We start from the raw sequence: 113,824 nt of genomic DNA, 5'->3' as shown, positions 1-113,824 counted from the left end.
TGTGCTCCTCTCAAGTCCCTGACCTCAGCAGAAACAGCAGGTAGCTTCCTCTCCTTCCCCTGTGGGAGTGAGGGTGAAGCCCAGAGGCCAAGGCCAGGAGGAAGGTTCTGGGCCCTAATCCAACTCTCCTAATTCCTAACATTGCCCAGACCCTGGACCACCCTGCCTGCCCATCAACACTTCCTCTTCTCAACCATCCACTGATCTGGACATAATTATAGTAATTATACTGGGATATCCTTTCCCAATTATGTAAAACCAGCATAGGTAACTGCTTCTGAGCATAATTACAGGAGATGTTTACAGACTCACAATCACATCAGAGTAAATGATAGTTTCCTTTCCTCCCATTAATACACCAATATTAGGGCCCTATCAGGGCCAATTAGTCAAATCCCAGCAGTGAGGGGGTGGGAAAGACCTCACACTCTCCCACCACCTGCAAAGCAGGAGGGGATCTCAGGGTCCCAGCCAGGATTTTACAGGACACCCAGAAGCCTGCAGAAGTATGGGCTAACGTTCACTGGACACCCACTGTGTGTCAGGCACTCAGGGTAGGCCAGCAAACACCTAGGAACAATTCTGCACGCTGGTGTTAATATCCCACTTTACATGTTTGTAGACTGGTTCTGAGAGGGCTGGTGTCCAGGGTCACCCACAACAGACCATGAAGCTAGGAGGGGGCTTTTCCATTATACAACTCAACCGGCCAGACTCCCAGGCCACAGCGCCGCCAGCTCTATGCCCCCTTCCTTATCTCCTCTTTTCAATGCTTCCTCTTCCGTGGCAGTCACCAAAGCTACCCTTGCTCGCCTCCGGTCCCCCTCCCACCCTCATCAGTTCCCCAGCGTTGACACTGCTTTCTCTGGCCCCCTCCGCCCCTTCTTCCTGTCCCTGTGGGGTTGTAGGGTGTTATCTCTCCAGAAGGGCGGGGAGGTGGGGTGGGGATAGGGTGGGGCATAGGGCGAAAGCCACCGCAGGCACCAGAAGTTTCCCACCGACCCCCACCAGGGTCTCCGCCCGGAGCTCGGCCCTGGGGTCGCGGGCACACCTTCGGCGTCCACGATCCCTCACACGCAAAGGCCGCCCCCCGGCGTGCGCAGGGGAGCGCGCCTGCACACACGCACACCGCACAAAGACGTGCACCCCGCTCCATCCAGGCAAACGCACCCCCAATCGGTAGAGCACGCAGCGGTGCACACGCACCCGCACCCTCGCGTGCACACACGCGCACGTATACCCACCCCAGCGTGCGCCCTCACGTACACACACACGCGCACACACACACACACACACACACACACACAAGCCGGACAGCATCCTTGTGGACCCCTAATGCCGACCTCAGGGCCCTGACGCGTCCGGGCCCTGCCCAGCGGCTGGCTCGGCGGCGCGCACACACGCGCACACGGGCCCCCGCGCGCCCTCCCAGCTCGGCTGCTCGGCTGCTCGGCTCCCCAGCTCCCCGGCTCCCCGCCCCGGCCGCGGCGGTCGCTGTGAGGCGGTCGCTGTGAGGCGGGAGCTGTGCGGCGCGGCGGGACCGGGCGGGGGCGGCGACCGGGAGCGCGGAGGAGGCGGAGCAGGAGCCGGGAACCGGCTGGCCCGCACCCCTCCTGCCGGCCGGGGATTTTCCAGCCTGGGCGCTGACGCCGCGGACCTCCCTGAGGCCGCCGCGGACCATGGGCGACAAAGGGACCCGGTGAGTGCGGGCGGCGGCCGGTCCGGGGCGCGTGGGGCGACCCGGGCGAGGGCGCGGGCAGGGGTTCTAGTCCGTGTCCCGGCTGTGCGTGCGCAGCCACCCCGGCACCGCCGGCGCCTGCTCCGCGGCGGCTCTCGGCTCTCCTCCACCGGAGGTCTCCCGTGTGGTCGCCAGCAGGGCCAGGGGCGCGCGGACGGAGCGACGAGGACCTGGCCGCGGAGACACACTCACATGCACTCACTCGCTGACACCCAGCACTGGCCAGTCGGCGCAGGGATGCAGGGGGCAGGTTGACACACAAAGGCACACGCTTATGTGGACACACGGGCACACTCATGCATGGGCGCGCTCATGCTGGCATACACACTGACATTCACTGCCACATGTCAGCACATCCAGTGACACACTGTCACACACTCACTGGTGCACACTCATCAACACGTTCTTGCTGACAGTCATGTTGGCATACACAGGTCACACTTCAACACATACCAATGCTAACACACCTTCATGCTGGCGCACACATGTTGGCCGACCCTGATGCATACACTATCACTTGCACTGACCTTAACAAACACTCTCACTGAGACACACACGTTCTTACCCTTACCAACAGGAACACTTATGTTGGCATGTCTCTCACCAACACAGTGTTCAACAGGCTACGCCAACGCTGACCTCCACAGACACACATCAGACTAACGCCCACACAGACACCCCAGGTCACATGCCAACAGCCCCTGGCCACTGATACACTCCAGGTCCCTGCAGGTGGAGAAGTGGAAACACACGCACCACACAGGGCGGGAGGCCCCCTGGAGCCTGGGAAAATGTCTCCATCCACATTTCCTTTCCCTCTGACCTCCCCAAGGCCTTCGGTGGTGGCTGGGATCTGCTTGAGCTGGGGGTGGGGAGGGCCCTCCTGTCTCTTAGGAGCCTGCCTTGCTCAGAAAGGGAGAGGGATACCTCTGAAATGGGAAACTGGGACAGAAAGGGGAGGGGGCTGGGGCCCAAGGCAAGCCCCGGTCAGGCACTCAGCTTTGTCACCCTAGTTCTACTCCTTCCCTCAGCCAACTCCCCTTAAGTTCCGATACAAGCTTCTCCCTTAGCTGCTGTCACTCCTCTGCAACCCCCTCATTCATTTTCTTTCTTTACCCCCTTCTGTCCTTGTGCCCCACTTCTCCCTCCTCTCTTCCCTCTCTGCACCCTCCCTTACTCTCTCCTTGCTTCCAGTAATTATTTCTTGAGTGCCTGGGGTGTACAAGGTGTAATGTGGGGATCAAAGACGTCCAAAACCTGTTCCTTCCCCAAAGGAGCTAATAGACTAGAGAGAAACGGCCCCCATGGTCATCATGTTTCGGGACCTCTGACAAAGCAATGTACCACTCACTGCCATCTGACACTGTCTCTCAACAACCTGAGAAAAGTAATTTTTTTTAAACACATTAAAAAAATGTATTTATTTATTTTTGGCTGTGTTGGGCTGTGTTGCTGTGCGTGGGCTTTCTTTAGTTGCGGCTAGTGGGGGCTACTCTTTGTTGCGGTGCGTGGGCTTCTCATGGCGGTGGCTTCTTTTGTTGCAGAGCCCGGGCTCTAGGCGCTCAGGCTTCAGTAGTTGTGGTACATGGGCTCAGTAGTTGTGGCTTGTGGGCTCTAGAGCGCAGGCTCAGTAGTTGTGGTGTGTGGGCTTAGTTGCTCCGCAGCATGTGGAATCTTCCCGGACCAGGGCTCGAACCCGTGTCCCCTGCATTGGCAGTGGATTCTTAGCCACTGTGCCACCAGGGAAACCCCAACCTGAGAACAGTCTTTCAGAGATTATTTCCATTTTCCAGAAGAAGAAACTGAGACTCAGAGATAACTTGTGCTCCTAAGTTTTAGAAACTGCTTCCCAGCCATCCTCCTGACGGCTCTGCAAGGAGGTTAGCTTTCCTTTTCCTGTTTTCCAGAGGAGGAACCAGAGCTTAGAGAGGCTACCTGACTTGCTTAAGGTCAAGAGGGGTCAGAGACAGGATGGAGGCTGGAGTCTACTTGGGCCATTGCTCTGTGGCTCACCCTTGGGCACTGTCAAGCCCCTCGTGGGCCCTGGTTTGAGGCCCAAGAGGGATGGCGTGCTCTGTGTGTGGAGGCCCAGCTGGTGGTGGAGGCTGCAGAAGGTCGTGAGGCGTCTGCCTTCACCTTGATGGCTAGTCCCCATTGCTGAACTGGTGACTCACGCCTCTGTCCTCAGCAGGAGCATGTGTGACCCTCTCCTCCGCCACATCCATGTCCCCCATTGCCAAGATCCTCCTGACCTCTGAGGTCAGACTTTTCTCCCCGCAGGGAGTCAGGAGCCCTTCTTCCTCTCTCATTCCTCACGTGCTACTTCACCATCAGGGTGACTCAGCCCCTCCTGGGCCTTGGTTAGCCTCACTGTGACTTGGGGGAAAGTGTCATTGTTCTCCTGCTGGCATAGGTTGTCAGCAGGATGGGGACACCATGAACAGCCAGGCACCTGTTGGAGACCCAATCTTTGGGGCCAAGCATTTTCCACGACTCCCCCTTCTCTGCCTCTAACTCACTGGGGGAGCTTGAGGACCTTGGACAATGGTCCTCACCTCTCTGGACCCTATAGTGTTCCTGTCTGTAAACTGTAGCTATCAATACCTAACATTTTCAGGGCTCTCCCTGCGTTTTCTGAATATACTGGGCAGGGGAGGAGGTGCTGCCAGAAGCCTGGTGCCCAGGCCTGGCTATGGTCCATGTGACGATGGCCCTGCTCTCTCTTCCGGTCTCCCCTGTAGTCCCAGGAGGGCTCCCTCTCCCTTCCAGACAGGTTTCCTGAGTAATTTGGAAGAGAAAGACAAAATCAATAATGGGCTGTACCTTGCCTTGTTCTGTAAACCATGGGATTCTACTTTATCTCTGTCTTAGAAGAAGAGGCTTGCAAGTATCCAGTACTCCAAGGATCAGCAGTCGTTGCATCCATCCTGCACCTGGATTTTCAACCCGCACGTGAAAGTGACAATGAGAATTTTTCAGAAACTGTCACTGCCCTCTAGGGAGTCCCAGGGTCAAGGGGGAAAGAGGGCATGAGACGAATACCTGGATAGGACTAATTACAGGTCGTGTGATGACTGCTCTAACAAGTGCTCTAGGAGCAATCATACAGCCATTCAACAAATGTTGACCAAGTGCCGGGGCTGGCGGTTCAGAGGTGAATGGCTCTACTCTGTTTCCAAAAGACTGAGAGCAGAGCAGATGATTATAATGCAGGGTGACGTGTGCTGTGGGAGGCTGAAGGAGGAGCCCCCCCGCCCCAGTCTTGGCAGGGGGCATGGTGAGGGAAGCTTTCATAGGAAAGAGGTGGCATTGGAGCAAGGGGGTGGGACCGGGGACGTCATTCCTGGCCGGGGGTACAGAATGTGACAAGGCTTGGAGGCATGAAGCAGCCTGCGGGTTGGGCTGGGGTGATGGGTGAGAGTGAACACGGGCCAGTTATCAACAGGCTGGGATGTCAAGCTAAGGAGAGGAGATTTTCTCCCGAAGTCCCTGGTGACTCAGAGAGGACTGTGGGGAGGGGAGGGATGGGAGCAGATCTTTGTTTTGGAGGGATGCCTTTGGCAGTGGCAAGGAGGGGCAGGCCTGGATGCAGGGAGACCGGTGAGGAGACTGAAGAGGAACCTGAGAGAAGGCAAGATCCGATCTAAGGCTTTGACAAGGATGGAACTGAGAAAGATGAACAAGGAGCTGGAGTCCATTAGCCTTACTGCCTGGATGCCTGGCGTGTGTCAGCTTTACATGCATGATCCCATTTGGTTCTCCCTGTGATCCTATTAGTGTGAGGACTGTTGTTCCCATTTTACAGACCAGGAGACAGACTAGGAGAGATTAAGTAATTTGTCCACTGCCATTCAGCCAACGAGCTTCTGAACCCAGGCCTGTCTGTCCTGCTGCTCCGTGCTTTCACCCAGAGGGACGGGGTTGTCTGGCTCATAGGTGGCCTCCCCCGTCTCCCTGGTGGCCTCATTCTCAAGTTGTGCGTCCCTTCTGGTTCTTGCTGTTCCCACTAATTCAACTGGCAATATACTGGATCAAAGTTGAACAACAGGAGGGACTTCCTGAGAGGTGATGGGATGGAGTGGCATTTCGTTTCCTACAGATGTTTATGAACTCTTCTTTTTTGGCAGAGAAGGAGGGTGGGTGTGATGGGGACACGTAATCACCAGCTCTCTGCGAACCTTGGCTGTTGTCTCTCTTGGTGGTTAAGCTCTGTGTGATCCATCTTGGCTGGGACACGGGGGAAGTCCTGTGGCTTTGGCCAGGGGTGCTTATGGGGCTGCTGGGAGTGGAAGCATTGAGCTTGACCCATCTTCTCTGATCCTTGACTCCGGGCTGGCCTCTGGGCTTCACACGTCTCCCCAGCTCTCTTCCTTATGAGTTTGGGCCTCCTTGCCCAGGGTGGAAACCTCCCACTGGTATGGGTTCAGGGGTCCTGAGTCATGGGTGTGCCATACCTCAGGGCTGTGGCAATGGAAGAACAATAGCCTGGGAGTCAGCACGGCCCCGAGTGGCCTCCTGGCCTCTGCCAGGCCATCCTCCACAGCGACCATGCTGACCACTGTTGAGGCCTGCAGGGGGTGGCAGCTTGACAGGGAGTCAGGCTGGAAGTTGAGGAAGATGTAGGGAGGCTTCTGCATAGATGGGTCCGGATCTTGGGGCAGGGGTGGACGTGGGAGGCAGGGATTTGAAAGTCTTCGGGTTAGAGGTGGTGTTTGACTTGGGGATTATGGGTGACATGGTACAGGGAGAGGGAGAAGATAGAGCGTATGAAGAGAGGATGGCTGGGGGCATTTGAGGCTTTGGAGAGCACATGCCTGGGGGTGGAGAGAGGAGGGAAGGACCAACAGAGGATGAGCTTGGGAAAGACCCCTGGGATTTAGGCAGAAGGCAGTGGCTGGTGACTTGGTGAGAGGGGTTTTGATGGAGCCATGAGGGCAAAGCTGGGTTACAGCAGGCAGAGGAGAGAAGAGAAGGACCTTGCTTTTCTCTGCGCCTGGAGCTGGGGGGGAGCCTCTCGGAAGAAGGGTATGAGGCCCTGGGCTGGGGGTGGTGGGGTTTCCGGGTGTGGGGACCTGGGGGGTGAGGCTCAGCTGGGGACTGGGGGGAACATTGCAGAGGCGTCAGCTGGTCACAGGGGGGCATGTCTGTGCTGGCTCCTGAAAGAGGGGCTGCTGACTCAGGCAGGGGGTCTTGAGAAAGGCTTCCTGGAGAAAGTGACCCCCTGAGCTGGGTCCTGGGGCACAAGGAAGGCTTAGGTGTTCTAGACAGAAGGAAGAGCCTAGGCCAATGTGCAGGTGCGGGAGTGTGAGGGGTGAGGCTGCCGAGGGAGGTGGCAGCCCTGGCGAGCAGGCTTTGGGTGCTGGGGTGGGTGGGTTTCGAGGTACTTTCTACCCAGGTATTCACACCTCAGATGTCTTTGTTCCCCAGGTGGTGAGCTCCTTGTGATTTGGGGCTCTTTCTGTTTCCTGGTTGCTGGTCCATTATCCAGCTCTGCGTCTGGTTCACAGGAGATGCCTGGCAGGGATTTGTTGATGAGACTGAACTCCTTCCTCCCTTCTTGCCTCTGCTGTCAGCCCAGGGGCTCCCTGAGTGCTGAAATTAGCTCTTTCCCATTAGGGAATCCTAAGGATGGAAGCCATGCCTCCCATATTAGACCGGCTGTTGGGGGGTCTCTTCCATCAGACTGGGAAGTCGCGAGGGAGAAGATTACCACCCCTGTCAGAACGAGCTTCCTGCAACTGAAGCCTGTTTCTCCCCCATCAGATAGGCTTCTGCAGGTGGGAGCCATGTCTCCTACATCAGGAGGGGGGCTCCTGGGGGTGGGGCAAGCCCTGGAATTAGAACAGGGCACCCTTATGGTTCCTGGGCACCCTTCTTCCCTCCTGTGTGCAGGATGGGTCCTGCCCCAGGGGTGGCTTGAGTCCTAGTAGGGGGATATAGATCAGAGGGGGTGCGACAGGGCAGGGTGGCTGCTTTTGAGAGGGGAACAAAGGACACTGTTGTCCCAGCCCCCTCCCTCCCTCCCTCCCTCCCAAGGGGCCCTGGCAGGGTCATCTCTCTGGAGACATACCTCCTCCTTCCTGGTCCTGGCCCCATCTTTAGTCCCATTTGAGAGGAACTGCTTGTTCCTTCCCAAGAGACCCGTTGCTAGATGAGGCTCCCAGGAGGCCAGACCCCAGGGACCGGACCAGACAGGTCCCTGGAGTTCTGTGTGATTGAAGCCACCGCAGCCACTGAGCTGCTTTCCCTCTGCCTGGGGCTGGGCCTGGCCTGGCTGAGACCATAGCCAGTGGGTCCTTCTGTAACTGGAGAGGGATCTGGGGCAGGTAGGGTGTGGTGGTCCATGTCAGGCCAGCGGGAGGCAGGACTCCTCACTCAAGGTCGGAGGGGTTCAGTGGCCGTGCAGGGTGCAGCCTCTCTCCAGGGTGTACTCAGAGGCCCAGAAGCCGAATGAGTATGGACCTGCACAAGGCAGGGGCTCCCTCGCATGCTGGCCCTGGGCCTCTGGCCCCACAACTGGTCCTCCTGGTCCTTTTGCAGCCTTACCCCCTTCCCCGAGCCTGTGCAGTCAGTGGGCATGGGTGCATTTTGGCAGAGGACCAGGGAGGGGGTGGGGAGTGGACTGCTGGGATGCGCCATCCCGGGAGGGTCCCAGAGATACGCTCTAATGCTTGCTCAGGGCTGGAGGGAAGAAGCGGGGGCTTGGGCAGCTCAGGCCTCTGCCACCCACCAGTGGGACTGAGACCGCTGGATGGCTGAGGGCTGTGTTCTTTCCTGTGAGACCAGGTCCTCGCCTGAGCAGCCGTCTGCCTCTCAAAGCACCTGCAGGAACCGGCAGGCAGGCAGGTCCTGAACCGTTTCATTTTCTCTGCCCAGGCTGTGCCTTCCTTTAGGTACTCACAGTCACCTCTGTGATCTGATTAGCGTGTATTAGAGGCTGATTAGTATAGTGGTTAGGCTCTAGGAAGAACCAGGTTTCCTGGTTTCAAATGCCGGCTCTGCCACTTACCAGCCTGGCAACTTCTGCTGATTATTTAACCCATTCTCTGCTGCAGTTCCCTCATCTGTAAAATGGGATAGCAATAGTGCCTGCATGATACGTTGTTCTGAGGGTTAAATGAGTTAAAATAGGTACAGCTCGGGGACAAGTCCCTGGAACAAGTGCCGTGTTATATGCGGTTAGTTCACAACACCCTTCGGGTCCTTCAAGGCCTGGATCACACATGGCCTCCTTCTCTGGGAAGCTCTCACTGATTTCCAAGTGCCTTGTGACTTTTTTTTTTTTTTTTTTTTTTTTTTGCCATATATTCATTCTCTCACTCTTCTCTTTCTGTTGGCACTCATCCCTCCGTCTCTTCGTGGGTCCTGGTTATTTGCACACTTGTGATGTCCTCTGTGTGAGGCCAAGGGCACCTGTCCTGGATCTGTTGTCCCTTTGCACCTGTGCAGACCTGGCATGGCACTGAGCTCCATAAATATTTGTTCAGTGAAGGAGGCTAATGTAGGTGTTTCACTGGGAAAAAATATACTTGGGGATGGGCAGTGTGGTGGGTGAGGACAATGGGACACCACTGCTGATTCTGAAACGTCTAAAAGTGACCTGAACCACAGGCATTAGATTATTCTTTGTGATCCAAAGGGCGGAGGTCACAGGATGACTCGCTTTACCTTTGGTAGGAGAATGTGTTTTCAGACAACCAGAGCTACCTGGCGAGGGGCTTGGTGGCTCATTCCAGCCTCTGTGCCCTTGTTTTTCCTGCTCCCACCATCCAGAATGCCATCCTGTCTTCTCTCTGCTTGTCCAAATTCTACGTCCTAAATACGTGCCCAGCCGTGGTGCCATCACTTCCTGGCCCCCAGAGGCTGGGCTCCATTCATCACGCCCATCCTCAGACATTTACTGAGCCTTTCCTGGGTCTGGGCGGGGACATGGGAAAGTAGGGAGTTCCCCTTTGGGGTGGACATCTGGATCTGGCTATAGTATATCCAGTGTGGCTTGACCTGACCTGAGGAGGGGACCGTGGCTTCCAGTGATCCACCGGTGATTAGGGAGCTCTTTATGCAGCTGGAGAGCCCTCCCTTGGCCTGCTGGCAGAGCATAGAACTCCCCCGTGGCTTCCCACTGGGCAAGTACTCAGAACCCACCTAATTACTGGGGACAGAGTTCTGGGCACTGGATCCAGCAGGCTGCGGTCCAGTAATAATCAGCTAATTAAACCACCCAAGAATTGCTCCTTGGCCCAGAGGAGTGGAGGGAAGGGGGTGGTGAGGCTCAGAAAAGTCGTGGGAAGGAGAGGGCTGCTCTGTGCAGGGAGAGTTCAGACACTGGGCCTGCTGAGCAGAGCTGGGAAAGGGAAGCAGGAAATGGGGAGGGGGGGGCAGGGCAGGGAGAGAGACAGCTGGATGAGAGAGGGTGTTATCTGGAGACAGCACTCAAGTGAGATGAATCAGGGCGGGGATCTGGTCTGGGAGGCAGGGACCCCATTGGTTCACTGCCCCTGTGACATCACGGATGAACTGTTTTTCCTCTGTGGACCTCAGTTTCTCCACGTGTCAAGCAGCGTGGGGGAAAGGGATTGGCCTGGGAGGTCTCTGGGACCCTTAGCTTTGGTTCAGCAGCTAGCAGGGGAGGGGGGCGTGAACAGCAGTCTGTGTTTCTGCCCGATAGCTTGGCGTCTAGCAGCCCTGTCTTCTGGAAGCGGCAGACGGTGCTCGGGTCTGATCCAGCCTGAGATTGAGTTGCCGTAGGTTAATCAGAAGGGAAGACTGTAGGTGGCAGCAGGCACGCCCTCGGCCTCTGGTGTGCCCTTAGCCCTGCCCTGTCCTCGTGACTGTCCTGTGGTTCCCAAACCAAGTGTCCTCAGCGAGTGACCGCTTAAGGCTCTACAGTGTCTTTTCCACCAGTCTAGAAATTTCCCAAGTAGCATCCCCAGGTGTGTGGGGATGGGGTTCCCCGAAGGTAAAGCCACAAGGTTTGGAGTTTGGATTTCAGAATCACACAGACTCGGCTTTGCTGTCCAGCAATATTGTGCACTAGCTCCGTGCCCTTGGCCGAGGGTCTTAAACTCTCTGGGCATCAGTGTTTGCATTTATGAACTAAGGGTAATAATATCCCCTATTGCGTGTGGCTGCTGTGGGCAGAGAGGGTAGGGATTTGATAACAGTCATTGTTACTCTTCGGGACTGGCAGTGGACCTCAGCTTTTCTCTCCGCCCTCTCTCTCCTGCATCCCCTCCCTCCTCCCGTCCTGCGCAGGACCGTGTGCCCCGCTGGGTGTGTTGGTGTGGGAGCTGTGCTGGGCTGGAGGAGAAGGTCAGATGGTGGCTGGAAAGGGAAGTGAGATTGCCCGGGGAGGGGTGGGGCAGTTGGGGCTGGAGCAGCCATGGCCTCTTCCCTTTGGGGCCCGCACTTATGGTGGGTTCTCTAGGAGGAAGTGGGGAGAGCGTGGGGGGTAGGAAGCTGGGGACAAGGGTGGGCTTTATGGAGCGTCCCAGGCCTCTCTCCTTCAGCCCCCGCCCCCAGGTGCCGGGTGCGGAGCCCAGAGCCTGGTTTTCTGCCAGGGAAGCCAGCAGGCCGCTGTTTCACACACTCAGACAACAAACAGCCCTTCCTGGTTCTCAACCCCTGCTGGGAGGTGCCTGCTCGAAGCTGGGGCACTTGGAAGGCAGCGCCTGCCTGCCGCGGAGGTTGGCCGAGGTCTGGAGGAGAGGCCGCAAAGGAGGGGACAAAAGCCGCCTCCCCCTCCCCCAGCCTCTCCCCGCAGTGCTGGGCTGCGGGCGCCAGGGCCTCTGACTCCAAGGAAGCTGATTACATAATGCAGCTGGACTCCCTGCTGGCTTCTTCCATTCCTCCCCAGAGCGGCCTCGAAGGAGGTGCCGCTGTGCTTTGGTTCCCGGGCCCAAGAGGTCATTGTGACCATCCCCCCGCCTAGGGCGCTGGTATGTGCTGCCCACACCATCTCAGGAGGAGAGCTGCATGCCCTGCGCTGCCCTCGTGCAGGCACTGGGGTTGCCTCTGCGCACTGCCTCCCTTCCCACGCTCCTGGGAGCAGGGCTCCAAAGGGGAGAAGCCTCATTAGAGGAAACAGGCTATGTCCTGAGATCATTTGCCTGCACAGTGCCCCAGAGGGAAGCTGGCCTCTCTGCAGCCAGAGGGACGGATAACCAGCATCTTCCAGTTTGTTCAACTCAGTTCCACAAACGTTTCTCGAGCACCTGCTGAGTGCCAGGCCCAGACCTCAAGGCACGTCGCCGAAGCCGGCTGGCTGACCCCCATGGCGTCTCTCTCCTGGTGGGAAGCTGACTTAAGGAGCAGCTCTGCCCCCCCGTCTCCCACCTAAGGCAATAGCCTTTCTCACAGGCCGGGGCCTGGCTGTCCTGTGTTCTGGGGTGGCAGGGACATCACGACAAGGAAGCATGGGGGTTCCTCTGGGCTAGGCTTTTTCAGGGTTGGCTTATACCCTTTCTATTCAGCCACCCTGCCCTCCCAAGGAGGTTCCCGTGAACAAACCTGTGAGTGTCTGCCCCATCGCAGGCCCTGGGCCGGGCACTTGCGGTATGAAGAGGAAACAGGCAAGTCTCAGCCCTCGTGCTGCTTGTATCTTCTGGGGGAGAGGAAACAGATCATCCCAACATGCTATAAGAAGGCGGGTAGTGGGAATTCATTTATACGGGGCACAGAGCAAGCCCAGTAGATGTGTCACAGGCACACCCCCAGAAACGGGGGGCAGGGGCGTCATTGCAGCAAGCTTTGGAAGGTGAGTTTGACATGAACCAGAGGTGACGCTTGTCTTGGCGGTGCCTGTGACCGATGTTCTCAGTGGGGACTGACCTCCTTCATCAGATACTTGAGAACCCTCTATGTGCCAGGCACAGAGTCAGACGCTCACTTCATCTGCTGTGAGTAAGGTGTGTCCTGGGACTGTTGGAGGACGTAAAATCTAGGGTGAAAAGTGAAGGTTCTGCCACGTGGCATCACGGTGAGTGTTTGGGCCTGAACAGGAGAAATGGGGCAGCAGGTGTAAGAGGAGACACCGGGCTCAGCAGCCACTCCATGGAAACCAGGAGCTGCCTGGGTCTCCCCTGGTGGAGGGCAGCAGGAGCAAAGGCTTCCCTCCAGCTGGGAAGACCTTGCAGAGGTCTGATGACTGTTCCCAGAAAAGTGATGGACATGAAAGAGCTGGGAAACCATATCTTACGAGAAACAGCTCTAGGCTTGGGGCCGTGGGGCGGGGGTGGGATGAGGGCACACGTCTGCAGCTCCAAGGGCTGGGAACACAGAGGCCAGGCAGTGGCGTGGTAGAAAGAGGGAGCTCATCTGGGGTTCTCACCTCCCCTCTATCAGTAGTTTTGTGTCTGTGGGCTGAGTTTTTCAGCCTCCGGGCATAAAGTTTCCATCCTTTCTGTGTTGTATCTGTGCTAATGAAAGCACTCAGCACATTAGCAGGTTGATTTTATTATAGGACTCTATAGCTCCAGGGCAGTGGAAGAAACCTGGAAGCATTTTTAAACTCAGTAAGGAGAACTTTCTTTTTTCGCAACATATTTTTTTTTTTTTTTTTGTGGTACGCGGGCCTCTCACTGTTGTGGCCTCTCCCGTTGCGGAACACAGCCTCCGGACATGCAGGCTCAGCGGCCATGGCTCACGGGCCCAGCCGCTCCGCGGCATGTGGGATCTTCCCGGAGTGGGGCACGAACCTGTGTTCCCTGCATCGGCAGGCGGACTCTCAACCACTGCGCCACCAGGGAAGCGCTCGCAACAGATTTTAATATCCTAAAAAGGACAAAGATGATCACACGGCATAATGGAGTGGTTAATATGCACATATTCTTTTCTCATATTATTTAGAGCGATCACTTCAGCAGCAGCGACTCCCTATGCATACTTGAAACAATCCAGCCATCTCTGATGTTCGCAACTTTGCAGAGTCAACTTTGCCAAAAAACTAAAAAGAAAGAAAGAAAGAAACATTTTTTAGTAGAACTTTCAAACAAAAAACCACGACCCAGTCTTAGGCTGAGCCCTGACCCTGATCAGCTTCCGTCGGATTGTAGAGCTGGGATGGGGGTGGGAGAGGTCCCAAACTCCAGGGAGAAAAGAAACCCTCACCTAACCCTCGGCCGGGGGGGGGGGGGGCATTTAACCTGATGGTGATGGTTACATGTCCCCATCACCAAAGTGCTTTTCTTCTCCCTATTCCACAGCCACCAGCTCAGTCCAGGCCCCACTTCTGGCCTGGACTTACTGCAGTAGTCTTCTGGCTGCTCAGTCTAAACTCCCCAAATCCTCCTCTTACTCTGAAATTCTCATCTGACCCTGTCCTTCTGCAGCTTAAAAACAATCAGTTCAACTGATTGAACTCTGTGTCTGTTCAAGCCGGTCTCTTTGTCTGGAATGCCTTCCTCCTCTGCCTGGTGAAATCTCCCTTGTATTTTAAGGTTGAACCTAAGCTCAGTGCGGTTCAACTGAACGCCATGCGGTTGAACTGCATTAGGCACGTACTATGTGCTTGGGCGTGACGCCTTCCCTTGACTCTGTGTTCCCTGCCCCAGCAGAGTCGATGCCCTCCTCCATACTCCCTTGGCGCCTCGCAGGCTTCCAGGATGGCAAGTTGTATCGGAATTGGCTGCTGTCATGTCAGTTTCCTGTGCTAGAGGGCAGGCGTGTGTCTGGTACCTCTTGGCTCCCCAGTTCCTGATAGGGGCTGGCCGAGCTGGGCGAGGTCCACGTTTGCAGAAGTGCACTGAAGCAGGAGTACAAGCAGCGCACACACACACACACAGCTGTTGTGCTCAAATAAGCGGGGGCCAGAATTGGGTGTTGTGTTGGGGAGTAAGTCAGGGAAGGTTCTCTGGAGGAAGTGAGGCCTGAGCTGCTGACCCAAAGGAGAAGCACTTTTTCCTTCTTCTCACTTGCTTCCTGGCCCTGGCTGAAAGAAAACAGCTGAAACTGACTGTGAAAAGGGAAATGTAGACATTTTGAACTGGGGGTTGAGAACTTCTAGCCTGGAGATGATTAAATAAGGGTATACCTCCTCCCTCCCTTCCTTCCACACACATTTTCTGGACCTCTAGGACATGCCAAACACTGGGGCTACAAAAACTGATTAAATAAAACAGGTCTTAGCATATTTTTCTGTCTTAATATTCATGCTGGAACCTGCCCTTTCCTTTGTTTGTCTCATTGGAGTCTAAGTCTTGGCATGTCACTTACAGCTCTGTGACTCGGGACGGGTCATATATACCATGGAGGTGATAGTGTGCCCCTCATAAGGTTGTGCTCGGTAATGTGTGTGAGGTGCTGCGCAGGTGCCTTTGACAGTGGGTCCCTCATGGAGTGAGAGCTCCTCTCAGACTGCAAGCTTCCTGAGGGGGGCGGCGGGGACCGTGTCCAATGTGTCCTCAGTGCCCAGTGCAGGGCCAGGCACACAGTACACTAGGGTGGTCAAGCATCCCAGTTTTCCTGGTCTATCTCAGTCCCACATTTTGGGAGAACCCTCCATCCTGGGTGAATGGGGACAGTTAGTTGGTCACCCTATACCGTGTCTTCCATAAGGGTTTATAGAGTGGATATACGGATGAATGAATCGTGAGGGAAAGACAGCAGTGGGACCTGGATGATCAAGAGCAGCGCTGGGCGGCTGGCTTGTGGGGTGAGAAGTGATCTTGTGAAGGGTCTGGAAGGCCCAGCAGGTGGAAGGCGGGAGGCAGGCATGGGGCCCCCTGCTCCTCGGCAGGGAAGACACGAGGCCCTGAGTCTTTAAGACTGTTGCTTTCAAGCAGATTTCAGGCTTCCAAGGCCCATGTGCTCTTCCTCGGACTCATCCAGAGAGAAGGCAGTCATTGAGGTCCACTTTCGCTGGGAGGGCCTGTAATGAGCCCCCAGTTGCTCCTCTGCCTCGGAAGTTGGAGGCCTCTGGCCCCTCCACCTGCTATGTTCCGGCAAGCCTGCCCACTGCCTTCTGAGCTGTCCACTCCAGACGTGGTGGAGGCCTGGGCCGCGAGGTGGGAGAGCAGGGCTGCAGCCCCATTCTTCAGCCCAGGCCCAGAGACTGAGTTGGAGCCTTTGTTTCCCCACCTGTTCCGTGGGGATACGGCCCCTCCTGCCAGGGCGTCTGTGAGATGCCACTTGTGGAAGTCTCCTTGGCATGTCTAGCACTAGTATGTGCGTAACTAGTGTCATTTGTTGTCTGCTTCTGTAAATGGGGACAATAAAACTTGCCCTGCATACCTCCAGGGGCTGTTGTATGGGCCCAATGGGATGTGGGATGTGGGAACACATGCTCAGCCACGTCATAGCCTTCAAATATTTGGGGAGGGGGGCCTCAGAAGAGCTGCTCAGGCCGGCCCAGGGTTCCAGGCGCAGTTAGGGGTGGACCCTGCCCGCCAGGCGTGAAGGATCCTGTGGGGTGGGCTCCAGCACTACTGTCCGTGAGGGCACTCAGACCCTGTGAGCAGGCCCTGTGCTCAGGTGAGCTCTGCTGCTTCTGAAACCATGACAAGAGAGAGACGTGGGAGGGTTTAGTAGCAGCAGGACACGTGACAAGAAGAAGGAATGTTCCAGAGCCTCGTCTGTCTGTTGGGCCGGAGGCAGGGCCTTTGTGAAGGCGGGTTGTGCTCAGATCGCCTCTGGGCCCTTCCTCCAGCCCAGAGGCGGATTCACCTGGAGGCTGGTGCCGCTTCAGCTTCAGGCCTTCGCACTCCAGGGCCGTTTCCGAGGCCTAGCAGTGTGTCCACAGGCTCACAGGCTCAGGGGGTTTGTGAAACGCGCAAAAGGAAGAAGATATTTTTGTACTCTTTTTTTCTTTTTTTTTTTTTAAAGAGGGCTTCCAAACTACATGAGTTTCAGGCCCATCCAAGCCTGGACCTGTCCCTGCTCTAACCAGGAGTCCTTTGTGCCAGGAGGTTGGTGCCACGGCGCTGCATGTCCTCAGGGAGTTCTCATCCCATCGTGGACCTAGTCATCAGTTAGAACCCTCCCTGCTGAGGCAGAACCTGAAAGGCATCTAGGGGAGCAAGTTCTGGGCCAGGCCAAGCCCACAGTTCCTGCTTGCTGTGTCAGTAAGAGACTGGAAAGGCGTCTCTGCCCTCAATCTTACTCATCCGTGAAAGGGACATAAAGCCTACCTTAAAGACTGTGAAAAGGTTTAAAAAATGTACCACTGCCTGGTGCTGCAGGTACCCAGTACCTGATGAAACTGCCTGGGAGAGCCCAAGGCTTGTCATGGGAGCTCAGTAAACGGTGGTGGAAGCTGGATGGACGTGGCGCAGGGAGCCCGCCTCTTCTTTTTTTTTTAAATTAATTAATTAATTTTTGGCTATGTTGGGTCTTGTTGCTGCGCGTGGGCTTTCTCTAGTTGCAGCGAGCGGGGGCTACTCTTCGTTGCAGTGCGCAGGCTTTTTATTGCAGTGGCTTCTCTTGTTGCGGAGCACGGGCTCTAGGCGCGTGGGCTTCCGTAGTTGTGGCTCGCAGGCTCAGTAGTTGTGGCGCACAGCCTTAACTGCTCCGCGGCATGTGGGATCTTCCCAGACCAGGGCTCGATCCCGTGTCCCCTGCATTGGCAGGCAGATCCTTAACCACTGCGCCACCAGGGAAGTCCAGGGCGCACCCCTTCTGTCGGGATGGAGCCAGTTCTGCTGACTCTGCTCCACCTGCACTGTGCTGTGCCTGGTGCTAGGCGCTAGGGTTGCGGGCTGCTGGGGTGGGGTGGTGGCGGTCGGGTGAGCTAAGAGGGTGCAAATGTTTATCAGCTGTCAAGTACAGCTCCCCGGGAAGGGGCCATTGTCAACGGAGTCGCCCTTTGGTGGGGAGGGGCAGGGTGGAAGTCTGGACTGTCCTTTCCTGCTCGTGGAGGGGAGGTGGTGGTGGTGGTGCAGAGCCTGGCCGGCTTTGTGTCTGAGAAGAGCTGCCTGTGCGGGCTGGGCTGAACTTTCCTGCTCAGAAAGGAAGTCAGGCCGGCAGGGTGCGCTGCTTCCTCCTGCACCTTCGGGCAAGGGTGGCTTAGTGGTGGTTGCCTCCTGTGCCTCCCAACTTCAAACCACAGTGCCCTCTTCAGGGAGGGGAGGGAGGAGGAGACGAGGGCGGGGGCTATGAGGAAAGAACATGGCTTTGGTGTCATGCCAGGTTTCAGATCCCACCTCTATTGCTTATTAATGTCTATGACCTTGAGGCAGTTATACCTAATCTATCTTTTGGGTTTTTTTGTTTGTATTTTTTGGCCTCGGCAGTGAAAGCGTGGAGTCCTAACCACTGGACCTCCAGGGAATTCCTTTTATATATATATATATATACATACATATACATTATATATATGTGTGTATATATAGTCTCTCTGAACCTCAGTTTTCTCATCTTCAAAATGAGGTTTTATCCAGGGAATTCCCTGGAGGTCCAGTGGTTGGGACTCTGTACTTTCACTACTGGGGGCCGGGTTCGATCCCTGATTGGCGAACTAAGATCCCGCAAGTGGCGTGGTGCGGCCAAAAAAAGAAAATGGGGGTGATAATATCTTCCCCAACACCCCAGTGTTGTGGTAAGGCTTAAATGAAGTAATGTAGGGCTTAGCATAGTTCCTGGCACACAGTAGGTGCTCAGTAAATGCTGATTGTCCCTCTCTCCTGCCCCATGACCCTCATCAACCTGTCTTCCACTCCATCCTTTACCCATTTGTGAGTGCCCTCAGTGGGACTGCAAGCTCCCTGGCAGCAGGGGTTGTGTATTGTTTGTCCATCATTATACTCCAGCCCTGGCACAGTATTTTCAATACGCCTTGAATTGGTTGGCGAGAAGTTGCACTGGTCCAAAGAAAAGAGCACTACGTTTTAGCCAGAAACTCACTGTGAACCTACTATGTGCTCCTGCCCAAGGCCTACTGTGTGGTCTCTGCCCTGCAGAGCTTGAGTAGCCACTTATAACTGGCTGGGACCCTCTGCACCAGCGGCTTTGTTTTCTTTTCTTCTGAGCACTTAGCACTCAAGTAATCAAATCACTCTTTGCTCAGCCTTTAAGATCCATCTCTCCCCACTGGAACGCGAGGGCCACAGGAGCTGTGTCCCCAGGTCCCAGTGCCTGGCACAGGGGACACGCATACATTTTTGTTGGCTGTCCCTTTTTTTCCCCTTCTCTGAGGTCAGGCCTGGTGTCCCTCCCAGCTTAGCCCCTTTCTAGCTGGGACAAATCACCCTGCCTCTGTCAGGTTCAGTTTCCTCATCTTTAAAGTGGGCATAATGTTGGTCCCAAATAATCAAGTGCTCAGCTGTGCCTGGAGCAAGGTAAGCAGCCCATCATGTCAGCTCCTGTTTTTTTAAATGATCTTCAGGGGTCCCTCTGGTTCTGACCTTCAGTTACCTCACTGCCTCTGGCTGGGAGGAGACTGGGGAGAACATTCCATTCCTCGCAGACCCTCTCTGCTGGTCTCACAATGGATTTGGAGCTCTGTGCAAAGTGTTTATGTTTCCCGGCAGAGTTTATTACCCAACTGGGCCTTCTGCAATTAATTACAAGCAGAGCAAATAACTTGTCCCTGGGAGGCTGGGCTCAGGCATAAACATTTACATCCAGCCAGGGGCTGGCCCAGGGGCTAGGCTCTTTCCTCCAGACTTTGGAACAGAGAAGGATTAGAGGATTAGGGCTGGGAGGGGTGGGGGCCCAAAGAGAGAACTTTGCTTCAGCATCTTTTCCTGGACCCCTCCTTTGCCCCTGAGATGCTGGGCGTATCCTTTCTCTTTTACTCCTCCTTGGTACCCTGCCAGTAGAGTCCCTGTTTGCATATGAGGAAATTGAGGCTCATCTAAATTAAGGAATTTGCCCAAGGACACACAGCTTGCAGGAGTGGCAGGATCTTAGGGTTCACATGGCAGCTGTGTAGAACAATAGACTAGAAAAGAGAGGACAGACGTTAGGAAATCACCGAGGGAGTGTTTGTTTGATCGTTCATTCATTCATCACGTATGTGTCAGGCCCCTGTTGTGTGAAGGGATAGTGAGGAGACAGTGATGACTGTTCGTGGCTGGGCTGAGACTGTCTGTCTCCACACTGAATGCTGGAAACTCCCTCAGGATGGTCCCATTTACAGGCTAACGTTGGCTGAAAGAGGTTTCCTGGAGGGCTAGGAAGGGGGCAGCTTTCTCTGGGTCTCTAGTGGTCATAACCATCTCATCTTACGAAAAGAGATGGCTCCAATGGAAAAGTAGTCTTCCACAGGAAGGGGCCTCTACAGTCAGCCTACTCATCCCAACCTAGAATCTGGAATTCTAGGTCCTTGGGCCCCTGCCTTTGCGCTGAGAAAGGCTCAGAGAAGATTTGGCTCCAGGCTATGCAGCAGGAGGGCATAGGGGGGCCCCTGGCAAAGTGCTTCTTCTAATGCATTTATGTCTGAGAGGGAGATGACTGGCAGGGGGAACCCTCACTGCTGTCCTGATGCCCCGCCCCTGCCGCACTGCGGGGCTGTGAGTTTTCTGAAGGCCCTTCCAGCCCGGCAGTCCCTGCTCCCCTCCACAGTCCCACTGTGCAGATCTCTGGAGCCTTCTGCTGGGGGCCATCTTCCGTCTTTGCAGAGAGAAAAGCTGAGACCAGGGAGGAAAGGGTACGTGTTTTGGACATGGTGTGCCTGGATCCTGGAACACCTGGGTGAGGCAGGAGCTCAGGCTGGAGGCTTCAGGCCTTCTGGTTTCAGGCCCCAGGAGACTGGGGCTCAGCCTGAGCTGTCCACTCCGTGTTGCCAGCTCCCAGCCCAGAGCCTGGAGTGTGATAACTGATGCCCGGGAAAAGTGTGACCTGGGGGGAGGAGTGACTAGCTGATGGGACACATAGGAAGGACACTCTCGTCTGGGAGGCAGGGGGCTTCAGTCCAAGTCACTGTCTCTACCATGAATGGTGATGCCTTCTGGGAACCGAGACAGAACAATAGTCCTCACCCACAGGGTCATGGTGAGGATCAAAAGGCAGCAAGTGACTCTTCACAATGGACAAAAAGTGGAAACAAATGGCCCAAATGCCCATCAGTGGATGCATGGGTAAACAAATTGTGGTCTGTCTATACCATGGAGTATTATTCAATCCTAAAAAGGAATGAAGTACTGACTCATGCTGTGACATGGATGAACCTTAGGAACATTGTGTTACGTGAAAGAAGCCAGACACACAGGTCGTGTATTGTATGATTCCATTTATATGAAATGTCCGGAATAGATATGTCCATAGACCCAGAAAGCTGACACTGGTGGTTGCTGGGGGCTGGAAGGGAGGGGAGGGTGGGAGAAGAAACTGCTTAGGAGGGATGGATTTTATTATTTTTTTAAATTTAAATTTTATTTATTTGGTTGCGTTGGGTCTTCATTGCTACACGTGGGCTTTCTCTAGTTGCATCCAGCGGGGGCTACTCTTCGTTGTGGTGCGCAGGCTTCTCATTGCAGTTGTTTCTCTTGTTGCGGAGCTCAGGCTTTAGGCACGCAGGCTTCAGCAGTTGTGGCACGTGGGCTCAGTAGTTGTGGCTCATGGGCTCTAGAGTGCAGGCTCAGTAGTTGTGGTGCACAGGCTTAGTTGCTCCGCGGCATGTGGGATCTTCCCAGACCAGGGCTCGAACCTGTGTCCTCTGCATTGGCAGGCGGATCTTTAACCACTGCGCCACCAGAGAAGTCCCGAGGGACGGATTTTACTGTGGCGTGATGGAACTGTTTTGGATCTAGAAAGACGTGGTGGTTTTGCGCAACACTGTGAATGTAATAAATGCTAATTGTTCACTTTAAACTGGTAAATTTTATGTTATGTGAATTTCACCTCAATAAATTATTTTTTTAATTGCTAATAAAAGAAGGCAGCATCATGAGGAGGAGGTACTGGAAATGAGATACAGGTGTTGGGGTGAGGCTACTGGAGAAAGAACGAACGGAGCGAGCAACTCTGACAGGGTAAAGGTGTCCAGTGGGTGGCACTTTGGGAGCCTGGTTAAGACCAGGGGTTCTAGAACAATAATGCCTAGGGGGCAGAGCTGTGTGGCCTTGGGTAGATTATTCAACCCCTCTTTGTTTCAGTTTCCCCATCTGTAAAATGGGAACAGTAAAGGTTTTTATTATGGGAACCTAAATCTTTTGTGATGGAAATCTTAAAAGTTTTCTTGAGGATTAAGCGAATTAATATTTGTAAAGGGCTTAGAATAGTGCTTGGCACAAAGTAAGTACTGCGTAAGTGTTAGCTACTGTTATTATCGCTCATTCACATTTTTATTTATTTGTTCATTTACTGAGCACCTCCGCTGAGCCAGGCCGCGGGCTGCATTCTGGGGGCACAGCTGTGAGCATGAGTCAGGGCCAGCTCTCAGGAGCTCCCTCACATCCTGGTACCCCCTCCCCTTGCTGCCCCTGCAGCTTCAGCTGTTAATGAAAATTGTTCATCACCTCCTGCTTCTCCAGAGCTGCCTGAGCAGGCACCGTCTCCCCTGGGATCAGACAGGCCTCCTTTTGAAAATTCCCTGGGTTTGTGGGCTGGTGCCTTGGGCTTGGAGGGAGGGCGTGCCTGGGTCTCAGTTCCCCAACCTGTCAAGGGAGAGGGCGGGCTGGCTGTGCCCTGGGGTCCTTCTCAGGCTTTTCTGGCCTCCAGACCTCTGAGCCACATAGCTCACTAGCCTATGTTTGGGATGGGCCTGAGGAGTCACATCTGCTGAGATTTAATTTATAAAGAGTAGGCAGTTGGGCTTCCCTGGTGGCGCAGTGGTTAAGAATCCGCCTGCCAATGCAGGGCACACGGGTTCGATCCCTGGCCCAGGAGGATCCCACATGCCGCAGAGCACCTAAGTCCGTGCGCCACAACTACTGAGCCTACGCTCTAGATCCCACGAGCCACAGCTACTGAGCCTGCGCTCTAGAGCCCACGAGCCACAACTACTGAAGCCCGCGTGCCTAGAGCCCGTGCTCTGCAGCAAGAGAAGCCACCACAATGAGAAGCCTGCGCACAGCAAAGAAGAGTAGCCCCTGCTCGCCACAACTAGAGAAAGCCCGTGCGCAGCAACAAAGACCCAACACAGCGGGGGGGGGGGGGGGGGGGGGGAAGAAAGTAGGCAGTCTTTTGGGGGCTGGCATTTGGGACAGTAGGGGTTGGGGGGATCCTGCCTGAGCTCCAGGCTTCAAGGACTGGGCTTCTTCCCTCTTTCGAGCATGGCCGGCCCCCATCAGTCTCCCCGCCGACCAATAATCATTCAGGCTGAGTCTGACTGCAGTTCTCCTAGACTGAAACAATCGGATTCTAGCTGCTGCCCCTGCCCACTCTGTAACCCCCTCCACGTGAGCACCTCTTCCACTGCCATCCTCAATCTGTCACCTCTGCACAGTCATATGCCCCACCCTCTCACTGTGACAACCGGCACACAACCAGCACACACACACTGTGACAACTATCACTGTGACAACTATCACCTGGCCACTTTCACTCCCATTCACACCCTAGCGAAGTCTTGCTGAGCTCTTGTATGCTCCTCCCACCCTCCAACACCTGCATTCCCCATGTCACACTCCAGCCACCTGCCCATCTCCCTGCCCTGCTCCCCCGACCTCCCGACCCCCACCCCCATCCCAGCTCGGTCTCCACCTGCTGGCTTCCCTCCCAGATGCTTGTCACAGAGCGAAAGGGCAGAAAAGTCCTTCCAGGAAGGAGCTTGCTCTCTCTCATCTCCTTTTAAAAACAAACCTACGTCTTGAGTAGCTTGAGTCAGACCTTCCAGAACTCCTCCCCAGTGGTGGTGGAGGAGGGACCAAAGGGGCAGCTGAACAGGGAGGGCCTGAGGAGGCAGGGAGGGGCAGAGTCAGGCCAGGCCAGGCCCTCTGGGTTCTCAGAAAACCCCGATATATTCACATCCCCCTTCTTTCTCGCATACACAGGCATCTCGCTCTCACAGACACAGAGGTTTCTTTGCCAGATATTCATTTATTCAGCCCTTCATTCATTCATCGGTCTTGGCTCTGTGCCAGGCCTTGTGCTGAACCCTGGGGACACAGAGTGGGGCGGGACCTGGTCCCTGCACGAGGACCGATGAGGGAGGTTGCCGTGTATTCACAGGGACGCAGTGCATCTGATATGCGCCCTTCATTCATTCCCTCATTCAGCACATGCTGGATGAGCACCTGCCTTGCCCCAGACACCATTCTAGCATCGGGGCACCAGCTGTGGCCAAAGCAGGTGTCAAACCTTACCCTCGCCAGGCTGAATTCTAGTGCTGTCATCCTGGAGACGGGCGTGACCAAAGTTCTGAGGGGACATTTGAAAGAACTGACATTTATCGTTCAATAATTATTTTAAAAACACAAAACCCTTCACATTTGGATAGGAGAAGATAGCAATCAACCATAATCTTATCACTTAGAAAGAAAATGAAAAAAAATTTTTTTTTGGTCTTTGCGCTCCTTGCTATTTTGTGTGTGTGTGGATGTGTGTGCACGCAGGTGCCTGTGTATTCAAACACAATTGTGCTTAAACTGTTCGTGACGTTTGGTTAACTGCTTTTTTCCCATGTCATTAACTTATCCTAGTATCCGTGTTTGTTAATGACACGTAAGGGTTCCTCGTGTGACTGCTCTGCAGTTTATTGAACCATCCCCTTATGTGGCATTTACATTATTTCCAGCTTTCTGCTATTGTAAATAATGCTGGAATGATTAGCTTTGAAGCCATCTGATCACTTCTGGAGGGCAGAATCCCAGAGGTCGCAGAGGTCGCAGAGGTCCCAGGCTCGCACACCCCCCCGCCCCCTCCCCCCGCCCCTTTCTTGCCCCTCAGGGGCACCTTCTTCCCCTGTGGAGGAGAGGAGCTTCCCTCCAGGTAACCCTCAATATGAGCTGTTCCAGTTACCTTTTGGTGCCTAACCAATCACCCATAACTTAGTAGCTCATAGCAACAAACATTCATCTCCTTATCTCCCGGTTCCATGGGTCAGGAATGTGGGAAGAGGTCAGCTGGGCAGTTCTGGCTCAGGGCCTCTCCTGTGGTTGCAGCTGGCATGGGGCTGCAGCAGCTGGCCCTGGTGGTATTATCCCTGGCATCTGGACTCGTCCCTGTCTTTCTCTCTCACGGCTGCCTCTCTAACCTGGACCACCTTCATTTCTCACCTGGGTGAATAGTATCAGCAGAGCACACCGCGCTCTCCACGGCCCGGTATCGTCCCAGGCTCTTTACACACAAGACGTTGCTCATTTAATCCTCACAACAACCCAGGAAGGCGGGTGCCGTCATGATTTCTCTTCTAGCAAATAAATGGCACATCCTGGATCTGGACCCCAGGCAGCCTTGTTGTTAATCCTGCCCCTAACTGGTCTCCCTGTGTCCGCTGTAGCCTCTCTGCCCACCCATTCTCCAGCCAGCGGCCAAAGGGATCGTATTAAAGTACAGTTACAGGGCTTCCCTGGTGGCGCAGTGGCGAAGGGTCCGCCTGCCAATGCAGGGGACACGGGTTCGAGCCCTCGTCCGGGAAGATCCCACATGCCACGGAGCAACTAAGCCTGTGGGCCACGACTACTGAAGCCCGCGCACCTAGAGCCCGTGCTCCGCAACAAGAGAAGCCACCGCAATGAGAAGCCCGCGCACCGCAGCAAAGAGCAGCCCCTGCTCACCACAACTAGAGAAAAACCCGCGCGCAGCAACAAAGACCCAACACAGCCAAAAATTAAATAAGTGAATTAAAAATATATATATATATATATAAAGTACAGCTACATCTCGTCCATTCCCCACTGTAACCCTGCCACCATCTCATCACGGCGACAGTAAAATCTCATCACAGTGACGGTGAAATCCGACTCCTGACCAAGGCTGCCTGGTGACCGGCCCCTGCCGGCCTCGCCTACCGTCTCCCTCAGCACCTTCCTCCCCCAGAGCCTTCCCACTGCAGGTTTTGTTTCATTTTGCTTCAATGCAGCATCCCCATCCCAGCCCCCTTCAGAGTCACATTACTACCTCTTCTTCAGCTCCTAGCTCAGGTGTCACTACCTGGGGAAGCCTTGACTTTCTCAGGCTGGTCAGTCACCCATCCTGTGCTCGGGGAGCACTGCCCTTGACAGCCTGTAGCCTGAGAGTCACTGTGTACTGTTTGCTCACTGTCGCAGGGCTGTTGTGTTGCACGCGTGCAGGGGACATGGTGGTGCCAGTGGGCACTGTGGTCTGTGCCATGCACCCGCCAGAGTTGGGCAATGCAAGGCCCTGCTGTCTTCCCCGCTGGAAGGGAAACTTCAGACAGGCAGGGGCCATCGCATGGATCTGCTCTGGTCGCCATGTGTCCCTGGTGGCCAACAGCATCTGACACACGATAGGCACTTGATAACTATTTGTTGACTATTATAGAGCTAATATGTATTCCTGGGTGGCCAGCACCACGCACATTTACCCCTCAGAACAATCCTTTGGGGTAGACTATATTGTGGTCCCCTCTTTTTAGAAGAGGAAACAGGCTGAGGGAGGGAGAGTCCCTTGACTGGTGTCCTCTAGTGAGTGGAGGTTTCATCTGAGGCAGACTGGTTCGCTGTGATAAAAAAAATGAATGCAAGAAGGACCCCTGTATTGCGGCAGCTTAGAGCCAATCATATGAGGGTAAGCTCAGACACAGGTCATCGCAGTGCTGGCAAGGATGTGTGTGGGGAGGGGGTTTTTCCTCCAGTCGGGAGAGAGCAAGGAGAGAAAAGGCCCCCAGACAGGAAGTGGATCTGCTCTGGGGCCACTCTCCCCTTTGGGTGCCAGGGCTGGCTGCCTTCTCTCCTGAGTGCAGCTTGTCTCCCAGGTTCTGTACCGTGATGGAGGCCTGAGGAAAGGGGGTGCCCGCGGGGCAGGGATAGGGTGGGCATGGGAGTGGCGGTGAGATTCTCTCCTGTGTGCGTAAGTCATACCAGAGGACTCTGTTCTCACCTACTTGGAGGTCTGTCCTTCCTGTCATGCCTCCCCTGGGAGGAAGGTGGGCACAGGAGAACCCCACTGTACAGGTGAGGGAGTGGAGAAACCAGGAGACATCAAGGGATTTGTCCAAGTCCCAGAGCCCAGATCCCTGGAAGCCTCTCAGCCCCCGGAGCTGAGTGTGTGTGTGTGTGTGTGTGTGTGTGTGTGTGTGTGTGTGTGTGTGTGTGTGTGATGGGGGTGGGGATGCCCCCAGGAGAAGAAGCCTCCCTCTTCCTCAATCCTGACTCCTATCCCAGCAGCGTGTCCTGTTGAAACTGTGCACCTCTGATTGGGACTCGAAACCACGTGCCGGGACTTGAACCCGGCCAAAATCCACAGTCTTCCAACTGAGATCACACACCTGGTTTCAGGACTTAATGAAGCTCAGGTTCTTGATGTCTCATCTCAGAAAGAATTCAGTGAGAGACAAAGTGATAGGTAAGAAGTGGATTTATTTAGAGAGAAACACACTCCACAGACAGAGCTGGGCCATCTCAGAAGGTGACAGCAGCCCTAGGGTATGGGGTTGTCAGTTTTTATAGGGGTGGGTAATTGCATAGGCTAATGAGTGGGAGGGGTATTCCAGCTATTTGGGGGAGGGGTGGGGATTTCCAGGAATTGGGCCACTGCCCACTTTTTGATCCTTGTGGTTGGTCTTGGAACTGTCACGGCACCTGTGGGTGTGTCATTTAGCTTGCTGATGTGTTACAGTGAGCGTGTCCTGAGGCTCAAGGTCTAGTGGAAGTTGACTTGTCCGCCATCTTGGACCCATTTGGTTCTAATCAGTGTCCTTGGGCCATGTCATTCTTTCAGAGGTTGTGACCTGCCCCCTTCCCTCCTGTTTCACTATCAGAGGAAAAGGCCTCCCGTAAGGCTTTGTGGACCGGCCCCAAGTGCCTGCCAGTCCCTGGTTGTCGGGGAGTCCAGAGCCACCTCAGTGCCCGTGCTGCCTCCTTTGAATTCCTTGGGTTTCCCACCGGCCTGTGGGCTTTCTAAGGGCTAGGCCTGGACTCCCCCATCCGATCAGTTTTGCTGCAGTGTTTTCTGAGTTTGTGCTAACTCTGGTGATGGAGCCCAGCCCAGCCCAGAGGTTGGGCCCAGCAGCTTAGGGAAGAGTTGGTACCTGAGTGGGTCTTGGAGGAGCTGTAGGAGTGACCATATGGAGTCCACATCCCCTTCCTCCCTGAGCCTCGGGCCCCGTGGGACAGAGCTGGGCAGGCCCCGGTGATGGATGGGGCCTCCCCACCACCCCCATGCCTGGCAGGGCTACCCAGCTTCCAGAGGCTCCAGCCCTGGGCTCCTTCCCAGCCACCCGCCCCTCTGAGGCCCCGGCTTCATTCCCTGTCTCCTTCCCCACAGGTCTCAGTCTGCTGGGGATTCTGTTTTCGTTGGAAAGAGGAGGCGGAGGTGTTTGCGTGTCTGGCTGTTTCCTCCTTTCTCATTCCTCCTCCCTGCCTCCCTCCTGCCTCTCAAGATGTTTCCTCTGCCAGCCTGGCTCCACTCCAGCCTCTCCCCTCCCAGGGCAGACAGCAGCCATCCTCTCCCGCCTGGGGCTTCTGTGGGCTGTGGCTTTCCAGAGTGCGCTCTTAATGCCTTCCACCCACAGGAGGGGTCCACAGGGCATGTACTTCAGGGTAGGGGCACACTGTCTCCTCCTTCCTCCACTGTTTAAATCTCCTCGGAGAGGAGGCCAAGGGCCCACTCCAGGGCTGCCTCCTGCTTGGGGTTCATCCCTTTCCCCCTCTGGGCCTCGGTTTCCTGGGGAGCCTACAGCCAACACGGCCCCTTGGCACAGAGACACATAGCATGTCTTGTGTTCATTTGGTAGTAATTTTGTGTTGCTTTGCCAAAGGCATTGGGGGGATGCTCCCCACAACTTGGCAGGGCCCTGGAATGTAGAATTTGTACTACTACTCCTCACATCCCCACCTTCTCAGATATCCAGCTGAGGTCTCATCACTTCCTGGGGACTCTCCCTGGCCCCCCTCTCTGTCTGCCCTCCTGGCAGAGGCTTGTAGGGTGAAGCAGACCCATACCCTGGCCTGATGGAGCTCGGTCTGGGCTTTGCCTCCCCATCACCTGCTCTGTGCCTGCAGCAGGGCAGATGCTCAGTAAATATTTGTAGAATGAATGGTTGGAGAGCAGCTAGGGAAGCAGAGGTTGGCATGATGGAGCAGTGAGGACAGACAAGGTGCTGAGGGAGGACTTCGCAGAGGAGCTAGAGCTGACCTGGGGTTTTGAAGGATGGAAAAGAGTTGGACAAATAGGCAGCGTAGGAAGGGCATTCCAGGAAGGAGGAACAGCCTGTGCAAAGCCTGAAACAGATGGGGTGTGATCTGGGGCTTAGGGTATGTGTGAGTAAGTGGCTGGAGGGGAGGCTGTAGAGAAGGGCCAGGATATGGGAGGAACCTCCAGTCTGGGGGTGGGCACCCTGGCCAGCTGGAATGATGCCAGCAGTTAGCCCCTTCAGTTGGGTCCCAGGTCTTTGTGCTGCAGGCCTGGCCTTGGAGGGCAAGCAGGCGGTGTGTGGAGGGCCCTGGAGGTTTGCCAAGGCTTGTCAGAGCTTGTCAGGGTTTGGGACTATGTGAAACCAACCCAAGGCTATGGCTCTGCTCCCCTGGGCCGAGCAGGTCGTGGGATTAGAACCTATCAGGGCCAGCTAGTTGAAGCAGGCTTTGTGACAACGCGTAAGATAGAACCAGGTTCAGTTGTGGTCTCCGTAATTTCCTGGCTGTGATCCTGGGCAAATCATTGATTTCTTTATGCTATGTTTTCCTTTACAGTAAAGATAATAGAAGCTACCTCTCAAGATTGTTACAAAAATTAACAAGGTAACTTGTAAAGTTGTCCTTTTTCCTCCTTGCTTTTTCTCCCTGGCCTCCCCTACCCTCCTTTCCTTCTTAGCAGAGCTGGCCTTTTGGACTGAGGCCTGAAGAATGCTGGGCACCCTCAGCCCTGATAGCCCACCTGAAATCTCTCCTTCCTGGAGGCCCTGGATTCAGAATGCCCCTGTTAAATATGCATTCCTCAGGGCAGTGGTTGTGTGTCTCAGCCCACAGCACCAGTGTCAGCATAGAAATGCAGCAGTTAGAAATGCAGATTCCCAGGCCCACCTCTCGCCTACTGAGTGGGAATTCTGGGTGTGGCTCCCAGGTGATTCTGACATAGGCTTAAGTGTGAAAACCACTGCCTGAGGGGACCGATGCTCAAGGGCCTCTCAGTGGGAGAAGCCTGGCTTTGGGCCTGGAGTCAGAGCACATGGGTGCCCAGGGGGCTGGCTTCAGGGGTTCGTAACCTGTGCAGTCACTCAGGGCCCCAAGTTCAGAAGGATCTGGTTTAATGTGCGTCTGTCTCTGTCTTGAAATCTGAACAAGGGGCCCCACGTTTTCACTTTGCACTTGGGTGCACAGATTATTATAGCTGGTCCTGGGTGCTGATCCCAGCGTGTTCCTGGTTAGCTGGGTATCCCTGGGGAAGTTGCCTTCTCCTTGAGTCTCACTGTCCTCATCTGTGTAGGGGGGTGGTAATCCCCACCTCCTAGAGGGATCCTGAAGATTAAATGTGATGAGTGGGTTCAGTAGCTGGAGCGGGGCCTGGCCCAGGCTTCCAGAGGCCATGTGCCAGCACTGGGCACACCTCTGGGGATGCCATGGCAGCAAACAGACACTGCCCTTGGCTTAATGGGGCTTCTGGTCTGGAACAGGGACACAGATGGCAAGAGAGGCACACTGTGAGAAGCGCTCTGCCGGTGCCTAATGGAGGGATCTGCCCTAGTTGGGGGTCACCAAAGGCTTTCTGACGATGTGAACTTGGTGTGGGGCTGGACAGCATTGTCCAGATGGAGGCAACAGCATTACGGGTGGTATTTTCATAGTTATTTATTTTTTTATAAGTTTATTTATTTTATTTATTTATTTTATTTTTGGCTGTGTTGGGTCTTTGTTGTTGTGTGCGGGTTTTCTCTAGTTGCGGTGAGCAGGGGCTACTCTTCGTTGCTGTGCGCGGGCTTCTCATTGTGGTGGCTTCTCTTGTGGCAGAGCACGGGCTCTAGGCATGTGGGCTCAGTAGTTGTGGCACGCGGGCTCTAGAGCACAGGCTCAGTAGTTGTGGCGCACGGGCTTAGTTGCTCCGCAGCATGTGGGATCTTCCCAGACCAGGGCTCGAACCTGTGACCCCTGCATTGGCAGCTTCTTAACCACTGCACCACCAGGGAAGTCCCTTCATAGTTATTAATAACAGACCTCTGGGAAGGCTGAGGTGAGGTGAGGTGAGAGGGCCTGGAGGGAGGAAGTGGGTCACGGTGGCCACAGGCGGGTCAGGAGGCTGCGTTGGGGCCTCAGTGTCCAGTCTGGGTTCCTTCCCTTCAAAAAGTCTTTAGACCGCAATAATTTGGAATAGGAACGGACCCTTGCCCAGAGGCCTTCTGGAGCAGATAGGAACATGGCTTTGTCAGCTGGTGCCACAGGCAAGTTCTTCACCCTCTGGAAACCTTCAATAAATGGGCCTCCTAATCCCCTCTGGGTGGGCGGTGGTGACGTTCAAGTGAGATGAGTGCACGGAAGCCCCAGCACAGTGCCACCTGCAGGAAGTGCTCCGTGCTAAGGGTGGCTTCCTATTTCCCTCTGTTGATGTGGAAGTGGGAGCCCAGGTTTTGATCAGGAGTCCCTCTAGCCCAGGCTAGCTCCCTTGGGGAAATCCTTTCTTTAATTGTAAGGCAGATGAGGCCGACAAGCCCTTTCCTAGAGATGATCAAGGACTGACCAGCATTGGGGGCCCAGAAGCAGTGGCTTTGGCGACAGCTGAGTGCTCACCTCTCCGGGTGCTTCCCCAGCTTAAATTAAACCCACCAGCTATGTCACAGAGAGGGGGTGAGCTCCCCCACGGGCGTCCTGAGTCCAGCCGCTGCTCTCTGAATGGTGAGAACAACTTTCATTTATCGCCGGCCTCACTGTACCGGGTGCTTCTCACGCATTCCTGGAGAAAGGCACTATTATTCCCATTTTAGAGGTAAGGATCGGAACAACTCTCCCCTTCCGCAAGGTCACCCAGCTAGTGAGTGGCAGACCCCAAAGCCTTACCTACTACCCCAAATTGGCTCCCATAGTGACACACTGTGGAGCGGGGGGCAAGTCCAGACCTTTCTGGGCCTCAGTATCACCATGTATGCCCTGAGGGGTGGGACCCGATATTCTTCAAGGCCCCTTCAGCTCCAGTGTCCTAGGGTCTGTGCATCTGGGAGGGCCCGTCCCCTGGGGAGTTCTGCCACCACACCTCCAGGCTGCTGTTGTCTTTACTGTGTAGAAAATGACCAGCTTACCCAGGCCCTCTCAGCTCCAGCCTCCCAGGCCTGCCATCTAGGGCTGACCCCTGACCCTGTTCCCTCTCTCGTAACCCCCAAGTAGGAGCAGGAATGGCCAGGACCCGTGGTTTCTGCACCACAAGTGGCCTGGGGCTGGCGTGGGGGCCAGTGGGGGCAGAACCCTGTGGGAGATTCCAAAGTGGGAAAGAGTTTGATGGCTCCAGGGAACTGACCAAGGTCAGTGTGGCTGGAAGATATGGAGGTGCAGGAGACTGTGGGGGAGGGGAGGTTGGAGGGGTGAGTAGGAGCCAGATTGCGAAGGGCTTGTGGGCAGCAGTTAAAGAGCTTGAGGCAGAGAAAGGACTTGATCAGGTCTGTCTAGAATGACTGAGAAAATGCCAGCGACAGTTAACACAGTGTCAGGCACGTAGCATTCAAAGCCGTTCATTATGGTTTGATGCTTTTCATTATATCGATCATTAGGAATACCCAGATTCCACTCTTACCAGCTGTGAGAACTTGGGCCAGTCACTAACCCCTGGGACCTCATTTTTCGCACCAGTAATGCAGGAAGAAGGATAAGGAGCCTTCCTCCCAGGGATTTTATCAGGATCAGAGAGAGAGAATGGGGGGATTTCATCTCATCTCCATTAATCCTGAAAACACTCAGCCCCCTGAGCCCAGCTATACAGCCAGTGCCCTTTATCTGTGTCACATGCATCCCTGCTTCCTAGTTTGGGGCAGAGTATGACTCAGACACTGCCTCCAGAAGCCCCCAGCCACAATACAGTCCCTTTCAAGCAGGACTTTACCTTCCCCAGATCCCTTCTCTGTCCTTGACCTCAGTCCTACAAGCAGCAGAACTCTTCCTCCCCCTCAGACTCTCCCCCAGCCTTGAAGCTCTGGCCAAGGGGCTCCCAGCCTTAAGAGCTCGTGGAGATTCCCAATAAGCCAGTGTGGTGTGGAGGGGAGTGTGCAGAACCTGAGAACATCACGTGCCTTCTCGGAGCCTCACTTTCCTCATCTGCAAAATGGGAATGGGAATACCTACTTTATTAGTCTCCTATTGCTCCTGTAACAAATTACCACAAATTTAGTGGCCAAATACAACACACAATAAATTCTCTTATAGTTCTGGATGTCAGAGTCCTAACACAGGTTGGCAGGGCTGCATTCCTTCTGGAGGCTCTAAGGGAGAATCCATTCCTTTGCCTTTTCTAGCTTCTGGAAGTTGCCTGCATTTCTTGGCTCCTGGCCCCATCCTCCATTTTAAGGCCATCAGCACAGCATCTTCCAATTTCTCTCTCAGTGCTTCCGTCATCCTCACATTGCCTTTTCTCTCTCTGACCCTCCTGCCTCCTGCTTATAAGGACCTTCGTGATTGCACTGGGTCCACCCAGATAATGCAGGGTTATCTCCCCATCTCCAGATCCTTAACTAACATCGCATCTGCAAAGTTCCTTTTACCACGTAAGATAACAGATTCACCGTTCCAGGGATTAGGATGTGAGCATCTCAGGGGGTCGTGATTCAGCCTGTCACACACTCCTCGCAGGGTGGTTGTGAGGATTAAATGAGACAAGAAACGTGAAAGGCTCAAACAGTACCTGGGACGTGGCAGTCAGTCCCTCGGCACATTTTCTTTTTGTCCTCTCTCTGGGCTTTTGTCCCCCCATCCATAAAAAGAGGCCTATTCTAGCTCTAGCAGTTGGATCCCACCTTATCTAGAGCATGTCATATGGTCAGGCAGACCATGCCCTTAGCACGGAATTCATAGGAAGCAGCAGAATTGAGCCCAGGATGCCCCCAGCGGCCCCCTTCTCCTCCTCCCTCTTGGGGGTAGGCCTCCTGTTAGTTCCTGGCCAGCTGAGCATTTCCCATCATTCCCAGGGACGGCTGATGGGAAAGGCTGAGCTCACTGCTCCCTGGGGAGGGCGAGGGGTGGAGGGAGGAGAGGGAGAGGCTGGCGGCAGCTGCTTCAAGAGGCGAGAGGCGGGGAGAGGAGAGGCCAGGAGAGATTTACAGTGGGAGAGGTGGAGGTTATCAGCGCTCAGGATGAGTGGGAGAGGGTGAGGCCGGGCCTTTAAGCTGGGCCTTGGAGAATGGTCAGCTCTTCCTTGGCCTCCTCAGCCCAGCCCCGGCCATGCGGCTGTGTCCCTCTGTCCCTCCTGAGAGGCCCTGGGGTCTGGAGGAGTGTGTATGTGTGCTGGGGATGGGAGGAGGGTGTCACAGGTCAGCAGGGGCTGGAAGTGAGAGGTTTTGCTGCCAGAGAGGAATACCGTCCCGTCCGTGAGAAGAGAGTCGTCTCAGCCAGCCTACATGGCCCGCCCAGAAATCAGTCACCATACGCCCTTTGGCCCATCATCTGCCTTCACTGTACCCCACTTTTCTTATTTGCGTGTGGGGGGGGAGGGAGGGGGGAGGTAATAACACCATTACCAGATTTGAGAGAATCAAGTGAGAGAGTGACTTTGTAGCGTATACTCTGCTATATAAGGATGTGTGAGTCCATGCTTATGCACGTCACTTTGATGTTCTCTTCTGCACCTTGACTACCTGGCAAACTTAATCGCCCTTCAAGTCCCAGCTCAGATGTCACCTGCTCTGTGTCACTTCCTCAGCAGCCCGTTGTCCATCTGGGAAGAATGGAGCTGCTCCCGCCCCCGAGTTATCCTCTTTATAACCCTCTCTCGGTGCCTTTGGCAGGATAGCGGTTGGTCTGTGCATCTGCCTCCCCAGCCATATGTGGGCAGTGCATTCACCTCAGACCCCTCTGCTTCTCAAGGTCCCAGTGGTTGTGGTAGAACAGAGGCAGGATGATAAAGGGCCCGGGGGAGCTGGCCTCCTGGCCTGAGCAAGGTCCCCACTTGGCAGTCCAGCCCTTAGAATCGAGCAGACCCCCATGATGGACTCAGTCAGATTCAGAGACCCCACTCAAAGCAGGTGGGCAGTCATCCCTGTGAAGGGTACAGGAACCCTTCACTTTCCGTGATGCAAATGCTCATGCCCGCTGCCCGGGACCTCCTGCGCGTAATCAGGACACCAAGGGGGACACGTTGGTAATGAGGTTTCCTGATGAGGGTGAAACCTGAGCCAGGGGACAGGGAGAGTGTTTCGGGAGAGGCTGTCTAGGCCCTACAGAGTGCATCCCATAAGCTCATCCACCACCCTCCAGGGACCCCCAGGAGGCCCACATCCCAGTGCCTCCGGCCCACTAGATACGCAGAGACGGCCACGTAAACGTTGGGGGACTTGGCCTCCCGCTCCTCGCTGTGTGCTCTCACCTGTGATTATTGGTCTCCCGCATCTCTCCAGAGTCCTGTATAGCCCTGTTCATCCTGGCACTGCCGGTGCCTCTCAGTGCCCTAATCCTACCGTATATTGAACTTGGATTATGTTCCAGGCCTAGGCAGACATCAGCCCATACATTCCCCTCCACAGCCTGGAGGTGGTCATGTGATCCCACTCTCCAGGTGAGGACAGGCGAGGTGAGCAGCCGTTCAGTGCCAGGGTAGAGATCTGGACCCCGTTCCCAGTTGCTCTTTTCCATTTCCTTCACCGTTTGCATGGTCTCCCTGAGGTTCGAGGAAAGATGGCCTGAGCGTCTAGGTTGCGGCAGGTGGAGCTGGTACTGAGTTGTCACTTCAGACAGTTTGGTAGCTAAGGCCCAGCGCTGTGCCTCCCGGCAGGTTTCTCACACCCCACCCCCGCCCCCAAATCCGTGTGAGGAGCAGGTGGAAGGTAGACTGCCAAGCCCCAAGCTGTGCTCTGGGGAGCGGTTCAGAGATGCCCTGGAATGCCCTTCCCTGCTGGCTGTCTCACTGAAGCAGCTGCACTTGGCTGGCTTCACTGTGCTCACCTCATCTGCAAGCCTGTATGTTTTTGGAAGTAATGGAAATGCATTTCTTAAAAATGCTCGATAATTCAGCCTTGTCCTGATAACAGGCGTTGGTCTCTGCCCAGCACTCTGGCCTCCCAGGAACTCCTCATACCCATCACCTCCTCTCAGCGGCCCAGGCCCGTACGAGGTGACGTGACCCTCACGGAGAGCTGGTGAACCAGCTGAACCCTGTTCATTGGGGACCTGCCCAGGGCCACCCAGCGAGTCTGCTTCTTGTGGGGATGGTGGTGCCCGTTAGTATTTTCACTTACAGAGTTCTGACTGTGTGCCGGGGCCTCACTTAACACTCTAGAGGGCTGAAGTGCAGGCTGATGAAACAGCAGGCCTGCCTCACCCCAGCCCTTAACTCCTTTATGTTGTACCTTGTCTGAGCCGGAGCACGGTTCCTGCCCTGGAGCAGCTCCCATCCTGGGGGGCAAACCCCCGCTGGATTACGCCCGCCAAGGAGGTGTATGAGATAGGTACCCTCAGCCTGGGGGCTCAGTAAAGCCCCCGAGGGAATAATACCTCTTTTTTTCCCTTCAGTTGTTCTCAAGATTAAACAGGAGGAGTAGGGCAAATACTTAGCATATGACAAATAAATGATAAATCTTAAAATAATTGTTATTGTGGTTTTGGGGGTTTTATTTTCTAAAGTTTAATAAAACCACTCAAAGTTTCCGAAGAAAACTATGATTTTGAGATGACTGACAAGCACGTATTGTACGTTTGTAATATTCCTCTTTCAGAGAACCTTTTACATTGGAACTATACCACAGGATGTCCAATAATGAAAGTATTTGGTTTGGAACACACTTAGGATAAATTGTATCTTTCAACACTATCTCATTCTTTTAAAACCCAGAAGCGTTGTTCCTATATTTTTACTTTCTAATTTATCAAGCATTTGGTTTGAACTGCTTACGTTTCTTATTTCTACTCTGTGACTTTGAGCAAGTTACTTAATTTCTCTGTGTTTCCTCATATATAGAGTGGCGATATAAGAGTATCTACCTTACAGGGTTCTTGTGAGGATCAAATGAGTTAAATACAGTGTTTAGAATAGTGCCTGACACTTAATAAACATCAGTTATAATAATAATAATTATTATTATTTCTTAATAAGGAAATACACCCAGATTTAGTTACCAAATCCGGTCAGGTTGCCTTTCAGTGACTATGCATTCAGGTAACATTTACTGAGTGCTGGTCTTGGGTTTGTCTGGGTCTTGATCTCGGGACTCAGCTGCCCCCTGGCTCTGTCCAGGGGCCTGGGCTTCCTGCACGGTTTCTGCCTCGTGCGACTAGCCCCCAGGGCCCCGGGGGAGGCTGAGCTCATAAAAAGTTTCGGCAAAGCACTTTGTGGATCAATGCTAACTAATAGCAGCTCCCTGGAGCTGGCTCATATAGGGAAGACCATCGTGGAGGCAGCTTGAACCAGGCTCAGGGGCGGCCCCTGGGGAAGGCCAGTGATGTCCTCAAGGTGGGACCTGGGAAGGGCCTTGCCGTCCCTCCTCCCTGTTGCCTCCGGCCACTTTAACCAGCAGTGGGTGCTGACAAAGTCTGGAGATGGGCGGGGGGTGTTAGTGGCCACACGGAGAAGAGGTTTGCCCATTTAATGACAGAGTCAGGAGCAGAGACCCATCTAGCCCACACACCTGGTCACTTCCAGGCCAGAGCTGGGTGCACGGCCTGTCCTGGGCATCCTCTTGTCAGGGATCTCCCAGTCATCCCCATTGCTCTCTCTCAAGAGGTCAACATTCCTGGCTGAAATAGACAGCTGCTGGCCTTTGCCCAGACACATGCCTGTCTTAAGGATGGCAAAGCAGCTTCTGTTCAGTTGTGGGCATGAATGGGAAGTTGGCATGGGACCTTGTGCAAAGGAGGTTGTGGGCAAGACTTCCCCTAGTTCCGCCCCAGGGGGAAGTCCTTCGAGTCTCAGACGGAACTGAAGTCTGTTTTGGGAACTGCTGAGGAGGCAGCAGACAGGAATTTGCCCTCTGGGAGCTCGTGGTCTGATGGAGGGGCCATGGTCCTGTTCTCCAGGAGAGAGACTCCGGTCTGCTGGTTGGGGGCAGGGAGGGGGGATGTGGCTCCTGTTTCCTGGGACTTCCGATCCAATGGAGGGGACACAGCCCTCTTGTCCTCTAGTAGCTCCTTGTCTGAGGAAGGAAGCACGAACTTTGTCTGCAGCAGCCTCCTATCTGATGGAGGAGTCATGGCCACTTCCCTCAGGGAATCCTTATCTGATAGAGGAGATATGACCTCTGCCCTCAGGAAGGCCCCCCTGTCTCCCTGTTTGATGGGGGAGGCTCATCTCCTTCTCTCACTTAAGAAACCCCATTTGGTGGCCTCTGCCTTTGCTCCCTGCCTCCCTGGCCTGATTCATGGGGCGCTCTGGTCTACAGGCAATAGCCACAGAGAGCTGGGCAGAGTAAGGGCTAGGCTGCTGTGGGGCAGGGCAGAAGGGAAGAAGGGGGTGCTTTAGAGGGGCTCCTGTAGCGAGTAAGGGTGACAGGAAAGGCTTCCCAGTCGAGATGCCTTAATGGAACAGTCTGATGGAAGGAGGTGCCTGGCTGTGATGAGTACCCACTGGGGATCAGAGGTTGCTCCTCCAGGCTGGGAAGGGTAACTTGAGGGTCACTCGGGAGCCTGTCTCCACGCAGGCCAAACTGCTGGAGTGGAAAGAGCCCCTGGAGACGCTCACCTTCTGCCTGTCCGTGCACAGGCCGACTACTGCCAGCCCAGAGACCTCCGCCCTCCAAGGCCTGAGAAGCCCAGAGGAGGAGAGGAAACAGGACATGTATCAGGAACGCCTTTTCCTTTTGTTTGTAACTAACCCCCTGACTTGGGGCTGGGGAGAGCTGATTCTGCACGGCCTGCCCTGGCCTAACTGCTGCTGCCTGCAGCCCCCAGCACTGGGTCTTCCACGGCCTCCCTCCTTCCCACACAGTGCCCCGCCTTGCCTCAGCTACTGCTCCTGGGCTGGTCCCTTAATTTCACCGAGACTCAGGGCTCTCATCTGTAAAATGGGGTAAGACTTCCTATCTGCCTCATAAGGAAGTTTGTTTTTTCCTTTCTTTATAGGACTTACATAATTTATTCCTTTATCCATGAGATGTGCCTGGAGCATTTCCTGTGTGCTGACCTCTGGGGTGGGCAGGGGCAGAGAGTGTAGGCGAGGAACAGGTGCGGGCAGACAGGAAGTCGGTTTGGGACTTGTGTGAGGAGTCTGGGGACATCCGAGTACACATGTCCCAAGGCTAGTGGGTATGGGGTCAGAGAGGGTCTGGCTGGAGATGGGGGTTTGGCTTACCAGCATCTGGTGGCAGTTAAAGGGGCCAGGTGGGTGGGGTCACCAAGGGAACTGCTTGTCATGGGTCCTGGGAAGGGGTGGAGGCCAGGCCCTGGAGGCCACAGGCAACCGGGCTCTGCTCTGGAGCCTACAGACAGCTGGGCACAGGGCAGGGATGGGGGACCACTGAGTCAGGGCTCCGGTGGCTAAGAGGAACGGGCCTGGGATGGGGTCACAGGATGGTGCTCCTGGGGGGTGTCGAGACTTTGCTTTGGCAAGCAGGGTGTGGGGGTGTGTGGGACGGATGGTCTTTGGGTTGAGGAGACAGTAAGTTATGGCAGAGGTGCTGAGACATCAAAAGAAGGTGGTCAGGCAGATTGGCATTCTCTTTTTGTTTTGGCCGCACCGTGTGGCAGGCGGGACCTTAGTTCCCCGACCAGGGATTGAACCCGTGCCCCCTGCAGTGGAAGCGCGGAGTCTTAACCACTGGACCGCCAGGGAAGTCCCGGATTGGCATTCTCTTATTCTCATGATTTCAGTTAGTCTTCTGCTGGCTAGAGGGCTGCTGTGGGAGCACGTGTGTTTACGTGGTGTGTGTATGGTGTACGTCGGGGGAGTTGTAGGTGAGATGTGTGTGGGGTGTGTGATGCAGGTGTGCGCATGGAGTGTGCTTAGTATTTGTGTGTGTGGTCTGTGTATGTGGTGTGTATAAGTGTAAGTGGTATATATGTGGTGTGAGATGTGAAGCATACGTGGTATGTGTGTGGTGCAAGGGTGCACGATGTGTGTGGTGTGGTATGTGGTGTGTTTTGTACATGTGTGGTGTGCCTGTAGGTACATGTGTAGGGCGTGTAGGGTATGTGTGGTGTGTGTTGTGTGTGTGTGGTGTTTGTGGGTATGTGTCTCTGTGTGTATGCATGGTGTGTGTGTGTGTGTGTGTGTGTGTGTGTGTGTGTGTGTGTGTGTGTGTGTGAGGTGTGTAGAGTTTGTGACTGCGTACAGCAGGCTGGTGCTGAGCCATTTGCCTGGGCTGGAAACTTAGAAGCATCCACCAGGCTTCCGAATTTCCCTTCTCTATTTAGGGTCACATCCAATGGTCCACTGGTAACAGCTGGCTATCCAGAAAAAAAAGTGGGGGTGGGGTTTTAGTATTTGCCGATTTCTGTGGTGTAAATTCTTCCACCAAGGATTTCACCCTACTAATGTCATGTCATTGAACATGGAGTTGGGAAGAGATGCACAGTAGGGCACCATCTTTATAGAGAAATTTAGTAAAAAAATGGTAAGTGATAAGTTTTGAGTATTTATTCCCTTTATTTTTTTTTTAATGAGTGTTGATAGTTTTTTTAAAATAAATTTATTTATTCATTTTATTTTTGACTGCATTGGGTCTTCGTTGCTGTGCACGGGCTTTCTCTAGTTGTGGCGAGCGGGGGCTACTCTTCATTGCGGTGCGCGGGCTTCTCATTGCGGTGGCTTCTCTTGTTGCAGAGTACGGGCTGTAGGCACACGGGCTTCAGTAGTTGTGGCGCAGGGCTCAGTAGTTGTGGCTCGTGGGCTCTAGAGTGTGGGCTCAGTAGTTGTGGTGCATGGGCTTAGTTGCTCCGCAGCATGTGGGATCTTCCTGGACCAGGGCTCGAACCCGTGTCCCCTGCATTGTCGGGCGGATTTTTAACCACTGCGCCACCAGGGAAGCCCTCCCTTTGTTGTTTTTTTTTTTACTTTTTTAAAAAATTTATTTATTTATTTATTTTTGGCTACGTTGGGTCTTTTTTGCTGCATGAGGGCTTCCTCTAGTTGCGGAGAGTGGTGGCTACTCTTTATTGCGGTGGCTTCTCTTGTTGCGGAGCACAAGCTCTAGGCGTGTGGGCTTCAGTAGTTGTGGCACGAGGGCTCAGTAGTTGTGGCTCGCAGGCTCTGGAGCACAGCCTCAGTAGTTGCGGCACATGGGCTTAGTTGCTCCGTGGCATGTGGGATCTTCCTGGACCAGGGCTCGAACCTGTGTCCCCTTCATTGGCAGGCGGATTCTTAAGCGCTGTGCCACCAGGGAAGTCCCCCTCCCTTTGTTTTTAATATAATTTATTTAACTGTAATTTTGGATCAGGATTTCTCACCATCAGCACTGTTAACATTTGGGCTCGAGGTTTTTTGTTGGGAGCAGGGAAGGGGCCGGCCTACACACTGTGCAGGCAGCACCCGTGACCTCCGCCCTCTAGATGCCAGTAGCACCCCTCCCCAAGTCGTGATCACCCAGATGTCTCTAAACATTGCCAAATGTCCCCCAGGGGGCTGAGACAGCCACTTCACCCCCAGTAGAGAGCCATTGGCAATGGCTGTGTTTAACAACTAGCTCACAACATTCCTACAAGTGTGACAGTCGGCTCTATGAGCCTGTACAAGCCAGCTCCAGCCCATCATGGTCACTGTATCTAGCCAAATATAAGACGTGGGGTTTTCTCCCCAAAATTGTTTCTCAAGAAAGAGCCACTATCCTAGGCCATACCTTTCAATCTGGACAGAGGTCCTGACCACAGAGGGCTCTCAGCCCCTGACTGGCCCCCAGAGTGGTTGAAGCAAAGTTGGAGATGCACTGCCCTACTGATCTGTTCTGATATTTCATGAAATGTGACAATGGAGAAAAAAGTAACACTTCTGAATCAATATCTTATTTTATTATGTGTTCTTCTGTATCCCTAAAAGTTTATATGTGCAAATTGGCAAAAACAAAAAAACCATACACACACACACACACACACACACACACAGACACACACACACGGAAGTAGAACTTTAAATAAAGTCTTCCCACTGGGAAAACCATGGCTGCCGCGTCACACACCCGTGTTTTATCCTGGCGGCCAGGCGGCCCGCCTCTGAATCGTCTCTTGGCCCAAGTCCTATTTTTCCCCATCTTCAAGCTCAGGGTTTGGCCCTTGTTTATGCATTTATTCATTCATTTGAAATATTTACTAAGCACCCACTATATACCAAGGAAGATGACTGAAGGAAGACAGGGTTCCTGCTCTCTGGAGCTTGTCAGTATTTCACTCCACGCCATCCACTGGGGAGCAGAGATGTGCAGGCTCGTGTGGATGCTGAGGGGACATGGGGCAGAATAGAGGCGAGGAAGGGAGAAGTGCATGTGTGGGTGGCTATTGTGTGCCTGAAGCTGAGCTGGGCACATCATACATGGCATCATCCCACCCTCCTGCTGTGCTTCTGAGGGAGGGTTTTGTTTATTTGTGGAGTATCTCTCTCTCTCCCTGCTCCAGAGTGCAGGTGTCCTGGTGACAAGGCACAGGGGCCTGTATCTTCTGGAGGTAAGAACAGTGTCAGGCCCAGAGATGGGAAAAAAAGGAAGAAAAGCAAGGAGGGGAGTAGCAAAGATGGTTGGAGAGAGGGAAGGAGGAAGGGGTCAGGGCAAGGACACTTTAAGCTGAAGCAGTCAGGGAAGGCTTCTTGGATGAGGTGACATTGGGAAGGAAGGATGGGAGGGATTGCAGTGGGAGAACTGATAGAAAGGCTATTGCAGAAAGAGGGAATAACAGGGCATGTCCCTGGAGATTTCTGGAATGTGAGGGTCTAAACTAGGAAGAGAATATCATAAACTGCTGTTTTCTACCCAAGACTGAGAGAGAGACAGCTAAAAAAGCTTGTTTGTCTCCATTGGAGTTAATATAACCATCCCCTCCCACCTGAGGGACAGCTGGGCAAGAACTCTCCCCTGGGCGCTGGAGGGAAGGCAGAGTGTTGACTCAGGGAATGAGGATAATAGCAATAATAATTACAGTCCCAATGATGTCCGCTTCCCTTTATCATTCCCTACTAGGCACCAAGGCTTTATATATGCCTTCACCTATGGGGTAGATATCAACCCCACTTTCCAGATGATGGAAAGTATGCCTCAGAGAGGAAGCAAAACTCAAGGTCACACAGGACTCAGGCGGGGTCTGCGTGCTTCAGCGTCTGCACTGTTTCCTCTGCCAGCACCCTTCCCTTCCTGCCTCTCAACCCTCCAGAAGGCTGGAGAGCATTCAGGTGCAGTTTGTGGGTCTTTGGGATCCAGCTGCCAGCCTGCTTGGTGAAATTATTAGCTTTCCATTTCAGATCTCCAGTTTCGTGGGTTACTAGAAAATGGGCCAGGCTCCTTTAAGAAATTCTCCCCTCTGTCCGTGGCCACCTGGTGGCTCCCCTCCTCCCTCACTCTGCACCCCCTGGAAATCTTCACATATATGGATCATGGCTAGAAAAGTGAACACATGAATGTGGACAAGAGGCTGGAGCAATTGCTGTCTGCCTAGACACCTGTGAGAAGTCTGGAGCCCGGGAGCTTGACTTGGCCAGACCCCCATCCACCACCCCTCACCCCTCAGGCCTGTGCCCAAGGAAGCCATGCACGATTCTGAGCAGGGGTGTGACAGGAGCACCAGAAGCCTGGGGCTCTCCTCCCAGTCTGTGACTGGACACACCCCAGAGTCTCTCTGGGCCTTAGTTTCTTGGCCGGGTGCAAGATTCTTCTCTTCCATTGATTTCTCCGTCTGGGAAATAAAGCAGGCTACACTGTGATCCCTCATGCTCCCCAAATCTGTGAAACAGGGGTGACACCTCCTGTCTTCTTGCCTCCTCCCCCTGTCCTGGGCTGTCCTGAGAAGCAGGTGCACTCATGGTGGATAAACAGGCAGGCAATGTTCTGACACAGGGAGGGCTGTTCAGTTCTGGTAGAGCAGACAAGCCTGCACACAAATAACTCTGCTACCAGGGAGGGTGTGATAAGGGCTCTAGAAACCTCCTTGCATCCACAGCTACCTGCTCCTCACACCTCCCGGCTCCCTCATGGCTGTTCTCACACCCAGGAAAGTGGGTCAGAATGTAGGGCGGGTGTACCTGAGGGTGAATGCCCCCTTGCAGGTCCCCACCCTACCTAGCTGAGCTATGACTGCTATCAAGCGCAGGGATGGGGGAAAGGTATGGGGTGACAGCATCTCTGTGTCCAAGGTACAGTCCTGGCCATTCTCCTTCCCCCTAAGTGCCTATGGCTCCCCATTGCCTTCTGGATATGGTCTGAGGTCCTTAGTCTGGCATTCGAGACCCTTTATACCTACCCAGGGCCTGGGGCATGGAGGTGCTCCGTGACTATCAGGGAAGCGAGTGGACCCTTCTCTGGTCCGTCCTCCTCCCTGGTGCTCCTCCCAGGCACTTGGGACATACTGCAGATTGCCTACTGTCTCTCAAATGCACAGTGGACCCAGTTGTGAGGCCCCCACCTGCAGTGCTGTCACCTCTTCCGCACCTCTGTGTGTTCTTCAAGATCCCCCTCGTTGCTACTTCCTCCCTTGAAGCCTTCCCTGACCCCCTCAGACACAACCACACAATCCTACCTATAAGGTAGTATTGTGAGTGGTGAAAAGTGTCATCCCTGCAGCTAGACTGCCTGGGTTCCAATATCAAGCTGAGCGCCTTACTAGCTGTGTGACCTTGGGCAAATGACTTAGACTCTCTGTGCCTCACTTTCCTCATCTGCGAAAGTGGGATAGTCGTACCTCCTCATATGTTGTTGGAGGAACAAATGAGTTAACATTTATGACACACTTAGAGTAGTAACTGGCACCTGATTTCTCTCCTGGGTGAGTTTTCTGTTGTTGATTGAGCTTAACATCTGAAGGTCTCCCCACATTCACTGTATTCGTAGCATTTTTATCTAACATGAATTTTCTGATGCTCGCAAAGGATTGAATTGTTGCCAGTGCTCTCTCAGTTCACTAGTAGTGAATCTACGTTCGTGGATAATCTCTACAAGATGAGTTTTCTGATGCTGAGTAAGACATGTTTGGCTAAATGATTTCCCATAGGCAGCCCGTTCATGGGCTTCCTCTCCTGTATGAGTTTTCTGATGCTGGCTTTGAGACATTGATTAAGTTATTCACGGTCTCTGAAGCTCAGGTTTCCCCTTTGAAAAATGGGAATGTTTAGATGGCATAATATACTATCTTAACGTGTGTGAAGTTCTTCGCACAGCACCTGGATTACAGGGAAAGCTTAATGCACGGTGGCCGACGTGATTGGTGGGTTTATCTCACTTGACTATACCATGGTTTTTTGTCAGCAGGGACATCTTAGTGCCTGCAGAGCCTGGCAGTGGTAGGAGTGTGTGAATGTTTACCGGGTAAGTGAATGATAAATGGGAGAGTCATTGGTCAAAGCTGAGCAGAGGCCCGTGGGGGTGTATCAGTTGTATACCTGGCTCAGCCTGATGGTGGCTGGGACCCTGCCCCTATGAAGTATTTTCTAAGCCCGGTGCCTATTGATCCTGACAGCCGAAGAGAAGCATAGATAGAAGAAGAAATCCCTGGAGTCCACTCACCCAGAGCAAAGGACCATCCCCACCATCTTTTTAAACGTCATCCATCCTCCCTATTGACTAATTCTCTCTTAGGGCATTCATTCAACAGCATTCCACCTGTTTTTATTTACTGAGCACCTACTGTGGCCCAGGCACCGTGCTGTGCCCCAGGGATCCAGTGTCAAAAATACAAATAAGATCTCTACTCTCATATAAGTTATGAAAGAGAAGCAGAGGGTGAGTAAACAGACTTTTACAGAGTGTGGTAAATGTTGTGACGGAGACACACTGGGTGTGGGAGTTGGGGGGCGTCTAATCCAGACCTGGGGGGAGTCAGGGAAAGCTTCCTGGAGAAGGAGAGTGCTGAGCAGAAGACACAGCATGCAGTTCTGGCAGTTGACACAGCAGGCTTGGGGAAGGTTCTGAGGAATCACAGAGATGTGGACTCTGGCTTGTAAAATCGCAGAATCAGAGATTCTAGCATCAAAGGATCCAAATGCCAGGAGCCATATTTTCTCTACTGTGCTTACAATATTTTTTTCACTAAAACTTGAGACATACCTTGTTAGGGAAGCCCTGGCATCTTTATGAAGTAATTTGTGCTCATTGTACAACATGAAAAAATAAGGGATATAAAGGAATGAGTGGATGGGTGGACGGAGTTTCCTTCAACTCCTGGTTAACATTTAGGCACATTTCCTTTCCTTTCATTCATTTTTTGGGGTTGTTTTTAGTTTTAGTTTTTAAAACTGAGATATTTACATACCATAATGTTAGCAGTTATTTTCACAAGGTTGTATAACCATCACCACTATCTAATTCCAGAATATTTTCATCACCCGATTAGCAATCACTTCCCATTTCCCCCTCCCGCCAGCCCCGGGCAACCACTGATCTTCTTTCTGTTTCTATGTAATTGCCTATACTGGACATTTCGTATAAGTGGAATCACACAATATATGGCTTTTTGTGTCTGGCTTCTTTCACTTAATACAATACTTTCGAGGTTCATCCATGTTGCAGCATGAATCAGTGCTTCATCCCTTTTTATGGTTGAATAATATTCCATTGAATGTATATGCCACAGTTAAAAAAATAGATTCATCAATTGATGGACTTCTTTTTCACTTTTTGTGACTGTTATGAATAATGCCACTATGAACATTTATGTACAAGTATTTGTGTGGACATCGTTTTCAGTTCTCTTGGGTATCTACCTAGGAATGGAATTGCTGGGTCATATGTTAACTCTATGTTTGATGTTTAGAGGGACAGCCAGACTTTGCCAAAGCGACTGCACTGCTCTACATCACCACCAGCAATGTACGAGGGTTCTTGTTTCTCCACACCCTTGATAACACTTGCTATTGTTCTTCTTTTTCTTTTTTTTTAAATTTTATTTACTTATTTGTTTATTTTTGGCTGCGTGGGATCTTTGTGGCTGCGCGTGGGCTTTCTCTAGTTGTGGCAAATGGGGGCTACTGTTCGTTGCGGCGCGCGGGCTTCTCATTGCGGTGGCTTCTCTTGTTGCGGAGCATGGGCTCTAGGCATGCAGGCTTCAGTAGTTGTGGCTCACAGGCTCTAGAGCACAGGCTCAGTAGTTGTGGCACACGGGCTCTAGTTGTGGCTCGCGGGCTCTAGTGTGCAGGCGCAGTAGTTGTGGCGCATGGGCTTAGTTGCTCCAGGGCATGTGGGATCTTGTGGACCATGGCTCAAACCCGTGTCCTCTGCATTGGCAGGCGGATTTTTAACCACTGTGCCACCAGGGAAGTCCCTGTCGTAAGTTTTGAATTTGGGAAGTCTGAGTCCTCCAACTTTGTTCCTTTTTTTTTTTTCAAGATTGTTTTGGCTATTACATTTCCATATGAATTTTATGATCAGCCTGTCAATGCAAAAAATCAAAAATGCGATTTTTGATAGGGATTGCATTGAATTCATAGATCAGTTTGAGGAGTATTGCCATATTAACAACCTTGTCTTCTCCTTCTTTCTTTTGGGTGTTTATTGAGTATAAAGTTGAGCTCATGCCAAAAATACTGTTTTGATTCCTGATTTATTCTGCTTAATATTCTATCATAGGCATTTCCCTGTGTTATGAAAGATGCAAGCATAATTTCAATGCTATGTAGTATTATTCCATTGTTTGGCTGTACTATACAAACTTATAAACTCTTGGTTGTTGGATAATCTATCTAGGAAGGTACTTTGTTCTGGGTCCCTCACGATATAGGCCTCTCCCTATAGGCACAAAGGGACATTGGGAGGACTGGTGGCACGCAGAAAAGCGGCAGAATCGGAAGATAGGATCCAGCAGGCTGCACAGACACTGATACAGCATGTTTGTTTTAGGCATGTTCTCTAGAACAGTGGATTTTAAACAGTTAAAAATGTGCAGCGTGGTATTCATTTTACATTGCAACTCAGTTCATCTGAAACAAACGTTTTACTAAATAATATTTACTTTTCCCATTAGCCAGGAGAAGCTGGTCTGCTGCAGTTACAAACAACCCCCAAATCTCAGTGGCTCAAGAGCTTTTTTTCTCTCTCATGCTACATGTCTGTCATCTAGCAGGAGAGCCCTGGGATTTCGGTCTCTGAAGGCTTTCCCATCCAGATCATTGCTGGTTTCAGTGATAGAGGAAAGAGGCTGTGGTAGGCAGAAGAATGGCCCCCCAACAATGTCTACGTCCTAATCCTTGGAACCTTTGAATATGTTATATCACATGGCAATCAGTTGATCTTAAAATAGGGAGCTACATGTATTCATAAGGGTCTTTAAAAGTGGAAGAGGGAGGCAGAAGAGGAGGTCAGAGCGATGCAATGTGATAAGAACCCAACCTGCTGTTGCTGGCTTTGAAGATGGAGGAAGAGGCCTTGAGACATGGAATGTGGGTGGAAAGGGCAAGGAAACAGATTTACCCCTAGAGCCTCTGGAAAGGAACGCAGCCCTGCTAACATCTTGATTTTAACCTAGTGAGGTACATTTTGAACTTCTGAACTACAGAACTGCCAGATAATACATTTATGTTGTTTTAAGCCACTAAGTTTGTGACCCTTTGTTATAGCCTCCATAGAAGACTAACATAAACAGCATGGGGAATCATGCACCAGCCCTTAAATGCTTCTGCCCGGAAGTGACTTATGGCCCTTCTACGCATGTTCCCTTGGCCAGAGCAAGCTGCATGGGCACGACTAACTTCATAGGACTGGAGAAATTTGATCCACCCATATGCCCAGCCTTAGAGGGCAATAGAATATTGGTAAAATAGTAGTATAGTAGTATCTATAGTAGTATAATAGTAGTATCTACTATACCTTTGCCATCTGCACCTGATGCTTGTATCTTTTATTCTATTGCATTAAAAAACAACAACAACAAAGTGCTGGTGGCAACTCTGTAAGTTGATTTCATTGTCAACTAATGGGTTGTGACCCCTGGGTTGAAAAACACCGCTCTACAGACCCTCCTCTGCCCATGCCTGATGGACCACATGACACACCCTAAGCCTAGTTGATTGGCCCAGGCATCGGACACCTGACCAAAACTGACCAATGAAATTCCTCTCCTGGGGATTTGGAATTGGGCCATTCAACCAGTTAACCGTGGGAAGCTGAGCAGAGGCAGAGTAGAAATAGGGTCGGAGTGAGAGCCACATGCAAGCCAAAATGATGGAGGGGCAGAAAAGCCCTGAGTAAGCAGAGAGTTGGTCCACAGAGGCAATGTAGCAGCGGCACACAGAGCAGTGCAGCCGGGAGAACATGCAGCCCCAGGGAGAGAGGTGGAGAAAGAGAGCAGCCGCCTGAGAGGCTGATGGCTTCCCCGTTCCCGGCTCCAGCCCCCGTGCGTCCTGCCTGCATATCCTTCCCGTGAGATTTTTGCCTCCTTATCATACCCTCTCCTTTTCTTGAGCTCTGCTAGGTGGGTTTCTGTTCCTTATCTCCAGAGAGTCTTAATCAGCTAGAACACCACCAGTATTTCTTGCGTGGGACCCAGCTTTGGCTCTGAGGGTCGGGCTTATGGGGTACAAACGGGACTTGGGGATGAACTAAACCCAGCCATCCCACAGTCTGGAAGTTTGGCTTTTACCTCAGTTTTGTGTGTTTGTGCTTGCTCTTCAAAGTGGACAGGCAGAAGCCATCTCTGAGGTCCTGCACCAGGTGGGGGTCCCAGTGAACTGGAAGCACCCCTGCAGGGACCTTTTCTCTGACAGCATTGTGGTCAGGAAGGCAGTGGAGTTGTTTCAGGGACCGTTTGGCTGTGGGACAGAGTGGAAAGGACATGGGCTCTGGAGACAGGCAGCCATAATTCACCTCTTTGAGCCTCAGTTTTCTCATCTCTGAAATGGGATTGTGGAAGGATCAACAACAGTGTTCTGGGAAAAATACTGAGACATGCTGAGGGCGTACAAGCCTGGAGGGCGCCCGCAGCTGTTGTTGTTGTCTGAGGAAGCCATCAGCGTCCAGCTTCCTGAGGAGGTGGCCCGGTGGCTGGTTGAGTTAGCAGCGGGCCATCTCCCACTGCTGGGCTGGCCGTGCTTCCTGCCCCTCGTCACGCTTACTCTCCTGGTCGCTCCTTCCTCACCCTTTCATTTCTCCCCCCAACTCCTGTCCTCATTTCCCCTTTTTCTGTTATTCCTGACGTTGATAAAAACACCTGCTTTAGGAAGGCAGCAGGGTTGGACAGAAAATAACCAACCTCTGGATGCAGACAGACAGAACTGGGTCTGAATCCTGACTTATTAGCCCCTTGCTTGCTGTATGTTTCTGGGAAAATTACTACGTCTCTTTGAATCTCAAGTTCGTTGTCTGCAAAATGAGGGTTATAATGCTCATTTCACAGTGCTTTTATGAGAAATAATTAATTGGGCACTCAACAAATGCTAGTTCCTACTTTATAAAAATGTTAATTGCTTCTTCCTTCCTTCCCTCCCTCCCTTCTCTCTCTGACTATCACTACTCCCAGCTGGCCCCCTGCACCAGCTTCCTGTGGCCAGGGTGCTGCTGGTCCCTCTCAGGGGTCCCTGGGATGGCCTCAGGCATTTGTGGCCTCTCCTTTCCATCAGACCCAGGGCTCCTGAGGGGTGGACTGAGGCTTCTGGAAGCAGCTGGGATCTCTGTGGCCTGTCACTTCTCTGGTCTCCTCTGCAGGTCTGGCCTTAGCTTGGGAACTGCTAGTTCAAACTGTGTGATCTGTATTTTTTTCTCACTTTAGCAATTATTATACCCCAGCTGACTGTGGCATCTTCACACTCCAAACACTGATAAATATTTATGAGGAGGAGAAAAACCCAGAACTCCTAGGGGAGGTGGGGGAGGGATGTGCTAGGCTCTTATTTGCCAACCAAGCTCAGACCCATCAGTGGTCCCTTGGGCCCCAAAAGTAAGGGGGGGGAGTGATGCGGGGGGGCTACAGAGGCAGCACAGAGCCACCACCCCACTCCCCTCTGGGAGGACCTGCTGTCGCTGGGACACTGTGGGCCTCACCCCGCCTTGCCCTGGATGCCTGCTGGACCTCCTGCCCCTCCAGGATTTGGGCTGCCTGCATCGCTCTCAGTGCGTGCAGGTCTGCTCTGTTGCTCTGTGTCTGCTCCATCTCTCTGTGTGACTGTCTCTCTCCCTCTCTTGTTTGTTTGTTTTATCATCTCTCATTCCATCCTTTATTGTCACATCTCCAGAGCCAGCATCCCCCTCCCTTCCCTCCCTCCCTCCCCTCCCTCCTCCAATACCTTCTCTGCCTCTGGGTCTCCATCTCTACCTTTCTTCTCTCCCTCCCAACATTGCTCTGAGCAGTTCTGGGACTGGATGATGGGAGATAGGTGAGGGGCCTCAGGCTCCCAGACCAGCTGCCGGGAGACAGCAGGAAGAGCTGCTGGGGCCCAGGGTGTGCTCTGGGAGGAAGACGGAGCACTTTACGGGAGTCAGGGACCATGCCTCTGCCCGACCCCACATCCGTGCTCTGCTGTGTGGCCGTGGGCACATCCCCTCCCTTCCTGGCCTCAGTTCCTCAGTTGATTCCTTCACTAATTCATTCATTCACCCTCTCAACTAATATTTATTAAGTGCTGGCTGCCTACCATTCATTAACACAGGTTTATTAAACCCCTACTAGATGTGCCATTCTAGGTGCTTGGGACGCATCAGTAGACGAGAGACAAAGATCCCTGCCCTCGTGGAGATGACGTTAGCAGAGTAGACAGGCATAAATGTAATCCGAGAGTCAGTTATGTAGTGGGTTAGGAAGTGGAGAGTGCTGTGGAAAACGGGAAAGTACAGTGAGAGGATTTGGAACACTGGGTAGGCACAGGATGAAGCTTCATCGTAGAAAGCGCGGGGCTGGGCAAGTGTATCTGTGTGGGGAGAACGTCCCAGGGAAGGGACTGTTGAGGCAGGGACCACCCTGGTGTGTTGGAGGAAAGGCCAGCAGGCTAGCGGCTGGAGGATGGGGGAGAGTAGGGGGAGGTGAAGCTGGGAGGTAAAGGGGGAGGGCAAACCACACACACAAGGCCGTGCCTCTGCGTGAGCTGGGAGGACTTTGAGCAAATGAGCGGCCAGGTCTGACCTATCTTAGAAGACTCCCTCCGCCTGCTGGGTGAGGAACAGACTGAGGGGGCTGTCGAGGGAGCCCAGGGGACCTATAAAGGCAAGCATGGCGTCTCAGGTGGGGATGGCAGTGGGAGAGAGTGAGATCTGATCATGCCAGGCACTGTTACGGCTCCCAGCACTTGGTCAGTGCCTGCAAGTCACTCCAGACCCCTTGTTCTGGTCCTGCCGAGGGACGGCCTGCAGGAACCTTCCCCTGGGCGAGATATGCTAACCTGGCCTTCCCGCTCTTTCTCTCCCCAGGGTGTTCAAGAAGGCGAGCCCCAATGGAAAGGTGAGTCTGTAGCAGCCGCACCCTGTCTCCTCTCTGTCCTCAAACTCTCATCCCCTCTTCCGGCATCTTTACTGCCGCGAAGGACCTGCACACCCTGTCTGAGGGAGAGACACAGCCCTGTCCTTAGGAGCCCTCGACTACAAGGAGAGGGGCCCTGTCAGCAAACTTGCCGTCTCAGGGGGGCAGGACGACTCTCCTGGACTTTAGGGAACCCCTGCCCTGGTGTGGCCCATCACGGAGAGGCTGCACTGTGAGTGCAATAATTAGAGCAAGTGCCAAGGGCCTCAGGGGTGGTGAGTCCTCCGGCATGAGCGGCCCCTGGAGCCTCTCTACTGAATCCTGTTATCCAGGGCAGCTCCCAGTGCCTGCCCTGTTCTCTTTCTTAATACGGCCCCAGGCTCCATCCTGCTTTCCTCTCAGTTCAGCACATATTACTGACATCATTCCATGTCAGGTATAGGCTGAGCCAGTGGGAATCAGGGTAGGGTGTACTGAGATAAATAAGGCACAGCCCGTGCCCCTCAGGGCCAGATGCGGGAGGTAGGCACAGAAACTGGTAATTTCAATATAAAGTGGTAAGTATAGCTGCAGACCCAGCCTGGGTGGTCAGGGATGGCTTCTGTGGGGAAAGATGCATTCCCAGGCAAGGCAGGGTGGAAAAGGGCATGCAAGGCGTGAACATAAGTTGTAGGGAGTCTGGGTGCCAAGAGGGAGGCAGAGGGAGCGGGAGCTGAGAGGGGGAGGTGGCCAGGCTTAGGAGCTCGGACTCCTGGCCTGGGCTGGCAGATAGCACCACGTGCACCCACGTCTCCCTTCTGAGCCCACAGCAGACATCACCAATCACTGTTCACCCTTTCCTGCTGAGCCCATATTCCATCTTGGATTCTTCTCAACCCAGGGCCCCAGGCAGCCCTTACCAATCAATCAGAGTTGGCATTTGGAATGAAACTCATTTGTCATTTTACCTCTGGGCACTGAGGAACCATCAGAGGGTTTTCAGACCAGACTACCATGGTTAGATTTGCATTTTAGGATGACCAGTGTGGCTGAGGAGCGGAGAAAGGTCCAAAGTAGGGGAGGCTCCAGGCAGCAGACCGTCAAGGGGCTGGCGTGTAGTTCAGCCAATGCTGGCTGTGAGGATGGAGAAATCTGGTGGAGGGAGACTCGTCAGTGTTTAGGGATTGGGGAGGAGTAGGAAGCATCCAGGATGACACTCTGGATTCTAGCTCTGGGGTTCTTCCCTGAAGACTGGTTAATGAGTGGGGCGCTCACTGCCTCGGAAAACAAGTCCTTCGAGTGGATCACTGCAGGCTGCACAGAGGCCGGGAGCAGTGAAGGGCACAGAGCTCAGTGTTCAGAGCACCCTCTCGGCGCTGCTGGCCCTGCTCTGGGTCCCCCCGTCCTTTCAGAGCTGCACCCAGCACCCCCTCCCAGCAGACTCCTTTGCTGCTGCCTCTCCACCCTCAGTGGTGCTTGGCAGGAAGATCCCTGCAGGCCTCAGTGTCCTCATCTGCAAAATGGGAACAATGACAACTTCTTCACAGGGCTTTGGGATGAACGGGTGCTTTAAAAATTATACAAGGGCTTGTTCGTATTAGGACTGGGGCTCAGGTCCAAGTCCAGTTAGGATTTTGATGAGGGCTAGGGTTGGGGCCAGGGGTTTCAGGGGCAGCTCCCAGGGTTTCCTCCAGGGCGGGGGCCCACAGCTGCTAACACCCTCTGTGCCTCTCCTCCCCAGCTCACCGTCTACCTGGGAAAGCGGGACTTTGTGGACCACATCGACCTCGTGGACCCCGTGGGTGAGTCCCTGGAGGCCAGAGAGGGAGGGGAGGGGGGAGGCAGGGCTGGCCTGGCTCCTTCCAGAGAAGAGCGTGTTGAAGCTGCCCAGGAATAGCCTTCAGGTCTCCAGAGTGGCCTGGTACCAAGAACAGGACGTGCGTTCAGTCAGCAAAAGCTTACCAAGCAGCTACTCTCCTCTTCAACTGAGGGACCTGTGAGAGGAAATTGTGGGAAGGATTGAGGTAAGAAGCAGGGCCGGTGTCCTGATGTCACCAGGAGGATGACAACAGCCACCACTTATCGTGAGCCTTATTATTACCCAACACCGAGGGTAACTGCTCCTATTATCATCCCTGCTTTACCGAGGAGAACGAGGCACAGGGAGGTTAAGTGACTTCCTCCAGGTCACAGAGCGAGTAGATCGAGGACCCTGGATTCAAACAAACCCAGGCAGTCTGGCTTCGCAGAACCTTTTTTCTGCTCCCTCCTAATGGCAAAGGGTGGGAGGTGACAGGAAAACCTAGGGGCTTGTGAAACGGAGGCTGTCCTCGCTGACGTGGGGTTCTTACCGGAGGTTGGGCACTTGCAAGGACTTTTTCTTGCTCAGGGCTTCTCAACCTCAGCACTCTTGCCGTTTCGGATTGGATCATTCTTTGCTGGCGGGGGCCACCCTCTCTGCTGAAGGGTGCTTAGCAGCATTCCTGGTCTCTACCCTTTAGACACCAGCAGTCCCCCATCCCAGTACGACAATCAAAAGTGTTGTTAGACCTTGCGAATATCCCCTTGTGGGGCAGAATCGCCCCCAGTTAGGATTCTAAGAACCAAAGCTCTCCTTAAAGAACCTCAGTCTCATTGCCTCTTCCCACAACTGTTTGAGGGAGGGAGGCCCAGGATGACCCCTATTTTACAAATGTGGACGAGGCCCAGAGAGGTTAAATGATTAAAGAGGGACGTGAACAAACCCGAGTGAGGCCAAAGAAGGTGACGGTTTGGGAGGATGGGCCCTGGAAACTGCATGAGGCCAAGTCCAGGTGAAGAAAGTAGGATGTGTTGCTTGGGGAAAAATTCACAGAGAACGTGGCCTGTCATCACATCCCTGCGGGCTTTGCTGGGGCCAAGGGGACAGGAGTGACTTGTGGTTCCAGAGCCCAGGTGGGAGCAGAGGGAGCAGAGTGGCAGGTTGCAGCTCGCTGAGAGGAAGGCCTTTGTGACGTTACGGAAGGAGACCTGGGGAGTCCCTGGGGTCCCTGAGCAGGCTGTGGGCTGCAGAGTCCAGCTCTATTCCAGGCCCCTCCCTTCCTGGCCTGGAGCACTATGACCCCACCCCACTTCTTCTCCCCAGCCCTGTCTGGTGTCCTCTGAGGCTCACTGCCCCCTCTGCCATTTCCATCTCCTCCCTGAACTTGGAGGCGGGGAGCAAGCATCCCTGTGTTCGCCTGTGGCCTGCTCCAAGGCAGAGTTTCCTACAGGCTGTCTGAGGCCAGGGCTGTCACACCCCTTGGCCTTTAAGGATAGCAGCGGGGTCACGGGGACTGGGGAGAGGGACACGAGGGATCTGGCTCCCCTGACACACACAGGCACCCTGAGAACTGTTTGACAAGTGTTCATAGAGCACCTGCTTCATGCCAGGCTCTGCAGATCCCAGAGTGTGCTGGGGCATCGTCCAGAGTTGCTCAAATGACCCACAGTGAGAAAATCTTTTTCCCTCACAACGTTGAGCTGATTGTGTCTTCCCGATGTTTAACTCTACCCCTGGTTACCCTGCAAACTCAGGGGCAAGTCCGAGCCCCCTGACCTCACAGACAGGACGTTTAAGGTCAGGCCCGGCCCTCCTTCCTCCGACGCCTCCGGGGTCTGCCCTCCCAAGCCTCAGAGCCGTGCTCTTCCCACTGCCCACCTTGGGCTGTCCCTTGGTCACCTAAATGATGACCTTTACTTGCCCTTAAGACCTGGTTCCCTCTCCCCCTCCCCCAGGGAGCCTTCCCTGACACCCCTGGTTCGGGGAGTGCCCTTGCTGGGATGTCCTCTGCATTGAGTTTCCACTCAGCCCCTGGTGCCCAGGCCCAGAGGAAAGCCCACGGTAAAAGGAGGGAAGATGCACGTCAGGCTCTGGGCACGGGGTGGGCACCCCCTGACCAGTCGTCCCTTGGACCTGCCCAGCACTGGGAGAAGACCAGGAACCCTCCGGGCACTCACTTCCTAATGTGGCCTCTGAGGGGTCAGCTCTGGGGGTCAGTGTGGGGTGAGGGGGGCTGTGGGTTAGACTGGGGAGGGCAGGTGACGGGGTGACCCCTGAGCCAGTCTTTTTGGCCTCCTGGGGTCTGGGCAGAGAAAACATCCTTCGTCTTCAGCTGGACTCTGTACTCCCAAGACCAGGCCTCGGGACATTCTCCATGGTGTCACACGTGTCAGGCACTGTCTAACACTTTACACATACTGACTCATCTCGTCCTCACAGGAGCCCTATGACGTAGGTACTACAGCATCTGTTAATCCCAAATCCCAAAGCTGTGCAAGCCCCAAACTGTTCATGAGTTTGACACAAAATTCAATCAGTGGCAAACCTGACCTGAACTGATGGGAGGCCACCGATACCTTAGGGACCCTCTTGGTGAAAATATTTGCGTCTCCCTGCAGAGGTATCAATGACTGACAAGGGGTGCCGCCCCAGAGCTGGCAGAAGACATTAGACAACCTGTGGAAGATGGACCATATGGTGTTCCTACAATTCAAACCTTCTGAATTCCAGAGTATACCTGATACTGGGGTTTTGGACCCATCTTCTTATTCTGACTAACAGATGAAGAAACAGAAGTTAAATAATCTGCCCAAAGTTGTGAGCTGGGTCTGTCAGGCCAGCCTGGGTGGGTGCATAAGGGGGGACATGGTGGTACCATCGACCGGGCGCTGGCCTCCCCATTTCGCTCATGATGCTTTTGGACAGAAAAATGGTTGAGTTTAAATTGAACTTGGTGTTTGGGGCTCAGAAGTTGAAATGGTCAAGTCTACTCACCCTCTGTCCTTCCTCCAGATGGTGTGGTCCTGGTGGATCCTGAGTATCTCAAGGAGAGGAGAGGTGAGCTGTGGCCCTTACCCCCAGCCTGTCAAGGGGCCTCCTTTTCCTCCATGACCTCCAGCCGAGGGCCTTCCTGACTCGCAGGCAGAATGTCAGCAGTAAGAGAGGCAACAAGCCTGTCCCTGCCCCTCCCTGCTGGTACTTCCCTCGACAGCTCCAGTCAACATCAGAGCAGGTGCCTTGGCCTCCCCCGGCCTGGGGCGGCCCTGCCCGCGCCCATTTTGGGAGAACCTTCTAACGCCCTGAGCCCTTTTACATCAATCCATCATGACTGTTGCAAGGCTGGGGATGCAAACAGAGCAGGAGTTAGGGTCTCATTGTACAGAAGAGAAGATTGATTCCTGGGGAGGTCAAGGAACTGTCTAAGGTCAGGAGGACAGGAGACGGGGCGGGGGGTGAGTGGGACAAGACTCTGAGCCTTCCGGACACCACCCAGCACTTGTTTCCCCTCCCACTACTCTTTCCCACTGTGCTCCTTCCCAGCCCCTATCAACCCTGTCAGACCCTCTCCACAGATGCCCTGGGCTGCAGTGGGGGTGGAGAAGAACAGAACCGATCCAGCAGTCAGCCCCACTTCCTCCCAGGGGCCAGGCACCTGACACCCCATCCCAAGGGCAGCGCAGCCCTCCCCGCAGGAGCTCTGGGACAGACCTGTGCCTCCAGTGGGGCCAGTCCCAGGGCTGCGGCTCACGCTCTGGGGGGGGGGGGGTGTTTGCTGCCCTCCCAGGCCCCTCCTTAGTGCCCCCTGCTCCCACAGTCTATGTGACACTGACCTGCGCCTTCCGCTACGGCCGGGAGGACCTGGATGTCCTGGGCCTGACCTTTCGCAAGGACCTGTTTGTGGCCAACGTGCAGTCCTTCCCGCCAGCCCCTGAGGACAAGAAACCCCTGACTCGGCTGCAGGAGCGCCTCATCAAGAAGCTGGGCGAGCACGCCTACCCTTTCACCTTTGAGGTCAGGGACTGCCAGCCCCTGGGGCCCCATTCCAGAAACATCACGTCTAGCAAGCCCTCTGGGCAGGCATATGGGGGCAGCTGGGGCAGCAGCGCCGTGCCACCCAGTTTCCCAGTGTACGCTGGGACCAGGGCATTGGCACTTAACGTTGCCTGGTAAGTGTCTCTGGCCACTGCCAGGGGCATCACCCTTACCTCTGCGCTACTCCCCAGACCCTCCTGAGTCCGGGTCATTGGTGGGAGAAAGGGGGGTCGAGGGGGGCTGCTGCAGAGAAAGAAGGAGCCCTTTCTGGCCCCTGGGTCACCGCAAGGCTGTCTCCTCCCTCAGACCGGCTGCCCACTAGCCCTGCTTCAACCCAGCTCACAAACGAGGATGGCAAGTAGTGGATTTCCCTGCTCGGCCATCTTTCCACTCCAAGACCCCAAGATTCTGGATTTTCAAATTAACTGTTTCTCAGACTCTGATTCTGTGATTCAGTGAAATCCCCCGGCTTTCTGTGAGGGTCAGAGAAGGGGAGAGGATGCAGAGCCATCCTCTCTGTCATAGATGTGTTAGCTTCTTGTGCCTGCTCTAAGGAATCATCGCAAACCTGGTAGTAATTAAACCTGCTAATTAAAACACGAATGTGTTATCTTACGTTCTAGAGGTCCAAAATCAAAATCAGGTCTCACGGGGCTAAAATCAGGTGTCAGCAGGGCTGCCTTCTTTCTGGAGGCTCCAGGAGGGAAACTGTTTCCTTGTCTTCTCCCGCTTCTGGAAACCACTCACACTCTTTGGTCCCTAGCCTGCCCCTCCTCCATCTTCAAAGCCAGCAATGGCTGGTCCAGTCTTTCTCGGATCCCATCACTCTGACGCTGTCTTTTCTGCTTCCTGCTTTCACTGTTAAGGACCCTGTGATAAGGCCCATCTGGTTAATCCAGGGTAATCTCCCCATCTCAGGATCCTTAAGTGAATCACACTGTAGAGTTCCTTTTGCCATTTAAGGTAACATTATCACAGGTTTTGGAGATGGGGATGTGGACATCTTTGGGGGGCCATTATTCTGCCTACCACAGTGGACATCGTGGAAAGACCTTTTCAACTCTTGTTCTGTGGGGACTGTGCTGGGTTAAACCCTTAGATAAAGAAAAACACTGAAATCCTTGGCGTACCTGAAGGGGCCTCTGGTCTAACATGGGGCGTGGCTTGGCATGGTCTGATGGGGGAAACACGGTCTGTCCCCTGAATTCCCTAGTCTGATGGGAGGGACATGGCCTGTCCTTAGGGTCCCCTGGTCTGATGAATGTGTATATGGGTGCCTGGGGTGGGAGACACAGAGAGGTCAGTGGTGAATGTGACAGGCCTGTCCGTCCTCTTAACAGATCGCTCCGAACCTCCCATGTTCTGTGACGTTGCAGCCGGGGCCTGAAGACACAGGGAAGGTGGGTCACCCCCAAGGGAGCATCTCTCTGGGTCCAGGACACTGTGTCTGCAGTTCCCTGGCTTTCTCTCTGGGGAGGGTGCTGGAACCCTCCGTGTAGAAGCCTCCTTGCCTCTAGGCCAGGCTGATCCCACCTCAGATAAGCGGTCTTTTCAGACAGGGCAGCAGATACGGTATCACTCAGTGATGTGCCCAGGGTCAGTCTTGCTGGCCTCGGTGTCGTCTGCAGAATGTTCTCTGGAAAACCAGCTGGCCTCACAACCTTGTGCGGAGGTGCCGTCATCACTGTTTCACAGGTGGGGAAACTGAGGCTCAGAGAGGAGTGACACCATGAGTGGCCCAGGCCTCAGATCTCTGAGCCCGTTTCCTCATCTGCGAAATGGAGGTGGTAGGATGTGCCTCGTCGTGCGGTCTAGAGGGTGGAGTGAGACGCTGCAGGGACACGCCCAGTGCAGGGTCTGTGCACCGGAGGTCAGGGGGAGCTCTCTAAACAGGGCTGAAAGGTGCCTGTTGTTGTTTCTGGGCGGCTGCCTCGCTGAGTGATGAGGACAGCCCCCCAGACAGGCAGGAGTCTGGAGGGGAGCCCGGTCAGGGAGCAGCTCTGCGGGAAGGTCGGATAGGGGAGGCAGCCCCGCGGCTGGCTGAGCGCAGGGCTCCGAGTCAGACGAGGGGGGTCAGGCCGTGGGAACGTGGTGCTCCCATCCAGCGGCCTTGTTACATGAGAGGGTGGGCAGGCTGTGCTCACGGGAGCCGGTCCTCTCCAAGGCTCTGCGGTCAGTGACCCCTCCCCACAGGCCTGCGGTGTGGACTATGAAGTGAAAGCCTTCTGCGCCGAGAACCTGGAGGAGAAGATCCACAAGCGGTGAGAAGGGCGCAGCTTCCGCCTGCCTGGGCGTGGGCTGCCTGCTGGCAGGGGTAGGGAGACAGGATGGGCAAAGTCCGAAGAAGACAGAAGTCACAATGCCTGGAAGTGTGCGAGGAGGGGCCTCACGTTCCAGCCTTGGGAACTCCGCAAAGGGCACTCGGGAAGGCTTGCAGGTTGTGAGGGCTTCCTGGGGGAGGTGGCTCAGTTGCCTTGGCTCAGGCCTCAGCGCTTTTTCCTTTGCACCACTGTACCCGCTTCCCTTATCTCCCTGCCTCTAATCTCTTCCTCTCCAGACGGCGTGTCCTTTAATTTTGTTTTGGAAAAAAAACGAAAAACGAAAATCAGATTGTTTTAAACAGTGAACAAGATGTTTCCCGCCAGCTTGGACCCCCATCTCCCAGTTCTCCTGGGAGGCCATCAGCAGGAGGTTGTGGCGGCGGGTTAGGGGGGTGTCAGTGGAGGCTTCCAAACAAGGCAGGGAGGGGGAGAACGTGAACCCACCCAGGGCAGAGGGAGGAGGTCAGCCGTATGTCGGAGAGGGGAAACCTTTTCCTGGAGAGACACAGCCCTGGGCAGACAGAGAGCCCAAGCTAGCAGCCAGAAATTGCTGGCCCTGACTTCTGGGGTGAGCTGCCCAGCCCCGCGCTCACACCTGCCCCTCCTGGGGTCGGGCTCTGCTCTGGCTCCCGGCGAGGCTGGCCTCAGCCCCCAGCTCTGATGCACCCTGCTTCCTGAGGGCGCTGCAGCCTCTTAGGGAGCGGGCTGAGTCTGCCACCTAGTGGTCGCAGGATGCATTGCACATCTCTAACTCCAGCCTGGCAGCTTATGTGTGTGTGGAGATGGGATCCTTCTCCCTTGCTTCTCTGTCCCCCTTTTCTTCTTAAGCCCTGAGATCAGAAGAAAGGAAGGGGGTTGTAGGTTGTGGTAGGTGGCCTAACCAGAGCAGGGAAGAGGAGGCAGCATTGAGAGCCAGCACCTACCACCAATGGGACATTTTAAGTCCACGCTGGAGTTACTAATAATGATATAGCAACTATCACTTATCAAGAGCTTATTAGACACCAGACACAGTTCAAAGTGACGGACATGTATGAACTAATTCAGTCCTCACAGCAACCCTAAGAAGTGGGTCCTGCTGTTGTCACCATTTTACAGATGAGGAGACTGAGGCACGGAGGTTAATTTACTCAAGGTCATATAGTTAGTATGGGGAGAGCTAGGACTTTAGCCCCGGCTATCCAGCTCAGGGAATGGAGGTGGCTTAGCTGAGAAAGAGGGATGCCGGGATACCTAGCACACCTGACAGGAGACTGCCTGGCTGAATCCCATCCCCTCACCAAATCTTCGTGTCCTTGTTTCCTCCCTGAGCCCATCACCTTCATTGAGCCCCATCCCATCTCTGGCCCTCCATCCTCTCACTGAGTCTTTATCCTCTTTACTCCCCCTGCCTGAATCCACACCTCCTCACTGAACTCCTTCACCTCTCTGAGCCCCGTTTCTTCATGGGCCCCTTGTTCCCTGTGTATATTTTTATTTAATAGATACTTAGCAGGTATTTATTATATGGCAGCAGGCACTGTCATAAATACTGAGAATACAGTAGTGGACAATGTAGACAAAAACTTCTGTCCTTAAAGAACTCACACTATTAGGTGACATAAGAGATGCAGGAAGTGAAACAAGGTCCCTTTCTTAGCGTCCCGCTGGCTACCAGCACACAGATCCACATGAAGTGCTGCCGTGGGACGGTTCGGCCTCTGATGTGGTGGGAGGGAGTTCAGACCAGGAGAAGATCAGAGTGGGCGGATCTCGGGAGTTTCCTGGTCGAGCAGGTGTTTGGCTGGGCCTTGAGGAAGGAAGCAAATGAGGGCAGAAGCTGGAAGAGAGTGTTATAGGCTGGGACCCAGTATAAGCAGAGCTTCAGAAATAGGACTAGATAGACCATCGAGAATGATAGTGAAGAAGTGGAGGAGGCTGGGGACAAGATGGAGGAGGTTGGAGTGGGACCAGATGGTGACAAGGCCCTATGCCAAACTCTGCAGTTTGGACTGGAGTCCGAGGTCATGGGAACCACGGCAGTCTCTTCAGCAAGAGAAGGATGTGAGGGTCGCAAGGAAAGAGGATGGAGGCAGGTGACTCTGGTCATCCTTTGCTCTACCCATCTCCACTAGGAATTCTGTGCGCCTGATCATCCGGAAGGTGCAATACGCCCCGGAGAGGCCCGGCCCGCAGCCCACAGCCGAGACCACCAGGCAGTTCCTCATGTCGGATAAGCCCTTGCATCTGGAGGCCTCCCTGGATAAGGAGGTAGGAGGCTCGGGCTTGGCAGGGGGTGGGGGCCGCTCCCCCAGGGCTGGAGCCTCAGATCCCAGCTCTCTCATGCCCTCCAGGCCTCCTCAGCTGGGAGCTTCTGCCTCCAGCCCAAGGATCACAGGGCTCAGGGAATCTGAGACCTCCGCTGGAGGATTTGGAGAAGCCTCTTGGGGACTAAAGGCGTGGCAGAGGTGGGGCATGAGCTCGAAGTGTGCGATTGACTTCAGAAGTCAGCGTACCTCCTGAAGGGTCCTGGGTCCTGGCCATCTCCCTGCACCCCTGTCCCCCTTTGAAGTGTGAGCACCTCCTCTCCCTTTGGGGGACAGCTGAAGGCAAGTGCTTGGGCCAAGATGCAAGTTGAGGCTCTTCAATGAGGATTCAGAGCAGCTTCCCTCAGTGAGTGCATCAGCCCTTCCCCACCTTTCTCCTGCTTCCTCCAGACCCTCCTGGGTCTAAATTCCAGGCAGCCAGAGCCGGCAGAGACTTGATATATCACCTACTCCAGTCCCTCCATTGTACAGAGGGGGAAACTGAGGCTTAGATAACCTGTTCAAGGTCACACCACTCTCACCCTCATTACCGTTATTATTACTGTCATCGTTACTTCTGGTGGCCAACCCCGGAGTGGAACACAGGAGTATCACCTTCTAACTTAATTATCTTTCAAGGTCCCACAAAGGAACTTAAGTTTAACATGCCCAGAGGCATCAGTGGGAAGTGGCTGATGAACTTGGGGCCAATGTCAGAGTGGCCAAGGCCTGGGGAACCCCAGGAGATGTGTGTGGGGCCTCTTCTCCCTCCCCGTCATCTAAAGCTTTGGAGGCTTCCCATCCCTCCCTCTCCCTTCTTACACCTCCCAGATCTACTACCACGGAGAACCCATCAGTGTCAACGTCCACGTCACCAACAACACCAACAAGACAGTGAAGAAGATTAAGATCTCGGGTACTCGGGCAGAGGGCCGGCCCAGGGGGTGGCAAGGGGACTCCTCCCAGGGGTTGGGGCAGCTGAAGGCTCTCCCCTCACTAACAGCCTTGTACATAACTACCGGCCCACAGAGAAGCCCAAGGCCTGCTAAGCCAAAGGGCAAGGCTTTTGAGGCTGGCAACACAGGCTGCTTATTGGCGGGGTAATGAGTTTACTGTGGAAGCCCCCTCTTCTCTTAGTTTCCCTGGGTTCTGGCCAGGGCTGTCTTTCAGGGGGAGATTTTTGTTTATGGAAGGAGTGGGCATGTTTGAGCTGCCATGTAGAGGATGGGTCCATCTCCTGCAGAAGCTTCTGGTGGACTGGCTGTTGTCTGGGGCTGAACATCCCCAACTCGGGGAGCCTGGGACCCCTGGCTCACCCCACATTGTCTCCCTCTTCCTCCCCAGTGCGCCAGTATGCAGACATCTGCCTTTTCAACACAGCGCAGTACAAGTGCCCCGTGGCCATGGAAGAGGCCGAGTAAGTGAGCACAAGGCCAGCTTTGGACGTGTGGGATCCGGTGGGGAAAAGAGAAGCCCTAGGTCTGGTCACAGGTCCAGGTGGCTCTTCTCCACCTGGCAGAGGGCCTGGCCTCAGATTTCCTTGCCGCTCAGTGTAAATGACCCTGAACAGCCTTTTAGAAACCATCCGCTTGGTTTAGCTATAAGGAAATGCATGCTACAGTCAGGGAAAAGACCCACTAAAACTAGAATGACAAAATAAGAGCTAGTGAATCTAAGAGGACTGGGGTTATGGAGGGAAGAGAATAATTGCACTGTACTGGAAACCTAGATCGCACAAAGCCCTCTGAGTTGGGGTTGCTGCTGACCCCAGTACGTAGGGAAGGAAATGCGGCCAGAGAGGTGACCTGCTCAGCCTCACAGGGCTGGCCGGCGGCAGAGCTGGGGCTCTTCTGACTCTGAGGCTTGCTACACCCCAGCTCGCTCATTGTTGAGAAGGGGGATGGCGGATGGAGCAAAAGCAGGTCAAAACTAAACAATCCAAACACCTTACACGTGATGGCTGGAGATGAGATAAGGCAAATAAGGTCTTCATTGTAGAACTCAGGGGGTGGGTATATGGGTGTTCACTGCACAATTCTTTCAGTTTTCCTGTATGTTTGAAATTCTTTCATAATAATGTGTTAGGGAAAGAAAAAGTCCATTCTGTCTCCACTAAAAAATTATCCTAGCCAAACAGCACAGGGCCGAGCAGTACCTTGAATCTTTAAAACCTTGCACCTGCTTACGAACCAAGAATGAAGTTGTTGGATCACCCCAGAGTCATTGCTGTTTGCACGTGGAGCAGAGATGCGCCCCTTTTGGGTGGCAGTGGTCTCCCTGCCAGAGCTGGGCCTGGCCCATGTGGCCCCTTCGTGGCGGAGGGGGACTTGGAGCAGGGCCGGGCTCTGTGACCTGGCTGGGCTGGGGTTGGCTCTGGGGGGCATCTCCACATCGGTCCCCCTTCTTCCCAGTGACACAGTGGCGCCCAGCTCGACATTCTGCAAGGTCTACACGCTGACCCCCTTCCTGGCCAACAACCGAGAGAAGCGGGGCCTGGCCCTGGACGGGAAGCTCAAACATGAGGACACGAACCTGGCCTCCAGCACCCTGTGAGGACCTACCGTCCCTAGTCCCAGGCTCTTGGATGTCCCCCCTCCCCTGGCTCCCCTACCCTTCCCCAAAACGGGTCCACACCCACCTTGGTCCCACCAGTGCCAGCGTGGGCTCAGGCTACCCTCTCCCCAAGCGTTGTCCAGGGCCTGTCCTCATGAGCTTGAACTGCCAGAGAAGCTGTCCCCCAATCCCACCCTTATCCAGGGGTGCCCCAGAGAGCAAGATGGACCACTCGACCAGCCTCTCGTAGTCAGTGCTGCACTCTGCTGGCTTGCCTAGGGGAGGGCAACCTGGAAAGGCTTCGTGCAAGAGGCAGGAGCTTCTGACGTCATGTCTTCTGTTGGATAGAGTGTGACCCTGAGGCAGAGCAAGGCTGGAAGGAAGGAAGGAAGGAAGGGAGTGGCTTCTGGGAGGGTCCTAGCAGGAGAGGGTGACTCAGGACAGGCCTGGGGAGTCTGGAGATTTGAGGGTAGTGAGCTGGGCTAAACCACACGTGGGGGTGTCCCCAGAGGGCAGAGATCCCAGGGCCATAACATAGGGTCACTCCTGTCCCACGGTCACCACTGACTCTCTGAGGCCACCCTCCACTAGTGGAGACCTGGGGGTGTGGGGACCCGTCTTGCCCTGCCCGCTGAGGTCTGGCCCTTCCTGGGGGTTTGACCCACCTCTGCAGCACCGCTGCCCGCCACTCCAGCCCAAACACTGTCTCACCCGCCCCTTCATATGCTACCATCTCCCCTTGGAGTGTTTGCTGTCTTCTTCCCTGGCTCGAATCCTACCTGCTTTCGAGACCTAATTAAAGCATCACTTCCTGCAGGGTCTTCCATGGTACCCACTCCCCTCCTCTCCCCCGCCACCTGCCCTCTCCTCTCTGGCTCAGGAGTGAGACAAAGGGAACCCACGTGAGAGCAGGAAGAGCCGCTCCGCACAGCACTCCTGGGACTCAGGCCCCTGGAGGGAAGCAGGGGTTCAAAGCCAGACTCGGAAGCCAGGGCTCTGAGTTCCCGCTCCCTGAGAGCAGACCTCGCCTTTCTCACGCACTGGGCTCTGCCTGTAGCTGGTGGCTGAGTGGCCAGGAAAGGGGCCGATGGCTGCTGCCCACACCGCACCCCATCCTGCCGGGTCTTGCCCACCAGCAAGCCCTGTGAACCGACTTCCCCGTGTCGCCTTGCAGGTTGAGGGAAGGAGCCAACCGGGAGATTCTGGGCATCATTGTTTCCTACAAAGTGAAGGTGAAGCTGGTGGTGTCTCGGGGAGGGTAAGTGCTACAGCCCAGCCCAGACCCAGACCCCGAAGTACAGCAGGGAGGTCCCTGATGGCCACACCCGCTGCCCCATTCTGCCTGTTTGCTGGACCTTTTAGCTGAATCCTGTTCCTTCCCCTTTCCCTCTTCTACTTCAGAGGCCTTTGGCCCCTCTCTTGCCCCTCCCCTCTTTCTCTCCTCCCCCCTTCTCCTCTTCTTCCTCTTTTTCCTCTTCCTCTTCCCCATCGCTAGTCTGGGCACGTGGGAAGTGGGGGGCAGCTTCCTCAGAGTCTGTGCTGTGGGGTCTACAAGGGTGCCATGTCCGTCATCATGTCTCAGGGCACAGCACCCACCCCAACTCATACCCAGGCTGATCTGCTGGGGAAATGGCTCAAGGAGCTCAGAATTCCAGAGTTGGATTGGGGATGCTCCGACTCTCCCATTTTACAGATGGGGAAACAGAGGCCCAGACAATTCCTCACACATTTCCTGAAATCTCCTCCCTTAATCTCAGGTCACGGGCTGGCTGCTGGGGTCATGGCGGTAGACCAAACGTACTCCCTTACCTGGAGCATTGTCTGGTGGAAGCTCAGAGAGAACTCCCACTTTTCTCCATATGTTGGGCCCACATGTTGTTATAAACCTAGAATTAGGATTTCTAATTTGTCAGAGGGATTTTTTTTAATTCATAAATTTCTATGAAAAGATTGGAAAGCTAATAGCATTAGACATCGAGTCTCCTTTATTCTTAGAATAATGCCTCGTGCAGATGACAGTGTGTAATACGGACCATATATTATAGGACATCTCAGAATCACAAATCTCAAATCCCGTGTCCTTGCAGGACCCACAGTCTGCCTCAGGCTCCTTCTTGAGGAACCCTTGGGGAATCCTAAAGTGCTTCCTTCTGCCATTGGATAGCCCCAGCCTCCCCAGGGCAGGCAGCACAGGGGTTAACTTTTATGTCTCCTTTACAGATAATGACCCTGGGGCTCCCCTCGCAGGGAGTTTGGCTTAGCCGGGCCTGGGTTCCAGTTCCCCACGCAGGGCTCACACCTCCGTACGTCCCTGAATGAGCAGTTACAACTGGGGTGGGTAGAGTGTGTCCCAGGATCTAATCTACCCCAAAGGGGAACAGAGGTGGTAAATGAACGTGCTTTCTGTTTTCTTCCTCTCTGAACTCTCTCCTGACCACTTCTCCCGCCTCCTCTGACCCACCCACAGCCTGTTGGGAGATCTTGCATCCAGGTAAAGTCCCTTCCTTCAACCTGATCAACTCACCTGCCTGAAGGGCCCAGAGACCATTGTCCTGATTGTCCAGAATCACGGGCACTGGGTTGGAAGGAATCTTAGCGGTCACTTTTGATTGCCAGGCTCAGGCCTGTGCCGGGACTAGGACCCTCTCCAGAGGGACTGGGGAGGTGCAGTTTCTCCTTTCAAACCTCGCCCTGCTCTTCCGCCGTACCCAAGTGACAAGGACCTTTGCGGACAGCAAAGTTGGCTCCATTTATCTGGGGAGTGGCCCCCAATCAGTCTGTTTTACAGGATGTTTTGGAGAAATGCAGGCTTTGTGGCTTTCAAACTTCTACACTAATGAGAACTAACTGCTGGCTGAGTGTCGTCAGGGAGAGGCCCTGAGATCTGCCTTTGTAGACAAGGCTTCCTGGAGCCAACTGGATCCACGTGCATTCCAAAAATACCTGTGCCCCAAACTCAGTGCTTTGCTTCCTCCTGTCACAAGATGCCACTATTGCTCATCCAAGAAAACTGAGTCCATTTGGAGAGGTGAAATTCAATTCAATGTAATTCAGTAAGAATTTCCTGAACCCATACTTGAGCCCAGCCTTGTGAGGGGGACTGAGCTCCCAGAGAGGAATCAGATACACACCCTGCCCTTGACTGCTCATAGCCTGGTGGAAGGTTAAGGTCCAGATTCTTCCATCTGTATTCTGGATGGCTTTAGTGAAGGTTGACAGTCAGTCTTCCACCAGCTTCCATTCTGATAGCTCACTTTTCCAAGTGAACCTGGAGAAGCAATCCCCTTTGGAAGCAAAAAGCAAAAAAAACAAAAACAAAAAAGCCAAATTGTTTCAATAGCCTTATGAACCCCCCATGTTCCTATTGAGGGGAAGTAATAATTCTGGCAAGCGTCACAGTTTAACCAAGCCTTTTACCTACGTCACCTCCTGGAAGTGGCTCTAGAAGGTAGGTATAGTTAGCCCCGTTTTCCAGATAAGCTCAGTGAGACTTAAAGATGTGAAGTGTTGGGGCTTCCCTGGTGGCGCAGTGGTTGAGAGTCCACCTGCCGAGGCAGGGGACACGGGTTTGTGCCCCGGTCCGGGAAGATCCCACATGTCGCGGAGCGGCTGGGCCCGTGAGCCATGGCCGCTGAGCCTGCGCGTCCAGAACCTGTGCTCTGCAATGGGAGAGGCCACAGCAGTGAGAGGCCCGCGTACCAAAAAAAAAAAAGATGTGAAGTGTTCCTCAGTGAGTGGTGGGGCTGGTGGAACAGCCCTTTCAGGTTGTGTAGTTTATACCCCTGACCCCTCCGTCCCCTGCCCCATCCTCCTCTCAACCGGCCCCTGGCAGCAAAGTCAGTAAGATGATGTGCCTGTAGGCGCTCACAGTTGACAGGGCCTTGTAGGGTGATACCACCTAAGTGGAGTGGAGGAGCTTTCAGGGCTGCTTTTGTCTGGAGTGGAGAAAGAGGGTGGGTGGAATCACCTTCTCAATTCTGAGATGTTATCACACAGGGTTAAGGGTGTGAATTAGGGAGTCAGAATCCTCAGTCTGTAACTTTCTTTTTTTTTTTTTAAATTTCTTTCTTTCTTTAATTTAATTAATTAATTTAATTTTGGGCTGCGTTGGGTCTTTGTTGCTGCTCGCGGGCTTTTCTCTAGTTGCGGCGAGCGGGGGCCACTCTTCGTTGCGGTGCGCGGGCTTCTCATTGGCTGGCTTCTCTTGTTGCAGAGCACGGGCTCTAGGCGCGCAGGCTTCAGTAGTTGTGGCACTCGGGCTCAGTAGTTGTGGCTCACGGGCTCTAGAGCACAGGCTCAGTAGTTGTGGCGCACGGGCTTAGTTGTTCCGCGGCATGTGGGATCTTCCCAGACCAGGGCTTGAACCGTGTCCCCTGCATTGGCAGGCGGATTCTTAACCACTGTGCCACCAAGGAAGCCCTGTCACTTTCTTTTAAGAGCTGTACGGCCTTGGATATGCTGCGTTTTCTCCTTGGTCTCAATTTCCCAGCCTGTACATTGTTGTTGTGAAGGTTAAATGAGTGACTCTAGACTACTCCTTGGCGGAATGCCCTGGCAGTCCAGTGGTTAGGACTCTGCGCTTCCACTGCAGGGAGCACAGGTTTGATCCCTGGTCAAGGAACTAAGATCCTGCAAGCTGAGCAGCAAGGCGGAAAAAAAAAAAAGTAAACTCCTCCTTGGCACAGAGTCAGTACCATATGAGTGTCTGCTCTTGTTATTATTCTGTCCACCAGGGCTAAGGGGAGAGAAGGCCCAGTCAGAAACGTTAGCCAGTAGCAGCACCGCTCCCATCCTTCTATCCCCACACGGCTTCAAGGCTCTGTGCACAATGTAGACGGTGCTGGGGCCTGGGTCCCATCTAGCTTGAATTTGATTAAGCCGACCTCAGCAGTGCATCATCTAGATTGCAGGGGGCTAGGGCCACCTGAGCACTTTCACAGGAGCCCCCTGGAGATGTTGGGAGATAAGACAGAGTGAGGGTGGGAGGAGTTCCAACCAGGAAGTTGGGAAGGGCAGTGTCAGGGGAGGCTGGGCTGGCTGTGGCCATTTGAGGCCAGCAGGGACTCAGGGCACCTCTGGAGCCACTCAGCGAGCAAGATGCACACTCACTGCCCTGGGCAACCCTTTTCCCACCCCTGTGCCTCCTCCCAGCTCGTGGGAATCCAGGGATCCTTCTCAGGAAAGGGGAAGTTTCCATGTTTTTTGGAGCCAGGAGAAGAAATCTCCCAGTTCAACTCCCAGATAGACTGATGCTCAGAGAGTGGTGGAACTGGGTCTTGGGGCCAGATTTCCTGCCTCTTGGCCCACAGCTACCGTAAAACCCTCCCCAGTCCTCAAAGTGACAGGGCATTGAGACTCACAGCCTGGGACTGGATTCAAGGCTCAACTGGTCTGGGTCTCTTTCAGTGACGTGGCTGTGGAGCTGCCCTTCACCCTAATGCACCCCAAGCCCAAAGAGGAACCCCCGCATCGGGAAGGTGAGCAGAATCTGTGGGTCACTGGGATGGGGTATCCCTATCACCCCACCTACCTCTGGGTCAGCCTTCAGCCCAGGGTCACGCCTTTTCCCCAGCTCATGGGATCTTTTGTGAGGCCCACACTCCTATTTGCATCTGACTCCTCAGGAGATAGAGAGGTCTGGCTCTGTTCTCTCTGGGCTGGGGGTGGTGGTGGGAGCTGCACAGGCCATGCTTGGAGCCCTTGTCTGGCATCCAGGCATAGCGGAAGGGGCTGCATGGATAAGATGATCCCTGGACACACCATCCCCATAATTTTTCCAAGTGATACCGGATTAAACCTAAGACTGTTTCGGTTGAAAGAAACATTGTAGTATGTACCACAAAGAAAGAAAAGTGTTCCCACAATTAAACTTTGAAATGCCATTGATTGTAAACATACCCCAAGTTCAGAGATGTGAAAATGTGAATAAATGGTTGTATTAGAGTTAGTGACAGTCCTGCATGCGACAAATGAATCTAAGTCGTGCTGGAGAAGTGCCAAAAGGAGCAGGGTCCAGAGATTTTTCTGTTCTCCTGGGCCTGCTGTGGGCCTCCCTGGCCCTCCCTGGACCCTCCTCCCTGCATTTAAGGTTATTCGAGGTGTTACCAAGACCAGGGACCAGCCCTCCCTTCTCCACTCCCCTTCCTCCTTTCCCTCCCCATCTTAGCTTGGTTGTCCCAGGGTGGGGACCTGTGCCCACCTGCCCACTTGCCCACTCACCAATAACCCATGGGCGCTCGTCTGCCCTGTGTTTAGTTCCAGAGAACGAGGCTCCAGTAGATACCAATCTCATAGAACTTGACACCACGTAAGCCAAACCCTGCCTGCAGACATATTGGGGGGGGCGGGCCTTGGGAGGTGGGCGGGGCTACCTGGTTATTTGCATTTATGCTAATTAACACCCTGAGGAGCAGCTGGTCTAACCCGTCTGCTGAGAGCTGCCTCTGCTCGCCTCTTCAGCAACCCGCTTGCCTGCATGTGACTTGAAGGACCCTCGGTGCCTGTTCCTCTTCCTCCTGCCTTGGTGGGGTCTGTCTTCCTCCCTCGTCCTTGCACGTCCGTCAGTCCGTCAGTCCGTTCGTCCATCCACAGCACCTGCTCGGCTGTCACAGGGCTGGTTTGTGGCCCTGGGCTGGGGCTCTCTTGCCTGGCCTTCACCCAACCAGTGGAATCAGGCCGTAGGGAGGGGAAGTTTCTGGGGATCTTGTTGCTTCTGACTCCCGAGGACCAATGTGGATTCCCCTGCGGTCGAAGGCTGTCGTGTCACCGGACAGTGGCCAGAGGGGGAGGACCTGGGCGAACATCAGGAAATACCTCCAGGGCCAAGCAGCTTTCTCGCTCCAGCTCCAAATCTACACTTCCTTTGTCCCCCAGGAGATATTTGGGATATGGGGTCTTAAGTCACCCCATGAGGACACCCCATGCGGCTGGCTGAATTCTGTGGGGCTGGGGTCTTGGGTGGGCCTATGTGGACATGTCTTATAGTAGAAGGGAACTTACTGTTCTTAGAAGCAGCCCTTAGCCCTGAAACCCCCTCAGGCACCCTCTTTTCCCACCCACATTTTCTCTGCCCCCCTATTTAGATTGGCCTACCCCCCCTCCCTGCCCCCCACAGACCCTGTCATATCCAAGATCCCTCAGGGTAGAATGTGAGCTGACACTTCCCTGGGAAAAAGGGATTTTCTCTTCCAAGCCAGGCCCACTGCTTCCTGTGCAGAAAACAGGAGTGCTTTCTTCGGCTGGTTGAATGGGGTTTCTTGGGCCTGTTCTTGGGGGATTCAGAATAGAATATGCTGTGAAACTGCTGGTGGCCTGGCCTCTCTGTGGGAATAACTTCCTCCTCTGGCCCTAACCCAGCCACACTGACCCCTCCTCCCAATTTTATGTGTCCCTTGACCCCAACTCCTCAAGAACCAGGTCAATTTCCAGCCCTTAGGCAAACTCATGCCTCCCTCTGGTATTTCCACAACTGGCTGGTCCCACTGTCATTGATGGGCATCCAGATGTGCCAGCCTGGCAGGCCTTTCTATCCGAGGCCAGTCCCAGAGGCCAGCCTCTGGGTCCCACCTGGCTGTGCAGGCTCTCCAGCCCCTGGATAAGCCTACTCTCCCTGCCCTGCAAACACACCCGTTTTCCTTGTCTTTCCCACCAGCGACGACGACATTGTGTTTGAGGACTTTGCTCGCCAGAGACTGAAAGGCATGAAGGATGACAAAGAGGAAGAGGAGGATGGTACCGGCTCTCCACAGCCCAACGACAGATAGACTGGGGCCGGCCCTCCCTCCGGGCAGCTCCAGGTCCGCTCTCACGCACTAGGATGCTTGTTTGTCTTCTTCCTGCCCTGGTTCCCCCTCCCCTTTGTTCTTCCAGCTTCTACCGGGGGCCCCAGTGGTCTTTCAGGTCACGGTGGTGAACCTCTGGCCTCAGGATTGGCCCCGTCACCATGCCAACAGGGCCACGTGCACCACCCTCACCACTCTCACTGCAGTCACCTCTCCATCCCCTGCTCTTTTCCTGTTGACCCCCAGAAAGGCCAACATGGCTCTGGTCTTGGAATTTGACTTGGGATGGGGAGCAGAAAGGGGAAGATGGGGCATGAGGGCTTGGAGGGGCGGGGATGGGGGCTCAAGACACGTGACAGGATGTCCACCTTCCCAGGTGATTAACACAGTTCTGGCAGCTAAAACATGACCGACTCGAAGGCCAACCTCTGGCTGGGAGGGGCAGACCGGTGGATAGATTTTCCATGCAGTTCTTTTCGCAGTTTGGACCCACCAAACACCTCTCCCCTTCCTCCCCCATCCCCCCCCCATGTCCCTCTGTGACTGACAGTGACATTGGTGAAGGTTTGTGGACCCCAGGAATGGAGCAAAGTAGCTGGACTGACTTTCTTACCAGCAGTTACCTAGTCTAAGGCAAGTTGTGTGAAGTAGCCCAAGTCTATTTCAGTATCGTCAGGATGTAATAACCTAACTGCCTTGTATCTTGTGTGTGTGTCCTATCTACAAATATGCACAGAGGAAGAGAGAGAGAAGGGAGGGGTCTTCAGAAAGCACCAAGGTCCCGAGGAGGTTTCCTGAAGGGTGACTCTGAGAGATGGGGGCGGGGTGGGAAGATGAGAGTCTGCCCAGCTCCCTTCCTTTGTAGACCTAAGAGTGATCAGTGACCCTTGAAGTGATTACTGGTGTGGGAAGTGAGGGCTACCGGTGTCCTCCTGCCCTTGCAGTTCTCCAGGGCCGGGCTGGGCTGCCCCTGCAGGCTAGGAGAGAGCACCTGAGGTCACTGTACCCACAGTCAAAGAGGATCCTTCCCCAGAAGGTGGCAGGGTCCATCAGGATGCCCTCACCTAAAAGGAAGGGGGGGACTCCTTTGTTTCCTTGGGGAATTGATGACCGCCCCAGTAGTTCCCAGTGTCATGGGTACCCAGTACCCATTGGCTAGTGTTGGTGTGATTGGGACATGGGGCATTTCCAGGGCAACATGGCAGGCAGACAATGAGGCAGAAAGTGTTAAAAGGTATCTGTTTTTGTCTGACCTTTACTGCTCATTTACTCTGTGACCTTGGGCAAGTTCCTTTCCATCTCTGGGCCTCAGTTCTTCACCTAGAAAACCAAGGGGTTTGACCAGATGATCACAAAGGGCCCTCCCAGCTCTGCCTCCAAGAATTCGTGAACACTAGAGCTTCTGGTCTGGTGGGTGGAGCCAGAGCCACTGACTCTGATCTGTCTGCTACCAGCGAGGATTCATTGGACCCCAGAGGTGGCAGGGCCATGGAGATCACCTAGCACCACCACCCCACACCCACTCCAGGCCTGAGAAAGGCCCTTCTTGGGCTCCTGAGGGGTTGTGTGATGTCAAGCTGTGGCCATAGCTAGCATGAGCTGCTTGGCCCTAGGGCCCGAGTGTTACAGAAGGACAGAGCTTGTATTTGCTGAGGTGGGTGGGGGAAGAGCTTGTGATAAGCCCTCCAGTACTTCACACCCCCTTTGGATGTCCTGAAGTTTACCTTATACCCAAGCAAATATATTGATTCGCAGGGCAAGGGGATCTCTTGCTCCTTTCTATCCCTGTCCCATACTTGTGAAAAGGGAGATGGCGAAATTTTATTGTACAAGTTGCATCTCAACCCTTTTCAGTCCAGCCCCTCCTGGGGTGGACCGAGCAACCACTTTCCATGGTGAAATTACCCAGTTCACGTGCCTGGCGCTGTACCCCCGCCCTTCCCTTCTGAATCTCATGAAGACTCAACCCTAGGGACCCCTACTCCAGGTCAGAACCAAGTCAGCTTGGGGCAGTCACACACCCATGGCCAGTTCTGGGGTCCCAGCTGCACCCAGCCCCTCCCAGAACCTGCTGGGCAGTCTGTACCTCATTTGGGCAGCTGGAGAGTTAATGAGCTTTTGGAACAATGCATGGCAAGCATATGCTCTTCAGGGTTGTCTTCTGGAACCTTTGGGGCTGATATAAGACCCTTTAGGATTTGGGGGTGATCACTTGCCTACAAATAGACCTCTTCCCCCATCCCTAACCCGGTCACACAAAAGCTTTTTCAGGCTGGTTTCTTGACCTCCTTCCACCTCAAAATCACACTCACCATATTGGATTTATCCCAGTGTTGAACTGAAATTTCTCCAGCTGCAAGAAGCATCATGGGCCCATTTAGCCTTTTATTTACTCTTTGGGCCCAGGGTTGCAGAAGGGCAGTGGTCAAGTTCATCTGAAATTGGCTTAACCATCCTTGGTTGACAACTTCTCCGCTTGGCGCTGAGCACTGGAGACACAGAGTTGGGTCAGTCCCAGCCCCTGTCCTCAGGAAGCGCATGGTCAAGGGAAAGTTTTACGGGAAGTAGCGAGGGGGCCATTGCATTCAGGGTTCCATGATCGCTGCTAGTCTGTATAGTGCCTTGATATGAATTAGAAATGGTGTCCCTTCCAGGTGGATTCCACCCACATTGGAATGCACAGCTTCTTGAGTGGTCACAGGCTGGAGTTTAGCCCCACTTGCCCCTGGGCTGGGCGCCCTCCTGCACAGACATGCACTGCAGCCCAGTGGGACGCTCAGGCTTCTTCCTGAGAGAAAGAACATACAGATCATCTTGCCAAGTTTCTGGTTGGTTCCAGACCCCGCTTCTCCTGCAGTCCCTAAGCATGACTGAGTTCTTCTCTGCAGGGCCCCTCTCCATCTGGAGTCAGCCTGTCCAGGGGAACCCTTGGAGTGAAACTGGGGGTGGGGGAGCCCCACTGGGCTCCAGGCACCAGCCCACAGTACTGGCTCTCTCTGTCCACACATTTGGAGCCTGTGCTGACCCTGCCTCTCCACACTGAGACTTTGCAGTGGGCCATGCGGGTGGCATGTAGATAGCAGTCTGGGCAGGAAGGGAGAGCACGGCTCGGGGTGAAAGTCTGCAGGCAGACGGCCAGCTGGACTTCCTCAGCCTTCCAACCTAGAGAAGAGTTCAGTCCCCGTGAAGATAAGGACAGAGTTCTTTGGCTGGACTCCACGGGCCTTCTCAGTCTCAGAGCCCAGACAAACTGAGAGTGGGCTCACTTGGGGTCTTGGTTCAGCTGGGGGAGTTGCTGACAAGCTGGTCCCACGTGGTGCCGTGAAGAGCACCCTGGCCTGCGAGTCCACGATGCCGCTCCGTGTTGGCTGTTACCACCCAGCTGAGGAGCTTGAGCAACTCATTCAACCTCTTGGGATTGGTTTCCCTAACTGTAAAATGAGACAGCCGTCCCTTTCCCGCCCAACTCGAGGAACTTGTGAGGCCCAGAGGAGATGCAAGTCAGCTCTGTAAGTTGCATACGGCTGCCCAGGCTGTGGCCCTGCTACTGCCGGGGGGTAGCCCAGGGTCACACAGGACGTTTGCCGCTGGCAGAGCCCTCCCAGCCATCTTCATCTCTTGCCCCCGTGTCACTTAGGCAGAGGTCAGCCAGGATGAGACGAGGCCAGTTTGGCTTTGGTGACCCAGCCGAGAGGGAAATTCAGATACTATTCAGGAATGCCGTGTCTCCGGGCAGTGGTCCCAGCAACCCAGACAGAGAGACTGGACGTGGATTGTGTCAGTGATTGGGGGGGGGGGCGGGGGCGGGGGCACACCTTGGTGTCAGAGGCCAGGAAGCATTGGATCTGATCCCAGGTTAGGGACAGCCTCGTCCCCCAGGCCCAGGGGTGCTAACCCCCCCACTACCCCACTAGAGAACCCCAAGGGTGAAGTGGAATAGAAGTTGCCTGCCCCTTCCCTTCAAAGTGTAAGACCCCCTCCAGGACCAACCAGAGCTGCCAGTTGTCGCTTCTTGGTGAAACTTGGGAGGGATTGGGGTCTGGGGAAAACCCAGGCCTCTTACGCTGAGACCTGAGCCCCAGCTGACGCATCCCTGGTGGTTTCAGCAGCCCACAAAGGCAGCTTCCCTCCTGCCAGCGACTGGGGGCTGGACATCCTCCACCCATCCCAGAGGAAGGCATTAGGCCCCGATCTTGGACTCTTATAGGGTCTCATGGACATAGGCCTATACCTGTTCTGGTTTTTAAAGTCAACAAGGACCAAAACAGACTCCCCCGACTCGTGCATAAGCCTGCCTTGGGCCTGGCATTTTGCTTTCCTGGCCCAGGCAGCTCCCTGGACTGGAATGGCCTACCCATGGGGCAGGATCCCCACCTCTACCACTCCCCTGCAGGCTCACTGCACAGTGGCTTCAAAGAGAGGCCCGTTGAAGGGGGAGTATCCTCCCCCATCACTCTCTCCCAACTCTTCACCCCGAAAGGGAAGTCAAAGCACAGATCCCCAGGACCCAGGACCCGTAGACTCTGACACACTGGTTTTCAAACCAGGTGCTGTGGAACCCCTGGTGTGTCACAGAGCTTTGTCAGGGGCTGCTAAGGTGGGAGAATGGGGGTGGAGGCCAAGGATAGGTCTCCAGCCCTCCCCGCCATTCCCACTTCCACCAGAACAACTCTGCTTTTATCTGTCTTGCCTATTGAGGTTTCACCTTTAAACTTTCTTTTGAAGAAAAACTTCTTCAAACCACCATTCTGAGGTTTGATCTTAGACCAGCAAGCCCGCTTCTATTCTTGCATTTCCTGTTGGAATGACTCTAGCCTTCCAATACAAAGTATCGTCCTATTGGAACTTGGGTCCCAGACCCAGGCCCAAGCATTTGCTTATTCACGCACACACACACACACTTGGTTTTGTAGCCCACCCCCACTGAAGCTCCAGCCTGGGTTTCATTTGGGCGGGGGCCTGGTGCTGTGAGGATGGGTCTTGGCCCTGAAATTGGCCCAGGCATTGTGGGGGACCATGGAGGAAGCAAAGAGGCCCAGCCCCACCCCAGGACTTGTGTCTGTGCCCCAGTGTGACACCCCACTCCCCCGGCCCAGGCCCATGAGACGGCAGAGGGACAGCGTGGTGGGAAGAGAAACTAGAGTTAGGTTCCTCTTTATGTACAGCCAGCTTTAGTAAAAGAAATGCCAAGGGAGGACTTTATGACAAAAGTCCCTCCTATGAAGGCAGGATTCCTCCAGAGACCCTTTAAGCAGCAAATTTCCCTCGAGCAATTCTCATAGGATTCCATGCCCACCTCTGCGGTCAACTGAATGTGTGGGCAACAGGCGGGTGTCTGAAGAGAGGCCAGTTCCCTACCTCCAGTCCCCTAAATTCTCTTTCTGCTGGTCTGCCCCTCTGCCCAGGTCCCTCACTGGGGCTGACTAAGAGGTGGGCACTTCGGGGAGACCTGGACCAGCCCTGGGCACAGCATCCTGCCCGGCCCCCACCCAGGGCATCCAGGTGGAAATGTGAGAGTCGGGGCACAACAAGCCACGTGGCATGGGAGAAAGAGCGCCCAATGCTATTCTGTGTTCAGTCCGAGTGTGCCCTTGGGAACCTGACCTCCGTTTCCCCTTGTGTAAGATGGAGATAGTGCCCGGCTCTGCCCAGCTCAAAGGGATTACTGCAAGGGTCATGGGAGAGGTGGGTATGGAGGGGGGCTCACAAATTCGGGGTGTGGTCATGGCCTGCCCTGGAGATCCAGGAGCACTCGGGGGATGATGGTTGGATGGGCCGTCTTCCTGGGACGTCTCTGCTCAGTGTTGGGGTCTAGCCACAGATGTCGGGGGAGGGGGCTGCGCATTCCTTTCCAATGGGAGCCGGCACTTAACCTGGTACTGTGTGTGGATCCTGGGTGTGAGGAGTGACAGGTGGTGGAGACTGGTCTCCAGGTCTGTGGCCCTTCTGTTAAGTGATTCTTTTGTGACACCCTTATTCCTGGGTCACCTGCCAGGTTTATCTGTTGTACCTGTGGCATTCCTTATTATGTCAGATAAGTTATTACAGTTTATTCAACTCTAACAGGACAGTTCTAACCGTTCTAATGAAAAAAAGAACCATAAATAGGAGACCATTAAAGGTCTTTTATGACAGATGCTGGCTGTGCTTTTATTTCTGTCTCATAAGCCCATGGCAGGACATAGACCAGCAGAAGCTGTCCCTGCTGCCCTGGACTAGCTGGGTCAGGTGGTGGCCCCAACTCCAACCTGGCTGCTCACCCCCTTCTCCTCCCCTCGCTGCCATTTACCAGCCTTTGGGCCTGGGGAAGTTGCCAAACCTCTGATCCTTCTCAGACACCACTGGGTCCCATGACCCCTGGTTTGCTCCTGGGGTGAAGCCATCCCATCTTCTCCCCACTGACCACTTCAGCTGGAGTCCTGTCCCAGTCCCAGCCCTGGTTCTTACTCAGTTCTCATCTCCTGCTCTGCTGGGTCTCCCCGAAGTCACTTCAGTTTTCCATGACTTACCCACTGCCTGTTCCAAAAGAACACATGGGAGGAGTGGGGATATAGGTGAGGAAGATTCAGAGTCCTAAATGACAGTGTATCGTATTAACATGAAAGGAAGATGCTACTGAATGTAAGATGGCTTTCCTAGAAAATTGGTCATATGTGTGAAACCATTTTGTTTTTTACATTCCTGTAGAATAATGTGCAACTTAGATCAGTGCATTGCCCTCCTGGTCGGCCAGAGGGTGATCTCTTTCCTCTGATGCTCCCAGCCAGAGAAGGGTAATGGGCAGACACTGACATTTGAGTCAGGAGACATGAGCTAGAGCTTTGATTCTGCCCTCCCACGTGGACTGTATCAGTCCAAGTCCAGATAAACGGAGCCTATGCCAGTATATCAGTAGCAGGAATTTAATCAAAGAAACTGGTTATGAAATGTTGCAAGAGTTGAAAGGGCAAATGGGATGTAAGGCAACCCAGGTACAATGGGAAGTCACCACCATCTGTAGGGTGGAAGGACAAGGGAGAAGAGGTGGTGTTACGGAGCTAAGGACCAGGGAAGCCCAATAGGGCTGTTGAGGGAGAGAGTAGCTGAAGAATCCAGACCATAGAAGAAAAGCCTCTGTTCCTGGGATGCTGCCCAAAGCAAGAGGGTGGGGGAAATACTCTGATTTCTCCTTTCCTTCTGCCCTCCTAATGGCAGACTCGAATTAAAAGTTAATTTTCAAGGAATCTTGGGGAATGTAGTTTGCAATGGTCAATGCCCTGCAATACAGAGCAGGAGAAGGTCAGGGGATTAGATCTGAGACCAAGTAGGCAAGTCAACAGCTCTTCCTTAATCTTCTCATCCAAAAACCAGAAATAATCCTATTGGCCTGGATACCACAATTTAGAAGGAGTACCCTGACACCTAAACAAGGCTCTAAACATGGAAGAGGTCTTTGCAGTTACCTCTTAGCTTTGAGCTTTTCTCCTGTCACTGTCTTCGTGGTGTTCTGAGACTTCATTTATCTTAGCTTTTAAAATTTTCAGCAAATCAAAATAAATTGTGTAGGAGTTTCAAATTCTGGCCAAAACAGAGTAAGTCCACTACAGCCTATCTCTCCTACTGATTACATAAAAACCCTGGACAAAAATACAAAACACAACTACCTAATGACTCTGAAAATTAAACAAAAGCAGGCAAATGGTCCTGGGAGTAAAAATTTGGAGAAGTAACCTGCATGGGGTAGATTTCCCTTTTATTTCTCCTTTCTCTTGTGGATTTGTGCTGCGATTAGAACCACCCACAGGCCAACAGACAAATTGGGTCTGAAACTAAATCAGCTGATAACCTCTTGAAACAAAGACAACAACAACTACAAAATCAACGTTCTATCAAGGATTATAACGGGGCTTCCATGGTGGCGCAGTGGTTGAGAGTCTGCCTGCCGATGCAGGGGACACGGGTTCGTGCCCCGGTCCGGGAGGATCCCACATGCCGCGGAGCGGCTGGGCCCGTGAGCCATGGCCACTGAGCCTGCGCGTCTGGAGCCTGTGCTCCGCAACGGGAGAGGCCACAACAGTGAGAGGCCCGCGTACCAAAAAAAATAATAATAAGGATTATAACAGGACCTAGAGTCTACACAACATAACATTCACAGTGTCCAGGATACAATCTAAAATAACTCAACATACAAAAACCAGAAGAAGAGGATGATCAATGAGGATGCATGATCAGTATACAAAAATCAATTATACTTCTGTAGAGTAACATCAAACAACTGGATCTTGAAATTTAAAAGACAATGCCAAATAAAAAGATAATACCACCTACAATAGCACCAAAATGGAAATATACTTAGGTATAAATAGGAAAATATGTGCATAATCTCTATGTACATCTCTAAAGCACAAAATACTGATGAAAGAAATCAAAGAAGACCTAAACAAATTGAGACATGTACTATGTTCATGGATTGGAAGATTCAATGTTGAATATGGATTCAATATGGATTAGAAGATGTCAATTCTCTACAAACTATAGATTCAGTGCAGTCCAAATCAAGATCTCTGCGGGATTTTTTCTTTTCTTTTGTATGTGTAGACAAGCTGATCCTAAACATTATATGGAAAGGTAAAGGAACTAGAATAGCCAAGCAATTTTTAAAAGGAAGAACAACATTGGAGTTGCCTACTAACTGATCTCAAGACTTACTATGAAGTTACAGTAATGAAGACAGTGTGGTAGTGGTGAAAGAATAGACACCTATATCAATGGAATGAACTCCAGAATCCAGAAATAGACCTGTATATATCAACTGATTTTCCAAAAAGGTGCAAAGGCTATCCAATTATTCTTCCCAATAAATAGTGCTGGCGAGGGTGTGGAGGAACTGGAACGCATACGTGGCTGGTGGGCATACCAAATGGTACAGACACTTTGGAAAACAGTTTGGCAGAGTTTCTTATAAGTTTAAAGATACTTACTATAAGACTTAGAAGTTCCACTCCCAAAATAAATGAAAAGTTATGTCCCCACAAAAACCTGTATATGAACGTTAATAATGGATGCATTCGTAACTCAAAAACTGCAAACAACCCAAATGCTCTTCAACTAGAGTGAATGGATAAACTCTTGTACAGCCATACAATGGGATACTACTCAGCAATAAAAATGAACAAACTAGTGGTACAACAACAAGGATGAATCTCAAACGCATCATGCTAAGTGAAAGAAGCTAGACTTAAAAGGATAAATATGTATGCATCTATTTATAGGACATTCTGGAAAAGGCAAAACTATGGGGATGGAAAACAGTCCACTAGTTGCCAGTGGCTGGAGTTGAGGAAGGGTTGGCTACAAAGGGGCAGCAGGAGGTATTTTGGGGGGTGATGGAACTGTTCCATATCTTGATTGTCAAAATAAACTGTATGCCAAAAAAGAGTGGGTTTTTACTCTTTGCAAATATGTATCTCAATAAAAAGCAAAAAAAAAAAAAAGAAACTAAACAATCTATAGCTCACAAACCGCAAACTATTTACTGGGCATGTACCATTTGCTGGGGCTTATGCTGGACCTTGAAGACACAAAGATTAATAAGACAATCCCTTCCTTCAAGGGATTCACGAATTCACAGGAATGTAAGGCATGACGAAAAAGATTTGGACTTGATGTTGAGGGATATTGGAGATGGGGGCTGACACATACTCATGGCGTGCCATGGGAGCACTAAAGAGGGGTGGGTGGGATAGGAAATAAGGCAAGCTTCCTAGAAAGGGAATTGCTTCAACTGAGTTTTGAAGGATGAGAAGCAGTTAAGCAGGTGAGGGGAGGCTATGGGCATTCCAGATAGAAGGGGTGGCCCACGGGAAGCCCCAGGTGGTGAGACAACCTGGGACCTTCAAGGAATTGTAAGGACTTCGGTTTGGCTAGAATGAAGGGAACCAGAAGAGCTAACAGGAGATGGGAGCAGACAATAGCCATGGGGAGGAAGGTTAAAGATAATCTGTCCAAAGAGCTTTTTATCCAGAATAGGGTGGGACAGGTTTTAAGCAGGGCAGTGAGATGCATCAGCTTCATGCACTTTTAGGATCACTCTGGCTGCATTGCAGAGGATGGACCAGAGGGGAAGGCTGGCGGCAAAGGGATCAAGAAGGAAGCTGGGACAGGGATCCAGCTGAGAGATGTAGAGGTTGGGGCCAGGTGGGGAAGCAGAAGAAGGACCGATTGGAGAGGTATTTAGGGGTAGAATGGTCATAACTGGCCTCCCACTCAATATTTGAATATTCAGTCTCAGAACCTTTGCACTCGCTGTTTCTTCTGCCTGGATTGATCTTTCCTAGGCAGTTTGCAGAGCTCCTTCCTTCCCATTGTTCAGGGTAAGCCACCTTCTCAGAGGAGCCTGCCTGACTACCCCATTCAAAGGACAACCTTTCCCATCACTCTTACAACACTCTGCTTATTTCCCTCATAAGAGGTATCTTACTTGTTTATTTACTTGTTCTTGGTGCAAGCACATGGGCTCTGAGTTCTAACCCCAACTTGACCCCTTTATTAGCAGTGAGCAAATTATTCATCTTTGTCTTAGTTTGTTCATTTGTAAAGTAGGAATAGTAACACCTACTTCATAGAATTGTCATCAGGCTAAAATCGGTTAATATATGTAAAGTGCCTAGAACAACTGCCAGCTTCTTCCTAGCATAGTGCTTGGCGCATAGTAGGCACTTTATAAAATATTTGCTGAATGGATTTGACTAAATGAAAGAAGGAACATTCCCATGTTCACCAGCAGATGGCGCATGTACGGAAAAAAAGTTAAAACTGCGGCCACTCTCACAAATTGGCCAATAGATGTCACTATAGCTCCCTGGGTCAAGGAACCAAGGCTGAGACAGGCTGTCAGTGGCAGATGTTGCCCAGATAGGACGCTGGACAAGAATCCCAAATGGAGGGCCAGAAAGCTATAATTGTATTAAAAAGTCAAAGTCTAAAAGCTAAAGCTAAATTATGTTTTACATGATTACATGTTCTAAAGCTGCATTTTCTTTCTGTTCTCTCACTTTATTGAATAGTAACAAGGAGCTGACCATGCAGGCATCTTCTATAACTGCAGCCTCAGTTCAACAAGGTGAGAGGTTGTGGGACTTAAAGGGAGTGGGCATCAGACATACAGCAGAGGGAGGCCAGAGCGAGCCCTGCGTGATGCCTCTTCCTCTGCGCTTTGGTCTTCTGTGGGGTGCAGTGCTCAGAAATCTCTGTGCGCCAGGGTCAGGCGCCCAAAAGGGAACTGGGCCCAGCCCCTGCAGGGAGTGTCTGGTCTGGTGCAGACAATGGGCCAGAAAACAAATCAGTCCAAATGAAGGTCTGGGGGGGTCCAGAGACAGGAGGAAGAGGGTGAGCTCAGGAAAGCAGAGGGGACCATTGAGCTGTCCTGCTGCTCTCTGTTGGGGGTAAGGCATCCCAGGCCGAGGGTACTGTGTGAGCAAGGTATGGGGCCTGGAATAGCTAGCTGGGCTCTGTTACTAAACTCTGAGTAGTCTGGTGCGGCTAGAGAGTAGCATTCAGGAAGTTGTTTAGCATGGCTGGAGGACAGGGGCAAGGACAGGGGGTGTATCAGTTATCCAGAGCTGGCAGACTAGCTAGTCTAGCAGTCTGGCACTTTTTCTTTTCCCCTCCAATTCTTGTCAAAAGTCATTGTAGCCCAGGGCCCAACAGCCTGGTACAGTCCTAGTTTATTCTTGTCCCAGTGTAATTATTATTATTATTTTTTTTTTTTGCGGTATTCGGGCCTCTCACTGTTGTGGCCTCTCCCGTTGCGGAGCACAGGCTCCGGACGTGCAGGCTCAGCGGCCATGGCTCACGGGCCCAGCCGCTCCGCGGCATGTGGGATCTTCCCAGACCGGGGCACGAACCCATGTCCCCTGCATCGGCAGGCGGACTCTCAACCACTGCGCCACCAGGGAAGCCCCCCCAGTGTAATTATTAATAGAGGTCCCTTTCACTCTCCAAAGTTTCCTAGTTTGGATGGTCACCTTAGTTTGGGGCCCCCATGCCTCCATTATCACAGTGACCCCATATTTACTGAGCACAGGAGCCGGGTATGGTCCATCTCAGCAGGTGCTCGGCAGAGAGGAGAGGCTCAGGAAGGATAAGTTTCATGCAGGGGGACCTCAGAGCCTGCGGGTCCAGAACAAGCCCCTTTCTCCTCTCGGAGAGGGTAGAGATGCCCCTTCCCTTGAGAAGGAGCCCCCATCAGAGTGTCTGCCTGCAAGAGGCTGGGGCAGGTTTCTGAGGCCTCCTGGAAGCTGCTGATGGAGGCTGAAGAGAGCTCTCCACCCTTTCCTTGCTGGCTTTTTGCTCATCTCCAGGGCACCACAGGCCTGGCCGCAGGAGGCAATGACCACAGGGGTGGAGATACAGAGTTTGGAGATGGGGCAGCACTGCCAGATACTCAGACCCAGAGCAGGGCAGGGATGGCCCCAGGGGGCACCCTGAGCTCTGGGTCTGCTCTGCTCCTGACACCCTGTGTGACCTGGATGGGCTCCTGCACTCGCTGGGCCGCAACTTCCCCACTAGTACACTGAAGGGTTAGTTGAGGGGGTCTCCATGGGACTGGCCATCCCCGGGCAAATCGCTGTGAGGCAGGGCTGAGGGAAGAGGGTGGAGGTGGAGAGGGAGGGGTAGGGGGCAAAGACGGGGACTCTGAAGGCAGCCAAGTTCATTACCACAGGAATATTAACTGCCCCTGTAACTTCTCCCAGTCCGGGAAAGGCCATGCCGGTAAATTAGGGCCATGAGTCTGCCAGGCAGAGACTTAATGAAGAAGGAGATGGACTTCAGTGAGAGCAGGGAGTGCCTCTGGAGGTCACAAGTCCAGCCCTGGCCTGACAGAAGGAACCTGGAGCCAGGGAGGGGCAGGGGGTGTCCACAGTCGGGGTCGGACTGAACCAGAAAGGCACGAGCCAGCCCTGCTGTGTTCACTGCTGAATCCCCAGCACACAGCACACAGTAGGGCCTAACCAATGCTTCTGACTGACTGGGGTCCAGGCGACGTGGCTAGTCATGCTGAGCTCAGACTGAAACCCAGTCCTCTGGACTCCAGCTGGGCCCTCATTTATTCCCACCCCAGACCTGAGGGGCCTGGGTAGGAAAGGGGTCGCAGAAGTAAAAGGCTTCTCAAGGAGATGGTGATCGTGGCTCCCCTTTGTGTTTGAGAGGAAATTTCAGTATTTACAGGGTCACAGAAGCCCAGGAAGTCTGACGTGTTTCTCGGTGCAGAGCTGCCTTGATGTGTTTCACACTTCTGACAGTCACACACGTTTTCTCTCTCCTCTACCTGCTCTCTAGCCCACCTGCTCTTTAAGGGCACATCCTGGATGGAGCTTCCCCCCTGGCACTTGGCCCCTGCAGTCACCTGCCCACCTCAAACTTCCAGCAGCATTCACAGCATCTGATTAGAGGGGGAGGTTAACCATTCGGTGAGTCCCTGGCACTGCTGAAAGAGGGTCTGCAGTGAGTGGGTGACGTTAGGGTGTCAAGGGAGGGCCAGCCAGACCCCTCCATCTCACCTTTTCCTGCAAGACCTCTTTGTGGCCCCTTCCCTTACCCCCCTGCCCCTCTGGCTTCCCATGGGCACGGCTTAGCTGACTCCTCTCTCTGTCTCCTGTGCCCAGCATAAGGCCTGGCACAAAAAGGATGGGCAGAAGGAAGGAACAAGTAAGAGCACCACGCAGTTCTCCTGGCCCACATAGCACACCTCCCCACTTCCCTGACTTCTCTGAGGGCGGAAGTCCCTCTAGTTCCTCCCAGTGGAGAATGAAGGGAACGCAGAACCATCTTACCCACACACATCATCCTAGCTGCCCCCAGCCATTAATGGTCTTCTTGAATTATCAGACTAACAGATCTTCCTGCACCTAGGCCTTTGTACAAGCTGATACTTCTGATCTTTCTCTGTTCTGCAACTCCTACTCATCCCTCAAAACACTGTTCAAATGTGACTTTAAGAAATTTCCCTAGGCTGGGTACAGGGGCCCTTACTCTGAGTTCTCATGGTTTCCTGGGACTTCTTTTCTCTAGAACTTGATTGAATAGAATTTCTCCTCTGGGTCATTAGCTTTTCTAGGACTGACAAAGTTGTATTTAGTAGAGACTAAGAAAATGGCTGGATTTGCAGAGGAGGCTGGGGCCCTGGGGCCCTGCTGATAGTTCCATAAAGCCAAAGGCCACTGACAGGCTACAAGAAGGGAAGCTGCTCAGAGACAACATTTAATGGGAGTCAGTGAATGGCACTAAGGTTAAATGTCAATTGGCATACATTAGGTACTCAATTAGTTTATTTTTGACAACTATTGGTTTGATATTTAGCTTAGCATCAGCTCTCGTCTAAAACCCTCAAAGATTTTTGCTGACAGTGTACCACAGCTAGCAGCATGTTTTATTTGCCAGGACCTAATGTAGTCTTAGGCTACATTACATTACGTCTTTGGAATTGGGCGGCGGGGGCAGGGGGTGGGGTGGGGTGGTGGGCAGGGTGACCTGTTAGAGACACAGTTCTCTAACCTGTGTTAGAGAGAACATCACCATTTCCCCCTACGGGACTGGCAAAGCACCCTTTGAAGGTCACTGATGGATGGGAATGCTTCAAGAGAATTTAACCCCTTCTCATGAGGAATGACCGGGAGAAGGGGTAGGGAATTTGCTGGGAGAAGATGAGGAGGCTCGTGCCCTGCCAACCACTCTGTGAAGAGCTGTCCTGGGGTGAGGTGTGCTCCTGGCCTCAGCGCAGAGTTGGGACTGTCAGGGAGTCCCAGGCAGATTTCTCCGGCACCGCACCGAAGGGATGCTCCCAGGAGGGGAGGGAGTAAGCTCGTCGAGAGAGGGTGCTCCTCACTTATACAGTTTATGAGCCTTCCCACGTTACCTCTGAGGTCCCTTTCAATGTTTAGAAGACACAAATTCTAGAATTAGGGCTTCCCCGGTGGCGTAGTGGTTGAGAGTCCGCCTGCCGATGCAGGGGACACGGGTTCGTGCCCTGGTCCGGGAAGATCCCACATGCCGCGGAGCGGCTGGGCCCGTGAGCCATGGCTGCTGAGCCTGCACGTCCGGAGCCTGTGCTCCACAACGGGAGGGGCTACAACAGTGAGAGGCCCACGTACCAAAAAAAAAAAAAAAATTCTAGAATTACACAACCCTAAGATTCTAAAATGCCAGAATTCTAGGCTTCTGCCATGTGGTTCTAGGGCTCTGAGACCCTGAATGTAAAATAATCCAGCCTGGGGACCTTGAGGTAGGAGACAGCCTCTTATCCTGGCCCTACTGGCCCAGAACCCACCCGTCTCCTTGTTCCACATATCTCAAGGGGCTATTTTATCCACGTCCCCCACTGCTAGGCCACCTCTCTTCTCAGCCTCTCACATATCCAAGGTGCAGGTCTTAACCCTCTAGCCAGGAGAGCGTGGCGTGACACAGGACATAAGGGAGTACCAGGTAGTTCAACAGAGGGGACGATGTCAAAGCAGCAAATAATGATTCCTCCTCTTTTCTGTCTGAATTAACTACCTCTGATTGTCTGCAGCTGGATTTGTTCCCTGATAGCCTCATCTGATGCTAGTGTCTGTCAGTCCAACTACATCTCCCCCGTGACCCTCCACCCCACCGCAGTGATGAGGAACCGAAGGGTAAGAGGATGTAGAGAAAGTGCAGGACCCTACCCTGGCTGCGGATAACACTGTCTCAGCATAAAAAGCGAACTGGTTTGGAGCAATGCCATGCCAGTGGGAAGTCCCTCCATGTGTCTAGCCTCAAGCTTACTAGGTACAGTCAGAGCCCTTTTCTTCTCCCACAGTCCGGGAGAAGACATCAAGAGTCCCTGCTTCACCTCAGGAAGGTCTAAACTGCTCTAAGTGTCCCCTCCCACCCCCTTTAATGACCGAAGGTCAGCAGGAATGACATGGCACCGTTTACAAGAGCAGAGTATCTGAGATTATTGCAGACTTTATAGAAAACTGCCCAAGGGAGATCCAGATTTCCAGGGTGGGGTGGGAAGGCAGGCCTCAGGCAATATGTTGAAGGAGGGTGACTTCCTGCGTGCAGAGGCAGCACAGGCCAGCCATTCTGCCTGACCCAGGGGCTGGGAGTCAGGGAGAGGCGGCCCCTCCCACTCACCAGTTGTGCTTTGGGACCATGAAGAAGGCAGGGCGCTGAGGCTCTGACCCTGGACCGGAGGGCTTTTCCCTTCCTCTTCCAGAAGGCATACGGGGGGACAGCGGTGGGGAGGTGGCAGAGAGGACTCTCCAAGGGAGAAGAGTCACATGGGTGGGAAAGAGAATGTGGCCAGCAGCTCCCAGCCCTTCAGAGCCCCTCCCCCACCCCTCTCTGTGGCACAATGGTCGGGTGACCCTGGTTGTGAGGCCAGACCATCTACTTTGCACCCCCAGGACTCTCTCCTCCAGGATCTCCCATGGGGATCTGCTAGTATGGCTGCGGGGTGCTTCACATCTGCGCCTGTTTTGCAGGGCTAGAGAGCTCATCCTTAAGAGGAAAGGGGGCTGGGCATATCCCAGGGATGGATTCCTCACTGGACCCTGAGCCAGTGAGTGGCTGTGTGGGTACTGAGTGGAAGCGACGGATGTAGGAGGAATTGAGAGCCTAAGACTTGGGCAGGGGGAAGAAACTCAGATCGGGGTGAAGAGCTGAGAGTTTGAGATTGGGGACAAGGACTGAGTATTAGGGTATCAGAGCCAAAAGTGGGAAAGGCTGAGGATCAGCTCCACGCTAAGGCTATAAAGGGGTGTGCCTGTCCCTCGGATGGGAGAGATAGAGAAGAGCTGAACCCCAAGCCTGGGCCAAGGAAGGGAGGGGCCTGAGCAAGAGCTGGGGTGGTGGGTGGTATGAAATACATCCTCAGATTGGGGGAGGGTGCCCAACCCTCAGACTCCCAGGATGTAGGTTCTATGCAGGATGGAGAGTTAAGAGCTCCCAAACGAGAAGAAAGGCTCAAAGTCCACAGAAACCTTCTGGTGGGGTTGCTGTGCTTCTGAGACCAGAATGGGATGTGAGGGTCCCTGAGCCCTCGAAGGGAGCTGAGGGCTGCAAGCTGGAGTGTAGTCTAGGGGGATGTTTCCTGCTGAGAGGTCTGGGTTCAAAGCACAGGGTAGTGGAAGCAGTCCCAGGGCCTTCGGATTGAAGGACAGGGTCTCTGGGTGAGTGCTGAAAGGGGGAGGGGGCTTCTGGTGGTTCAGGAGGGCTGTCAGAGCTTGGGATGGGTGGATGGGGTTTCTGGAATCAGAAGAGAGTGTCTCTGGATCTTTGATGGTGACAGCTCTCAGAGGCTGGGGAGGGGGGTAGAGCTTGGGGCCTCCAGGTGGGGGAGATGCCATAATCCAAAGGTCTCAGATCGGTCAGGCGTAGGTCTCAAAGCCCCAAGTTCGCGGGTGTCTCATACCCACGGCCTCGGGACAGGTCATCAGGGGTAGCCCCCAAGTCCCAACAAGCGAAGCTCAGAGGCCCGAACCGGGGGAAGTGGCCCCAGAACCGGCGGGGGCGGCCGAGGCGGGCGCGCGGCGCGGGTCTGCGTCCTGCTCGTAGCGGTAGTGGTAGCCCTCCATCTGGTCCCGGCACGCCTCGCGCAAGTTGCGCATCCAGCGCTGGATGCCACGGCGGTTTAGGTAGAGCACCATTAGGAAGATGAGGCCGATGAGCGCCAGAACCAGCCCGAAGAAGACGTAGGAGGCTTCCAGCTCCGGGCCGGCAAGTTCCACTTCTCCCCCGCGACCGTCGGCGTCGCCTTCGGCGCAGCGCAGCCCCGCCTCGTCCAGGTCCAGGAAAGGCCGGTCGTACAGCGCCCGCGGGGAGGCGCAGCGCAGGCGCCGCGCGTCGGGTACGCGCTCCGTGGCGTTGCGCATCCAGGCCAGCAGGGAGCGCGCAGCGCAGCCGCAACGCAGGGGGTTGTCGGCGAGTAGCAGGCGCGGCGCGGGGAGGCCGCCATCGCGCTCTAGCGCGCGCAGCTCGTCGGGGCCCAGGCCGGCCAGCGCGTTGAGGCGCGCGTCCAGCTGCTCCAGGCGCGGCCGGCGCAGCGCGGCGGACGGCAGGTGGCTAAGCGCGTTGCCCGACAGGCCCAGGAGGCGCAGCTCGTCGAGCGGGGCGAGCGCGGCGTCCAGCGCGGCCAGCAGCGCGGGGCCGCCCCGCGCCAGCGCGTGGTTGAGCTGCAGGGAGCGCAGCGCGGGCAGCCCGCGGAAGGCGTCGCCGCCCAGAGCGCGCAGCGGGTTGTGGCTCAGGTCGAGCGCCGCCAGGCTGGGCAGCCCGTCGAAGGCGCCGTCCTCCACCATCTCGATGTTGTTGTGCGTGAGGCGCAGAGCGGTCAGGAGCGGCAGGCGCACGCCACCCGCCGCCTCCGCCTCCTCCCCGTCCGCGTCCCCGCCGGCGAAGGCGGCCGCGCGCAGCACAGTCAGGTTGGCGCCCACGATGGTGAGATTGCGCGCGTCGGGTGGCACGTCCCGCGGGGGCTGCCGGAGCTCGGCGCCCGACGCGCAGCGCAACATCAGCTTAGGGCCGCCGAAGCAGTAGCACTGGAAGGGACAGGGTGCGGCGGGTCGGCTCAGCGCCGCCGCCAGGAGCAGCAGCCCCGGCAGCAGCGGTCCCCTGTGCTCCGGCTGTCCCGCGCGCGGGGCCATCACGGCTGCCCCCGCATCCAGCGCCCGGGCCGCCGCGCTCACCAGTGAGTTCGGAGCCCCGTGGGGCGGGGAGGGGGGCGGGTGGGGCAAGTCTTCGATCGGGAGCGCCCGGCGGTTGTAGTCTGTTCTTCCGCTGGCTCTATAGTCCGAGGAGCCTTCACTTTCCTGGCTGGGGCGAGAGGGGTCAGGCGGGGAGCGGAGCCCCCCGCCCCCGGTGCCCTCTTCGCCCTGCGCACCGGCCTCCGACTTCTGCGGCCGTTCTGGGCTCGGAGCCGAGTGGGCAGGGTTTGCCTCCCCCCTCCCCGCCTCCCGGCCTCCTCCTCCGCCCCCGGCGGTGTCTCCGCGCCCTCCTTGCGGAGAGGCGGGGTGGGAGGCTCCCGAGAACCAGGGCTTTCGGCTGCTGCTCTTTCTCTTCCCCCCTCTGGGCTCCCGGACTGCTGAGAAGTTTGGCTTTCCGAGGTTCTGACTTATTTCCCCCTCATCTCCTCCCTAGCCCCCGCGCTTAGGCTGGTACCTTCCCCCTCCCTCACTGGGATGTGTGGGGTGGGGTGGGGCCGGGCTAGGGAGAGCAGGCAGGTGGGTCAGCATCACCGGCCGGCCGAGAATTTGGGGGAAGGACTTTAGGGCTCCTCCTACCAGCGCAGGCAGGGATGAGGGGTGGGCTGGGAAAGTTCCTCATTTTTCAGCCTCTACCTTATCCTTGAGATCAAGGAGAGGGCTGTGCTAGGAGTGAGGGAAATCCCCAGCCTCAGCCCCCTCCTCTGCCACCCCAGTTACATCAGGCCTGGCTCGGTCAACAACCCTGCGAGTCCCGGGAGACCAACGTCTTCTCCACCCCACCCCATCCACCCCGAGGAAGTCAGCGACATCCGCTCCTCCTTCCACCCCTCCTCCCCCCAAGTCACTGGCTGCTCTGCCGGGAGTTCTTCCATCTGATTTCCTTCACCAGGCTGGACTCTTCCCCCAAGCACTCTCCTAGGCGCGGGGACCCAGTGGGTGTGGTGATTCAGCTCTTTGCTGTCCCCTCCCTGCCCCAGCACCTTGGTACCCCCGCTAGGCTGTTCTGGGTCTCAGGACCTTAGGGTTGTTGGATACCATCAGCTGCCCCTCCTCCCCTCCAGGGTACCTCACCTGTAAATGTTGACTGGGTTAGGAGGGTTTCTGAGACCGGGAGCAGATTTTGCAGCAGGGAGTGGGGGTCTCAGAAGGGGCCAGGGCTGAGCTGTTTATAGGTTTGTTTTGTTCTGGATTTTTTTTTTTTTTTTTTCCAGAACTGGGAAGCTCCAGACCTGATTTAAAGGGACAGACTCCTGAGAAGGGAGCACTCCTTGCCTTGGCATGAATTATTCAGCCTGGAGAGGCTGACACTTGATCCGAAAGCCCTTCTGGTATCAGCAGAGCTGGTTGGGATAGAGGCTTCCCCCAACCTAAGAGTCATTCTCTTTCACCTGAATTAGGGATTGTTGGGTTGACTCCTTCCCTGAGGTTATATTTAACTGATCAACCAACAGATCAACACCACTTAAGGAGAAGAGGTAGGAAAAGATGTAGACCCTGCAGTGGCCTGGGTCTCAGACAAGGGCCATTGTTAAGGCCCAGGGCTGTGGATGCTGGGGGTGGGGGGGTGGCCTCCCCTTCCCCTTCCCCTTCCCCTTTCTCTCCCCTGTCCCCATTGTCACTCCCAAGTATTGGCAGATGAGAATAGTAACTTGCACAGGCATGTTGGCCATGTCTGTACAGATGTACGTGTGCAATTGTACATGCACGTGTACACATAGAAGCAAGCTTAGCACATAAACAGACCTAGGTGTGTTCACGCGTAAGCACACACACACACTCATGCTCACTTGGGTGTGCATACACATGCATAGGAAGGCTTGCATAAGCTTGTGCACAGTTCCAGGCAGCCTCAGATGTGCCTCTTGCAAGTACACGCAGGCCCATTCGTACGCGTGCACGTAGAAACATAGATTTGAGCGCACCCTGGCATGTATCCGTAGATTCATAAGCACACACATATTTGAACCTTCCTACCTCTGGGGCCATGCAAGTGCCTGGGTGTGTTCTCAGAGGGGCAAGCTTACAGACTCATGCGTGCAAGCACATGTACCCAGAGGTCAGCCAACACACCCCGAGCCCACGCCTGCCCTCGGTCTGTGGAATTAACAGGGTGTGGTGTCTCTTCTCATATGGGCACAAGAGCTCAAACAGATGCCACTGAGGCTGAGCCCTCAGCTCTTGCACTCGCCCCAGTCCAGGTCCACGTCAGCTCCAAGCCCCAGCCATGACATCTCCCCCAGTGGGAGACACTGGCTCTTCTTCACTATTGTGTTTCCGGTACAGGGACTAGCACAGGAGACTGTGCAGTAAATGTTCGTAAATGAATGAATGAATGAAAAGGTCTTTGCTTTTCTGTCCTGCTGCATAGAGCCCCTTCTGCCTCCAGCCACTAAGAAATCACAAACCAACTGCCAAGGCCAGATCTCCCTCCCCAGGTCCCATGGCGGCTGGTTTCTGATGGGCTGATGCCTGCTGAGTAGCAGGCAGCTTTGGTGGTAGGTGGTTGGGGTGTGTGTGCAGGTGCTAGACACCTCAGTTGGGGAAAGGAGGACCAGAGGGAACCTAGGACCATCAGGTGGCAGAGAACAAGGCAATGACTGTGTTTTATAAATGGGGAGGTGAGGCCAGAGGGCCAGGGACTTGCCACAAAGCCTGTGGTCCTCAGGGCTTTGCCTAGAAACCTGGCCCCAGGGTCCTTGCCCAGGGCTTTGTCGAAGGTAGTAGCTGCAACTGAGAGGGGCCAGCACCACAGGGAAATTTCATCCTGACCCCAGGAACCTGAGGCCAAGAACAGATGCCAGGGTGGGTCTGGGGTCACCTTGGACCTCTCTCCACCTCTGGGCTGTCAGCTTCTACTTCTGCAAAGTAGGTGGGCTTTTGAATTCCTGTCATTCCTGGTCCTTTCAGAGCTATTGTGATAACGTGAAGGGAAAAGCTTTTGAAACAAGAAAAGCCATATCGTTAGGGTCTGGCCACCTAGCATCCTTGTGACTCTAGATGAGGCATTGCCCTTTTCTGGGACTAATTAGTTCCCATGTCGTTTTGCTCTGTTCCATGTTCCTTCATCTCCCAATACCTCAAATTCTTGGTAGATAGTAAAAGGAGTGAGTCTCCACTTGCTGTCTCCGTATATGCCTCTACCCTGCCTTCTCCCCACCCTCCTCTTTGTGCAGGTGTTCCTTTTCTCTGTCCAGGTTCCCCCAGAACCAAGTCTGTGAGCCATTTGGGGCTCTCTGTTCTCTGGAGGAATAGCCCTCTCCGTCTTGGGGTTGTCAGTGTTCAGTATGCAGTAGGTGTTCAATAAATGTATGTCCAGTTGTGTCTGAGGCTGTGTGTTTATTCTCTGATGCATCGAGTGGATTGCTCGCTGTTTGCCCCACCTGAGGTGCTCTCTCCCCTTGATTCTATTTCTCCAGTCCAGCCTACTGTCCCTCAGGGCTCAGCTTGAGTTCTGTCCCCACAGGAAGCCTTCATGGCTTCCTTCTCTCTCCTTTGAACTTCACTGAGTGATCAGAGGGCTAGAGCTCTCCTGAGCCCCCTGACTGTCAGCAGTTGGGGCTCAGAACTGTCTGATTTCTTGTGTTGTCAGCCCACAGCTCAGAGTTTCAGCATGGAGAAGGCACCAGGGAACATTTACAAAATGAAATAATGATTTAAAAATCTCTGGCTCGATCCACCCTTGTGAAGCAAGCTAGGTGAAGATCCTCCATCTACATTTTACACCAGGAGACGGCCTCCCAGAAAGGTCAAGTGCTTTCCTCAAGGTTGCACAGCTAACTGGGACCCGCCTGACAGGAGCTCAGGTTTCCTGCTCATCTCCTTTGCCGCAGCCCTCCCCATCCTAGGTTATCTCTCTAGGGAGTGTGACTGGGTCGGATCCCAGGGGAGCCTGTGGGCAAAGAGCACAGGCACTCAGGATTTCCTTAGGACTCAGCAAATGAATCACCCAGCCCCACCCAGGCAGAATGATCCTGTCTGCCCTGTGCCAGGTTGAGAATCCCCCGTGTCAGCCACGCTGGACCCCAGTTCTTGAGTTTATTACCCCACTAGGTCCCAGAGCCCCTCTCAGCCTTTCAAGGAGCTGTTCCTTCCCCTAAACCTCCTATACCCTTTTCTCCCTGAAAAGGCCTTACCCTTTATAAGCTCCACGAAGCCTTGGTAGGGAGCCTGGAGAGGTTTTCAACTTCCCTGAGGTCACCCAGCAGGTAGCCCTTCCCCATCTGCCTCCAGCTCCATTCTGTCCATTAGGGGCAACTCAATGTTACTGGAGCCTGTAGACAAGTCTGCCTTTCCAGCTCTGTTTCCCTCTCTTCAAAGGTGTGTGTGCACGGACTGATCTCGGAGGGCTTTTGAATCCTGTGCCCCTTGGCCTTTTAGGGATGAGGGTCATGGAGGGGAAGGTAATGCTGTGACTTGCCCAAGTTGGTGCCCCCACCTTTTTAACATGTGACCTTGAACTTGCCCCCCCCCAATTATAGAGCAGTGGTAGGATAGTCTGGGGGTCCTCCTAAGTCTGATGCTGTAGCAGCCTGCAATCCAGGCTCCCTTTATCCTGGTGGCCCTCACGCTGGCCTCCCTTTCCCTCTGCCCCCCCCTTTCTCTGAGACAAGTGGAGGAGCAGCCCGGCAGGCCTGACATGATGAAGCTCGGTCATTAGGTAGCGGGGGAGGCCCCAGGTTCTCTTGCGTAGCATCTGCGCTGGTGGGGAGGGGAAAACTCCACTGCAGGCTTTGCTGTTCCCGTTTCTCATTCCCCCCTCCCCCCACTGCCATGAGGCACAGGAAAATCCATAGACCCAAGATTCATTTTCTCCATTGAGTCAGCAGAGGCCACACTCTGCTTCTGAGGGGCGGGCAACCAGCTTTTAAATAACTCTCCGATATTTAATACCCTCCTCCACTCTGTGGCCTGGGCCTCTGGGGAAAGGCTAGAATAAATGGGTTGGATGAATCCTCTGAAAGTCATAAGTGCTCCTGCCTGCGCCTCAACCCACCCTCCTCCACCCAGACTTCCAGGCCATGGGGAAAAATACCGATTTCTTACTACCTTTGCACTGTGCTTTACAGTTTCTAAGTGGTGCCCCAGGCTGGGTTTGTTATCCCCAGTTTAGAATTGGAAACTGAAGTTTAGAAAAGAGGACGACCCCATCTGGCTTCTGGCCTTCATCTGCTGCTGGCTGGCTGTGGGACTTTGATCAGGTCCCTATCCCTCTCTGGGCTTCTATTTCCTCACCTGTGCTACAAGGTGGTTCAGCCTCTGGGTTGCCGCTAGTCCCTCTAGCTGTTACATTTCATGAGCTGCTGCCCTGGTCTAGGTCTAGGTCTCCTCTCATGGAGCTACTTTTTGCCTCCAGCCTCTTGGGGAAGCTAACGGGCAGAGCAGACTGAGGCTCAAGGCCGGGCAGGGTCTGGCCCCAGGATTCCAGTGTAAGTCAGGGACAGGAGTGGGTGGGGGAAAGGGAAAGGAGCAGAGCTGGATTCTTTTTTCCCCTCCTCCCCAACCCCCTTCCTTTCTTTTGCAGGTAGAGGTTAGGACAGACAAAGGGCAATAACATATTTAAAGCTTGGCTTCCTTAAAACTCAGGGTCTCAGCAGCTGCAGATATAATTTGAGAAGTTGGGAGCAAAACCCTCTTCCTAAGCTGTGTCAGGGTCAGGCTCCTGATAATGGAAGTTAGTGGGCCCAGTTCTCCTGGCTTCACCACTGTTCTGTGTCATTTGGAAGACAGGGATTGATATCTCCATTGGTTATATGAGAACACTGGGAGGTTAAGAGCTGTGCTTGGGGTCACCTCAGACTAATGATGGAACAAGGTCTATAATCTAGGATTTCTGATTCCCATTTCATCCCACTGCCTGCTCTAGCAGGAAATTGGGGGCTGAGGGACGGGAATGGAAGAGGCATGTGGGTTCCTGCTTAGTCTTACTTTGCTCGACTTCCCTAGCATCCTCTTGGGTCCTCATGAGCCTCTTGAGCTGTACCAAGCCTTCTACTTCTAAAATTACAGAATCTTAGAATCAAAACGTTGAATTCTAAGAACCACAGACTCCGAGAGCCATAGAGCCATGGTCTGTTTGAATCAGAACATAAGACATGGTGTTGGTAATATGAATGGTGGTGAAGCAGTTAGAGCCTGCGGTAGGTTGTTATATTAATGTTCCCCAATGAAACCTGCCTATCTGTATCCACACTTTTATGCTGTCCCTTCCCACACTGACTTTGGTTTGGCCATGTGAATTCCTTTGGCTATAGAGACATCAGCAAATGTAATGCAAGCAGAGGGTTAAAAAGGGATTGTGCCTGGGGGCTCCCCTCTTCCTGCTCCCCTGAGATGTCCATGTATAGAAACCAAAGTAAGCCTCTTAGAGGAAGAGACCATCAATGAGCCATCCTCCTGAAGCCCTCTAGACCAACCAGCTCCCAGATGATCTTCCAGCTGATTCCAGCTGCCTGAGTGACCCTAGATAAGACCAAGAGAACTAGCTGGCCCGAGCCCAAATTGCTGACTCACAGAATTGTGAACAGATAAAGTGGTTGCTGTTTTAAGCCATTAAGTTTTGGGGGGTGGTTTGTTACACAGCAGTAGATAACTGACTCAGAGCCTTAGAATTAGAATTGTAGCATCTTGATCATAGATTCCACATACCCCTCAATCACAGTATCATAGATTTCTCAGACCAGAAACTGGAATCTTTGATGCAGTACCCGAGGAATCGAAGCGTCCTGAGAACTCACTTCTTTAACTCTAACCCAATGCTGAATTCTCCTTTAATTCACAGAACAATTGACCTACTCACTCTTTTCCAACCTGGAACCCCCTGCTCGAGGGTCCCCGATCCTTCAGTATCTGTCCATCCTGTCATGCAGTCTTCTTGTTCCACCCCTCAACTGGTTTCTCAGTTCTTCCTTCTTTAGCAAGCCCCCCCGTGTTGATATACTTGCTCTGGTCTGGGGAGCTAAATGTGGCCTTGGTGGAAATTTGTCCTGGAACCGTTCGTGGCACAGTGCCTGGTGCAGAGTGGGTGTTAATGAACATACCTTGAGGGAAAACAACCATTACCACCACCACAAAATTCTTCTCATCTTTTCCTGCTCTGTCCCCTCCTTACTGAGTTCCGTGATCTGTCCATGGTGCTGAATGCCTATCCTTGCTACTGTCTGCCTTAGAATGGCTACTTCCCAAGGGTAGGAATCAGTTCCGTGTCCGGGAATTCACTCAGTCTCCCTCCCTCCCTCCCTCCTTCCCTCTCTTCCTCCTCTCTCCCTCTTTCTTCCTTTCTCCTTCTCTCTCTTTGCCCCACCCCTCATGGCCTAGCTCCCTCACCCCCGACCCCATCCTCCATATACAGATCATTGGCCTGAACTATTTAATGCAAACTGATACGAGGTGATGTGTACTAATTAGGATTAGGTTTAGCTGTATGTATCAGAATGCCCAAAACAATAATCTCTTAAATGATACAGAAGTAGAAGTTCATTTTCTTTTCTTTCATAAAAGAAAGTCCAGACATAGCAGTCCAGAGTCTGAATGGTTTCTCCACAGTTATAGAAAACCAACACTCCTTCCAGCCTCCCACATTGCCTTCCCCAGGGTGTAGTCCTCATTCTTGTGGTACAAAATAGCTGCTAGGGTACCAGCCATCACATCAGGTAGCAGATGGAGGCAAAAGATAAATAAGGGTGCCCCTTCCCTTTATGGGCACTTCCCGTAATTTCATCCAACACGTTCACTTGCATGGTCACATCTAACTAGCTTCAAGGTGCCTGGGAACTATAGTCTTTTAACTGGGGGACAATTTTTCCAACAAAAAGTTGTGGTCCTTACTGCTGAGGAAGAAGGAGAGATAGTTATTGAAATGTAACTAGAAACCTCTGACATTAGTAATGGAACAGTGTTGTTGATGGTGACAGTGACTGTGGTATACTACTTGTGTGGATGATGACAGCAATGGTAATGGTGGTGGTGATGGCAGAGGGGGTGATAGTGGTAATGGTGGTGTTGATAGTAGTGGTGGTGATGAAGAAGGAGGTAATGGTGAGGAGGGTGATGATAAAGCTGGTGGTCAATATCAGCTCTGGTCCAGGAGCACAGACTCGCTCAAGCATCAGCCTGGACCAGCAGAATACCAGAAGATAGACCCAGTGACTACAAGGTGTCTGGAGCTTGGGGTCTGCTCCAAGCCACAGGGGAGTGATTTATGGCACCCTTGCTGCTTTGCAGTTCATCAGTCATGAGCCTCTTACCTTCCTGAGTCCAAATAACCCCCAGAAGAGCATGGATCAGGTTTTCCCCCACACCCCATTTAGGCTGGAAATAACTCTGGAATGAAAATGTAAGGCCTTAGGGAGGTGAAGCAGGAAGGACGATATTGGACTTCCATTTATTAGACAATAAACGTTGATGGAATTCATTTCACTCAAGGAAATCTTTGCTGTGAAATACACAGAGAAACACACAGACACAGCCTCAGACATAGAGACAAATGGTTACAAAGACAGACATGCAAAGAGAGTTACAGATGTGCAGAAACAGGCCCATAGTCATGGAGACCCATAGGCACAGACACACTTAGTCTCACAAGGAGGCACCAGGCCAACCCCTTTCCCCAGAGAGATGCAGCCCATGCAGCCATCTTATTCCATAGGACCACTTTCACGTTACCCCTGGGTCCCGTGCACTGAAGGCACCAAGGAGCCAGAAGTGACAATGAAGAGGGGGGCTCAGAAATCAGTAGCCAATCAGAGAAGGAGGCAGTCTGACCTTTGATACCCCTCCCACCTGGGGTGAGAGTGCACCAGTGCACCATGGCCTGCCCCAGGCCAGCCCAGGTTCTGTGGCTGAAGGTGACCAGAGGAGTGGGAACTGGGTAGGAGGGGTTGTGTCCTCCATGATGTCTCCCCCCAGGGGCCCAAGGACACACCTGGAGGCCATTAGCAGAGGATCCGTCAGGCAGCAGGCTCCGGCTCCAGGTGAGAAGGCGTGATGAGAACATGTGGCAGCCTCCACCAGCTGGAGCTGGAGCATGGAGGACACCTTGGTCTGAGCGGCTCCAGCATCACTCCCCCAGCACCCACCTGGAATGCAGAGGTAACCACAGCACAGGCTCTGACACTCAAGATTGTTGGTGAGCCCACCTCCAGTTTACCTCCCAAACTTTCTTTTTTTTTTTTTTGCGGTACGTGGGCCTCTCACTGCTGTGGCCTCTCCCGTTGCGGAGCACAGGCTCCGGACACGCCAGCGGCCATGGCTCACGGGCCCAGCCACTCCGCGGCATGTTGGATCCTCCCGGACTGGGGCACGAACCCGTGTCCCCTGCATCAGCAGGCAGACTCTCAACCACTGCGCCACCAGGGAAGCCCCTCTCAAACTTTTCTGACATCAGATTTCCTGACCTTCATAGTGACCTTCTTCTTCTAGGTAACCTTCCTGATGACTCCACTGCCCCCCTTACCCATCACCCCACCCCTGTCTCTTTCTCTGCTTCTGCTCAGAGCTCCTATATGACATTGTCCTGACCTGCCTACCCTTTCCATTGATCTGTGCTTCTTGGTAAGTGACAGCCCTTCCTGGCTCCAGCCCCTGCCTCCCTCCTCCTCTCTAACCAGCTGGAGCAGGTTTATTTCACTGCAGTTTCAGTTCTTTCTTAGTGACTGAAGATGTTTGGGTCCCACCTTGGCTCTCAGCCCCCTTTGCTGCCGATCCTTGGCCCTGGGACTCATGGCTGACTCATTTCTCACCACTGGAGTGCTGGAGCTCCCAGCTCCTGAAGGAGCCCCCAGAGAGCGCCGCTCTTTGCAGACAGATCATCAGTTGCCACACCAGCCTAGGCCTGGTTGTTTCCTGCTGCCCCAGGGCCTCTGCTACCTTTCCAGCTTCATGTTGGCCATTTACCAGGATGACTTAGTGCTAGTTTCCCCCAGTGGGTCACATTCAACGTCCTTAGACTTCCCCAACTGTATCCCAAAATGGTAGAGAAAGCATTCAGCCTCAGGTGTGGTTGCGGTCGTTTTCCCCAACCCTAATAAAGGCCTGATTTCCCTGGGGATCTCTATGAGCTCATCACTTTATGGAAGGCTGCAGGTGGGCAGGAAGACCTTGAAGGCTGGCCAGAACATTGATAATTGGCTGCCCCACATGTACCTGGACTTAGGTCAGGAACCTCGGGACAATGGACAGCAGCCCGAGCAGTCAAGAAGCTGTTCCCTGTTGAGGCAACCCGGCACTCTGTACCTCGGCAGCCCCCGTGGCACACCCACGGTAGACATCTCTCCCCCCTCCTTAGCACAGGGCCCGGCTGTGGCGGGGATGCAGCTTGGCCCTGCCAGTGTGTCTCCAGCCCTGCCCTGGGGAAGGAAAAAAGAAGCCAGTTGGAAGTTCAGAAAAAGAAAGGCTAAAAAGGAGCCCACAATCGGCCCTAATTAGCCACTGGGAGAGAGAAAAAGAGGTCAGAGGACTGAGTCTACTTCTGAAAGAAAGCACCTGGCAGGCAGAGCTCTGGCTGGTCTGTGCTCCACACCACCCGGCACAGGGCTGGGCCCTGCATGCAGGGGCCCATCTGACCCTGGAGTCTTCGGCTCCCCAGCTGGGGAAGGGCTCCACATCTGCGCACAGGCTCCATCGTAGCCCTCTCCTCTGGAAGAGGCAGCTGGGTTGAGGGAGGGAGGGAAGGCAGGCTAACTTGATTGAGGGCCCGCTGTACCCAGTGCACTAAGTTGAGAGCTTTACATACTTGGTTGTATTTAATTCTCACAGTGGCCCTGAAGTGAAGGTACTTTGGCCCCAATTGTTAAATAAAGAAGTGGACACTCAGGTTAAGTAGTTGACCCAAGATCACACAACTTAAAAGGGGCCGAGTGGAGAGTCCAGCTCAGGCTGTGGGCTGTGCAGCCTGTGCTCTGGGTGCTATAAAATGAGCACTCAGAGGGCAGAGCCCTGGTCTGCGTCATCTCTGTGCCCCCAGCGCCCAGCCTGGGGAGGGGCAGGCAAGTGGCAAGTGCTGAGAAGAGCGGTTGAACTCAACAGGCAGGACAGGCTGAACCAGGGAAGGACATAAAAAGGGAGGGACAGATGGAGGGATGGCGGAGGCGCTGCAGAGACAGAGAGGCAGATGGCTTCCGTGCCCTGGGATACCATGCAGGGGACCCTCGGGGTGGGGGCTTTCCTGGGGCTGAGGACAGTGCTGGACTGAGCACAGCTTGTACCCTGCCAAGGGGGAGACGGGGAGGAAGAAGTGCATTTCTTCTCCCCACTTCGCCACTCCTCCTACCCCACAGCCCACCCCAGATGGTTAAGCTGAAGCAGGAGACAAAATGAGGAACCTTCAGCCCTTGTTGGAGCCAAGCCACCCCTGCTTAGCCAGGGCAGATCACCAGCAGGCCAGCTGGGCCAGGGCCAGGCCGTGGTCCAGAGTGGGGGGTAGGGGGAACATTGGGCCTCGGGGCAGGGTCGCTGTGGGCATGGCGCCCGTCCGTGCAGGCTGCATCTTCTGGCAGGGGCCGAGAGAGGCGGCAGGATGGGGAAGGGGATGGGGATCCTCCTTTGGCACTGCCTCTGAGCACCCCAGTAGCAACTGAGGAATAGGAGAGATATATTTTAGGTCAGGCTGACTTCACATAGCAGCTGGTTCAGTCTTCACAACCACCACCCTGAAAGGTAGTGATTCTCAATCCTGATTTTAAAGATGAGGAGTTGAGGCACAGAGAGGGCAAGTAACTTGCCTAAGGTCACAGAGTGAGTAGGCGAAGGGCTGGGATTCCACCCCAAGCTCTTTGGCTCCAGGCCTGCTCTTAATCGTCATGATCTCCTGAGAGGAGCAGCAAGAAGGTTGTCTGCACCCACCAGCAATTAGGGGCCCCTCAGTATTGTGAAAAGTGTCAGTGGAGTGTGTCTGATTAGCCTCCTCAGTGCCCAGCATGGGACACATGTGTTTTCTAGATGGCTCGCCATTATCCTTGGCTGAAGAATTGCGTGGGGTTTTCTAATTACAAATTATTCCTGCTGGATTTCATTACGCTCCCTCTTGTACTGGCTTTTTGTGTTCTCAATAATCTTACAAAACTTTGAAAACCATAGTCAGCCCAGCTTTTTTTTCTAGGACTTAAACTATACAGCTAAGCTTTTATTAAGGCACAATGCTGTTACAGTTTTAACAAGTGAATGTTTGACTCAATATTACAAGAAGACGGTGATTATTTGAATTTTACCATTCCACATTTATAATGAGTCAGAAGAGCAGGACGGAAATTTACCTTCCTGTAGAAAACCTTCATTCATTCAGAAAGCAAATTTCTCGTGGCAGAGGGAAGTTCTCATTTAAGTGTGTTGAGCTGTTTTCAGCCAACAGTCAACCGTTGTAGGCAAGTAGCCTGGGTTAATTTGATCATTTCTAAGTGAGACTTTTCACTGAGGACTGAAAATTCTTCAGATTTAACAACACTAACAGAGACAGCAGAAAAAGAATGCTTTATGTCATTAAAAAATGAAGAAGAAAATGCAGTGGTCATCAGGACCCAGCACAGGTTTTACTTAAAGCAAGTCAGGCTAATCTCCTATCTCCTCCTTTGGGAGAACCTGAGATCAGGGGTCGGTCAGAGTCTTGAAAATCTTGATTTCAAAAAGGCATTTGACTATATGATGTCACTTATATGTGGAGTCTAAAATATGACACAAATGAACCTACCTATGAAACAGAAAGAGAATCATGGACATAGAGAGCAGACTGGTGGTTGCCAAAGGGGAGGGGTTTGGGGGAGGGATGGAGTGGGAGGTTGGGGTCAGCAGATGTGAGCTTTTATACAGAGAGTGGATAAACAGCAAGGTCCTACTGTATAGCACAGAGAACTAGATTCAATACCCTATGATAAAACATATAGAAAAGAGTATATAAAAAAGCATGTATATATATGCATAACTGAATTACTTTGCTGTACAGCAGAAATTGACACAACTTTGTAAATCAGCTAGACTTCAATAAAAAAATATTAAAATTGAAAAAACAAAACAAAGCAAAAAAACCCCAAAAGGCATTTGGAACATCTCCCAAGGTTTTTTTTTTTTTTTTTGCAGTACGCAGGCCTCTCACTGTTGTGGCCTCTCCCGTTGCAGAGCACAGGCTCCGGATGCACAGGCTCAGCGGCCATGGCTCATGGGCCCAGCCGCTCCGCGACATGTGGGATCTTCCCGGACCGGGGCACGAACCCGTGTCCCCTGCATCGGCAGGTGGACCCTCAACCACTGCGCCACCAGGGAAGCCCTCCCCACCACACACCCCAAGGTATTTTTATGGCAAGATGAGGGGCAGGATCAAATAGTGATGCTCTAGGGGAATGCCTAGCTGCCTGGCTAGCTGGTGGAGGAGAGTGGATTAGTGGATCAATGGCAGCCTGCAGGGCAGACTAGAGCCCTGCTCAGGCTCTGTCCTCCATGCTGACTTGTGGGTCTGATATATTTTTGGAAGGACTTGGACGAGGCCAAATAAAATGTGTATCTAATCTGGGGCGGGACAGTGACTGTGTCATATGGCCAGACTGGGTTTCAAAATGATCTGAATTGACTTGACCTATAGGTGACAACCATAGGTTCAAGTTCATCCAGGTAAATGCCAGGTCCCTATCGGGGAAAAGTTTGGCTGAGGGAGAGGGGAAGGAATTATTGAGCACACGTTATCTGCCATACCCTCTGCATAAGCTCACTCACTTAATTATGAACCCCTAAGAGGGGGATGTTGCTCTCATTTTTTTTTTTTTTTTTTTTTTTTGCGGTATGCGGGCCTCTCACTGTTGTGGCTTCTCCCGCTGTGGAGCACAGGCTCCGGACGCGCAGGCTCAGTGGCCATGGCTCACGGGCCCAGCCGCTCCGCGGCATGTGGGATCTTCCAAGACCGGGGCACGAACCCGCGTCCCCTGCATCGGCAGGCGGACTCTCAACCATTGCGCCACCAGGGAAGCCCCGCTCTCATTTTATAGGGGGAGGAACTGAGGCCCTGAGAAGCTAAGCACTTGCTCTAGGTCACGGCTAGAAACAGATGGAGCTGGCATCAAAACCAAGGCTGGTCAGACGCCTAGGTCCACCTTCTCACAAAGTGTTTAGGATGAAGGACTGCTTAACAGCAGTTTACGTGAGAAGAAGACAAAAACACACATTTATGTGGTGTTAGTCCCAAATTCTAATGCTGAGGCTTTTCTGAGCCTCTCTTTTGAGACCACCCTGGAGTTAGGCTCAGGGTGCAGAGATGAAAACACCCAGCCCCTGAGCAAGCTGAGCACCTGGTCTGGGCAGAGAAACCAACACAACCACAGGCGAATTGACAGTCCTGGGCATACTGCGTGCTGCGGAAGCCCAGTGAAGACAGGCCCCCTGCCTTGGGAAGTCCTGGCCAACTGCACAGGAGGCAGTACGTGGCCTGAGGCCTGAGTACGGCTGCCTGATCTGGGAGCCCAGGGAGCACACGGGGTGCAGGTCCAGGCAGAGGGCGCCAGGCCAGGCACTTCATTTCTGCCCCTCTGGGCTCACTATAAGGCCCAGGAAGTGTCAGGGCTGAGGGGATGGGGAGGTTTGCCAACCTTCCACTCCCAGCCCCCAGCCCAGAAATGAAAGAAGAGAGCAGGGGCAGAGGAGGGGTTCTGGAAGGCATCTGGGAGCCAGAGTCAGGGCTGCGCTTCTGGGAATGCTGTGAGGTTCTGAGACCTTGGGCTCCAAGTCTGCCGGTTACTTTGTAACCATCGGCTGTGTCCTGAAGCTGTTCTTTCAAGTGAGAAGATTCCAGAGACTGGTGTTCAGGGGCAGTGAACATGCAAAGAACAGACATCCTGGGAGTCAATTTGGAAGAGGAAAGGAGGGCAGACCACGTCTTTGTGCTCAGGGGGGAGACAATGTGAATAACATGTACAGAGGTCTCTGTGGTGCAGGGATAAGCTAGGTGGGCCAGAGACAAGAGGTCAAGAGACGGAGGAGGGCGTTACTGAGACACAATTGGTGAGGTCTGCAAAGGCCAGGCCAGGTGGGCCTTGCGGGCCTTGTTCAAGGTCTTAAACTTTATGCCAAAGGCAAGGAGAAGCCACTGAAGGCTTTTAAGCAGAGAGGTGACAATTTTATGTGCTTTTTGGAAAGATCGCTGTCACTGCAGGATTGAAGGGGGCTGAGTGCAAGAAGACAACTGAGGAGATGCTGGAAGGAGGAGTGCAGATAGAAGAGGCCAGCGCTTGGGCTGGGTGGTGGCGTGGAGGTGGGGAAAAGTGGTGGGTTTGTCACTCGGGGCCTGGTGACAGACTGGATATGGGGTGAGGGGGAGGGATGGCTCTGGGGTGTCTGGCTTGTGAATGATGGGATCATTCATTGAGAGAGGGAAGACCGGGTCCGGGGTGGGCAGAGAGGGTGAACTCTGCCTCGATCCCAGTGAGTTTGAGATGCCAAGACATCCAAGTGGAGAGGCTGAATGGGCAGTTGGATATTTAAGTCTGGAATTCAGGAGCCATGTCAAGGCTGGAGCTGCAGAGCTGCGACTTGTTGGCATTTAGGTGGTAATTGAAGCTGCTTATTCAAGGGCCCCTGGGATCCGTTGCCTGCCCTGGGAAGCAGTTCCTGACCCCCACCCTGCCCTGACGCTGGCTCTGGGCTGCCTCTGGGCTCCCTCAACTCCCCCATCACTGTGTGTGGTCAGTGTCTGTCTCCCTTCTCATATGGAGAGCTCCTTGAAGGCAGGGACCACATTCATCTCTGCATCCTCACGGTCCAGCCCAGGTCCTGGCACAGAGGAGTCACTGGTGGCAGTTTGATAACTGAGCGTGAACCAGCTCTCAGTGGAATGGGCTGCCATAGAAAGGAATGAGTTTCCCGCCCCAGAAGGCTCGTTGGTAGGGCTCTACAGCCCATCAGGGAGTAGAGGAGATGCCTATACCCAGCAGGTGTCCTCTGGGGACCCTCTCAGCCCTGGATTCTAGATTTCCAGGACCTAAGTCACATTCCCTAGGGAGGAGGAAGTGTCATTTCCTCTCATCGCTGAGTCCAGAGTTTGGGCTGGGACTCTCTGTGGCCTCAGTCATCCTCTGGAGAGGTTTCCGGAGGCTGTGCCGACCTCAGCAGATGCTCTCCTCCCCCACGAGCCTCTCAGCTCTGGGGCTGCCACCCAAGCGTAGATGCCTTGCTAGAGTTTAGCTGAAGCTGCTGAGCTAGCTTTGGCCTGGGCTGCTAGGGCTGGCTGCCTGCCCTGCCCATCCTCTTTGACCTCAGCCTTGGCCTGGGCCCTTCTCTCTCCCGGCCACCTCCACTCTACCCCACTGCATCCCTTACTGCAGCAGCCAAAGTGGGCCTCCACCTGGAGATTCTGGGGGCTTGGCAGGAAGGGGGTGTACATGAACGGAGGAGGAGAGGGAGCAGACTGGTGAAGAAGCTGAGAAGGAGGAAGGAATGGGAGGGGTCTTGGAAGGGGCAGTGAGGTACAGAATGTCTCCACTGAGATGAAGGGCCTGTAAGGTTATCTAGCTCCCTTGCCTTGCCTGGGGAGGAACTGAGGAGCAGGAAGGGAAAAGTGGGAGTGGAGGGGAGCGGTGGGGGGTGGAGGATGCCAGAGGATGCACTGGGCACAAGAAACCTCCCTGTGCTTGGGGAGGTGGAGGAGGGGAGGGACCAGAGGGCCCAGGAGGCTATGACCGTGACTGTCCCACCTGGAGGAGGGGGTAGGGAGGTAGCGGTGTCCTAGGGCAGAAGCTTTAGGAGTCAGGGTTGGCTGAGACGGATGTCTTCCCATATGAATCAACCCCTGCTCTCTCCTGTCTTGTCGCTGCGTTACACTGGGAACTCCTGGAAAATAGGAACTGCATCTTCCATCTGATTGGGACATTCCTAAGGCAGTGAATAATCTAGAGTCTCCCTGAGATTGGAAGACTGACTCCTCCACCAGACAGGACCAAACCTCCAGCCTCTGTCCATCCACAGCACTTGGCATTGGGCAGGGCAGGGAGGAGAGGTGATGGGGGACCTGCAGCTTGGACAAGAAGACACAGAAGGCACCTCAGAGGGGCCTAAACTTCACAGGACTGAGCAGCCCCGCCCCATTTGTAGGAGGGAAGGCGAAACTTGAAGCCTGGGAAATGAGAGATAAAACCAGCAGAGAGGAAGATTCCAGGCCCCGGAGCTGAATCCTCACAGTTTAGCAGAGCCTGATAACATGTACATTGTTACAAGAGGTGGGAATGCTGGGTTATTCCCACCCTGGCTCAGCGTGTTCAGCCTGAGATAACTGGTGACTGTGATGCACACCCAGCTATGCCAGCTCTGGTAGCAAACACTGCAAGGGACCGCCAGGCTGCCCCAGAAAACCCAGAACCACCTTGGTTTCCAAACCACTATAGGACGTGACTATGGGAACTTAAAAGGACTAAGACATGTGTCTCTTTGTTAATATCATTTTTATGCTTGGTTTTAAAAATAAAACTTATTTTACATTTGTTTCAGAGTGCTCACTATAGAAAATTTGGAAAGTAGAAGTTGAAAGAAAAATAAGCAGACCCATAATTCCACTAGCCAGAGACTTTTTGGACAAATTTCCTTCCAGTCTTTTTTCTATGCATATTTTCTCCATGATTGTGTTAACACTGTCATAATCTTTAAAACTGTTTTTTTATTTCATTTTTTCTTATAATTATTAAGGTAAAGCATACTCTTTTTTTCTTTTTAAAGGAAGTACAGAAGAACATAAAAAAGCAGGAAAAATTTACTCATAATCCTATTATCCCATCAATCATAGTGCGAAGATATTGGAACATTTACTTCGAGCCATTTTTCTGTGCCCCACACTTTACATAAAATGTTAGCAATGGTAAGTACAAATTCTCTGTGTTTACAATTTGGGAGACAGCATAATGTATTTGTAACAACAAAACCACCCACCTGTATTGGAATCCTGGCTCCATCACTTACCAGCTGAGTGACTCTGGGAAAATTACTTCACCTCTGGAATCTCAATTTCCTCAGCTATAAAATGGGATCAACCATTATCCAGTTATAAAAGAGAGCCTGCTTTGCTGGTTTGTTTATACAAAACTCCTGGAATGCACCCAGCATTTAGTGACTCCTCAGTAAAAGTGTAGTGGACATTTGTCACAGTTTTTGCTGCCTAAAACCAGTCCGTTGCTTTGTATTTTGAGTAAATCCCCCACTATGGGAGTCCTTATGGAAACGAGGACCCAATCTTCCATTTCAAAGCCAAAAGGGGCCAGATACTCTACCACCACCACCCCCTGCCAATTTGGCCAGTTGTACCTGGCTCAGGACCTTGATGTGACAATTAGTGAGGAGGCTGGGAAGAAGATTCGTTAGCATTCATTTGTGTTTACATCATGTAGCAGTGCCACGTCTGGGTGGGCAGTATGGTGGAGATGTTCAAAGTTCGCGCTAGTGGAGGCATTGGGGCCAGCTATTCCTGTGGTATGACCTTGGCTGTGAATCCAGCTGCCCACTCAGTTGGTTCTCCAGTTTTCCCATCCATTCCGAGCTGCCCAGTGGAACTACTAATAATTTTTTTTTTTCCGTTTTGCTTAGTCTGTGTCAGTTTCTGTTGCTTGCAGTCACAAAGGTTACTTCCTAAATCTTTCCAACAGTAGAATACATTTCAGGCCCTAGCTTCAATTCCCAGCCAACATTTTAATGCAGGCAAGTCCAGGATATGCTAGAATGTTGTGCTTAATCCTGGTCCTTTGGACAAAGAACAGGGTGACCCTAGATCTGTGCCTCGTTGCTCAGCCCAGAGACCGCTTGGATAGAAGAGGTACTGAGAGCTGCCGAAGGAAAGTATGAAGTAAGGGAGAGAACAGGTGAGGGAGGGATTTCCACATGCCTGCTTCCTACAGGGAGCTTGTGTGTGGTCCACTTGAATTCCTACGCTTCCATGGGCCTCCGCCTGACGAATCCTATAACTTGAGGAGCCTGAAACCATTGCAACTCCTCTTGTTCTCCTCCTGACCTTACATCCTCCTGTTTCCCATAGGATGGCATGACCCGAGATAACAACCCTGAGTGTCTCCCAAGACCCTTCCAGTATAACTCCTAAGCATTTCTCGACCCATACCTTGCCTCCCTCGCTAGCATACCAGCTCAGGGCGTCACTTTCTTCCATCTATCTGGATTTGCTCATGGGGACCTTCTTTGCCACAGGACTGGTCTTCAGGAGTTAGGTGGCAGGAGCAGGCCCCCAGAGGCCAGGTCACTTTTTTTTTTTTTAATTTTTATTTATTTATTTAGGCTGCACTGGGTCTTTGTTGTGGCACACGGGCTCTCTAGTTGCCATATGTGGGATCTTCGTTCCTGATCAGGGATCGAACCTGGGGACCCTGCATTGGGAGCACGGAGTCTTAACCTCTGGACCACCAGGGAAGTCCCAAGGCCAGGTCACGTTTGACCAACAAGACTGCTTGCCTGGGCATCTCAGTCCTTAGGCAAGGGGCTGCGGGTAGACCCAGCCAATAGCAGAGCTCCAGAGACACCAGCCAGGCCTGAATCCCACCCAGAGCCAAGCTGGGACTATCAGCTTGGTAACGGAAGATATTTGTGTGCCCTTCTAGAACTCCTGGAGGACGGGGCCTGAGTCTCATTCATCTCTTTATTCCCCACTTCCATCCGCCCCCAGTCCCAGCACAGGACCTGGCATATTGTCAGTGCTCAGGAAGCATAGGTTGATCAGAGACTCTGGGGTCATTGCCTCAGTGCCTTCTCGGCACGCCATCAGAAGCGAGACCTGGTCTGGCTACCTCTCCTGCTCATTTCCCCCGTTCCTAACTCATGCTCTAAGCTCCAGCCACATCAACTAGTTCCCTGAATGTGTGCCAAGCTGTTTTACTGCCATGCCTTTGAACATGCTGTTCCCTCCACCCAAGGCCCTCCCTCAACCAGGTCAGCCCAATGAACTCCCACTAATCCATCCTTCCTTTAAGGCTCAGTGAGACTGCCTTCCCTGGGGAGCCTTCTGGAACTGGCTCCAGGAGGCCTCCCTTATTTGTGACCCCTCTGGGTCCTGCCCATGCAGGCCTCTGATTTACCACGTGGCACACAGCATTGTGGGTATGTGTCCCCCCACTAGGCCATACTTCTGAGGGAACTACGTCTGTTTCTCTCTGTACTTCCAGTGCCTAGCTAGGACCTGGCACAGAGGGAAAACCAGGAGGTGTTTGTTGCCTCTCTACCCACCCGCACCCCTTGGAGGCAGGAGATGCCCCAGGAAAGTTTGCAGGGCCTTAAATGCCAGGCTAAGGAGAGAGGCTTTGTCAGATTTTCATTTATGAATAATCTTGGTGGCTGGGACCCCCTCACTTGGGGGAAGGAAGAGTGATTTTTCAATTTGTCCCTCTCTCAGCCCAGAGAACAGGGTATTTGTTGTCAGCAAGAAGATGGAATATGGGCCTCCGCCTGGGGTCATGGCTGCCCCTCCCCCTGGACCCCCTTTATTTCCCTCTGCCTTTACTCCCGACTCCTGAAGTCTCTTCCCAAAAGCTGGGATCTGGGATCCACTGCCACTACTCAAAGGCCAAGTCCAAACCTCAGTACTCTGTTATGTAAGTGAATTATCCGCTGTTCCCAACCAGAGCCAGCCAGATCTCCTCCTCCTCCTAATTGATTTAATCTTCTCATACCAGAGAGCTGGGCGGGGTTGGGGAGACAGTGTTGATCAGAAGCCAACAGAAGCCTAAGTCAGTGACGTAGGCTTGTTAATTACAGAGAATCTAGGTCACGGATTGGCTCTGGGTGGCTCTGACTCTCTCCCTCCTCTGTCATTTGGGCCCCTGAAAGGACATTTTCAGTTTCTCTTGATTACTCAACCCCAGACCTCCACAGAAAGTTGAGGGTCCCATTAGACCCCATTTCTGTCTCCCAAATCTCTCCAAACCCTCAGCTCTGGATGGAAAGTCCCTACATTTCAAGATGAACTCAGGGCACAGCTGAACCTAATTGTTGAGGATTGAAGAGATGAACAGATGGTTTTTTTGGTTTTTTTTTTTTTTTTTTTTTGCGGTATGCGAGCCTCTCACTGTTGTGGCCTCTCCCGTTGCGGAGCACAGGCTCCGGACGCGCAGGCTCAGCGGCCATGGCTCACGGGCCCAGCTGCTCCGCGGCATGTGGGATCTTCCCGGACCGGGGCACGAACCCGTGTCCCCTGCATCGGCAGGCGGACTCTCAACCACTGCGCCGCCAGGGAAGCCCTGAACAGATGTTTTAATTTGGGGGTGGGAAGAGATTTCAGAGTTGCCCTTATTTACTTTCCACATCAAGCAAGTCTCCACTTTGTAGCTTCTCTCATAGAAGACGTCCAGATCTTACTTGTGCAGCCCCAGAGATGGGAAGCTCACTCCCCGAAGAAAGTCCTTCTCTTGTATGATGGCCTTTCTCGCGTGAGGCTGAGACCTCAGCCTTGTGACTTCCTCTGGGAGCTAGATTTGCCTCTGGGGCCACAGGGCATGCCCCAGGATAGCCAGCAAGATCCTGAGCCATGATGATTATCACCCCTGACTTTTCTCTTCTCCAAGCTGAACACTCCTGGTTCTTTCACCATTTCCTCATTTGGTAGGCTTTACAGATTACTCCTCGCTGTATCGCCTATGTGGACAAGCCATGGCTGTCATCATCCCTCCAGATGCACAGAGCAGAACACAGGCTCCAGGGCAGTGTGAACAGCTCAGGCCAAGGCAGGACCACCACCTTTTTTGATCATGATATTACACTTTCATTGATACCAGGCTGAGATCTTTTGCAACCTTAGCACACTTTTGACTCAGCTTAAGCACAGAGTCAGCTCACCCCCATAGTCATTTTTCTGACATTAGCAATGGAAAGTCTCCATGAAAATGGCCTTTGTGATATTAGGAATGCCTCCATGTTTCCGCTAATTCTTCTTTCTACATATCCTGACATTTATCTTTCCATATAATCATGTAATTATACATCCACTCATTCACCCACACAACTATCTAACTATATGTTAATCCATCCATTCACCAACCACATTATCCACCTACATACATTTGCATTC

The 113,824-nt window shown here is 53.5% G+C and overlaps 2 protein-coding genes across 7 annotated transcripts; one reads left to right on the top strand and one right to left on the bottom strand.

The window, feature by feature from the left end:
* The first annotated feature begins 1,296 nt into the window (after window positions 1-1,296).
* Window positions 1,297-79,238, top strand: ARRB1 (arrestin beta 1). 6 transcript variants are annotated; one of them, XM_067750363.1, is made up of 16 exons: window positions 1,297-1,699; window positions 52,302-52,332; window positions 54,071-54,131; window positions 57,143-57,187; window positions 57,945-58,141; window positions 59,503-59,562; window positions 60,356-60,423; window positions 62,598-62,733; window positions 63,600-63,684; window positions 64,113-64,185; window positions 65,180-65,317; window positions 66,496-66,579; window positions 67,789-67,812; window positions 70,728-70,798; window positions 71,577-71,628; window positions 72,973-79,238. In XM_067750363.1, the coding sequence occupies exons 1-16, from the start codon at window positions 1,680-1,682 to the stop codon at window positions 73,082-73,084; spliced, it is 1,257 nt and encodes a 418-aa protein (XP_067606464.1). In that variant the 5' UTR covers window positions 1,297-1,679; the 3' UTR covers window positions 73,085-79,238. The 6 variants fall into 6 exon arrangements, with proteins under 6 accessions (XP_067606464.1, XP_067606465.1, XP_067606462.1 ...); XM_067750364.1 differs by lacking the exon at window positions 1,297-1,699 and adding an exon at window positions 38,717-38,857; XM_067750361.1 differs by lacking the exon at window positions 1,297-1,699 and adding an exon at window positions 49,060-49,325.
* A 9,817-nt stretch (window positions 79,239-89,055) lies between these two features.
* TPBGL (trophoblast glycoprotein like) lies at window positions 89,056-92,549 on the bottom strand. Its single transcript, XM_067750360.1, has one exon. The coding sequence runs from the start codon at window positions 91,747-91,749 to the stop codon at window positions 90,577-90,579; it is 1,173 nt and encodes a 390-aa protein (XP_067606461.1). The 5' UTR covers window positions 91,750-92,549; the 3' UTR covers window positions 89,056-90,576.
* Between the last annotated feature and the right edge of the window lie 21,275 nt (window positions 92,550-113,824).

This window comes from Pseudorca crassidens, chromosome 9, assembly GCF_039906515.1.
Source record: "Pseudorca crassidens isolate mPseCra1 chromosome 9, mPseCra1.hap1, whole genome shotgun sequence".
Classification (NCBI taxonomy): domain Eukaryota; kingdom Metazoa; phylum Chordata; class Mammalia; order Artiodactyla; family Delphinidae; genus Pseudorca; species Pseudorca crassidens.
This window is presented reverse-complemented; position numbering and strand designations above follow the sequence as displayed.

Excerpts from the sequence above, each read along its gene's own strand:
- TPBGL (XM_067750360.1), bottom strand. The coding sequence starts at position 91,749 with ATGGCCCCGCGCGCGGGACAGCCGGAGCACAGGGGACCGCTGCTGCCG.
- ARRB1 (XM_067750361.1), top strand. The coding sequence starts at position 49,270 with ATGGCTTCCCCGTTCCCGGCTCCAGCCCCCGTGCGTCCTGCCTGCATA. Across the intron at positions 49,326-52,301 it reads CCTGCCTGCATATCCTTCCC|GGTGTTCAAGAAGGCGAGCC; the intron begins GTGAGATTTTTG and ends TTCTCTCCCCAG. Across the intron at positions 66,580-67,788 it reads CTGGTGGTGTCTCGGGGAGG|CCTGTTGGGAGATCTTGCAT; the intron begins GTAAGTGCTACA and ends ACCCACCCACAG.